This window comes from Poecilia mexicana, unplaced genomic scaffold (genome assembly GCF_051168715.1).
Source record: "Poecilia mexicana isolate PSO_F unplaced genomic scaffold, ASM5116871v1 scaffold_12, whole genome shotgun sequence".
Classification (NCBI taxonomy): Eukaryota; Metazoa; Chordata; class Actinopteri; order Cyprinodontiformes; family Poeciliidae; genus Poecilia; species Poecilia mexicana.
Window position 1 is genome coordinate 11,003,910 of NW_028263381.1, and position 118,324 is coordinate 11,122,233.

Consider the following 118,324-nt stretch of genomic DNA (forward strand, 5'->3'; position numbering starts at 1 on the left):
ATTACAATTGCTTCTTTGTGTGCTTTGGAGTTTCTGTGCTGATTAATTCTTTTGCGGAGCGATAAAAGCTGCTTATAGCTCTTGCATTGTTACAGAATGGAGCTGTATTTCCTTCAGCCCACTGGCTGCAATGTCGACACCACTTCGTCTTCCTAACATGGCACCTCCTCACCCTGACTCTCACACTGATAGGAGGAACCACAGAGCTCTGTTAAGTTAAAAGCACATCTTCTGAAGTTGAGATATTTTTCCTCCAACAGGTTAGATTGGAATCACCTCAAACAAGATGTTGGTCCGGATTTTATTTCAATGTTATTTGTGAATGTTAGGGCCTCATTTTCAACAGTGGAGCTATAAAGGTTGAAAAAGGTTATTATTTTGGAGAAAGTCTCATCAACATCAAAATTTTCACTAAATAAGAAGCAAAACATTTTTGATAGAGGAAAAATGTCTCAGACTCTGAGCTCAAAGCGAGATGCCAAAGAGCAATAAAACTATTATTTTTAAATTAGACAATTTAATTTCACATTTGTTTGTTAAATACTTAATGAAACATATTTACCGTGTTTGATGTTTGTTGTGAATGGCGTATACTCACAAAGTACGAGGTAATTAGTCCAAGTTTGTCATTCAGAAACTACAGCGGCTGTGGTACGTCACAGCAAAGGTAAACAAAGGTAAAATAACTGAACAGGTGATCAACTGTAAACCACTTGCACCTTTTTACTCTCTCTCTGTAGTTTAAGCACACCCGTTTCTGTGGCAACCTCTCGCTCCTCGAGCCGAGCACAGATTACGTTTAAAACATTTAGTCGTTAGGTAGGTTTTCAGGCTTGATATTTATTTTGCGATTATTAATAAGCGCTCCCCTGGAAGTGGTTGATTAGTTAATTTTAAACTGCTGCTCTGCGCAACACCTTATTGAAACAATAATTACTGAGATTATTATTTTTGTTGGGTCATTAATTTGAACATGTTTTGTTGACCTTTTTTTGTTGTTGTTCTTTAATAAAGTTATGAACGTTTTGATAAGCCAGTCAGAGGAGGATGTGCTGGTCTCAGTTTGTCACCTAATGCCGAGATCGACTCAAAACCTTCCGCGATCGACGTGTTGCAGCCCGGCTCTAGCAAAGCACGAAGAGTTCAGAAACAATATGAAATGAGAGAAAAAAGTTATTTATTAACTGATTAAATCGTGTTTTGGATTGTTCTTGAAAAACTAATCACTCACGGCTGATTAGTGGGTGAACTCACGGCTGCACAGTGAACCCAATGATTCTTTACAGCAAACAGTCCCTCCCTCTCTGGCAGGTACTGCGTACCCCCGCTAAATCTTTTAGGGGTACACAGTACCCTATCGTACCCCCCTACTTTCACCCCTGTATAACAGTATTAAACAGAAAATGGAGATTTTAACAAATAGGCCCCACCTAGGTGTAAATAAAATTTAGAACTTAAATTATGCTTTTAGAAACTAAGGTTGGACAAAATAGGCCAGTTACAGTTTCAGCGATCACAAGTGAAAACACTTACAAAATATAAAGTTCACCACCATTTCACAATATCTGATATTTTCTTACTTTGTGAAACAAAAAAATAATTCGGCTTTTCAGAATTATTTAAAATAGGGCCACATTTAGCTAATAATACAGAACAACAGACAAAAGTATCAGTATGTGATGGGGTTAGCTGTGAGGGTTATGCAATACCCCAAAAGACAATTCGAGCTGCAATTGTAGAGAAAGGTGATTTTATAAAGTATTGACTCGGGAGGGCTGAATACAAATGCCTGCAGCACTTTTTATATTCTTATTTCCAACAGATTTAGAAAATCGTTTCCCTTTCACATCACCTATATGCTACTTCATGTTGTTCTGTTAACCTCAATCAAATACAATAAAGTTAGTGGGTTTGTAACGTGAAAAAAGGGGGGGAAAGTTACATTATGCGGTACGTCATGTGGTACTTTTTTTTTTGAAAGAGAAAACGAAAAAAATAGAGAGAGCTGTCTATTATGCAGTAATTATACTGAATCTAATGATGCCTACGTTTCCCATCGTGCTCACTGCTCAAGGCGGAAGTGTCGTCATGGAGATGCTTATAAAGCTGCTTCTCCGGCGGCTCTGTGAGCAGCGGGGTGAACCTGCCGTTGTTACGATGGGACGGTGACAGAGATCTGACAGCTCGTTCAGGAATTTCTCTCCAACAGCTGCACAACCCGAAATGCTAGCATACGACCCACTGGCTTCAACAATGTGACAAGACGCATTGTTTGGATTAGGTCTGTCATTTTTTAAATTTATTTATTTCGGACTTTAGTGGGGTTCTTTTATTTATTTTTTTTTTTTTTAACATAGTCCTATGTTACCGATGGATCTGGGGGCAAAACGTTGACCCCGCAGTGTCCTTTGGATGTCGCCGATGTAGTCTTAAACTCTGCCGGGGATGGCTCTCCTCTCTCGGCGGGACGGTTACCGCAGCCGCCGCTGTGGAGAAGAATAACGGGAGGGGGATAACGGATTTACCTCTCAGACCGAAGATCTGTGCGAGTCAACGCCTTGCTCCTGTATACTCCAGGAATTTTTACACCACTGAAGACACTGGATATATTACACTCTATTGTTTTATAGGTACACCTCTTTTTGCATGCTGTTTTTTTTTTTTTAAATCGGCTATAAATAGACAAAACTCCTGCATTCACACTGCACGAACCCTTAATCCGACATACAAATGTCTTAACTCGTTAAGTCACTTTTTCATGCGGAATTGGGACTCTAAATTAAGAATATGTGGACTGTAGCCTATCCATGCTTCAGACAGTCACTTCATTTAGAACTGATCCACGACAGCGGTCTTTGATCATGATTCATGTCACCGGCTGGACGTCGTCGTCTTCCTGCGGATTATCTTCTGATGAATTATACAAACGGAAATCTGACTCCAAGATGTAACATTAGTAGTTCTTTTAATAATTTAGGCCAGAATTACCACCAGCCTCTCAACGATCTTGTCAAAACTGCCTCTAGATTCCCCCTTTCCATGCAGTTGTTTTGTATCTTGACAGTGTGTGGCCATCAGTGCACGCATCAGAAAAGTTGTGATGCCCAACTTCTGCAAGTGAAGTTGCATTTTCGCACCGGAAAGCATGCGCTCTGCGGCTGTGAAGCTTTTCTATTGGCTTGCCTTCCTCTGCTGTGACAGTATCGGATCAACGCATGGCAATTTTTGTCACTCTTGATAAATATAAAGGCGTTTTGGTTTTGTAGACCTTCTTCTTCTTCTTCTTCTTTTTTTTTTTCGGAGGGTTGGGGAGGGAGAAAGAAGCGTGTAGGTCCAAAACTTATGGTGATTCTTCCTGCTGTCTCCATGCGTCTTTCTTCTTCTCCTCCACCTCCTTCTCCAGAGCTTTGGGCGCTTTTGTGGATTGTGTTACAATTCAGTGCAATGGGCTGCATCCAGAGCCTCAAGTGTAAGCCCAAGAGTTTCCGAGACAGCGTTATCGTCCTGGAGCTGAGCACGTCCATCGACTCCAACCCCACCAGCATCGACGAGGCGTCCAGCGTGGTCCTGCGCTACCGGACGCCGCACTTCCGAGCTCATGCGCGTCTCCTGGTGCCGCCTGTAGCGGCCAAAGAGACGTGGACCATCGGGTGGATCCAGGCGTGTAACCACATGATGTTCTACAATACATACGGGAACAAAGGGATGTGAGTATACACGCCTGGCTCTTTTGGCACGTTTGACGAGTGAGTGCTGGTGCTAAAATGAAGTAAAAATAATATAAAGTAGAAAAAAATAAAATAAAGCAAAGTAAAGTAAAATTAAATAAAATTGAACTCAACGGAAGAGTTTTAATAAAATCATTCATCTATGTAAATTAACTTAAAAAATGACATATTTATACAATAGTATTAATAATAATAATAAAAATATTATTCAATTTATTATTTAAATGGAAAAATATAATAAGAAATTGAACTTATAGTTTTGACTTATTTTCTGTGCTTGGATTGACAGAAAGACTACTTGTTTTGCTTTAATATTATTATCCAGGTTTGATTAGAACAGAAAATCACCCAATTGGAACTGTGTCTCATTCTAGTATAAATAAATACATTTTCTGGAAATTTTAAACATGATGATTAAATTATGTATAAATATTTGAAATTACAGTGGTCTTTTCAGAAAAAAAAACAACAAAACTTGAAAAGTATTCTGAATTTAAAAGATAATTGTTCAGTCTTAAAACACAGAGAGCAGGGAATGACTTTAAGAGTGAGAGCCCAGCTGCCAAGAGGGAGACTTTTTTTTTCTGTTGTCTATTTTTTGTTCCATTTCATTGGCTGAAGGTTTGAATTCCTGTTTTCGTGCAACAAGTAATGCTAAAATTACGTGGCAGAGGAAATGTTACTCAGAAGTGAAACTCTTGCCGCATCTGGGTTACACAAGAACACCTGTGGGGTTTTTTGCATTGTCTGAAAAAACAAAAATGACTAACACGTTCAAAGCTAAGCGTGCAAAAGCTCTCGCCTATGGCCACAGAGATGAGAGTATTTAAATGAGAAATAACTGCTGTGACCTTTCATATTCGTTAGTGACAGCTACTGTTGTCCTTCCTTCTGTTTCCTCTGTGTCAGCAGACATGCAGTGCTCGTCTTATTTACTGTGGGTAACCACACACTGATCAGAATATACTTTATCTGTAGAGAAGAGGATGTCTGCGTGCTGCAGCACTAAGATTAGAGCCAGACACCCCCACCCATGTGTATGGCCCAACATGTTTCTTTCCCCCTTGAGCCCCCTGTTCCAGTGGCAGTAAAGGTGAATTCTCTCGAGTGTGTGATGGAGAGATGGATAAAGGGAAGCATTAGCCTTTAAAAGTTCGGCTTCGTTTGTTCACCCAGTCTGCAGGTGCATCTGTCAGAATGTCATCAAAAACTTTATTTCCTTTAATTTATTTCAAAAAGTGGAACTTGTGTGTTATATGGAGTCATTACACATAAAAAAAATATAATTTCAAGTGTTTATTTCTGTTAAATATGATGGTTATGGCTCGCAGTTGATGAAAACCTACATTTGTATTCATCAAATAAAGAAATAAATAAAAAAAGATTACATAAGATTATTAAAATAAAGGTTTTCTAAACAGGAGGTCACTGAAGCAGGCGTCGGCGCTTTTGGCAGTGTAGGCACGTCCCAAAAATAAAATCAGCTTCTCTGTAAAGTTTGTATGTAGAAGGAAGTGGGGATTTCTGTTAATATGTCCAGGTAGACAGCTGCTCTGACTTTGGACTTCATACAACATTATGGATCAACACCAGCAGATGGCATGGCTCTCCAGTCACACTGGAGTCTCTGCTTCTCTAGTGTTCCTCTGGAAACTTGATTTCCAAATAAGATGCAAAATTGACTTTCTCCAGAAACAGGATGCTGGACCTTTGAGCATGCATTGGTTGTTTATCCTTTGTGTCTCTCCCTGTGATGAACACCCTGCACGAATTATTAAGTACAGGACTATTTTTGTGGGGATTTTTAAAATGTATTTATTGCCTCATTTGTGCCACTAAGCCGCTTCTGTTCAAGATTTATTGCATGCAAGGGAGAAACAGCTTTTTAGGGATACAGTAGGTGTTGTTGGTTGAAGGAATCAGATACTTTGTGACCACTGTAATATTGTTATTTATGTTGGATGATGTTGGACATGAAGGTAGGCTGTGGAAAAGCAAATTCAGGCAACGGTGAGCAATAAATGCTTTTTAAATTGACAAGATAAACACCACTGGAGATATTGGACTTTCTCAGTTTTCATCCACAACTGTGATGTGTGCATCAACCCAGCTCATTGTGCTCCTCAGGGTCTTCAAGCATATATAGGCCCAGCCTTCACAGTATTAGTAAAAAAAAAAGGTTTTGACATGCCTACATCTAGATTTGTGAAGGTGAAGACATTTAAAAAAAATATATATACTAAATAAGTTATTTTAGTAAATGCAAATGCCACAGCCCAAAAGTATCCCACATGCCCATTTTCTGCAGTTTAAAAGTTACCGTCAAGATGCAGTAGAAGATGAATTCTCGTTGCTTGAATCTCACACCGCATAGTTGCTTTTGGTGGTGATAACGGCCCAGCATGCTGTAATTGCACAGAACAGCTGAGGATGGTAATATTGATAATTTCTCGGCTGGCTTTGGACGGTGGACTCAGGATTCTGTGCACATTCATCACTCCCATGTGCACCGTTGGGATATTGGGAGGTACGATTTGGTTGGTTTCGACAGGCGTATACTTGCATGCAGGTAGAAATGAAAAGAAAAAGAAACTGCTGCTTAAAGCTCAGACTTTACACAAAAAAGCTTCTCGGTTTTCGTAATGCAAACACTCTCGTCTGCTCTGTGTCTTGGACACATTTACTCTGTAGGCATCTCAAAGTAACAGGAAACGGCAAAGAGGTTTCTAGTAGTGGTCGCAGATATGCGTTTTGTCTCCCATGAAGGAAACCTGTCAAGTCCTTAAAATCATGCACAACGTTCCAAATTCAGTCATTCAATCTGGGTACTTTCGAAGTAATCACAATACATGCACCGCTTACAAATCTCCAAACTACAAGCTTGAGTTTCTGTCCGGAAAGGCAAACAACAGGAAGTGTACACTAGCGGTGGTTTCCACACTCGCGTTGTCAGCTCCGGAGTGGGTAGAGGTATCCACGGTTTACCTGTGTTCACTGCTTGGTGCTTCCTGTCTCCATTAAGTATTTTTATGCTGGGTGCAGTAATGCTCCATCTGAATAGAAGACGCGAAGACAGCGCTCTCCTTATCCGTAGGCACCAGCTGTTTTGAATGTTTTACTTTTTGTTCCGACTTATGCATGTGGAAATTTTTATATATATTTCTTGATGAATTAAAGTCAAGAGACTTTAAGTAAACAGCAGAGTTTCTTGGCTTTCCCATTTTGAAGAGTAGCTAAGAGAAAATGGGCTTTGCGCCACAAGCTTTTGTAATAACTTGGATTAATAGTTTGTGTAATAGAAATTGTAGGGATGCCACTGATTTTGGCACCCACGCTTTTGTTTAAGTTAGCTTTATCTCCATTATTCAGTGCGAGTTCATGCCACAGCAATAAAAGGTGCATTTATTTCATAAAGCTTCTTCCACATAAATGCATGCATGTAAATTTCGGGTGGAGAAGCAGTAAGTTGTGTGGCCGTTCATCGCACTGCTTCACCTCTATTCTGCTGATCCTCCAAATCAGGGAACGAAAGGTAATCTATTTTCACATTGCAGACAGAAAATCAATGTTGGTCAAAACAGAGGGACTTAAGATGTTCTTTGTCATCTGCTGTATGTGTCAAAATATTTCATTAATGAATTGTAGTTTTAAGTCAGTAGGAAGAAAACCAGAACTATTAAGCTGTCAGGCTTTGAATCGGCTTAGTGTTTCTTTCTTGTGTGGTTAGGCAACAAGGTTGAAATGAGTTGCTATCAATGCCGAAAACAAAGAAAACACATAAAATGTGACTTAGTTTTCAGTTTGTGTCATTTAATCACAGATTTGGTCATTTGTTTAAGTCATGGCCATACGATTTATTTATTTTTTTTATTGTTGCTATTAACATTTTTGAACTTGTCAGTAATTGAGAATAAAGAATGCAAGCAAGAAAGTAAAGCACACATCTTCCTACATTCACATAAAAGCTTCCCAAACAACTTTTTGGTACGTTAAAGTGCATCTCCACCATGTTTTTATACCGTTCTCTCCCCAACAATTCAAGTTCAATAAAACCAAAATAAAGTTTCCATTGTTGTCATTTCAATTGACAGCATAATAATCACAATGTTTAAATTATGTGCTCATTTTGAAAAAGCCAAGTCTACAAAGAATTACCTTTATGCAGTTGATACATTTCTCCCCGTGATTTAGCCACAGTAGCCAAGCTTTGCCGATCCCTTTTAATTTTTTCAAACTTTTTTTTAAAGACGAGATATATTCTGTACCAAGGTGACCCAGCCAAAAGTTTTCGGATCAATACCTGCTGCAGGAGACGGCTCTTCAGCTCAATCCTCAAACAGCAGACCAGTCAGTGGACTGGATTGTGTGTCTACACACACTGCCTGCTTAGCAGGGTTAGGGTTACAGTTGTGCAGTATTTTCTTTGAGTAATAAATTACCTGAACTGTTGTTTTGCACATTTTGAAAATTCTGCCACTCCGCACCAAAACTTTATCTGCACAATTGTATGAATTCGTTCTTCCTGACTTCCTGCCACTTGGCAAAGATAATGTCAAATGAAGGGGCCGATCTTAAGAGGTTTTGGTATGGGCAGAGATTTATCGATAAGAGATTGTAGGCTGATTTTTCTTAAAACTTTTGTCATGTCTGCTAAGATTGTGTCTAACCTAGTTTCTTGCTAAAAAAAGATTAGCAAGAAATCTTGAAAGTAGTAGCCGTTAAACAGTGTTTAACCGATTGAAAACTGTCAAAATGATTTGAGTTAACACGGGATAACTAATGACTAAGAGATTGGTGGTTTTTTTCAAAAGGTTTCTTGGTTTTGGTGTTTTTGTCACTTTCCGCTGTTTCAGATAAATGCTGATTTAATGAGCTAAATTAAAGAGTTAACAGTTTGGATTAGATAGAAAATAGTCACTGTAATGGAGTTTCTACAAATGGCAGCATCATTGCAACAGAGACCTGGAGGACACCCGCGTGCGTTTGCATATCGCCGTTGCAGACCAGGCCTAAATACTGCAAAGCAGTGCAAAGTTTTCTGCTGTGTCTAATCTGATTTACAGTGAGGGAGGGAGATGCGACTCTGTCTTTTACCCTGAATGAAGCAACTTAAAAAATATAAATAAATAAAAATAGACTTTTCTGCACCATGTGAGTTCAACTGAACCAATACAAAAACAAAATGTAGCAATTACTAGTACTTTTAGCTTGCCATTGTTTAACCGAGGCTTTATAAACTTGTCAGACTTCAAGGGATGATCAGATTTTTGAGTAAAACAATAAATAATGAAGCATAAAATATAAGCTTGTTCCTCCTCTTTTAAAAATGGTGAAGCGGTTACTCCTCTTGCTCATTTTTCAGGCCCCTGTGCTATGGTTACTAACTGTATTCATTTGTCTCAGTTTTTATTCTGCAGAGATTTGTAAAAGGCTGCCAATAGTTATAAATCCAGTATCTATGAAAGACAGGTGTTACAAAATTAAAAGGTTGAAACTTTGCCATTATACATTCTCCCACCATGGACTGAATTTGGCTGGATTAGTTCTCCTTCATCAATTTGACAAAATATCTATTGATGTTTTTGGGCTTCTTTTCATACCAGACTTTTTCCATGCATGATATTAATCACAACTACAAAAGTACAAAATAGTGAAGGTCAAATCGAGATGACCAGTACCTGTTGAAGCAGCCTAAATGAACAACTGACATCTCTTTGAAGGAAATAGATTTCATTTAAATTGTTTTTTTACATGTATGTTTTTTCTTTGACTTCATTTTTCACATCACCATAGTCTTGGTCCTTCAAACTGAAAATGACCCGATTGTTGTCAGATTTCTAAATATGAGTTGTGTCACCTTCCATTTAAAATAAGACCTGCATAATTTCAAACATTGCAATGGGGGAGCAGATAAATTCAACATGGTGTGTTTTCAGAGTACGACTTCCATACCTTTACTCTTGATTAATTACAAGACCAAAAAAAAAAAAGAAGCAAAGTTTCTTTTTAAATCCTCATTTGTGTCCCTATTTCTAACATCCAGGTCAAGTTGGGAGCTTCCGGACCTGCGTGACGGCAAGATCCAAGCAATCAGCGACTCGGACGGCGTCAACTACCCGTGGTATGGCAACACCACAGAGACCTGCACTGTGGTAGGGCCCACCAAGAAGGACAGCAAGTTCGCGGTCAGCATGAACGACAATTTTTACCCCAGCGTTACCTGGGGAGTACCGGTCAGCGACAGCAACGTGCCTCTGCTCAGCAGCATCCAACGCGACCAGAGCTTTACCACGTGGCTGGTTGCCATTAACCAAGCCACCTCAGAGACAGTCGTTCTCCGGACAATCCGCTGGAGAATGAGGCTTCATATTCAGGTGGACCCAGAGAAGCCTCTGGGTCAAAGGGCTGTTTTAAAGGAGCCTGTGGCCCAGGAACAGCCTCAGATACTGGGCAAGAATGAACCCATCCCCCCCAACGCCATGGTGAAACCCAACGCCAATGACGCCCAGGTGCTTATGTGGCGGCCAAAGAAAGGTGATCCCATGGTGGTCATCCCACCTAAATACTGATCTGCTCCTCTGACCAGACTGGCCTTTGATACCCGCTCTACTTCATCCCTTAACTCTATGTTTTGTTTACGTTTTGTTCTCCGTTTTTCACCAACCTCTCAGTGCTTTAATCCATTTTTAATGTTTTTTTTTTTTTTTGCCCCAACCCAATTCTTTGCCTCTATAATCCCCCACGTTAGTGAAATAAACACTGACAAACACGAGAAAGAGGCTAATAAAACCACAACAGACGAAAGGACCAGATGTTCCTTTAGAGGAAGGAATTTACTGCAATTACCTGCAACCATTCTACCTTCAAACATAGGTCGGGTCTCACTGTGCTGAAATGCAAAAAATGAACAGAAGCAGTGTTTAATTTATAGTTTAACGCTCTGGCCGACTGGGCCGGCTGATTAGACCGTGGGCGAGGTTAAGCGAGACATGATCGTGTGTGCAAGGCATGCCGCACAAGCCGTGTACGAATACAAGTGGTATTTTTTATTTTTTTTAACTATTATTATTATTTATAGGCTGGAAGAGGGTGCATTCACTTGTGTTTTATGCTGTTTGGTTATTTTCATGACGAAATGCATCGAGTGACTTAGATTTTAGTCATTTTTAAGGAATTCTAGATCTTCGATCCATGCTGCCTTAAGTTTACATCGCTTTCCACTGCAAACGTTTTCGCCTTAAACTGAAGTGCAATGCAGTCATTTAGTCGCCGGTCCCGATTCTTCCAGAGACGCTCGGTGCTGGCACGTGTGGGTTTAGGACCGGAACCAGAGCACAAAAGGAAAATTCTTTTTAGATTGAATCTTTGACGTGTAGAGGAATCCAATGTCTAGCACCCGGCGTTATGAGTGGGAAAACTGTTATACAATCAAACTAACTCAGTGTGTTTGGGCTTCAAGTGCATTATGCAACAAACGAGATGCTCTGTGAAGCCATCAGTTGTACTTAGCACAGTAAACTAAGAACATGTGGAGAAAATTCTAGCGAATAGCACAGTTGACCTCATTGTTGTCACTTTATTCTGCCGATAGGCTGTTGTAGAATTGACTGCATCAATCCATCTCAGGGCCTCCGTTTGACTTCCTCCTTGTCTGTTTTCATCTTCCTGCCACTGTAGCTTGCACAGGACATAGAGCAATTTCCCTTTTTTTACGTGTAACTAAAAACAAGAATCTGTCTTTGAAGAAACTCGTCATGTACAACAGTATCCTCCACCCACCCTTTCTCACTTTTTTTCTTCTTTCTCTCCGCTGTCGGGGATGACTAGTAGAACAGGAAGCGGGAGAATTAATGCCGACTGCTCGGCTGGCATATAGATGACCCACTTCTCCTCTCTGCCTGTCGTAGCTCTCGCTGCATGCCGGGCCTGTCTCCCTTCATTTTACCGCCAGCGAGAGTTAACGCAGGCACACATGCATGAACAAAGAGCGCCGGTCAGCTAAACATCAGCGCTCAACAACCCAATGCTCATTTATCTAGAAGACTTTGAGAGGAAACCAAAATTAGAGCTGAATTTGACTTCAGAAATTTTCTCTCTCTAAAGGCAGGTTTTTCTTTTTCCTTTTTCAATTTTTATTCCACCAGACAAATTGAATACACATAAGGCTCTCCTGTTTATATATTTAACTTTGTATTTAAATGCAAACCTTTCTGAAAATTGAACGAGAAGTGCTGCGTTTGTCTCATATCAGTATTCTAGATCTGGAGCGGCGTCCAGGAATTGCCCAAAAACAATAATAAAAGTGCGACTGCCACTGCCTTTGAAGCTTACCAGTTAAGCCATTTTATCTCATTTGCATAACATGCAAAAATAGAAGCACAGCTTCTTTTACCTTAAGGCTGGACTAAAGCTAGTATATCCTGACGACAGCTGGGACAGGCTTCACCCCGCCCACGCACCCTGTGACCCAAAACAGGATAAAGCGGATAAAAAATAATGCAAATTCATTTATTTATTATTTTTTAGACGAATGAACATTTCTGAAAACCAATTGAAATTGTTCTCCTGACTACAGATGTGGGTTAACACTGTTGGAGAAGAATCTCCGAAGGCTCTGCAGCAAATGCACTAGAAGTCAAACAACATGACAAAAGTGACAGATCAAATCCATCTGTGGATTTAAAGTCATGGAAAGACAAAGTTCAGAATTTTTGAAGTGAGATTCTGTAATGTCTTCCCTGCAGTAGATAACAGTCTTGCTGCTTCGGTTCAGTATACATCCAGATTAGTTTTTTTTTTTTTTTTTCTCTAAGGCTAACGCTAACAGCTAAGAGGGGAAAAGGGCCGAGACAACAGCAGACGTCTACCATCTTAAAACGACTTCCTCTCAAAAGCGCCACAGAGGTTTATTCGAATGGAGTTTTTATAAACCATTAAGCTAGCATGTTAACATCAAGCCTTTATTTAAAAAAAAAAAAAAAAAAAAGCTGATGACTATATGCTCAGAAAATGTAGGTAGGAGGTGTTGCACAAGCAGTGTTCTTCCTGTGTGAAACGTACTCTGATTGGAGAATGCAGAAGCATTTGAAGTCAAAGTTTCTCACAGGTAAATATTACAGCAACTTAAATGAACACTTTTTTATTTTTTCACGCTGCCTTACTTCTTTTTTTTTTGGTGATTACTCTGACTGAAAGGGCTTTACTTGTTTCATTCTTAGTATGTGTTTCACAAAGGAAACTAATTGGTGGCGCACTGCCTCCCATCTCCATTTCCTGTGTAAATAATCAGGATTATTTTGTTTTAAATAACCACATTGGGTAAATGTGACAGTGATGTAAAGGTTCATAAAATGCTGTTGACGTACAGTTAATCACTATGACTATCTAATGATTACAGTTGTTTTAAAACTGTAAAAGTCAGCTTTAGTTTTGGCCCTTCTTGAACCGGCCATTTGATTTATCCTTCGGTCCAGACTAATGCGGATTTCTACTAAACGAAGACACCAAGACAGTTATCTGCTGTGGACGAGACACTTGTCTGCTGATAACTTCTTTAACCAGACTTGACTTCTAAGGCTCATGAACTATCTCTTAAATACTTTCTTAATTTCAAACTGACACCCATGCTTGGCCTGAGACGGCCACAGTCCCAGGCTGAGACACGGGTGAAAGAAAAGGGAGGCTCAGGCTACTGCGGGACGGCTGTCACATTTAGATATGCAGTGACACACTTTCTGAAGCACCTCTTTAGGCCCAACAGAGCTGAGCCGGACTAGCTCGAGTCACGGCTCGGGCTTACGGAGTCCAAATGACAACAGTAAAGGGCTGTCGCAGTCAGAGGAGTGAATGTAAAGGTGAAGACAAACTCATCCCTCTCATAAAAACGACGCAGACATATTTTTGAAAGCAACTTGGATGCAATCCAAACATTATGAAAAGATTTTTTTTTTTTTTTTTTTTTCTAATTTTATCCCGTCACCCCGCTGCACGAGGACTCTTTATTTCACAGACTTTGTTGTGAGATTCCAGCCGGACATCCTGTAGCGTAAATACTCCACTTGTCTGCCGCCATTTTCTCCACATACAAACACACACACACACACACACACACACACACACACCCACACACACACACACACACGCACGCACACACACACAAAGTACATCTGAGGTTATGTCCTTGTCATAAAGCAGGGGTTGAGCTAGCCCACACCAGCATACAGCCTCCCCCTGAGGGGAAGGGAACAGGCCGGTATCTGATTGTCACTGCGGTGTCACATTGGCAGTGTGTACTCATTTAGAGCGGGGGTGACGGGGGGGACGGGGGGGACGGCGGCACGTGGATCATGCGACTACAGGCACGAGCGAACAGAGCCATAAGCACAACACACACCTGCTCACTACTAATATTTAGGGAGTGATGTGCAGATGTGCAGCTTGTATCTTTAGTTTGTTTTAATATTTGAATTTTAATAATAAGAATAATAACAATAATAAAAGGAATTTAAGAGGTCACCGAGTGTGTGTTTGTCCATAATCATCAGTGTTTATATGTTGGATTGAAGCTAACGGGCACTAAGTGTCTTCTCTTCATCTCAACCTGTCATGTATGATAATAACGTGTAAGCTGTGTTCACACCAATGAAAAATGTCAGCAATGCTACATGTGCTTCCTTAAAAAACAAAACAAAAAAAAAGCCAAAGAAAAACAAACAAAGCTTCCAGATTTAGAAGAAGGGTTGTTTTGTTGACGGTCTTTAATTTTGTTGTTCAAAATGGCGAGATGTGCCAATGTTGGACAAGAGCCAAAACTACGCTGTGTGACGCCGGCGCCCTCGCGAACTCATAAAAACCTCCTGGCCCCTGAAGTGACCGCTTGGTTTGAATAAATGTTTTTATATTCCCAGAGAAACATTGTGGATCGAATCATGTCTGTGAGGTTGTGTGCCAAGTAAATGGACGTCTCCTCTCCTAAACCCACACCTACACAGTTCTTCTGAGGGCGGCTACTTTTCCTTTTTGAAGAAAGTATCTGCTCTCCCCTGAGCCACTCAGGAATCCCTCGCCTCATTTCCTGGCTTTTGTTTTTGGTTTTATTTTGAGAAAAATCCACTTTCCATAGGCCTGTCTCTCATTATTTCAGTAAATTCAGTTCATCATTTTAAAGGTAACCCTCTCCAATGTAGCACACAAGATAACTAAAGGAAATGAGTTTGTTTGATTTCTTGGAAGCACAGTGCACCACTGGAGTATTTTGGGCCGAATGTGTTCTGTTTTTGTGTACCAATACTTGAAAATGGGTTGGTTCTGGCAATTGTTTAAAACTGTGAAAATGCACAACACCAGGGATAAAAAGCCCTCTCATATATATATATATATATAAATATATATATATATATATATATATATGAAAGATTTTTTCATGAAAGAATAAAATATACAAAACAGAGAATATTGTGCTCTTTATTTTAATCTGAGATGTGAATATTTCACCATGTCTCTATTTTTTGGTATCACTTAAATTATTACATTATGATTATGATATATATAACAATAAGGGAAGGAAGCGCAGCAAAGTCCAGGAGAGCTATTCATACAGGTGTGCAGGTGATAGTGCAAGAATGAAGATGTTTGATATTTGCATCTTCCATAAAGGCTTTTTATGGAATATGCTATGCTAATGGGAAAAGAAAGCCATCTTTAGCTTGTACACATCTGAAAGAAAAAGATAATGGAAGCATGGTTTTACTTTGTGCAAAGTTGCATCTGATTGTAACGATAACTGACATATAAAATCAAAGTAAAAGTGCCTTGCGGGAAAGTACAATACCACGTTCAAGTCAAAGTGTAGTTCTCACCTGACAGAAGTACTGTAGTGTGTCTTGATGTGAATTATGCAGGAACAAATGCCGGCAAATCTCACCGAATTGAATCAAGCTGTAAAGAACAGTGGGCCTAAGTTACTCAACAACTGTGCAGGCGATAGATAATATTGCACAGGAAATAACTACTTCAAGTTTTTGCTGCTGATTGAGTATTATCCAAGCTGCAAAATCATGGTGTATAATTAGTGTTTCCATAGAATATTAGTTTTTGTGTGTTGACATCTTCAATGTACGTCTGCCATTTAGAAATGTGTCATAAGATAACTTTACTTGTTTTGTAAAACATTAGGAGAGACTGTAGTTAGTGAAAAGGGAAAGTTTGCAAATGTGCAAGACTATTTTCAGCCGTGGAATAATTGTCATTTGACACGGAAGCAAGAACTTACAAAATGCCGATTGACTTGGAGTAGACCACTGCGCTTTGGGTCACGGCAGTGAGGAAATTGCAGAATAGGGCGACTACTGTGTGTTCCTCAAAGAAGACTTTTTACTGAGACAACGATCAGGATTTCTGAAATGGAGAAATGAAACACAAAGCTCTGGCAGAGTTAAATCAACACTGTGCTGAATCTGTTTGGTCTTTTCCAGAATTGGTTATTTTGTTTTAATATTTCGAACAGTTAAACCTACTCAAATTTTTGTTGGTGTAACTCTGTAAGAATTAAATTAATACCAGTGTTGGCGTAAATCTGCCAAATTGCTGCTTCTGCTGAAACTGAATTTCTGCGTAGATGTTCTCTGCATGCTCTGTTAATCTTCCCTTCAGATTGGATTATTAAAGAAGTCATCAGAAAATATTAAACGCCCTGCTTTCTGCTGTAACCAATTAAAAATAAGTTCTTAGCTGAAGTAAATGAAAAACATAGGGGAAAAAAGAAAAAAAGATGCTAAATAAGTAGACTTTATCTTTCATGTGTGCTAAATAACGTTTTAGTTGAAGTAAAAAGTGTGAGATAATTTCTTTGCCAAGGAATTATCTCAGAATATAAAAGGAGCATCCGTATAAAAACAAAAACATCTTTTTGTCCATGAATTATTGGAATAGCATTGTTGCTGATCAGCTTTTTGCATGTTTTCACAAGAATTTCTATAGTTTTTTTTTTTGGTGATGACTTCAAAGTCTTTTGATGAATGAAAAAGCCAGAGGTGAGTGTCGACACTCCTTTGCATGGAAAGTTTATTTGACCTCAGTCAGCTCCAAGCATGCGGTCTCTGCTATCCTGGTCACATTCCTCAACTGCACATTCACAACTATATTTACATCGCGGCTGCAGCTCCCCGCGAACCTCCACCTGTCCCCATTTGTTCTTCCAAATAATAAGCAAAGTATCTATTTAACTAAATTGTACTGTCCTACAGAAGGTGTGAAAACTTAAAGTTGTTTAGTAACTTGCAAGCTGAGCCCAGCGCTGACAAAGGCATAAACATATGAACAGTTTTAGAAATTTCATTCAAAGTAAAGAAAGAAATAAGTCAGATTTTGATTTTCTGTATGTATGTATGAATAAATAAATAAATAAATAAATAAAATTGAATGCTTTCTACAACATAAAGGGAGTTGGAACCTCTACCTCTTAGATCATGCTGCTCAGCCAAAGTCAATCATGAGGAATGAAGGATGTTAGTCGGACAGGTAATCAACTGGAGAATGACCCCAATGTAAGAGTAAAACCATAGCAGCTGAATCTTATTCAGCCTGATTTAAAGGACAAGACAGTCTGCTGGGAGTTAGACAGAGGGCACCTGGACGTGCTTTAGTTTTAGGAGTGAAGTCTTTGGATGATTGTCATTTGATGAAACAAAAGGTTGAGCTATTTGATGATGAGGAAATTGGAGACTGGATTTCCTCATCATAACATTCCTATAAGTAAGAAGATATATATATATATATATATATATATATATATATATATATATATATATATATATATATATATATATATATATATATATATATATATATATATATATATATATAATGTTTTTTGTCGGGGGGATGGAGAGCCATAAACTTAACCACATATCATGAAGCCATTGTCTGAAAATTATTATTTTCAATTAAATAATACAAAAGATGAAGCACATTACTGTACAAATACAGTGCATAGTGCAATAACATTTATATGAAGCTATTTCAAAAATGTTCTGTATTTTGCTTGACTCTTTTTTTTTTTTTTTTGAGACAGGCCTACACAAAGTATGGCATAATTGTGAAATGCATAGAAAGTGTTCCATGCTTTTCAATTACTATGATCCCTCTAAATAAAATCAGCTTGCCAGTTCCTTCAGAAGTCATGTAAAGATGACAATCCCAAATTTACAGCCAGGTCTTAAAGTAGTTTATGCTAAAGTATAGTCATATGTGAGAATGGCCCAGTCAAAGTCAGGATTTAAATCCTAATGAGAATCTGTGGCAAAACTTGAAAACGTCTGCTTACAGACACACTCTACTGCCAATCTCTAGTAAAAGAGAGACAATTGACAATTACTGATCTTATTCCTTCCACTTCATAATTACTGGTGGAGATCAAATCTAGACTAGAACCAGGTTAACACCCACGGCGGATGTGAGCCCCACGGTCTAAAGGTTTATGATACATTTAGTTTATTATTTACCACAGAATAATGACCAAAGCAAAAATAAATCTATAAAGTTTTTTTTTATATATTAAACTGACAGGTGGTTGCCATGAGTCTCCTAACTGAAATAGGAGTCTCCAAAGCTGCATTTCCAGACAGCTTTGCAATATACCGGCGTTTTATTAGTGACATCAAACCCCCCGGGGCAGACCTCTGCGAGTCAAATTCGAAACTTTTTAAAACCCTCAAAGGCCGCGACGCTGTTCCGCGCTCGCAGGTGCCACCCAGACAACGTTATGCAACATTTATTGAAATTAAACGCCGCAACAAGGCAGATAAATCACTCCTAAGCTCCGAGCCTGCCATTCCCGCCGCAGACCCCGCGGTTATGTAAGAGGATGACGTTTTGAGCGGCACGTACATCTGGACCGCCAGGCCCGAAGCACGAGGTAGGACAATGGTTGATTAGCGTACACAGCATAATGTGATATTCCATTTAAATTAATGATAGCTATTAAGCGCTGAACATCCCACAAGCCGAGGAAGGACGACTCAGAGGCAACCTTTGGCTGCCATCAGTGTAATTACAGCAGGTGATGGAGTTGGGAGCCCACACCTCCCACGCGCTGCCAAGGCTTTTTGTAATAAACTCAGACATCACAAGCAGCTCCTGAGGGGAAAGCATCAACCTACTTGGTGCAATTACAAACTCAGCCTTGTGCGAGAGTTAAACTCTCGTCTGACTCGAGTTCGTAATTAACTTGTGTGAGTTTGAAAACTTTAACTCCCAGCATTGACGCAGAGCCAAAGGGTCCTTTAAACTTAACTTGCAAGTTGCACAACGTTATGGATAACAATGACAGATGCAGAAAATGAACTGAAAGCAGGAGAATGTGTGGAAATATGGTGAAACTGGTTCCATTTTATGTCAGCTGATCATACATCCTGCATGTGATTTCACACAGTTAAATATTACTGATGTTGCTCAATTGATGGACTGCAGTGGAATCCGGACTCGATGGGAAATGTAATTTTTTCTTCTTTTTTTTCCACGTAAAAGCAAAGAGCAAAACAGAGAACCTATAGCTGGATATTGATTTATCTGATTTAAGTTCACAAACGTTGCAGCCAGAACACATCTGGTGACAATCTGCAGTGTTTAATTTGCATTGATTTGGAAGATGCTTGTTTGGTAAAGGAGGAGGGGGGGGAAAGAATCCTTGATTCAGCAGATCGCACCTACTCTACATATTGACAGGGCGAAAAGCTGAAACCAAAATGTTCTCAAGAGGCTGCTTGCTTAAATAATGAACTCGACAGCCCCATGCGTTGCAAAATGTTAAAACTACTGTCATCAAACGGGGACGACGCGGTGTCTAAATTTAAATCCAGGGGGAAGTAAAGGCAGATATCTTCCATTCTGATTAGCACTTCTTTGACCTTTCTCCAAGAATCACCGCAGCTCTGACGATACCGAAATCCTTTCGCCCTGACATCTGTGGTAATGCCCGACATCCATGACCGTGCCTAATAGATAAGACTTTAAGCCCATTCTCGGTAATCCATTCTCACACAGGGAAGCCAAATGCTTAAATTGCTGTAGCATGCACCTGTTTCTTTTTTTTTTTTACTTTTTTTTTCTTGTTGGGTTACAAGTAAACAAAGGTTAAGAGTACTTTGTACTCTTTGAATAGTCAGAGTTTGACTGAAATTAAAGCTTCTAGTGTAAAGCTCCTTTGAAGTATCAAGATAAGTAACCTGCCTAATCCCCGAGCAAATTAAAGGCAGAGAGAAAGCGAGCGAAGAAAAGCAGCTGAGGCAGGTAGTGTAATTAAAAGCCGAGAGGTTAAGGATGTTATCGTTCGTGCTCCTCAAAGCTCAAAGTTCCCCTTTCAGCCATTTCAGAATGAGCCGGTGACAGCGCTGCTGCAGTCCGTGTTTTAATAGGAAGAAGAAAATGCAGAAAAGTCCCACAATTCACTGAGCGCGAGACTTAAAACCTTAGGCTCCGTATAAGAGTAGTACTAATCTGTAAAACAGGAAGAGATTGTAAGAAAATCATATCATTTTCTCACTTGTTTTAAAACTTTAGCAAGTAGCTAATTTGGAAAAAAAAAAAAAGAAAAGAAAAAAAGACTGCTAAATAATGATTAAACTTTCCGAGACCCTGTTAAAATTTCTTGCATAAATGTCAAGCGAAGAATGAAAATGTGAATTATTTGCTATCGAAGAGATTAGCAGATGGTCTTAATTTGTGTATTGCGCAAAGTGTTGTCAATATGAAGAAATTGATAACAGAAATCCTTTGAACAAGGCCTGTTCTTAACATTTTGTTGCCAGAATAACTACTCCACTTTGTCAAATTATTTGCACTTTGTTTTCATTGCTATTGTCCAACTGTCTTGTCCTCTGTGAGATGTTCTGATGCCTTACTTGGCCACGTCACCTGTGTGAAAGAGATCTTGATATTGGTGAAGTTTTTTTTTTTTTTTTTGATTTTTATTTTTTTTATCTGGTTAGAAAAATATCTACCAGAAAATATATATGTATATCCTCACTTTTGAACAAAAAAACTTTCCAAACCTGGAAAGTACTGAAATCAAATTTCACATACAAGCCCTTTGTGTGGACTAGAGAAAATCTGCATTATATTGTGTTACCAGTGGCATGATTTTCATTCAACTCTCAAATTCAGTTCAGCTGAATCGCTGGAAACTCTCCCCAGCATTGCACAGATGGATTTGGATGCATAACGCTGAAGTAAAAATGATCACAGAGGAACCAAAGCAAATTGTTGCAAATGGCTCAAAATGAGGATAAATAGAATGACATGACACTTCTTTAGATTATTTCATGTAAAAAGAGGAGCTCTCCACTAACTTCTCAGCACCTCCTACTGCAAACGTTGCCTCAGCAAAGCACTGCTGGGCTTATTTGTTAGAGGTTTATTAGATCATCAGAGCACAAAAAAATGACCCACCAGGGTAAACGGAAGCCTCTGCTCCGCTGAAACCCATGTTCAGCAATGCTGTAAATAAAAAGAAGGAAAGACCCAGCTCACATTGCTGCGAGACGACCAGAATGGTTGGTACATGTACACTAAAGGAGACGCCTGACTGACCACAACTGCTAACATTCACCAGAGAAAATGTTCACGGAAATGCCTCATGGCACCAAAGATGCTTAGCGGCGTGAAGTGCAGCCACACATGAGGAGATGATGAATATGTCAGCAAAGCGAGACAGCGAAGAACTGCTAGTCATTTCACAGTGGGGGTGGGACAGAACCGGGGTGCAGCTTGGGGAGGGGCGGACGGGCAGGAGGGTGGGCGTTTGGTTTGGACAAATCTATTTTTATCTGGATTCCGTGAAGACAGCTGCCAACCTCCTGAGCACTTTGTAATCGCGGGGAACAAAGAGACAGAGACGGGGTACAATTACGTCTGTATACTTCTGTCAGATGTGAGGTAGAGCGCAACACAGCAAAAGGGACTCTGTTTTAAACGCCGTCACGGGGGGGACCCGTTGTGGCGTGGGCGCCGGGAATCTCATAAGCTCATCCGCTTTAGCTGAAAGCATTACAGAGTTTGGGGCTGTGTAACTGCCTGTGTGGCGCTGTAATCTGTCAACGTGTCCGGCTGTAATTCCTTAACCAGAACGTGGAATAAAGAAGTAACCCGACGCTGGAGAAACCTGCTCCGTTCCAGTTAACAACACTAACACCGGCCTCGAGGTCCCATTTATATATACACTGAAACTCCAATGTGGACTTTGCAATTTTAGCGGGTCTCTGTTAGAGGTCACATACTGCGACCCTGACATTTCTCAGGCTTCTTTCAGAGCTGCGTAGGAACTCCTGCCACATGTTCTGGCCAAAGACAGAAGATAAGGGCTGATGAAGTGACACTGACACGATCCACAAGTCATACAACTCTGCTGCCAGAGGCTACATCCCACAATGTCACAGGCCACAGACCATACGCCCCTCAGAGTGGCGCCACGGCAGAGCGAAGCTCTGTATGCAAGTGGATGTGCTCCTCGGTGAAGATGGAGGAATGAGCTGCATATAAACAAGGATTTAGCATTAATTACCAAAGCGTCTGAAGGAGGCCCAGAGCTTGCTGCTGTGTGGCAATACATTAAAGCATAGTGCGTTATTGGGTTATCTTAGTCCTCCTCTCATAATATTTGGATGCACCTGAAATTATCAAGCCCTGCTCGTGTTAGAATGTTGTAATGCTACAACACAAATCTAGAAATGGACAAATGTGCAGCGCTTTGAAAAACCTTAAATTAGTTTCTTGAATGAGAAATCCTAGATGGAGCATTTAACACTGCTAGATCTGCAGATAAACTTTTATTGCAGAAAAAGACATTTGTCAAAGGCCATCGGTTTGTACATGAATCTACAGGATTTTGTAATACAACATTTTAAAATGTCAGTTTTGTTTGTGGTAGAAGGTAAATGAAGGGTCCCTGCATATTTTTTATTTTTCAAATTAAAGCTTTCAGTCTACAAAAGTTCAAAACTATAACCACAAAAGCACATCTATGAAAATCCTATTAATTTACCAGAATCAAGCTTTAAATATCAGCGAAAATTGCATCCATCCTCTTTACACCCTTGTCCCTTGGTGGGGTCGGGGGATGCTGGTGCCAATCTCCAGCTAATGTTCTGGGCGAGAGGCGGGGGTCACCCTGGACAGGTTGCCAGTCTGTCGCAGGGCAACACAGAGACAAACAACCATGCACACACACTCACACCTAGGGGCAATTTGGAGAGGCCAATTAACCTGACATGTTTTTGGACTGTGGGAGGAAACTGGAGTAACCGGAGAAAACCCATGCATGCACAGGGGGAACATGCAAACTCCATGCAGAAAGACCAGGGCCAGGAATTGAACCCAGAACCTTCTTGCTGCAAGGCAACAGCTCTACCAACTGCGCCACTGTGCAGCCCAAAAATTGCATCTGTAATGTAAAAAAAAAAAAAAAAATCAAATTCAGAAAGAAAATTTTTATTTCCATGTAAAAAAAAAAAAAAAATACATAGATTTTTTTCACAAAAACACACACCCTTTTTTCTTATTTTAATAATGATAAAAAAATGTATTTTTTCTCTTTTTCTAATTTAAACCGACCCCATCACTGGTTTCAAAGTGTTGTGGGCTGACTTAAAATACATCAACATTGCAAACAGTTGTACTCATTATGACTAAAATTTGACATATTCGCCTGAATGCTTTTGTACCAATCTATTTTTATTTCTGAGTACAAAATATCTTAAAACTTGCCACAATATTTTGATTAGAATTATTCTCTGACAAATATTAAGTATATAATTTTTTCTGCTCGTACAAACGGTTGCAGGTAAAGGACAAACTGAGCTCACAAAGTATGCATTGTGCTAAAATGTAGAACACATAGGTAAACAACGGTGCTCTATAAGCTAAAGTTTTATTTTAATCTGCAGAAATGCATCATTTGCTTCACTTTATTTGCTCCTTTTACAAAGTTAGTTTCCCTTTTCCCCCCCGCATTGTGTGGTTCCAAAAGCTTGATTGCAGACAGAACTGAGCATCTGTAGGTTTCTCTTGAAGATATCATGAACACTAACTTCGCCAGCTAGAAAACGTTTGGGAACTTGACCTAAAAAACACAATACAAGAAAAATGATTATAAAGAATTTAAAAAGTCTGAACAGACAATAGTGGTGTAATAAATACAGAGAAACTGTTGCAACTTTTTTTTTGTAATATATCTGTATGTTTAGTCTAGTAATAAATAAAGTCCTATTAGCTGATTAGAACCACTTTAGCTTTTTACGTCAGTACAAAAATGAGGAAAGGGCCGTAAGGTATTAGGAAATTGGACCAAGAGATTATTAATTATTATATTATATTCCAAAACTCTGTGACCTTTAGCATCTGTATCAGCAGCTACAGCGCTGAGACTTTAGCGAAAAGCCTGAATATCGAATGGCATGCAAAGTCTGTATTCATGAAAACTGGAAACAACAAAAACACGAAACGTTGCATTAAAACAGTCCTTTGCTAGGAAATTTGCTATATTAAAAAAATGCACAAGCTTATGGCTCGAACTGACAAATTGACTAACTTAAGAACAAAAAAGTTATTAATCTGTTTTTTATTATGAGAAAACACAAGAGGGTGCTGATGTGGCTGCTCAGAGGTTTATAGTAGCCACCTTAGGAAAAAATTATTTTTTTAAATAAAAGTAGAAAATCAAAATGACTGTGCAGAATTAACACTTCCTGCTTGTTGAATTTAAATTTTCCGACTGACCACCAACTGACCGCTTAGGGACGTCTAGAGAGCTGGATGTGGACCGGAGGCTGTAAGATGTCCAGTCCTCCCCTAATAAACTGAATACATAAATCTAAAAGAGTGATTTCTTATCTCATAAACTACTGAGATGTTACTTCCAGTGTTACAAAAGCTATTTGGGTTAAACAGAAAACAGTGACATAGTAAATCAAGATTCCACTGAGAACAGCCAATTTATATTAGCTACATTTGCTGGAAGAGACTCTGGGGCAACACTGGTTGCCATGTGACACACGGCAACATAAGGCAGCAGAAATGAAGGAAAAAGGACTAGGAAGTTAGGAGACACGCTAGCATAAAAACAGGAAATCTAACGACTAAAGGCAGCAGAACTGATGAGCTAAACCTCCACAGACTTCAGTACGTATTTAGTATGCCCAGCACTAACCAGTACTCTAGCATCTTTAATATGAGCCAATGTTTTATTAATTTGGCTTCATTCATATTCAGTGGTCAAACAGAAAACATTCTCTAGAAGTTCAGTCAAATAACAGAGACCACTTCTAAATTGGGATGAATGGAGGGGAAGGGAAGGGATGAGGTGGGGGGAAGGAACCAAATTAGGCTGGATCAGGAGGTATTAAATCAGAAAGGTTTAACCGAGAGCAGTGTTGTGGAAGAAAAGATGTGAGCTTCTAAACCCCACAGGCGCAGCGCACAGCAAACGCGCAGATATGTGGCTCTGTTCGCTCGTCAGCGCTCACAGAAGACATCACTGCAAACACATTGACCACAACTTACTGGCTTGCAGACCCGAAAGTGTTTCCTGAGAATCCTAGAATAGAGAAAAAAGAGGAGGGAGATTTAGTTAAAAGCAACATGCAGATAAACTCAAACATGGGTGTTTGTTGTCTGCAGACTGAGAGCATAATGGATAGATGGACTGATAAAAGGACAAACGGATGGGGATGAAAGGACAGACAGATTGATGGATGGACGGTTGGATGAATAGATGGACGTACATACAAATTGATGGATAAATGGGCAGATTGTATTAAAACGCATAGAAAATAGATAGATTGACAGACTGCCAGAATGATGGATGGATGAAATAAAGATAGACAGATTGCCTAGAGGGATGGATGAATGTGACTTTTAGACAGCAGAATAAGTTATATTGTCTGGAGGCAGAAATGTTCTACATGCTCCATTTTCTTCCGACCTGGAAAATACTTAAAATCTAAATCCATACTTCTTCCAGACTGTGTAGCAATCCTGCATCATTCTTGGTCAGCAGAATAAAAAATTAAAAATGGGCCAATTATCCCAATTCTTTATTTCGCTTTGAAAACTACACATTTATTTTAAAAGCAATTAATACGACATCAAAAATGAATAACTGTAAAATTGAAGAAAACTGACAAAACACCGGAGACACTACTGAACAACTAAAACTAAAAATCTGCTCCTGGAATTTAAAAACGGTGAGAGGAAAAAACAAAACAAAAAAGAAAAAACACAAAGTCAAGTTAAATAAATGCCTCACCTCCAGTCTGTGGCTGCTGTCCAAAGCCTGAGAAGCTGCTGGGCTGACTTCCAAATGTGGAGCCCTGCTGGGCCAAGTTCCCGAATGAAGGAGCAGTCTGACTGGCCAGAGCGCCAAACGAAGGGGCACTGGGAGCTGAAGAGAACCTGAAACACAAAGATAGTCTTATAGCGATACATCAAGGTCAAAATGAGCTGGCGCTGGCACATATAAGTCACCATTTGAATCAGTAATTTATGTAGACAAGCAGAAAACCACAATTCCCATCCTTGCTTGTAAAATTCCAAGGAAACATGTCTGAAAGGCGGAAGAAGTAGAATAATGTGTGAGAATTTTGATGTGTTCGTCTTTAATCTGTCCCACTGAACGCAAACCCACCCATTCCTGAGAGGGGAAACAGAGTATAAGCATCCCAGTGGAAGTAGCAGAGAGAGCAGGCCTGCTTAATCTGCAGGCAGCATGACCCCAAAGTGGGATTATCTGAGGGGAATAATCTACTCCTGCGCAGAGATCCATAGTTTTAGGCCCAGAGCCAACCAACCCCGCCACTATCAAAACACACAAACAGAAAGGACAAAACAAGAGCTCAAGGCTGACGGCATCATTAGAATAGAAATGTCCAGAGGGGTGACAAAATTACATATTCAATTTCCTGTTAAATTTTTATTGCGTTTTCTTAGAGGTGCAAAAACACCTGTAAGAATAGAAATCGAACAGCAAAAGGCGATTCGACAAATCACTGATCCAGAAAGGCTAAATACAAAGTCGCCCCACACATTTCGGAGTATAATATACAGCAAAAACTGAATATTTTAAATTTCTGCCAACTGAAGTCTTTATGGATCAGGTGATTACTTTGAATTTGAAGATACGCGTGATTTGAACAGGTAAGTGCTTTTCTACTGTATTTTCTTTCTTCATTTATCGCACCGTTATAGTTTGAAGATGTGCGTTTAAAGGTTTGTGTGTTTTGAGCTGAGCACACAAAGATGCTCTGATTTTCAAAAACGCTGGCTTGTGCTGCAGGCTGAATTCTGCTGCTGTTGCTCTTTCAGCTCAGCACAAACAGTCTGTTCACACTGACGTTTTCAAACTGTTTGAAACTGCAGCAATAAAATGACCCAAAGACCAAGGATTGTATCCGACGCATCAAATAGCTGTTCTCAGCAAAAGTCCGTCGTCGTGCAACTGATAATACAATTTATGCAAAATATTTTGTCTTTTTTTTTTTTTTTTTTTTTCTCCTGGTATGGAGACTAAGTTAGATGCTAATCAAGATTCTTACCCAAATCCTCCCATGTTTGCAGCAGCCGTTCCCTCTCCGAACACTTTACCAGTCGAGGGATTCATGGGATTGGTGAAGGAGGGGCTTGTGCCAAATGATGCCGTACCACCAAATGCTGGGGAACCACCAAAAGACGGGGGACTCCCAAACACCGGAGGACTGCCAAAGCCCACTGCATGAAGGAAAACGTAAGTAAGCTTTGCAACTGTGTACAGCAGGAAAAATAGAAAAGGTTACACTTGTACATTGGTTACATAAAAAAAAAAAAAAAAAGTAGCGCAAGACAAACTCTTTACAGGTAAAAAGGTTTAGATTTGCACACAAAAAAGTGAAAGTCTAATTTTCTTGAATGCATCTAAAACAAATGCTTGTAAATTAAACTTATGAGTGCTGTGTCATTTATTTGTAGCATTTTTATTTTTATTTTTTTACCAGCTCAAAACATAGCACTGTAATAACTTACAGACGGGACAAATAATTCACACCTAATTCGATGCGTCTGAGCAGCAGTGGAGAAGCGCTGTGCTGAAATTACAGCCAGGCCAGCAGCATGCCCCAGTAAATAATTGATTGAGCTAATGTAACAAGATTACATTCCCCTTACAAAGGCCAGAGAGGTAGGACATTAATGTGCTGAGCTATACCAGTATCCCAGTGGAGCCGATAGCTGGGATCCCAGCAACAGCTAATGAGAAGAAAAATGACAAAAATTATGTTAGGATGAAACGGAGTTTAAATTTTATATCCCAGATATTGGTTTGGAATAAGATTATATTCAGTTTTACGGTGATAAAAAAAGACTTGTGAGATCTCTTTTGATAAAACAAAATGTTACTGCTCTATCCAGCAGATTAGACGGTTTAAGGACCGCAGGTCTAATTCAACCTCATTTGAAAGTTTAGAGAAATTAGTAAAAAAAAAAATAAATTGTTTCTTTATAATTTTTGAATTAGTATGTTTTCAGTAAGTGCAGAAGCAAAATGTGAATAGAAAATTTGTTAAAATCAACTTGTGATGTTGTAAAGCAAAGATGAATCATGTCAATTTAACATAAATCAATGTCAAACCATTGCAATTATCAATCACTATTAAACTTTAAGAAAAATCTGGAGAGCAAAACTGTTTTTCCCCCACACTTAATTTTCTATTTTCCATACCTACGCAGACCTGGAAAAGGGTACATTTCCACAGTTTCTAGACTTTTCAAGACTGTGTAGGACATCTGATGTTGTTGTATGATTAACATTTCATTACAACCTACCAGGTTTTGTTGGTGAAGAAAAAGAGCCAAACCCCTGAGAAGCGACAGTCCCCGCACCGGTGCTGAAAGTCCCACTGGGTTTCTGGTCCCCAAAGGCAGAGGAGGACTGGCCGAACCCGAAGGCCTTTGCACCGCTATTCCCAAAGAGATTGTTGGAACCTGGAAAGGAAAAGGGAAAACAAAGCTAAGTCACAAGTAAGCCTGTCGCAATAAGTAATCAATCAATATACTGCATGATAAATTAAAACGAGAACGACAATATTATGATACATTGCAGAAACTCTTGGGACAGCAAAATGTGTTTTTTTGTGACGGTTTCAATACAAGATGAGTTCAATCAGAATCAGAACCAGTTTGTCTAAATTTGCACACGCAAACATATAATTTTGCTTTGGATCCACTTTGTTCTCAATGCACAAACATTTAAAAGTAAATATTTTTTGTTTTATATATATATATATATATATATATATATATATATATATATATATATATATATATATATATATATATATATATATATATATATATATATATATATATAATTATAATATATAGCGAATGCAAACTTTTATTTATTTTTTTTTTTTTTAAGAAAAAATAACCAACATACCAGACTGAGCGGGCTGCCCAAACCCTCCAGTTGAAGCAGTGGCGCCGAATGGGTTCTTGTTGGCGGCATCCTCACTCGGTTTGCCCCCGAGGCCGCTGAAGAATCCTCCAGAAGACGCACCTGCTGCGTTGGCTGAGGCTGAACCGAACAAACTGCTCCCTGACGACGGCTGCAGACGGGATAAACAAAGCGGGAAGATTGCGATTTATTTTATATGCTCTACATTGCAAGAAGAGATTTTAAAATTAGCTCTAGTTAAGTGAATCATACTTGTCCAAATACACTTCCGGTTGCAGTCGGTTGGCCAAATACGGGCGTGGCACCAGAGCAACCAAATCCTGGGACAAAAACATATTTCAGTGTTAAATGATTTCATAAAATATAATGAGTGAGTTCGCAGAGAGGTATAAAAAGGTTTTCTAAATTTAATTGGCAGACACTTGAATACAAATCTCATAGAATGAGAATATTTGAGAACTGTGTGCAACACAATAAGATTGACTATTAATAATAATAAAAAAAGCATCCTCTTGTAAGATTCTGCCATTTAATACCATCAATTCTCACTAAATGAGCAGGCTGGTCAGATAAGTTGACATTTACCACACATCATCCAGCTGCTTATCGCTCTTGGGTACATATCTTTATTCATAAGGTGTCAGATGATGTTAACTTCAACAACGGAAGATACAACAGTGTCATATTACCGCTTTTAGCCATGCAGTTCAGAAAACTTTTTTTTTATGGTTCTGAATAACAAGATGGTTTCTGGCTAACTGGTCTAAAATTAAAACCCAGTGAGTTATAAATGGAAAGATCATCGAATGTGTTCTAGGAAATAGTTATCAGAGTTATATACAAACTGTGGTGACAAACAGGACGGTATTTAAATACATTGACTACTGCTCAGACTCACCTGAGGGTTGACCAAAACTGAATCCTGAAGATGAGGATGTGGTGGTGTTACTGCCAAAGCCTGATGGCTGCCCAAACCCAGAGCTCTGACCAAACGCAGGAGCTGCGCTTTGTCCGAACAGCCCTGAACCGGTGCTGCTGGCCGTGTTGGTGCTTCCACTGCCGAAGGAGAACGAATTTGCACCGCCAGCAGCTGAAGCCCCAAAAAGACTCGCTCCCCCGGTTGTTGCACTGCTAGAGCTTGGTCCAAATGCCGACTGGGTAAAAGAAAAGCCGCTAGATGATCCGGCGCTGCTAGTAGGTTGGCCGAAGCCACTCTGCCCAAACACGGATTTGTTAAAACCCGCCCCAGTTGAAGCACCAAACCCAGTCGAGCCAAATCCTGTTGCCGAGGAAGCTGGAGGTGCAGCTGGTTGCCCAAAAACAGAGTTGGCAGTGGTGGTTGGTGCAGGGGTAACAGTTGTAGTGGTGGTAGCTGTGGCTGAGGGAGCAGCTGTGTTGATAACTGGTGTGGCCCCAATAGAGCTGCTGTCTGTTGTTGCTGGAGCTGGAGCTGGAGCAGGAGCAGGAGCAGGAGCAGGGACAGGAACAGGAGCAGGAGCAGGAGCAGGAGCAGGAGCAGGAGCAGGAGCAGGAGCAGCAGCAGGGACAGGAGCAGGAGCAGGAGCAGGGACAGGAGTAGCAGCTGGCGCAGGGACAGGAGTAGCAGCTGGCACAGGAGCAGGCTGTGTAAAAATGGAACCTGGTTTTTCGGAAATGGGAACCTGGAACGCTGGCGTGGCTCCCTGGGAGACCGGCGCCATGGTGGGAGCAGCAGGAGTGGAAACAGAAGAAGTGGACGGGGGGCCTGGGGTGGCTTCTGTTGAGAAAGGCACAATGGATGCTGGTGGAGGAGTTGCTTCAGCTGGTGCAACACTGGCAGGAGGAAGGTCTTGTGTAGTGGCAGTTGTCAGCGCAGGAAGTGCAGGTGTGGATGAGGAATCCACTGCAGGTTCAGGAGCCACAGACTGACTGGCGCTTTCCCCAGCTGGTTCAGTGGTGCTTGGTTCTTTTTCAGGGGGTGGTGTAGGTTCTGAGAGTTGTGGGGGAGCTTTTGGTTCCTCTGAAGAACCTGCAAGAAGGCTACTAAAAGACGTGGGCAAGGCTGAAGGTGCGGCACTAGACGTGGGAAGAGAGAAAGCTGGCTTGGAGTTTGTTTCAGGGGGCTTGAACAAACTGCTTGATGAAGCGCCCTTAGACAAATCTGTAGTTCCAGAATCTTCAGCTGGCTTTTGGAGGCCTGACGCAAAGCTGAATGATTGTACTCCCTTGCCAATGCCAAGTCCAGGTTCCCCAAAGGTAAATGCAGCAGCTGGCTTTGTTACAGTATCCTTGACTTCTTCTCCCGGGCCAACGCGTAGTCCAGAAAAACAGCCGAGAGTTTCTCCTCCAGAGGTCTTCGGCGGTTGTGGCTCCGTCCTGAAGGCTGTGGAGAGGGAGCTGTGTTTGGCTGCTTCACCTGATGTGCTTAAAGACAGCGTGGGAGACCCGGTGCCAACACCAGAGGCCACAGACTTTGGGGTTAGAGAGAATGGCTCTTCCGTCGTCTGACCAAATATCATCTTGCCATTTCCACCAAAGGAGAATTTACTGACATCTTTAACTGCTGGGAAATAAAAGGAGAAACAACTGAAACTATGTGGACATGTCAAACTATTATTTAACGCTGCTGATACCAAGCCACTGAAGGGGCTTTACCTTGTGTCATTCCAGCTCCTTGTGAAACAGAAGGGAAAGGGAACCCAGCTGACCTGCAAAAGCAACAAAGTTGTGATATAAACCTGTTCAACAAAGACAGTAATAGATAATCTCAGGCTGCTTTTTTTCCATGAGTGACGTCAACTCACCCCGGTGTGAAGGAAAACGGCTTGCTGATGCTTGGCTCCACAGAACTAGCAGGAACACCAGAAACATCTGTTTTGGATGGCTGACCTTCAGGAAAAAGTTAATCAAGTCAGTAAAAAGCTACCAAAGTCAGATAACAAAAAGCCAAAAAAGATCACGAGCAGGAGCGGACGTATAACGATGAAAAGTTTGGACTGATATGATCGTTTTCGACAGGTAATGAGATTACATTTCCAACTGTGCTGTACGTCCTCAAACAGAGTAACCAATCGATACTTACCAAAAACAAAGCCTGGCTGTAGACCGTATGTACTTTCATTTGACATCTTTTGAATCCCTGGGGCGGTAGTCTGCCGAGACACAGTGAATCCATAATGAAAACATGTAACTAACAAATAAAGGCAACTTTGAACACTTCCACATTTGTGTCTTATTCACTAAATTCAATCTTAAGGCAGATGGAGGGGAATTGAAATAGTATGCATGTGCTCGAGTCGTTCATGTTTAGGTTTAGGTTATTTTGGGAATGTACGAGAACAGCTTTTGTGGGAGGGTCCGCTGTGTCAACCAACAGCAATTTGTAGCCTCAACACGAGAGAAACCTGAGACATTTCTCACCTATGCAGTCAAAATTGTCCTCAGTGGAAAAACGGTCAGCAATCAGAGGATTTTGCACATTTAATGGAGTATAGAGGTTCAAGGACACAGATTCAGATATATTAAACCAGATTTCTTTTTCACTAAAGTAACACTCCTGAAAACTCTAAATATATATATATATATATATATATATATATATATATACAGAAGTTACTTATTTTTGGCTATGAGTTTGTATTTCAAACCAGCTAATTTATTTTTCAGAAAAGTACATTTAAACATTTTGTTGAGTGACTATTATGAGATATTCTATTAGGGGGAAAAACACAGGTGTCATGTGGGTGAAAAAAAAAAAGTTGTGTGGACAACACAGCTCACACTCACTCGCTTCACTTGGCTGGCAAAAGCCTGATTTGTGAGATCTGGCACCGAAGAGCTGGGAAAGAAAAACAGAAGAGGGGAGTTAATGTATAAACCAAAATATGTTCCTGGGTTATTTTAACTGAAATAATCATTTTAATAAAAAAACAGTTATTCTCCATATTTTTGTTCTGTCAAAGTCACAACAAACATTAAATATCAGTCATTTTTAAAGACACAAAAAACTGAAAACTGTAATATTACTTGCTATGCAATGCTGTAAACGTTGCCGTTATTGCCGTCAGTCCACTTAAAGTGATCATCATTGTTTAACATAAATCCAATATTTTACAATCTTCTTGATTTAGATTGCCAATAATTATCTTGTTTAAATTCATGAAGCCGACACCAGAAGTATATGTGGTCTAAATTATTAGCAGTGTCTACCTGATGATGGAAGAAACCTGAACAGGCAGCCCTTTTTCTTTGAGCTCCTGAACGTTGACCACCTGAGGAACAGTCTTTAAGGTGGACTCTGTCAAGGAACTGCTAGCAGGAGCTGGAAGACATAAAACATCAGGATGAATGTCTATAAGGTGTTTAAACTATGAAAAATGTTCCTGTGATGATTTAAGTTGGTGGAGGAATAACAGCGTCAGATGTTATTGTCTGGGGCTTGAAGTGGTTCAATTTAGAGCGTTTTGTCTTCAAGCCATTGTCTCCCTCTGGTGATTTAAAAAAGGCATTGCAACATGATGCAAAAGAGGTTTCCTATTTATTACATATATCATAGACCTGCTGGAACAGATTCAGTGTGCAGAGTAAATAAGGATTCATTTTGAATAGAATTCAAACAAATCTAAGTAATATTCTTAGCTTGTGTCTTAATAGCTTCTACATTAATGGTGTTTCTGCTGCTTTAAAACACTTCCTGGTTATCTCTTAGGGCCTGAAATGTTCACCCTCAAAACAGATAAAACTAATAATGCTGGCAGATACTGAAAAACAGACTAAACGGATTATTTACCAATATGAACCACTCAAACAACATTAATCACCAATAAAGCTGGTCTGGCCTTTGCCAAGATGGTTGCACACATGAAGGCTGCTTTTTCTTCAAGAAACTCAAAAAGGTTTCTTGAAGAACTTTTTTTATTTTCACAATTTTAGGCTGTATCTTCTATGGGAATTATATAACCATTATAATTAAGCTGACTAAATACTAGAATTTAATTATAGTGTTTTTTTAAATGATGTCATTTTCATTAAACTATTATAATGAAGTCAACACAAAGATCTTTAATAGATTAAATGGAGCTCGAAATTTACTCCAGAGTCAAACAAGAAATTCTTCAAACTTTAGTATTGTTTTAGCACTTGTACTTGTTTTAAGTGGTCAATATTACTGTACTAAAATATACTGGATGAATGCTCAATAACTGGACCTCATAAAAAAAACTACATTCTTCAAATATGTAATTAAAAAAATTACCCAGGATAATACCCAAGTCATAATTTAGGACAGGAAAAACCTGATGCAAACTAAGCAAGATATAACAATGTTGATACACCATGGAGTACAAGCACAAAATCATTGATGTGTAAATCACATTGGTTATTCATTTCCCTTTCCCTAAGATGTGAAAGCAGTGTGTCCAAGAAGAGAAAGCAAAAAAACTTAAAACTCAGGAAGAGTTGTTCCAGTTAGAGAGAAAGAAATCCCAAAGATCTATTGTTTTAAAGTGAACCCAAATAAATTTAAATGTAAAACGAAATGAAATCTCATAAGGAGAACTGCAAAGAATTGTTGGTCTCATTAGAAAAAAGTGCATAGATTAAAGATGGTAAGACATCAATACAAGAAGTTCCACCTACCCGTCTTCTGATTGGCCATTTGTCTGCGCATGGCTGCATTGGCTGCAGCCTGCTGGGCAGACATGGTGACGGGGACAGTTCTCTCTGTCGGAGGAGCGCCATGTTTTACTGTCTTTGTGGCAAGAGCAGTGCTGTCAGCCCCACTGAGATTGATTTTATTGGTTGGAACTAAAACGTAGAAACAGCACATATGATGGTATGTGATTTTACTGTTAAAAGCGACAGCCTTGTTTTATATGAAAGGTGGAAAACTCTAAAAGAATCTAGTTTATTGTGTTAGCAATAACAAGCAGGCAGCACATAATTACCAGGACTGGGAATAGGGCTCAGTCCAAAACCCAAAGATGGAGCCGAGTGAATCTTTGGTAGCGGGGTGGACTGAACGCCTCCGAAGCCTGGTTGGATAGACGGGGTCCTTACAACTGTGGGGTGGCGGGGGGTGGATAACACTGTCACAGCTGGGGGCTGTAGTGGTTGTAGTTCTTCCTCTTCCTGGTCCAAGTGGGACGGGTGAGGCTCCAAGGACTGGGACAGAGAGGACGTTGAGCTTGCATCGTCCAGGTCCTCGTAGTATTTCGGGGAAAGGAACGCTGAACGGGACAAGTTGGCTACAATGGGGGATAAAAAGTAAAAAAAAGAAAAAAAAAATCAATTACTTTGAAGTAAGTTTTTCATTCTGTTTGAAAGTTATTCATTCTTATACATGTCTGGGTGTTTGTTCACACTTTGACATAAAGCAAAGACTTTAAAATCGCATGCAACTATCTAAAATGAAAATACCTGGTGCAGTTGAGCGTACAGGAGGCATCTGTCCCTTTGAGAGGAAATTGCGAAGTTGGGATTGTTTAACTGGTGATATCTTGACTGCTGATGAAAACATAATGTCAATGTTTGAAAATATTCAAATATTGTCCATGACTTTATATAAACTGGGTAATACCTGAAGATTTGGCTTGGACTTTAGGCGGAGTAACATCCAGCCTGGCTTTCAGGAATGCATCCTTTAAACTCTCAAGCTCATTTTCAAAACTATGAAAACAGAGAAAAAAAAAGATAATTTAGACAGAATTATTTGTATTCACACCACAACATGTCTCTGATGTAAGAAAGTAAAACACACACACAACTTTTTAAAAAGTCAGTCTTTAAAAACAACTTTACAACAGTAATAAAGTTAAGTTTGTGAAGATTGGCATTTTTTTTAACTGAATGCTGAGTGATAACATTTTTTGGATATGTCACTTCTTCATAACAAAAAGTGAAACTCTCAAATGGTTTTTATTATCTTTAGAGAGAAACTGGTTTCGTTTTCTATCGGAAACAAATTTCTTGGTTGAATTGAACTTTTACATTTAAATCTGCCAGAGTATTAAGCATTGTTGGTCTTAACTGTGTGGAAGCTGAAATCATTGGAGAAACAGTAATATATTTTGGGGTCCAAATTTGAGGCTGTCCTCTGACTTGGAGTCAGAGAAGTTTCATCTGAAATTTAGAAACAACATAAAAAGTGCACAACTGAAGCAATGACTTTTTGTTCTAAGTTAATTTCAAACAACTTTGTTTATTAAAAGAGTAAAGTCTGTCCACACATCTTGATAAGTATTTGGACTTCCAAAATAGCTAAACCATTAAAGTTAAGAGCCAATTTTAAAGACAGTGTAATATTTCAGGAAAACCCGATAGTGATTGCAGTCTGGAAATAAAAACATTTTCCATTCTTAATCATCTGTTTTTGGACACTCATATGGATTTGGAAAGTATTCAAATTCTTTATATTAGTTGTAAAAATGTAAATACGGAACCAATAAAATGTTGCAGATAATATATATTAAATACATGCGTAATTCTCAGCCCAATCCTTTTATTTACCCAGCAGCTGTAGATCCAGTTGCAATGTTCTGGCTAATGGAAGGAGCAGCGTTTTTACTGTAAAGGCGCAGGGATGTGAGCTCCTGAACCAGCTGGTCCAGCCGGTTCTTTTGCTGGTTGATGATGTAGATGTTGTTGGACAGTGTAGTGAACAGACCCTCCCGTCCAGGAACAACCATGTGTCTGCAAACAAACAATGAGCAAACACAATATTCTCAGTGTTCAGAGATGGGGTCCATCTGTTAGGCTTTTAGACTCACTTCTGCTTCTTCTTCTTCTCCAGGTGTTTTTCCCATTCCACGTCTAAGACGTCATTAACGTCTTCCACGGCAGAAGTGACATACTGGTAAAGTCTGCGAATCTCCTGAGTTAGAAAAAAAAAACAGATCCACAACATTTTTTGGAGGGGGACATGCAGGTCTTTTTTTTTTTTTTTTTACTGACTCATAAATACTTAGTATTACTACAACTGTGACATGAGTTAATATTTTACTGCACATCTCACCTTGAGCTGTTCTTCGCTGCGTGGATCTAGAGACTTTTTGTACAGCAGCTGTCTGTAATTTTTGTCTTTGCTCAACTCGCTCTGCGTTTTGGCTTCCTCTGCTCCAGCAAAACCTTCAATTAAAGTGGTTTTCAGCGTCCCAATGTCCCCATGGAGAGACTTTGAAATCAGAAGAAAGAAAATGATTGGTGTCAACTTCAACAACTTTTCTTGGTCTTCACTTAGTGTTTTTGCAAATCAAGATTATGAAAACAGATCAACACAAAAAGGGATCCTTTAGTTGCTCCGGACCTGCCAGGGTACGGGCAGCGCCTGATTTTGTAATTAATAATAACAAGTGTTACAGTATGCTTTGATGAATAGTACATTTAATGTTTTACAAAATGCTTTCAAGGTTAAAAAAAAAAAGCAAAACAAAAACATTCACTTAAGATATTTTCCTCAAAAGAAAACTTTAAAAATAACTATAACCACCATCATTTTTTGTGTGTGTAATAAATTAGCTTTAGGTCGACTCAATCTGTTTTTGAGCAATAATTTTTTTATTAAACACAGTGTTACCTCAGTGGTTTCCTTTATTTCCAGGGTGAAGATGTGAAGGTCTTCAGATTCTTTTCTCAGGTCCTTCATCTCGTCATTAGTACCGACCTTAAAGTTGGCTTTCGTGCTGCGTGATTTCAGGTCATCTAGCTCCTTCTGGAAGTGTGCAATCTGATGTACAAGCCAAAAAAAATTAATTGCTACTGTATATTAGAGCAGTTTATAGATCTACAACATGTATTTATATAATTCAGCAATGTTATGAATCATTTACAGATTTTCCAAAAACGTTTGAGCATAAATACCTTTACAAGCTGATAACTAACTAGCCTAAAAGACTGGAAGCACAAAAATGAAAGAAAAAACATTTTAAGTTTTCGCCACCTAATGTTGCAAAGTTTATTACCAACTTTGTTACTTGATTTTAACTCACATTGTGTAACTGTTCTCAGTGATTTATAATCTCATTAGCATGTTTCCTACACATCTTTGGCATAAATGTTACTTTCATTTTAATTTCCATTAGTTCAAAAACAGCACTTTTTAAAGTTATTTTTTGTTTTATTTTAATTGCAAAAACTGCTTATGGCTCTTGTTTATTTCTAAAATGCTCCAATAATCCACAGTTGAAATAATTCAGACTGTGCCTTCTGTCTCTTCCCACGAAATTATTGTGTATTTTGTTTTTGAAATAATTGCAATTGGGTATTTAATACGAGGCTCACAATGTTTTCTGTCTAATATAGTTAACATAATAATCAGTGTTTTGAGTGGAAGGCCACTCATAATTCTGCATGGGTCATATGTTTGAAAGCTTTATCAGCATATGATGATTGTTCACTGACATAATAACAGGCAATTACAAGAGGAATCTATTTAGTCTAGTCATTATTAAAAAGCAAAAGGTAATCCACTGTTACTTTTTACATAAGAGATTAGCTCCACTTAATGTTCCTGCCAATAAAATAATAATAATAAAAAAAAAAAACAAAAAAAAAAAAACGCAACAGCAGTGTCACCAATAATGAAGTGAACCCTCGAACATGTCGGCATTAGCAGGAGGATGCATCTTACCTCCTCCAAAATACCAGTCATAATGGGATCAGATTCTTTCTTCTGCTGCAGCTGCTTCTCCAGGGTCTTCATGCTAACCGTTGCCTGAATAATGATAATACCAAGACATGATTACTTGCAGCCTCTTGCCTCCAAAGCTTTAGAAAACACTGCAGTTAAAGTAAAAAAAAAGAAAACAAAAAAACAAACAAAAAAAAAAACTATTTGACAAAATCCATTATAGCTTCACTTTTCTTGCCTTTGTGACAGTATTATTTTGTTGCTAGTGGCAACCACTAAAATCAAGGTTTTGCAACAGCTGAATCTTCCGTTTCCTGATTAATTAAGCTTCACTAAAAATCACTTCACTGATCACATCTGGACTGATAAAAGGGATTAAGCACTGTGTGAGTACTCAGCCTTCTCCTTTATTCCTTAAAAAAAGATGCAACTTCAAACCAGTTGTGTACTTTAATCAAAAGTTTTTTGCAAAACAACTGTATCTAAGCATATTGGTATTTTTGCACAGCTGCTCCAATATCTGGTTTATACGGAGCTGTGCACCGTTAGATGTCAGACAAAAGTGGGAAAATAAACTGGACACCAAGTGGTAAAATTAACCAGCAATTCTACAGCAATAAGGTAGACAAAACTGCCAAACTTGTTTCTGCTTTTGCAACATGGCTAATAGACAAAAACTGTAAAAACAGACCACATGAAAGGTTGGCAGTTCCTAGAAGACGGTGTCACGCCTAACAACGGGGGTCAACTACACCTCCTCACTGAGAGAGGAATTTCTGAGTCACTCCCAGCAGCTGACTGAATCACTCTTGAGCCAGGACTCGTCGGCAGGAATTCTGCGAGAATCTTCGAGAGTACGGGCTCTTGTGCTTCTGCTGACCGTATCACTTACAAAACAACTGATACCTTCAAAACTTGAGCAAATTCAATGGTTCTGAAGGACTGTTTACATGCTTCAACAGTGATAAAATACTTCAGGTCGTTCAAGTCTTGCAAAAGGGGTCTCTACATTCCGTAGACTTCTTTTGATAATTATTTTTATTAAGTATTCCGTCAAAGAGACATGACATAATTTTGGGCAAAGCAAAAAGTCGACCTCTATAAACCCTGAGCTTTACAACAAAAACATGTACCTGTGGAGGTTGGGCACGCCCTTGTGTAGCAGGAGCCGGTTTCTGGACAGCTGTGGGAGGTGTGCCCGTCTGGACTGGGCGCACTGGGGCTGACAAAACAATTAATGGATTAAAAACAACAACCCACACTAGGATTATTGTAGTTTAAATTTAAGCTTTTATTTACTGCTTTCTTTAAAAAAAAAAAAAAACCCTCAAAAAAATCGTGTTTGCAAACATCTCCTTACTCAATACAACTGGAGGCTTGGTGGCTGGGAATGAAAGGGAGCTTGCTGCACTGGAAGAGGAGACGGCAGCCTTGGGAAGTGTGGAATTGAAGGAGAAAGCTGGTGCTGGGCTCTCCCCTGATGTAAATCTAAAGAAAGAAAATAACTTTTGCATCTCTATATTCTTGCCAAAATGTATATAAAAAAAAGCTCCAGTAAAAGGAGAAGTAAAACAAAAAAAAATAAGTAAAAAAATGAGTCGAGTACCTGTCGTTTAGATTTAATTTGACAGAAGGAAGGGAGGCAGCAGGGAGGCTCTGGGGTGTCGACGCTGGAGCTGCAGCTGCTGCGGGTTTCATGGAAGGGGTGCTGAATGAAAATGCTGAAGCAGCAGAGGGAGTTTCAGACGGAGGTTTGGAAGCAAAAGAGAAGTTTGAGGACGCTGAGCTGAAAGGTCCAGATCCCCCAAGAGAGAAAGCAGGAGGGGCAGTGGAGGTGGCATTGGTGGTTGGAACTGAGAAAGTAAAATCTGATGAAGAGGATGACACGGGAACCGTAGGAACAAAACTGAACGGGACAGCCGAGGAAGACGCAGGAGGAGCAGACGAGGCAGAAGAAACGGACGCAAGAGCAATGTTTGAGAATGCCGCTGGAGCAGATCCAGCCGAGGCAGCGGTTTTGGCTGGTTGGGCTGCCGAGAAACCTGTGCATAGAAGAAAAAAAATAAATAACAAAATCACTTGTAGTGCATCTCATCACAAGCTGAATTAGCTACATGCAAATGAGAACTTTTAGATTCAATTTGATAATAATTGACCCGAGACACAAACGTTCATTTACAGTTGTACAATTTCTGTTGAACTAAAAAAAAAGAAAGTAATGTTAAATACAATCGGATGCATTTAATAAAAGATATGACAAAATCCATAGAGTTTAGAGATGTGGTCAACTTAATCCAACAATATTATTGGCCCTAATACAGACATCATTCTTGGATTGAACAGGCTGAGGCCACCAATCAATCAATTAATCAGTCCAAACAGTGTAGCTACGTATATGTTGCTGCTGTTTTATTGCAGAAATTTAGGAAAAACTAACCCCAACCCTTCAATTCAGTTTATTTATGTAGTGCTTATATAATAATGTTTAAATCCATGATTGTTAAAATGTTTAAATATGTGGAAGACTTAAAATCCTTAATGGAATATACTAATTCAAGCGTATGTGATGAGTGACAATTTAAAACAATGTTTACTATGTCTACTGTAAAAAAAACAAAACAAAATGTGTTAAAGTTCCAGTAAACATCTGACTGTAGGAGATCAATTATTTTGATTCTATTAAAAGGTCATCGTCTTTGACACAACTCAAAATGACAGCTTGAAAAATGTTTCAGTAACACCCATTTCAAACGTCATGTGGGCAATTGAAAAAAAAAAAAAGAAAGAAAAAGAAAAAGAGAAAGAGAGGGATAATCTTCTCATGAGAAATGGGAGAAATAACGAATCCAAGCACAAATCGGTCCGGTTCCCAAAAAGTCTTACCTGGCTTTGGCTGCCTCTCTCCTTCCAAGGAGAGGGGATTATAAGGTGAGACCAGCTGCTTAACCCCAGGATTCAGATTGAGAAGCGCGAATGGGCAGAGTACTCCCTCTGTGGACAGCATCAGCATTGTGGGAGCTGGAGGCAAAGTCTTCTCGTCAGCTTTGGGAAGACAGAGAATGATGTTAACGTTTGTTCTACAAAACGTACGGCCACAAAAAATGTTTTAATTTAACAAAAAAATAATCAAACGTTTCTTAAACAGCACTTTCGGTCTCAGATGTAGAGAGTCCACTCTGACTCACCGCCTTCACTGTATTTAGCATCATTTCACTGATCAAGGAGTCAGGGGGAATCTTTACAGCTCTTTGGCAAGGGAACACTCTGAAGCGTCAATAAATGAAAGATCCAATCAAATATGGACATTTATATGGATTCGCGAGAGAAATTATTTGTGCTTTACACTAATCACATTTACAAGCGAAAGTGAGAGCTGTTTTTCTTGCTGTGCACAGAATGAAGACAAACTGCTCTTTGTCACCTTAAGTGTAAAATTCATGAGAACATTTGCTCATATGTTAGCAGCACACTCATCTCACGACCTTGCCTCCTTCCGCCCAGTGCTTAGCTTAAAAAGGCGCTCAACAGTCGTGCTTAAAAAAAAAAAAAAAAAAAAAAAAAACTTAAGATGCTTGATTGTGCAAAACACAGCCCACTGTATCTCTCTTCTTGCCAAACCTTCAAACCTTTGCTGCTCCTCACACCCACTTCTCTACACTTATGAAAATCTTGCACGGTGCTGGCTGCAGCCCAAATGTCAGAAATCAAGCCGAAATCAACATCAAAGGATCAAAATTCAGGATTCGTAACCCATATTAATCTGTTTCTGTCAAAATGTATATTAATGCTTACAGACAGATCAGGAAAGAGTGTAAAACTCAGGAGATCACAACATTTACTGCTCTTTTTCAGATGTTTCACATAGTTGCACTTGGATATTCAAAACCGTCTTGCATTTTGCATGCGACGTAGACTAAATACTTTAACCACTGTTGAAAGAATTCCTACCGTTTTGGATTACAAAAGCACATTTTAAGCTATTTGGGAGGCAAGAGGGTGAAATGGAAACAACAAAAACAAACACAGTAGACCTCATCAGTATTCTGCATTAGGATCGTCTGGGCTTTGTTGTTTGTTTTGGTCCTATAGCTTGTCTGAGCAATTTTAATGAGTACATTTGTTCTCCCCAGATAACTCCGCATTTACTCCCCCCCTCCCACTCCCCACTCCCTTCTTGCTCTACCCTACCTAATGCCTCTCTATAGATCAAAGTTTTGATGAGCCTACAATCATGTCGTAATGTTCCTCAAATTGCAGTTCTTTTCCTCAACAGGGAGGAAGTTCTTGACGTGAACGAGGAGAGATGTGACTAGACAGCAGCAGCAACTCTACGTGCGTGTCTGCCAGACTGGGCCGGCGAGGATGAAACGGTGCACTGAGACGGGTAGCTTATCACTATTCTTTACACACGCTGCAACGGAGCACTGCAGTGGATGCTGCGCGCACAAAGCAGCCTGATGGATTTCGGTTTCATCTGATCAATAGAGGTGTGTTCAGCAAAAACATTTCCAAGATGAAACAAAGAGGCGATGGATTGCTGCACGAGAGATGAATCGAGATGAAATGGAACGGAAACAGTTTGCAGAGTTTCTAAGACGAGAGTAACAGGCGGCGGCTTTCGCAGATCGACTTGTGAACCAAACGGCCGCTTCGCTGGCACGACCATCGCCTTTAAGAACGGCCTTGAAACTTTCCTTTTTGATCGTTACACCTGGCCACGTCACATCTGAGAAGCCACGAGACAATGGGGAGACACAACAATAGATTCTGAGAACCTCTCCTCTTTTTTTTTTCCTGTTAGTAAACGCCATAGTTTGTGGGGGTTTTTTTCCTGTTTGTGTGCCTTTCCTACACTGTCAACCTCCAGACAATCAAGGCAGATGAACACCCATCGTGAGACGTGATTCTCACTCTATTGTTGCTTTGTGCAGCTTCTAGACAAAGATGAAATGCAAGCCACTGTCTGTGGAGTTGCCCAAATAAAGATTTTCTTCTTTGTTATCAACACTAATCCACTTTTTTTTTTTTTAAATCTAATTCCAGAAAAATTCCACCCTAAATTAATTTTCACGTTACAGATTGCAACCTACTCAATAGAGAACGTAAAATTCAACACATCAGACGTTCTGCAATGCAGTAAACAAAACAGTCTAGAATGTGTTTTGATTTAGTTTAATAACACAACTTTTCAATTATGCTTCATCTGCTTAAAATAGGGAAATAAAAGCAACAATATCAGCCTCACCCTTAATGATGCTGTCCTCCAATGATTTAGTCATATTAATGTGCAGCTGCTTTATTTGTGACAGAAATGTGCAACTGTAACTATACTAGCAGCAAAATGAAAATAAATATAACAGCAGTGGTTTGGAAATAATGTGTGTCTGTATTAGTGCGGCAATTAGCACATGCTAATTGCTTTCTACTAAATACCACAGTACATTGACTTCACAGAGATGTGGAGGTGAGGTGTATTCACCACAGTTCAAGTCAATCAAGAAACGAGATCAAACAGCAAAAGTTCATATCGTCAGTGTGACAACTTTTAGGAAGTGTGATTATAGGAATAAACAACATCAGATTATGTTGTTTTTAGGTTTAAACTGGACTACATAAGCATGAAGTCAACTGAACTCAAGCATAATCAGGTTCAAATTATATTTAGAATTAGAATTTTATCATACATTTTACTTTCCTCTGCAAATCTGTGGATTTGTAAGTATTTTCCTACAGGCCCGGTCTTTTGAAAAGTCCTTCTCGCCTTGTTAAATAAGTTAGGTTTCAGATTTGTACTGTGAAAACTGTATTTTTCTTTTAATTATCCAATCTCATTTAAATAAGCAATTTAATTTCTGTAAATTTTAAAGGATAACACCTTTCGCTTAGTCTAGATAAGAACTAATCTACAAGTTTACCACACTTACTGATTTGGATCTCCTGCTGGCTTGTGTAGTCTATAGCTAAGCCAAGAGGCAGGGTGTCGTCATTCGTTTCGGTCACTGGAAGTTCTGCTCTACTAGCATCTTCTAGGAGCCAAACCTCCCACATCTACAACAACAAGCATCAGAACAAAGAACAAATCATTATTAGCAAGCTCTCGCAACTAAATCCTTGTTTCTAGTTTAGGAAATCTAGACAGACATTGCAGATGTTAACTCTACTTTATCACATTTATCGAGAAGCCATGTTCAGTACTGTGCATGAGATTTCTGTTACTTCAGACAATTAAGGACAGAGTCAAAGAGCGATTCTCTTTCTTTCTATATTCAAAACAGAGATTTAACATGTTTGCTTTCTTTATGTTGTTTCTCTTTGTGTTACATACCCTGTCATCTTGTCTTGCAATGACGCTGACCTCAATCGACGCCGCTGATGCAGCCAACATAAGATCCCTTTAAAAACAACAGTGACACAGCAAAACTATCAATTCGGCATGACAATGAAATTCTACAAAGAGCACTTTTTTTATTGTAGGCATAAAAAATAAAAATAAAAAAATGCTGACACTTACCAGTCTTCTATGTGACTGAGGAAGTAGTGATGCTGTCGCTCTGTGCAGCTGCCAAAAACACTCTCACCAAAGTTCAAATACTTTGGCTCCACTTTCTCATCCTTCTTCTGGAGGATTTGAATACAAATTATCAGTGATAAATAAAAACATCTGACTATGTACTGTGTTCTGACACAAATTTGTGGTTTGCTTAAATGTACATTAATAGTTATCGTGTTTATATTACAGGTTTTCATCCATCCATCATTTAGATAATATCCTTAAACAGTTTCATAATAACATATGAAATATGAGACATTTTTGATATGCATAACCTGCTCTTCAGAGTTTTGCTATTGAGTCTGGCACTTGTTTTCTGACATGGGAGGTTTCATACTGAAGACTATAAATTGAATGAATTGAATCGAATGAACAACAGAGGTTTTGTGGCACTTACAGGGAGGGAGATCAGCACCAGCTCAGGAGGGGTCTCAAGACACCCGTCTGCGTAAGCATATGCCACTGCAAACACAGGTGTTCTAAGCCACAGCACATCCAGAGCTGCACAAGAAAATTAGAAACAAAGGCAAAAGTCAAAAAAGGTTTTAGTGCATGATGAATATACATGGTCAGAAAATCAGAAATTGCCGAATAAAATGGAATCAGTTTATAACATGGAATATTTACAGTGCTAAAGCAATAAAGTACAGACTGTATTCGCTGCTGTAGTTTTTTTGTGTTTTGGTTGAACAAACTCAGAGTGGGTCCTACATTTCAGCTGAGACCTGGCATAAGGACAGTGTCAGAGAGACGAAAACCCCGAGCAGCACAGAACCAAGTAGGTTTATTCAAAGTACCTGCCTTCTACTCAGGACTTGTTGACCCTGCTTTCTGAAACGGGGGCCCTGATATATCTCATCAGTATGAAGACGACTACCTGGGCAGAAACAATTTCCTTTTCAATAAATCCATTTATACCTTTGACTGGGTCATCAGAATTGTAGAAAGGTGGACACGGGATAACTCTCTTCTCTTCCAGAGCCTTTTGAGCAATAAAAGATAATCAGTTTCACTCCTCAAAAAACAAAACAAAAAAAAACAAACAAACAAGAATTTGATCTCATAATTGTAAATAAAATGCACTTACTGGTGTATACTGGCTGACTGTGGCATTCATTTTTCCCACAGCAACCTGCTTTCCTTTTGGACTCCAGCTAACTATATAGAGTAAAGTAAACAAGCAGCAACTGAGCCAAACAACAGGTATAAATGATATATGAACTGAATTAAATGTATATTTATATAAGTTAGACTTACGGCAGGTGACACCACTGTTAGCAGGTAGCTGGGCCTGCATCTTGACATCGTCTGTAACCTCAAGAATCATCATGCTGCCATCCGACAAGCAGGCAGCCAACATGGAAGGCTGAGCAGGGTTCCACTTCAGGTCCTGAACCAAAGCATCAGAGGCCACAGCTGGCTGCAGCGACGCAAATGGCAACTTCTGTGGTCTGGCCTGACAAAAGAAAATATGACAACTCCTTAAATAAATGAATGACTCACAGTTTTTTCTGGAAATTCTGAAAGTAGAAGGCTATAAAGCATTTTGAATGCATATTTTCACATTTGAAGGTTATGTTTTACGTACGTCTCACAGCTTTACGTGTGCTTAAATATTTCCAAGAAACAGTCTTGGCGATCACACAAATTTCCATCACAAATTTTTATTTTTTTTTTTAATTTGCTTTGTTAATCACAAAATACTAACGGTAGAGTTTTTAAAACAAACATTTAAGCAGTTACCTTGTTTATGAAGGTTCGGACATCATAAAATGCGATGGACAAACCGGTCTCCTCGGATGTCCCACAAACTGACAAAGTGAGTTCATCACAACTCAGAGCCAAGTGGTGCAAAGACATGTCCCCTGTCACTTCCACCAGAGCTGGTATGCCTTTGACTAGAACACAGTAAAAAAAAAAAGAAAAGAAAAATCAGTTTCAGCACCACAACGACATGACATCCAGAACATTCTGTAACAAAAATGTTGAATCAAACCTGCCTGGATTTGTCCTTACCTACTTCGTAGGAGCTCCCATCAGCTTTATCAGCAGCAAGAATATTTAGAGTAAGATACACTTTGAATGTTCGGCCAAGGCCAACAAATGTCAAACCATATTTGTTTGAAACAGTCAGTAGACTGGATCTGTCTTTTGGCATATCTTCAACAGCCTCAAAAACTTGTACTTTCTTCATCTGTCGAAACTGAAAATCCTAACAAAAAAACAAACAAAAGGTTACGTAACATCGTGGTGAAACAACGTGTGACTGTATCGGCTACAGTACATCCTTCCACTTTGTACCTTTAAATAAATCATTTTGTAACCACAACATGGCTGTGTCCAAAATTAGTCAGATCCCCAGCAGGTTTAATTTTAAAGTTATTTTCAATCAACCGAGAAGTTTGTTGACTTGCACAAAAAAAAAAAAGGAATGTCTAAAATTATTTATATCTTTCTCAATAATCTGTGGAGCGTTTTTGCAATCAACCCCATATCAGAGTTGCTGATCAGCTTTCTGTGTGTATTCTCTGTTGCTCTGTTGATTTATCTTAGGCGTTGAGCCCCAAGTCTTTGAGGTTGAAAGGCCTCCATGTCATCACCCAAATCTGTAGCTTCCTACACAGATTCGAATCATTTTCAAGTCACCAGTGTTGCTTCCAGAAATTTGATGGCAAACTTAAAAGATTACTTTCAACTTCAATCTGCCACAGAAATGGATGTTTATGGGATTAACTGTTCACTGAACTGCCCCTCACATCCTTACAGGGTTTGCCCGTGCCTATCTCCAATGGTCATTGGGTGATGGACAGGGTACACTCAAGACAGGTCACCAGGAAATCGCAGGGTGACACAGACAAACTACCATGTATACACACTCAAACCTATGAACAGTTTAGGGAAACCATTTAAACTGACCCATGAATGCACAGGAAAAACAGGCAAATTTAATGCAAAAGGACCTCAGGTCAGGATTTCAACTCAGGACCTTCTTGTTGCAAAACACAAGTGCTACCAACTACAACACTGTGAAGATATGAATATTCTTTTGGCTACGTTAAGGTTTTTCTTTCTATGCGTTTAGTTTACACACTTTGACTTCATCGAGTTTAAAAGTACTGTTTTTGGAGGGGGCTTTTAAAATCAGTTTTTCTTTTAAATAAAAGAGGGGGGGGGAAACTTTTGTTACTCTCCAGTCTAAGCCGGATTCAATGAAATGTTGTTTCGCTTTCAGATTTGCTGTGGCGATCCCGCACTAGCATTTTAAAAATATAAATAAATAGCTAAATCGTGCTTTATAACATATTTCCGCTCAACATTTAATAATAAAAAAAAGAATGCTTTCATTCTCAGTTTTTGATATAGCTCTAAAAAATGTACCAGCACAAGTAAACACAAGTTTAAACATAGTCATTTAAATAATGTTATACAACCACAAGATAAAACCATCCCAGGACTGCGCAGGAGGAAATGGTAACAAGACTTTATATCACTGAAAATATGTGATATAATAACTGGATAGCTATTTTCCAAAGCTATTTATTAACCCCATGAGTAAACAATATTTTTGCTAATGTTCCAGCACACGTAGCTAGCTAAAAACTTAGAAGACATAAATTATCGTCTACTTTAACTTAAGAAGCATTTAAACTAATACCATATAAAACACATTAAAGTCAATGTTAATACTATAGTTTAGTAAATACACGCAGAACGCCAGGGCAAATAAAGCCTAATTTTAAAACTGACCAAGGAGCTCAGTGGCTAAGCTAGTCACAAACAGAGAAAATGAACTGACGCAGTAGCTTCCACATGCTAATCTGTCAACACACGACTTTACCTTCATTTCCCTCTCGGGAGGGGTGTCTGCGTCGTCTCCCATTTTCAGTATCAGAAGCTACTGCCTTTTGCGAAAATCTACGGTATGTGTTTATTTCTTGAAAGTCCGTATCTGTGATAAAGTTTAGGTGAGCCGCATTAGTACAGCTGTGCACACAGCGCGCAAATTTGCCCTGAAGAAACGATCTCAGGATGGCAAGTCGATGCCAGAACACAGGATCACCGCGGTAGCTCAGGCCACAATGGAATCGAGCATTTAGTATTTTTATTTAATATTTAGTAATTTCTTTGTTTATATTTTCAACACTTTTTATTTAACATTATTGTGCATATCCACATTTGATTAATTTGTTTGTTTGTTTATTTATGATCTGAAAACGTCAGCATTACCTCGTTGCTTTACTTTTCCAGTCAGTAGAAGTTTTCCAGTCAGTAGAAGTGGATAGTTACTGCATGGTAATTGTCTTCCAGCTGGCAACAAGCTATTTAATCCCAGATGATGAACTGAGTGGCTTTCATAAACAACCATGTGGAAAGACATATCCTGTGGTTGTGGAAAATATGTTAGTCTGTTTTAAGAAGGGTCAAGTCACTGGCATGCAAAGAAAACATCTAAGGCGACTGACTAAAACTGGAAGGAAAAACTGGAAGGAAAGCAGAGAACTATCATCTTTGAAAAAGAAATCTGGCTGGAAAAAACCTCTGAACGATCATAAATGGTGATCCATAAGATTTGACATAAAAAAAACAGTAGAACTTATGGTTTATGGCACAAGGGACTTTAAGAATGAAAGCAATAGCGTTTCTATTTGCAAGGAAGGCATGTGAAGGAATCACAAGGGATTTGGACTGAATGACCATAAGAAAACCTAAAATACCTCAAATGAATTGATAACCGACGTAATATTAAAATTAATGGTAATTTTTTAAAGTTTCATGATATTATTGTTTATAAATTACATTTTTGTGACTTTCGTTCTATTGAAGAGTGATGCTCGATAAAGAAGGCAATGATCATTTGCCAGATTACTTATGCAAATTTAAAAATTCTAATAAGACAGAAAGTGTACATCTCTCTGTCTCTCTCTCTCTCTCTTTTAATTTTTTTTAGAAAGGTTTGGATTTTTCACTGGAACAATTTTCTTTAATAGTTCCTTTATGTTAAATAGTAAATTTGGCCAAAAAAAAAAAAAATAGAAAAAAAAGGTAAAAGAAATCGACTTTCTAAGACTCCTTTTCTATCAAATATATTCTAGCAAAACCACGGCATTGGCTATTTTCTTTCTGTTGGCAACCCTTTAATGCCACGTTTGCATTGTACATATCTGAAGTACATCAGAACTTGCAAAACACATTTCTATAAGGCTCCCTCCTGTGTATAGGATTCATGGAGTCAGCACTATGGGCAGATCCCCAAACGCAGCCTTTCAGCTCTTGGAACACAAAGACACAAAGACAAATGAATAAGCCGCTCAGTACAGTACATGGTGAAGTAAGGACTTTTTTTATTAGAAAGCAGACATGTTTTTGTATTGCATTTAAAGAAATAAGGTACTCTTCGAATACACAACTTAAAACCCATGATGGCAAATACAACGATGGGAATGAAAGAGATTCGTATGCAACATCGAAAGTGGCAACTTGCATTTCCAGTATATATTATTGATGCTTGAGAGTCAGAAGGCGCATAAACATTTCAACATTTTGTCTCTTTTATGAAGCAGTATCAACACTAAAATAGCCTCATCCCAATTTGCCTGGGCCAAGCCCTGCTGATAGTCAGAACCAACACGATGATCAAAGTATGAGGTTGCATGATAAAATCTTCCTTTTTTCCTCTCTCTCTCTCTCTCTTTTTTTTTTTTTGAAACATCTGTATTGTCGTCCATCATCAGGTCACCAAAAAGCCCAGAGAATGACAGATAAGGTCCATGCCAACTGAGGACAGCTCTGCCCAATGAGCACCAAGGTTTGAGTCGGTCCTTGCTGCAAACACGCACACACACACACACACACACATAAAACCAAGAAGGCTGTAGTTGACACCATCGACCCTCCATTCTGAAAGTAAGCCAGTACAGAATGAAACGAGCTGAAAGACAAAAGCAAATAGCAAACGCACAGCAAGTCATTTCACATCCCCCATAGTGCACTGTTGGGCCTCATCCCTTTTCTGATTGTCAGCGCTCTGAACACATGGCTTTAAAAGTTGCATTTACTCGTCTGTTGCCTGTAGCCTTGGTCACCCTTGATGTTTTTTTTTTTTATTATTATTCTTTTCTTTCAGTTTTCTAAGTAGTTCTAAAGTGCTGGCATCATTTTCGAGGACACAGACATACACGCACAAACTTTTCAGTGCATTTCTTTTCTTAGTTTCTGAAGATTTAGATGCACACTCAAACTGGGTAGTTAGTTTATGTATGCCGCTCTTAATCAGTATTTTGCTGTCGATTATGAAAGAGATTACATTTTATGCAAACATTCAATGAAAGGCCAGGGCGTATGATTAGAAAAAAAAAATACAGCCCCGTCGACTGCAAGTCGACTCAAGTCTCTGCTTGCAAACAGTGAAAACAGTTATTCAGCATAAAATACAGGGTGCATAAAGATCAGAGGTTTCATCGGGTCAGGGTGAACATCTGAATGGCATGCATTTTATGATACAAGTGTAATTTTTGCATATCAGTGTATAATTTCCAGGGTTAACCTTTCAGCAGAGCAAAAAAAAAAAAAAACAATTACAGTGCCCATTATTTTTACAGTAAAAGAGGCAGAGAGCCAAAAGAAGAGGAGAAAAAAAAGTTTTGAATAAAATAATGAAAAAATTGTTTCTGCACAGCCACCAGCCCCATCCTGTTTCTCATTTGAGCTCGCAGTAAACATGACACTGGTTTCCATTGAAGAAACATGTAAAAATCATACACGTTATTTTACCTTTTTTTTTTTTTTCTATTAAGCACCTCAGACGGAGCTCATTCTCTCATAGGTTAGCCATAACATTCTCTGAGAATTTCTCATTTTAAAGTGCAACATCACCCAGTTACCCATGCACAAGATGAAAAAAAAAAAAAAAATCAAAGATTCCAGGAAGCTAAAAAGGAAAGTTAAAAAAAAAAGTTAACAAACTGACTGTGAAGGTGAGGTTTTACAGAGGAAGACGCATTTGAGCGGATGCACAAATTCAACTACATCTGATTTTATTTACATATTTTTGATAGGTTTCCCCGTTTTGCTCAGCATGCAAGGGTGTCCGAGAAGGAACCGGTCTTATTGTAAATAAAAGCTTAAATAAACACAGTGACCCGAGTAAAGGGAGCAAAGTTTTTACATTCAAAAATGACATGAAAGAAAGTAAGTCAGCTAAAGTATGTCAACATAGTTAGAGTCATAATTTTAAAGTTTAGAATAACAATTTCAGTAAGAGAAAAGTCTAATCCATACAGCCTCCTTGGCTTGTTTGTTTCTGAACAACTACTATGGCACAGACCCACATTCACAGTCTAAGGCACTGCTCCACACTTCTTTCATCACTGCAATGGAGTATATCACATTTTCCTAGGTCCTTACAGCTACTGCACTCTTTTAATTAGAACTGCTCTGAAAACTGTGTTAAATTGAATGCAGAAAAAACACATTCTGTTTAAAGACACATCAGAGAAAGCAGAGATTTAATTGTACAGATTCAATATCGTTTAATCTCGGACCTCTTTCACCGATTTAATAAGGGATTATGGTGGGTTTTGATTTTAAGGTGGCTTGCCTTTCAACGTAAATGTATTTGTTTTTAACTGTTCATTTAATTTTAACACAGCTAGCTTATTTGGCAAAACAGGAGGTGAACCCAATAGACAAAAAAAAGTAATATTTTTTATTTATTCCCTCAGAAGAGCAACATCAAATAAATTAGACAAGATGACGCTATAATTTAGTAAATCTTTTCATTTCACCACTGGATGAGCATATTTAAAATCATGTGGAGTAACTGAAACAAACCTCAGTTTTACACTTATTAGGATACTGCTGCCTGTGCTTCGACACACTGGAAGACCTGTTTGTATCAATTTTAAAAATATTTAAGCAAAAACATCACTATCAGTAAAGTTAATTTTAAATTTTTTTTTTTTTTTAAGTTTGAAATTTATGTCAATAAAAAAAATGAAGCCACATACTAAACAAAGAGATTCAATAATTTACTATATCATAAAAAAAATAAAATAAAAAAAAAGACTGTGACCGTCACCATAGCAATGCTACAATTTACATTCAACCATCATCTTGGCCATTCATAACCCTGGCTTATCTGGGGCAGATTACAGTTCTTCCCAAAGGGGGAAAAATATAAAATAGAAAAAAAATCAACTGTAAACGTTATGAACATTACCTATAGTGCAATCCTGACCCTGTTTTTTTTTTATATGCAGGGCTATCTAAAAGCTTACCCTAAAGATCCAAGATATACTTGTCGAAGACGGAGAAAAATTTGGCCCAACCTCTAAAGTGGCACATCACTGACAAATACATAACAGATCAAATATACCGGGAGCATCTCCTTAAACCTCCTTAACCTCACTTGTGCAATCACCACATTTTTTTTTTTTTAAGAATATTTGTGATAAAAAAATGTTAATTTACGGCCTACTTTTGTAATTGAATGTTCTTCGACTGCTGACTGAAACCCACGACAAGCAAAGAACAAGGGGCGACATTCAACAGTGCATCATTTTAAATCAATGCATGAAAGAAAAACTATAAAGAAAGGCTCTTTGGACTGGGTCCTATGCATGGCAACGGCAACAAGCGTGAAAACAGACATCAAAAACAGAAAACAGGCTTGACGAATGCACGGCCTCAGTCCCCCCCACCTCCAACAACACACAGAAACAGTCATCATCAATAGAGACCCGTTGTTTCTATCTGAGCCCACAGAGTGCCTGATTGACTATGCAATCAGGGTAATGTGGTGGCGATTTTGCAGTCTTTTGCAGGAGCCGCTTTTCCAGAATCCTTGGCTTCCCCCCCACTCGCTCAACTCTCTTGAGTGCAAACGCAGTAAACCGGCGTAATTTGCTCTTAAAAGTTTTCTTTAAATAATTTACCCACCAACTCATTTCCCCCTTGGAGAGCAAGAAATCAAACCAACAACAAAAACAGGATGGAAACAGGACAGAATTGACTTGGTACATTTCACAACACCTCATGAAGGTGGAACAGTACTCCTCTCTGGCATTGCTTTTGTTTTTTTCAGTGTAGTGCACTTCATATATTCACTCTTCTCCGTTTAAGTGGACAATACACTCTGCAGAATTCGTACAAATAAAAAAAAACAACAACAACAAACTCAGACTAATTCAATGTCAGAAACAGTCAAAGCAGGGTTACATCAAGATCATTTGTAACGTTTGGCGGCCTTTTTCCAGAAAGAAATGGAAAAAGTACTTCTAGTTTTTAAGCATCACAGCTCCAGGCAAAAGTAGCTGTTATCTTATTTCATTGCAGAAATGGGACTCTGCCGTTCTCATTAGCAAATATTTCCAGCCATTGTTTGGATTAATGCATGCAAGTCTTGACATTATCTCATGGTTTTTTTTTTTTTTAATTCACGTCTGCATCTCCAAGAATTCTGTGATTTTTGGAGTCAGAAAGCACTGCAACATATTCTTTTGGACAGTGTGCCATTTGATTACATCAGTACATTAAACGCTTGGATTACATAAGTGTAATGATGAATGAGCGAGTGTTTGTGTGTTTATTTGGATGTACATATGTGCGGCTTGGGAGGTGTGGTCTGGAGCAGACACAGGCATCACATTGACAGTCTCGTCTGATATGTCTGACTAGATATGCACGAGAAACCAACAAATACGTGTGATAGATTTGTTATGTTGCATTTGTTCTTGGAGTTATGGGGAAAAAAAAAATCAGTAATTGCGGAAGATAATATTTTTGTAATTTTCATCATAAAAGTGACAACACAGTATGTTGTAAAAGTATCCATAATATTGCAAACTCTCATTGTATTTTATAGGGAATTTATGTGACAAATCAGCACAGAGTTGTGTGTGATTGTGAGGCGCATTCACACACACACACAAGAAACAGATGCTCAATTTTAAGCAAAAAATAAAAATCTAAAATATTCTCAATACTCTCAATTCAATTTGATGAATTCAGGTTACAGAAATCCCAGTTAGTCATTTCTGCAAATGACTAACTGTAAATGACATTCTTTTCAAAGGGAAAAAAAAAGGACAAGAACTTTCAGTTTTGCTGTGCAAAGCTGCTCAGAAGATCTGAAATTACAGTGAAGTTCAGGAAGTACTGACTCAGGTGTGGGGGTGAATAAAAAAATGTATTTGTTTAAGAATAGTAGAAAACCCTACAGCATTGACTCAAACTCGTTTCACATACATGCACTGGTTTTTGTTGGTCTGTCACGTAAAATCCAAATAAAATTCAATAAAGTTTGTAGCTGTGACAAAAAAAAAATTGGACAGGTTCAAAGCAATACAAGGTAAAATAAAGGCAAAGGTTTCTTATTTTCTAGACAAGCCTTTCACAGTACATTCTATATGAATAGTAATGGGATGCAAAGTGGTCTTGCTGTAGAGATATGTTTCTCAAATACAATTTTCCCCAAGTCACGTTACGAAATAATATTACACTGCAAACTACAACCTGCTGCAAACCAGCTGTTGGTGGTGTCGCATTGATATGATGAATCATTACAGCCATCTGTTTTGTTATTTGACCTTTTGGAATAATGCTGCAGACGCCCCAAGTGCTGAATACATACTTGGACCCAAACTGACTAATGCCATGCCTGTGTATGCTTTTAATAGCTGTTTCTTTCTTCTTCATCTTTTTTTATTTTATTTCACTGCATGTAAGTCTCCAAATACACAAGCACACACGAGCGCATGCATGTGCGACCAACTTTTTTGTCTAAAAAAGTTGGTAAAAGTTGAGAGTGCAGCTTTGTGTGTGGAGAACAAAATTTCCCTGTCGAGGAAGCACGGAGGAGAGGAAAGAGTGACGGACGAGACGGCGAGAAGAAGTAAATGTGAGTGTTAGACGCATTTCACGACATGGGGGAGGGACGCTCAGTGTCCGTTCAACCTCAGATTTTGTCCAAAACTTTCCGCCCCCTGCTCGGGGGGCGTGTCTGCCGATCCGACCACCGACACCAAGATCGGCGCCCCCAGTGATCGGTCCGCGCCCTCCGATCCAGCTTCGTCGTCATCCTCCTCCTGTTCCTCCTGGACTGCTGCTTCGCCTTCACCCTCGGCTTCTGCCCCAGCCGACCCTGCGCCGGGGCTGGCCGCGTGAGTCCTGAGAGGGTCCTTGCGTTCTGGATACAACCGTTGCTCTAGGCTCTTCAAATCATGCTCGAAGGAAAGGGAAACTCCTGACTGAGGGGCGCTGAGGGCTAGGTTCAGACCAACGGCGGCAGCAGCACTCATGCCCATGCCCGCCCGGTACACTTCCATGCCGTCAGGCAGCATGGACTTGATCTTTGGGAGCCATCTCTTGCGGACCCGCCTTGCGTTTGTGCACATGTCAGCAGCGATCACATTCATTTCACTCTCCTTGAAGTTAGGGTTAAAGTTTTGACAGTAGACTGTAAAAAGAGGAGAAAACAGCCATGTCCACTTAGTCAAACAGCTCCTATTAAAACAAGGCATGCACAAGATCATTTACACAATAAACCTACGTTTCACAGCATTGAGGACCCTGCTGTCCAGGGGCTTTCTGCTTGGGTCACTTGTGGAAGAGCGGATGCCTGTCCCACAGCTATTTGCCAGAGTGTTTCTACAGAATCGCACAGTAAACACCAGGGGGCAGAGTCAGTAACAAACATATACAGTAAATCACATGGGGACACACAGAAACACACACTCATCTAGCTGCATTGCACAACATAACCACAGATGGAGTGTGAAAGTTGATTTGTGACAACGGCAGCGGCGCTGGAATCAAGCACACATCTAAGAGACGAACACACATGTCTGAACAATAACTGCCAACTCGTGCTTTGCTTTGCACTCACCTATCAAAGAACGTGGCTAAGAGGCGACGGAGCAACACTTTGTGTTTGATGCCGGCACACAGATGGCAGTTCATAAGTTGGCCTCGTGTCATGAACACCTGGGTTCCTGAGGTACACGGACAGAAAAGAATTTCCTGAGATCAACGCCTCTATCAGAATCTGTTTCTTTTCACGTTTAGGTTTCTTCTCGTTTTGTTGCAGTTCATCTTTCAGTCACGTCTGTATTTCATGTCTTTAAGGGAGTCAGACACACCATCAGCATCATTACCAATGCCTAAAGTTATTGTTCCACAATGGGTTTTTAGATACTCATTGCAAGGTAATTCATATTGATATGTACAACTTCCATTTCAAATGTTTCTAAATGTAAAAAACCATAAATAAATTTACATCAAGTTCACAACCATTGACTAATTTGTGTTGTATATCCCAGTAAAATACACTTACGTTTGCTGAAGTAATGTGACAAGAAATATTCCAAGCAATATGAACACATTTGAGGGACATTACTGCAGAGTACAAGTCAAAATTAAGCATGTTTACTTCATTTAATGTATACTAAAATTAGATATGATTTTTTTTCCCCCCACATTATAAGTTTCTGAATTCCTGTGCTTTTGGATACCTAACCTTAACCAAAACTTGCTAATGTTGCTATGATCATCTCTGTCTTTCAGAAAATTGCTCAATTCTTTTGCTTGAAAATATTCAAGAAAAAAGAAATCTATTTTTCACTTTGCTCCCCGCATGCCGAGTGGTCACTGCCCATTCAGAGCATCTTCTCTGTCGATCGCCAAGAGCAATATCTGGCAGTCAGGCCACATCATTCAGTTTTTGAGTCATCATAACAGCAAGAGAGAAAAAAAAAATCATTTCTCTTCACATTCTCAGAGCTCTGTAAGGGCCATTTGGCAAACACCCGGCAGCCAGTCATATGCTTTTTACTTTAGTCTGACTTCTACTCGGTCACTCTTCCATAAAGCCCTGATTGATGATATCTGCAGAGATGGTTGTCCATCTGCCACAGTCTTAAATCTCCACACAGGAACGCTGCAGCTCCGTTTTATTCCTTTCAGACCGCGCAAATTCACAGCACGAATTAAACCCAAACAAACTGAAATATCTGAGGTCTACCAGCTAGTCACGCTTCGCGACCCCTTCGTGACTTCTGTGAACCTGCGTCAGACAGGTTTTTTTTTTTTTTTTTTTCCAATTAGCTGTTACTACGGAAGCGCATTGCTATCACGCAGGAAAAAAAAAATTTCGAGCGCTATCACGTTATAACGTGATACGTATCTCGTTAAAACGTGATAGTATGTCGTTAAAACGTGATACGTATGTCGTTAAAACGTGATACGTATGTCGTTAAAACGTGATACGTATCTCGTTAAAACGTGATACGTATGTCGTTAAAACGTGATAGTTATCTCGTTAAAACGTGATATGTATGTCGTTAAAACGTGATAGTATGTCGTTAAAACGTGATACGTATGTCGTTAAAACGTGATACGTATCTCGTTAAAACGTGATACGTATCTCGTTAAAACGTGATACGTATCTCGTTAAAACGTGATACGTATGTCGTTAAAACGTGATAGTTATCTCGTTAAAACGTGATACGTATGTCGTTAAAACGTGATAGTTATCTCGTTAAAACGTGATACGTATGTCGTTAAAACGTGATAGTTATCTCGTTAAAACGTGATATTTATCTTGTTAAAACATGATAATTTTAGGTCCAGGAAGTGGCGGTATTATGCTAGGCTAGTACAGTGGCTAACATGAATTGGTCAGGTTTCCTTTCATGTTTGGTCTACAACATGTAGAGATACGGATGCTGCTTTGCACTGTGGTTAAAGCCATTAATAGCATGCGTACTCTGAGCAGGATCCTAAACAGAACGGGACTGCACCGAAGGAAACGTCAGTCCGGTCCTCTAGCTGTAGCGGCGTTCCTGACTGGATCGAAGCTCAAGTTGGCTTCCGATTGTAGCTTCTGATTTGGGAAATGGCTAAAGGGAGATTATAACGGAGGCTCAGACGTATTTGCTGAACAGTTTCTGTTCAGATTTGTTTTAACAGTACACTTGCTGAACAACGGCAACGGCTGTTCGTAACCAAGCAACCGAAATCAACAGAAGGCTCGATAGTGGCAAAAGACAAAACTAGATCCTGTTAAGCATTCTTCAAAATAAAAGACTTCCTCTCTCCAAAATAAATCATAAATCAGCAAAAGCTGAATGGCCTCCTTTAAACGTCCTGAGAAACAATCACCTAATGATCGTGATTCATAAATCTCTACTCGGCTTGGCTCCAGCATCCTTAAACTTTCTTTTACATAGGTCTGTTAATTCCCATTCTTTACGTTTTAACAATATTTTTCTTTTACATGTTTCACTTTTCTGAACTGAAAAAGGGAAGCAAGCTTTTAGTGTGATGGCTCCTACAGCCTGGAATCAGCTTCAGTCTGAAATAAAGATGTCAAAGCTGGTTTCACTGGACTTATTTCGAGCAATTCTTAAAAACAGACGAGATTCTCTTAAAAGGTGTCACTGTTTTTAAATTCTTTTCTACTGTTTTACACTTCTGCATATGCATTAATTAATTTTATTTTGTAACCAGGTTGCTGTGTGTTGCAGACTTCTACCCAGGTCCCTCTTGAAAATAAGATAAGATGTGTATCTCAACGTGGTTTACCTGATAAAATAAAATAAATAAAATAAAAAAAAATAAAATAATAATATTTGTCAAATATTGGTCAACAATTTTTAATATTTGTCGACAAACAAGGAGCAAAGAAGAGACATCTCTCCTTTACCATATAGGTGACTTAAAATAATGTTTTCTAATGGAGACAAAGAGGGTAGATAAAGATTATTGTGTTGCTTTGATAAAATAAAACTCTGAACTTGAAGATAGTTATAGAAATATTTTGTAGGACTATCATGTTTGTTTTTAATTTCTTCAAGTTACATAAATACCTTCCCTGAAAAAAGATCAGACACTTTAGTTATATTCTTAGCAGTTTAAATCCTGCTCTACATGGATGAACATTACATCGGATAGTTGTTGCATTTCTCCCAAATAATCAAGTGTTTTTTGCCAGATCATCATTGTATTTTTCAGAAATGGGTATTTTGTTTGCTTAATTGACCTTTTCCTGCCTGATGAGTACATGTACAAGTCTATAGCCATAGAGATCCAGTGGGACACAATAGTAACCCATGCTGGGGGCTGTCTGGAAGTAAAGTAAAACATTGCTGCCCTGATCTGGGTTGAAATAACATAATAGGTTTGATAATTGTTAACACCCTCTGTCATATGGCAGATATAAGAGAGACAGTTTCATTCTCGGGCGTTTACCATTTAAGTGAAGTTGGAAAAAGTTATATTTAGCTCCTTAAAGAAGAAGGGGAGTGAGGAAATTGAAACTGATTGGAAAACATATAAGAATTTTGGCAATATTGTAATTTTTATAATATTGATGTGACCAATTAAGGAGATGAGTAGCATCTTTAACTATTAAACTTTTAAAGCTAACATACTTAGACACTTCTGATCTGGAATAGATTATTCATCTCTGATGCTACGTTGCATCACTATAAATCGGAATCTGAAAAGTTGTTGGCATTATTATCCCAGCTGATGGATCCTTGTAAGCCACACAAAAAGGCAGGTGCTCTAGGACAAAAAAGTGAAAGAAAACAGAAGGTTAAAATAATAACAAATATTGTAAATGTGATAGGAGTTTATTTCTAATGCATTCCAGATGCAAACATATTTTTAAATCTCTCATTGCTGAGGTTTCAATTCAGATAAAGATTTCACAAATCACAAACTAGGTTTGAAATATTCTGCCATTAGCGTAGATTAGAATAATCTACTCCAGATTTGAAGTGTCGATGTATGTTAGTTTTTAAAGCAGAACAAATTATTTCTTAACATTTATATGTTAAATATAATTTCCATGATTAGTTACTTATTTACAGTCATATGTCAAGTCATATGTTAAGTATAATTTACATGATTATTATTATTCACCGAATTTAACTTGATTGTACACAATTCCAAAAGGTGACGTGAAAAATAATTAAATTCAAAGCTTTCTGTATGATTTATTTTGGAGAGAGGAAGTCTTTTATTTTGAAGAATGCTTAACAGGATCTAGTTTTGTCTTTTGCCACTATTGAGCCTTCTGTTGATTTCGGTTGCTTGGTTACGAACAGCCGTTGCCGTTGTTCAGCTGGTGTACTGTTAAAACAAATCTGAACAGAAACTGTTCAGCAAATACGTCTGAGCCTCCGTTATAATCTCCCTTTAGCCATTTCCCAAATCAGAAGCTACAATCGGAAGCCAACTTGAGCTTCGATCCAGTCAGGAACGCCGCTACAGCTAGAGGACCGGACTGACGTTTCCTTCGGTGCAGTCCCGTTCTGTTTAGGATCCTGCTCAGAGTACGCATGCTATTAATGGCTTTAACCACAGTGCAAAGCAGCATCCGTATCTCTACATGTTGTAGACCAAACATGAAAGGAAACCTGACCAATTCATGTTAGCCACTGTACTAGCCTAGCATAATACCGCCACTTCCTGGACCTAAAATTATCATGTTTTAACAAGATAAATATCACGTTTTAACGAGATAACTATCACGTTTTAACGACATACGTATCACGTTTTAACGAGATAACTATCACGTTTTAACGACATACGTATCACGTTTTAACGAGATAACTATCACGTTTTAACGACATACGTATCACGTTTTAACGACATACGTATCACGTTTTAACGAGATACGTATCACGTTTTAACGACATACGTATCACGTTTTAACGAGATAACTATCACGTTTTAACGACATACGTATCACGTTTTAACGAGATAACTATCACGTTTTAACGACATACGTATCACGTTTTAACGACATACGTATCACGTTTTAACGAGATACGTATCACGTTTTAACGACATACGTATCACGTTTTAACGAGATACGTATCACGTTATAACGTGATAGCGCTCGAAATTTTTTTTTTCCTGCGTGATAGCAATGCGCTTCCGTATGTTACAATTCAATTTAAAAGGTGTTGATATCTACCTCTAATTTAATCAAAATATAAATGCAAATACAAAAAAATAAATAGCCAGAGAATAACTTTTGACAGATTGCTGGGGGTTAGTTCTCTCATTCATGATCTGTTTGTTCTCTGATCCACAAATAGTGTTTCTATTCCTCAACAAAGCGCCCCTCTGACATCCTGAGTTTATTAGTTTGAGTTAATTCAATCAGTGAAATGCACTTTTATAGGTACTGGATTTTAAATTTAAATTAGGTGCAACAGTGTGAATGTTTTCCAGAGAACTAATGTTATCTGTGCATGTTAATGTCTTTTCTTTTCATGTTTTTTTATAGAAGCTTGTGTTTGTGTGCCTACCGGCGACCAATTCCAGCTTCTCTCCTGGGTCCCCCTCAGTGTAGAGCTTAGGGTGGCAGCGGTAGCCAATCTGGCTTATGAGGCTTGCAGGAAGTGCCACCAGGTCTCTGCGGATGAGCACGCAGTTGCGATTTTCCAAGGCCAGTGGCATTGCTGCCAACTCTGGCTTGTCCTGGACTAATAACATAAAAAAGAGAGAGAAATATTTTGAGGAAAAGAAATTGGAGACATAAATAAAAACACAACCTTACCATTGCTGTAAGCTTACAACAGTGCTTTGCAAAAGTATTCATACAGACTTCAGTCTATTCATTTGGATTATTTGTTAAAGACTCCCTTGCAGTGCATAATTGTCAAGTGGAGGACATGCGGTGTCTACCTCCTTTCTTCAATATCCCTAAAAAAAACATCCAGTGCAACTGATTTGCTTCAGACGACGTGAGTCTACTTTCTCCTAATGTAACCTCAGTACCAATCTGAGTTGCCAAGAGATTTGTTAGAAAATGTTTGTCAATAAGCAGCTTCTAACGTCCAAAGACAATGCTGTACACTTAAAATGACAGAGTGGAGACATTTGGCAATCACTGGAGAAGCAGCCAAGAGCCCCATGATAAATCTGGAGGACCTGCAGAGAACAGCTCAAGTGGAAGAATGCATCAACAGGACAACAATTAGCTGAGTAAATCTGGCCTGTATTGGCGCACTGGCATTGTTAAAGCTGACATCTAAAGAAAGTCATAAGAAGTCATGTCTGCAGCTCACCAATATAGAGGAGTTGAGGGCATTTGGGTCTAATAGAAAACTTAGTAGATGTTGCAAAATGTTTGAGATCGGGGCAGAGGTTCACCCTCCAGACGGACAACAACCATTAATGTGTATAATGACGTGTTTGATTGACCCGGGCCAGAACTAAACCCGAAAGCCGTTCTGATACAAAGCCACTCCCCCAAAAGACTTATAGCTGTAATTGTTTCAAAGTAGCTCCCCAAGTGGACTCCGGGAGGCTGAATCTAAATCCTCTCTACACGTTTTTGAATTAATAATAATAATAATAGTAATAATTGTTGAAAACCATTTTTCATATTCCTTCCATTCTACAATTATGTGCTACTTTGTGTTGGTTTGTCTTTGTGTCTTTGTGTTCACTGCCCTCCTTTCATATGCATCTCTGACACAACACACCTGAATGGAATGAATGATTCATCGTCAGGCCCATGAAGAACTTTGTGAGACTCTGCGGTGATGATTCAGACATTTAAATTAGGTGTAATTAGAGGAGGGATGTGTTTACAAGTTGCAGGACAGTGGCTCTCCAGGACTGGAACTGGAAGTCCCTGGCTCACTGCATAAAATCTCAACACCGTAGAAGTTTGAGGTTGTGGGAAAACGTAAAAAAAAAAACAGGTAGGGATACTTTTGCAAGGCACTATGCATGCTGCAAAAGCAAAAAAAAAAAAAAAACATTCTTATCACCACTTTCTGTTCCCTTATTGACAATAAAGGATTTGAAATTGAGTTTGTGAAGTAGCTTGGGTAATCTGATGCAAGTTTGTTGTGTTTCATAAATGTTTCAGAGCGTTGCAGATGTATCCCAGATAAGTAATGATGCTGCATCAGTAACCTGACTTTTGGAGGGACCCAAATCCCCCCCCCAAAAAAAAAGAACAGTTGGGTTTTTTCCACCCTAAATGATTTGCTCTAACCTCTGTGATGACTTGGAGATATATGAGCACAGACGCAAAATAGAGAGAACAGCAGGAATGAATGTATTATTTCCAACACACACACACACACACACACGCGCACACACACACAATAGATGTTTCCCTGTGCATATGTGAAGATACTTCTGCTTGCACACACACACACGCACACAGGAAAGAGGTGCATGGTTCTCAAATATCCAACAATGTCACCCTGCGGTGCTCTGACTGATTGCAGATAGAGTGGATTTCATGAATTACTGAAACTCTAGAGTTTAACAAACCCCTTGCCATGCCTTTCAGTTTCAGGGTGAAAAAAGGATGATGGAGAGTGGATGCATATGCCATGTTTGTGAAACGTCTGCTTCCTGGATGTGAACGTAAACAAAACGGATGCGTTCAAGAGCAGGGATGTCTGCACCGGTGTGGAATTATGTTGAAAACATCTTTACAAAGTGAAGGAGCTGCTATTGCTGTGATAAGGGCTGTGTTGTTGGTCACGATGCACTCCGATCCCAACTCCATAAGGCTATCTTTAAAATGTGAGAACCCACACAAACTCTGGAGGCACAACGTCCTGCTTTCCTGAGATGTGCAGGATACAACATTTATCAAAGATTAAATTATAAATGGAATAAAATGGATGTTGATATATTATTTCTTCTTATTTAAGTCCTACTCATAAAACCTCTGGAGAAACCCTACTATTTTTTTTTTTCTGAAAGTCATTTTGAGCCTTACTTAAATGTTTATGTTGGATTGGTCCCATTTCAAGTGAATATCCCAGATTTGCACTTATGCAGAACATTAGTACAAAACTCATCGAATTTAAATTCCGAGTGATACAGAGTTCTTGCTCTGAGAAATAATCTGGTTGCCTGGAATCAGCTGATTTCATGTTGGACCGGCCCGATTGGTAATCAACCATCGGAAACAAAGCCTAAGAAGAAACTTCTTGGAAGTAAAATGAGTTTTCTTTGAAGGTATTTCAGCAATTTCTTTAAGTTGGTGCCAACAAAATAACAAAAACCTGAACATAGCGCAGCAAAGAATAGTTCAAGGGATTGAACTGTTCAATCCCTTGAATAGTTCAATTCAAAAAACTGATGGGTGTCTTGGAAATCCCACAGTTAAGATCTTGGAGTTAAATCTACAGGGGAATGCAAACAGAGATTGATGTTGATAGTTACTATTGCTAACCAGGCTTATCTGTTGTATATATATATCTCTGCCCCGTATTCTGAAAGATTTTAGACATGTTTAGATGTTTAGTTATGCAGAGAGAAACAGCTTTGTAACTGTGATGCTTCTGAGAAGGCGTTGTTATATGTTGTTATAAATATTTTATTGCTTGGACAATTATGTCTTCAAGTTATGCAGAAATTGGGAAAAAGATACAGTTCTTGCAGATAAATCAAAAAGGTTTCCCTTTAAACTTTACAAATCGGTGACTGGAAATCAGTCGCACATCTAATTAATGTATAATCTTTTGCTTTGCAAAAGTATTTTCGTAATAACAAACAGCGTAAGACTGGACTGTTGTACTCACTCCCATAGGGGTTAGTGGGACGTCCATAGATCTGACTGTAGGCGTCCTCTGTGATCCCGTCATATGGCTCTTCCTCAAACTCCTCGTCATCATTCTGGTAGGATGTGGGGCTGTCTGTGGTGGGAAGGCTCGACTCTCCTGGGCTGGACCTTTCCGCACCTGTTCCTCCGCCTGCCCCGCTCCCGGCTCCTCCTCCAGTCGTTCCTTGAAGGTGGAAGGTAGGCATACCAGGAATGGCAGGCCCTCCAGCTGCTGTGTAGAAGGCCCTGGCCAACCGGCTCCCCAGCTCCGAGGTCGAAATCTTGGTTTGTGTTGAGGGTGTGGAAATCGGTGTTGGGTCACCCACTTCTATTTTGATTTTACGCTGCGGCAAGAGTAGGGCCGACGTAGACCAGCTTTGGGTTCCCAGAACGCTGGCTACTGACAGGCCGATACCATTATTGAGAGGACTCTGCGGCTCCGATCCCGTCTCCTCCAAGGACCCTGCAGTTTGCGAGTCACAGTGAGGTGAGCTTGCCTTAAACATTAGGTCCATGCCTCGTTCAACTATATGCTGAATCTGGAGGTAGCCAGCTGTGTACATGACAACCAGCTGTTCGCTCGCTGCCATCGTTAGCTTCCCTGTGTAGCAGAATGTGAGGATCTGCTCAAAGCAAGCAGGTGTGACTGAGGAAGGCAACTCAAACTGGGACTTGGTTGAGCTGCTGAAGAGGTCACGAAAGTAGAGGCTGCTGGCTGCCAAAACGGCCCGGTGGGCTTTAAAAGCCTGACCTGGTTCAGACAGAGAGGGACGTTAAAAACATTTCTGCAAAATTCACTAATTAATAATAATAATAATAATAATAATAATAATAATAAAAATCCAGCTTACTCACCTTTTACCAATATGGATACGTCACAGTGATGTCCCAGCAGCCGCTGCTCATTGAGGGAGCCCAGAACCGTGGCTCCAAAATTCGGGATCTCCACATGGAGCAGCTGGGACATGTTGACCGAAGGGGGAGAGGAAGATGGGCTTTCAGATTTTCACTCTTCCACCAAGAAAGACATCTGTAAAATCAAAACAGGCAAAACAAAAAATGTATGGAGGACATCTTTTAGCAAGAAAAAAAAAAAAAAAGTTAAAAAAAATGTGTGAAATATGAATAGATTTGCCAGAGGGAGAGAGAGAGAGAGAGAGATACAAGGAGCGATAACTGAGAGGAGGAAGCAAAGACTGAAAACTGAGATGGAATTAAGTGAGAAAACGAATACAGTTGAGGGAGAAGTGAGAGGAGTGTGAAAGAAAGATGGATATGCGAAGACAGTGGGTGAGAGATTCAGACAGGAGAGAGGAAGGAGGAGCCAAGTCACTCCACAGGAGAAAAAAAAAAATGAATACAACGCCATGCCTACTGTATGAGAAATGTTGTGAAACCTCTTAAGGCTATGTTGTTTGAGATGACTTTTAATTCCTGGAAACCTCAGGCTCATTCCATGTATTGCTTGTCATGCATGAACAGCAGTTTCCCTGCAGCTTGGACCTTGATGGCCTGGAAGATAGCCTTGACAATAACTTTTTTTTTTTTTTTTCCCTCAGCAACAAAACCCACTGAGTACGGACAGTTTTTCATGTCAGAGTTCATAGATTCTCCTTCATTTTGCTGACGCTACATCTTTGTCAGCATTTGCTCCCCTTATAAGCTTCGGATAGACAGATTTTCTATTTACGCGTTAACGCCGACAGTTCCTTGAATTCCTTCACAGTCCATTCTCCAGGAAAACTTGCACCTTCATTACTTCCATGAACCTTGTATCATTGTCTTTGTCTCTCCACCTACCCACACACACGCGCACACACACGCACACACATACATATACGCAGTAGTTTCATTATTGAGCAATGCTGCAGAGCTGTTTCCAGGAATACAAACTGAAAAAAATGTCACCGCCTCTTTAACACACAGACACACACACACAAACACACAAAGCCTCTCTCTCTCTCTCTCCCTCCCTTTCTCTCTCTGTCTCCCACTTCATGAACTCCATACAGACACACATGCACTCTGGCTTACTTACATAAAAGCGTGCATGCATACACAGATACACAGGCGCAGGCAGTGTAGGCTGCATAGGGAAATTACTGTGTAACCTGGCACCTAAGCACTCACCTGGAGGAAAACAGCACATCATAACTTTTCCTCTGCTAACACGCAGAAATACTGCTCACCGTTAGCACAGACAGTTCTGAGTTTTCTGCTTTAAGCAGAGTCGGGGGCAGGACAGATGAGGAGTAGTACAGACAGCGAGAAGAGCACTCTGATGTTTCCCCTCCGTTTGGCCAGCTCCCGCTTTCACCTAAAGTGTCTGCCTTAGAGAAGCTTCTATGACTTTTTTTTTTTCCTCCTCTTCCTGCCTCCTATCTTTGTGTCCTCCAAGACCCCATTCTCTCTGCTCGCGGTCTGCTCCAGCCCCGTCTCAATGCCTCCTTATCATTATCTCTCCTTGCTTTCTACTCTCTGAGGGCTGAATTCAACAAGTGCTGCTGTACAGAGGGAAGAGAGGAGCAAGAGAATATAGAGGAGAGAGAGAGAGCGAGAGAAGAGGGAAGAGCAGGGCGAATCAATGATGAAAGGAGTGGGAGGCTGGGTCGGTGAGTGTGTGTGTGTGCATGTGTCTGCGCGCGTGTCTGATCAATGCAGTATCTATACGTCGCAGGGAGTGGGAGGGAGAGAAAAACACAGGCTACAGTTACAGACCGAGACAGCGACTGGGCAGAGAGAAAGTTCGACGGAGGGAGGGGAGAGTTGAGACAGAGAGAAAGTCATTTGAGGACAATACGAGCAGGGAAAGACAATTAGATTGAAGCAACTTCTGCCACATGCCCCTTAACACGGATGTCTATACGGTGCGACAGAGCAGAGGGAGGGGAATGACTCAGACGAAAGAGAAATGAGAGAAGCCTGCAGAGGTCGTGAACACTGTTAATTAATTAGACACGGAATAGTGAAACTTCTGAATTGCCGCTTTGACGCAAGTCTGGAGAGAATGCATCATTCCTTCACTCAGCCAGCCGTTAAACTGGAAGGTTTGAAAAGTTTGCCGAGAGGTGTTTTCCACTTTTTGAGACAATAGCGGGGGACAAATAAAGAGAGAGGTTTCTTCTTTTTTTTTTTTTTACTTTTCAGCAAGTGTCGTGTATGTTCTCTGAATCATGCCAGGACATCTCTTGCCAAAACACCCACACACAACCAGAGCAAAGCACTGTCTCCACACAAGCCCTATTTTGCACATGAATTGATAAATTAAATGATTAATTTACACCTCCGCTTTGGTAGCTCTGCTTATTTAGGTGGCATTTCTCTGCTTCTGCTTTTTCTTTTTTTTGCCAGCACAAAAAAAAAGAAGAAAAAAACCCCAAAAAAAACGGCCTCCATAGATGTCGCTTGACGTGGATGAGAGAGGAGAGGAGACGGATGTTGCAGCTGGTGACAGGACAACGGCAACGAGAAGCTCAGAACCGGAGACTATGAGTTCCACGAAGATCTGTGTGGGAGGCTTAAAAAAATGCTAATTGCTTTGACGGATGTGCAACAAATGTATTATTGTATTTGTGTAAACGCATATTGCCTGCAAAAGTATTCACACCCTTGCAACTTTATCATATTTGAGCAGCTATAAGGCTCAACTATATTTGGATTTAATGTAAAAGACCAACATAAGGCGGCGCATAATTGTGCACGAGAATGAAAAGGAAAACTGCTTTTTAAAACTTTCATTTGCATTCGTTGCCACTGTGGCAATACTTTGTAAAACCACTTTTTCAGTGCAATTACAGTGGAATTTTTTTTAGGCCAATGTCACTAACAGGTGTTCTCCAGATCAGTTACATCAACTGATTTCCTCAAAGCGGAGGAGCGGTGACTGTACAAAGTTCCCCCCAAACGGCGAAGTCCCTCACCTTGTCTCTTCTCTTAGAACCAGCCTACAGAGGAAACTCACTTAAATCACTGTATCAGTGATCTCGTTCTTCCGGTAATGAGCCATAGCTTATGACAATAGGTGACCGACTCCTAAATCCTGAGCCTCACTTTGTCGCTCAGCTCTTTCTCCACTCACCATTGCAGGCTGGAGAAATACTGCAGAAGAGACACAAATCCATCCATCAATAAATCTCCTGATCCGTCCTGCCATCGCTGAACCATTGCCCCAGACTTGATATTTAAGTCTGGAGTTTGACTGGGTCAATCTTTTATCAAACCATTCCACTGGAAGTCCAGCGGTTGGTTTAGGGTCACCATGCTCAAAGTTTGACCTTACTTCCCACTTGTTTTCTGTAACAGGTTTACTTCCACTATTTCAAATATTTAATCCATCCAACTTCTCTTCAACTCTGACCAGCCTTCATGTCCATGCTGACGGAAGACCTTCCCACAACATGGTGATGCCATCACCTTATTTCCCAGTAGGCTGACGCACATGAATTGTGCAACTTTTCTGTGTGATGTGTAGGGTAGCATTTTGCATGTAGGTCAGAAAAGTTTAACTCTGGCCCCCTTATGACCAGATTATGTTGTTGGACATTTGCTAAGCTCCCAACGTGGCTCGGCAAATGTTTAATTTAGGACTTGTTGTTGGATGTCTTTCAACAATGACTTTATCTTGCCAAACTTACATAGTGACCAGATTTCTTGAGTTGGAAGACTATTAGTTTTCTTGTCAACAGCTCCTCCAAAGTTACCTTGGGTGTCTTGGCTCTCTATGTCTGGCCTTTCATCTCAGACGGGCAGTCGTGCATCGGTAGACTTGCAGCACTGCAATGCATCCTCCCACTTTTTATAGCTTAAAAAGACATGCAAAATCATAAATAATTTCCTTTCATGTCACATGAACTGCTTTGATATGATCTATTAAATGGAAACCCAATAAAATACAAAACGTAAGAACGGTTGCAAGGCAGCATACACACAAAAGTTGCAATTCTTGCATGCTAGCTTAAAACCGAGAGGCATGATGGAAACGGCTCCATCTAAAGAAATGTTAGGAGATGAGAGCAATCACGACCTTCAGAATCTCATTCCATCTTTTTTCCTTTGAATATGGAACATTAAAATAAATAAATAAAACGCTGACGCAGAGCACTTTTCTTTTTTTTTTTTTTTTACATCGGAGCGCATTCCCTGAAAGTGTCAAGACACTCATTTCACTCTCTGCCAAAGTAACCTCAGGTGGAGAAAGTTGCACTTTAAACTGAGCAAACTTTTACTCTCCTCAGTCGCAGCGGAAACATGAAAGTGAAGATATCACCGAGGGTTGAATACAGTGAGTCAGTGAGTTTGGTTGGGAGAGCTTAGCCACAGAGTGTGTGGTATCTGCACGCCACATATAGGCACACATGAGTGAGCTCACACAAAAAAAGCTCTGTGAAACGCCGGAGAAACAAATCCGCAAACATGCTAATGCAAACAGACATAAACTCAGTCCCCTGCGCTTTCTCTCTCTAACACACACACACACACACGCACGCACACGCACACACACACACACACAAACACGGTCAGGTAATCTCCCCTTGCACACTCAGCAATACACATTCTGTTTGTCTGTGTGTCTGTCCCATTGGGATGCTGCCAGACTGCTTGTCCACTCGTCTGTCTATTGGTTATTGTTACTATTGTGTCCTTACATTGCCTCTTGCCCACCCCCCACCCCCCAGCACACCCTCCCTTTTTTCCTACCCTTCCCATCCTGCATACCACGTACCCACTGTCTCTCTGCCAATTAATGCACACAGGGCTGCATTGCAGTGAGGTTGGCGCGTGCCACGGCAGCAAGCACAGTACAGAGTCTACAGACATGCATGTACGTGCCAGCCAGGCAGAGCGGGAAGGAGAGGATGGAGGGAGGGATTGGAGGAGGGGAGGGGGAGAGGGGGGTTGGAGCAGAAAGGGAAAAGGAGTAAGAGGGAGGGGGGGGGGAGAGAAAGAGCAAAGGAGAGTGAGCAGCGAATATGTTGAGTCAGGCAGACAGGACAGTGGAGTGCCACATAGCACATATACAGAGACACATAGCTGCATATTTATGCAAATGTATGCCAGAATGAATAAGAAACAGGAACACATGCATTACAGAGGAAAATGTGCAAAAGAAAAATGCAAGGTGCACATGTGCATTTACACACACAAGAATTGACAGGCAAATTCCAACGAAATCTGTGTGTCAAAACTTTTGCTCCCATTACCCGAGGAGAGTTTGCTTTCCCATCTTCGAACTTTCTAGCAAATTAAGACACATTTTAATAATCATCATCCTTATATGACCGACTCTGACTTCTGGCACTTTGCCTGTGCAGACATTTTGTGATTTAAAAAAAAAAAAAATATATATATATATATATTTTGTTTTATAAACTCGACTAAAACGCTACCCCGATTGCGTTCTGTCTGCTTTCTTCGAAATGTGTTGCATCCATTTCTAATTAGGGACTCATACCTACGCACAGTGTTATTAAGTGTAGCAGCAGGTCCAGCCTTATCTGAATAATACGAAGACACGAGAGGATCCTCCAGATGGCAAACAAACACATGCACAATCACGCATACACTCGCAGATTTTAATTACCAGTTCTACTGTAGCTGAATAAATGACAATAGGGTAAGGGTTAAGCTCAAACTAACTCAAGTTACAGTCTTTTTTGGGGCTATTTTTGAATAATTCGAGTGAGTTCAATCTTAAAGTAAAGAGGGTCTCACACAATGGAGACGGAGTGAAAACCTACCCACAACTCCAACAATTATCTCTGAAGGACATGCAGAGACATAACAGCATCGATTAATGTCTCATTTCAAGTGCAAGAACCAATGCAACGAGCGAACCGCGTGAAAAGTTTCATGTGAGCCTGAACAAAAGCAGAGCCCTCTGCTCTTGCTTATGTTGCTTCTATACAATCTCAATATGAACAGTCCCCTCGTTATAAATATTCAGATCCTGCAGTTGTTCTCATGTCTAAAGTGTACCAGACAACAGATTCTATCCACGTTGAGAAGGCAACGCTCCCTGGCAACAGTTCTACCAATCGGGACCGAGCAGGCGTCTGCCTGAGTCTGTCTGAGTATCATTATGGGATGTCGGTGAGAGAAAGCGAGAGAGAGAGAGAGACTCCTTGCCTTTGCTTATAGTGTAACTGTCTGTCTATAGACCCTGCTGGGTAAAGTTGTCTCCACATAGCTGGGAAAAAAAAAAAAAAGGGAAAAACATCTAAATAAACTGCTATGATTCATGCAGTTACGTAATAAAGAGGCAACTATGAAATGATTTGTTGTGGGCTGAACATTGTCTGCCATCTCTCCACTTGCATTCACTCAATATGCACCAATTATATGCGCTGACGATGTGGGCTTATCTTGTGTCTGAGGAGAAGAAAAAAAAAAAAAGACACTTTCAGTTTAGACCAATGAAAGAATGCTGTCTGAGACGACACAACAATCGTGCTATGATAATGCGTTCACTTTTAAAAGCCGAAGTCAGCAAGGGTTTTATGTACAATTGTCACCTTAATTAACTTATTTTTCTCTTAACTGAATTCATAGCTGAATGAATCTAACCCCTGCTGTGTCTTTGTTTTGTCTGGGTCACAAAGCTAGGCTGTAGAGTTAGAGTTTAGACACTTTGTGTTATGGGAGCAAGGTGTTTCTCTTTTTCCTGCATCCCAAAAGTAGATAGATTTGACTGGTTTTCAAAAAAAAAAAAAAAGAACAAACTTGCTTAGTCATATTTGCCAAATGCCAAGAAGAAGTAACCTAAGCAAATACAAAAAAGTAGTGACCAATGGTGATGTCATTTATTAAAAGTAAAAAGAAATAAAATAAAATAAAATAAAATAAAACCCTTGTCTGAAAGTACAGTTGACTCCCTTGGTAAATCACGTATCTAGAGTGATTAAAGAAATTTTTTTTTTTTGTTCACATTTACCTGCCTTTCCCCTAAAACTGTGAAATCTCTAAAATACAGCCTGGCTGAAAGCACTGAAGCAGGATAAAAAAAAAATCTCAAAAAGCAACACTTCATACCCTGATCTTAAGAAATTCAAGAACAGATAAGAAACTAAATCCCTAGAAAGGGTTATATTGTCATTTTCAAAGCTTTGGGACTCCAGCAGACCACAGCAAGAGCCATTATCCACGCATGGAGAAAGTATGGAACAGTGGTGAATCTTTTCAGCCTTGAAACAATTTGACAATTCACCCAGGAGATCACAAAGGAACCTATAGCAACGTCTGCAACGACAGCATGCATGATTCGACAGGAAGAGAGATTGGTCAAAAACTGCATCCATGGGAGATCCGAGCTGCGAACCTCCGGTCAAAAGAACATAAAGGCCTGTTTCCATTTTACAGAAAAACATCCCAATGATCCTCAAAACTTTTAGGAAACTAATTTGTTGACAGATGGGCCAAAAATGCAGAGTTTTTGGAAGGAGTTCTTTCCATTACATCTGGGCGAACATCTGACTCCATTTTAGTAAATGAATACTTATCTTCCATGGTTGTGGTAGATTGAAGCTGATTCGCGTCTTCAAATTTGGTGAGTTGTACTCACTACATTTTGTGAGTAAACCTAATCAAGGATCAAGATTTAAACCTGTTTTGCAGACTTGTGTGGTTTCCAAATGAAGTAGGTCAGTCAAGCACTAGCGCTGAGACACTGCACCCATTTCTTTTAAAGACACCTTGGTGACTTTTGAAAGCACAGAAATTTAGACTGATTCAGAGCTTAATTCTTATAATTCAAAGAGCACAAATGAGAGGTTTAATGACGGATTTGCTCAGGATATGAGAGTTTTGACATATTTTGAAAAAAAAAAAAAAAAAAAAACTAAGCATGCCCAACTTTACTTTCCACAAATGAACAAAGAGTTTTACTGATCACAATCCACCATCATCACAGGACATTTTGATTTATTTTTCATACTCATTTTAAATGCTCACTTTCTGTGTTTTTTTACAACTAAAATTAGTTTTTGTCAGTCTCCAGCTGCATTTAAATAATAACGTATAAGCATCCAGTTCAGGTTTGATCAGTTCAAGCATACTAGATTTTTTTCTTTTGAACAAAACATTTTTACTTGAACTGTTTAAACTCAACCCTGACAAACAAAAACTTGTGCGGTCAAAATAATCAAACTTTTAAATGGATCAATAAAAAACTTTTTTTTATTTTTTTTTTATGTAATCTGAGCTGTTTCCATCCTCTCACGTTGGCACATTGGCAGGGCTGTGGACAAACAGATGCTCAGGCCCTTCCCAGTAGCAGCTTGTTGACTGATCATAAAAAAAAAAAACCTAAGCGTTGTTAGGCGTTAACAATTTGCAAGTCATAGTATTCTCATCACTTAGATCATTAGTAAGTCATATTTTCTCCCCGTCAGTTTCCTTCTTCTACTGCACACCAAAAATTATTCCACATAACTAAAAATGGTGTGGACTACTTCAGTGCTTTTGTAGTCAAGTGTTGTTGGCCAGTCAGAGGAATTATGACTTCCTTCTTCCCTCAAGATAAATGTCTCAAAGACGTTTATGCTGGGTGAAAGCATAAAGCATTCCCCTTCACACCCAAGGCTCATAATAACAGCTTAGCATGTCATACGCAGCTGGTGGTGGATCCAGTTCAAAATAAGACTACAGGAGTTGAAGGATGTGGCTCTTAATTAAATAATAAGGTCCAGAACTTACACAAATACCTGAAACACAAAGTACTGCTTAAGAGAACCAGAAACCACGAATGAACAGCAGAGGGTCCAGGAAGGAACGGAGGAAATACGCAGGCCTGAAACGTCCAGAAGAGCTGATTGGTAGAAACCAGGACCAGGTGAGTTTAATCAACAGTTAGAGAGTCGCTGGAGACGAGCCAGCCCAAAAGGCTGAGCGCCACAAGACGAATGATACAGATAAATGAGAAAGTCATAGAAGAACATGTCATAAACATGGGCTAAACCAGGATGTCAAGTGAAACACAAATGAACAAAGCAAAAAAAAAAAAAAAAAATCAATAAAAAATAAATAAATAAAAAATTACTGAACCCAAGAACCAGAATGCAACTTGGTCAAAATACGCCTTTTATCAGGTTGTTTTTATAAGTAAGACAGATGGTGAGATGAGGACAGATTCAAGCTGTTACTATTTTTTTTTCAGTCAATCATTCCCTCATCATGTGTTGCCCAAGGGAAGCAGTTGATTTTAGCTGATAGAAAAAAAAAAGTTGCCTTCCAAAGTCATTAAAATCTACAAACCACATGAAAGCAGGACAATGTTCCACTCAAGATATTTTTATGGAGCAATTTTTAAAAGCCAAAAAAGATCAAAAGCTAAGAGTTTGCAACAAACTAAGCTGCGGCTGATAATTTCTGGAATTAAGAAGTATTTTGTCACAGTTTAAAACAGATAAAAAAAATAATAAAAAACTCAAAGAGAGACCATTTACAATTTGAGTGGTTCTCTTAGAGGCAAAGACATTCTTAATGCCTTGTTCTTGGCATTTATTAGGATAAAATCAATTTAGTGGTTGCTACCCCAGACCGAACTGGAGTGCATGCTCAGTTGAACGTTGGCAGACATTTGGATGTCACTCCAAATGCACTTGAACATACATGACAGACTACGGGCACACAAGGGAAAGTTAGACAAAGTGACGCTGAAGAGCGAGACGGATTAAAAGGCACACGAGAGCAGTAGTCTTAAATGAGAGCGGAGACAAGGTGACTCTGAGAGCGGGCAAAGTAAGAATTCAAGGAGATGGGAAGAAAGAGGTAGTGGGAGTGGAGGATGTTAGCAGAAAACAAGAAAAGAGAAGCTGACATAGCACAGTCACAGTGAAAACAGAGTTAGAAAAGAACAGGGAAATGAGGCAGAATCACACAATTGGATAAATGTTAAAAGAGTTGAGAAACTCATCTGATGGGAAGGGACAAGCACGAAAACAGGGTAAGTTTTATTTGTCACCAACGTCTGGAGTAACAGGCGAAGCTCATTAAGTTGCACAACGAGGCCAAACCAACGAGCATCTACACGGGATCCATTTTTAGGTGGAGCGACATTTTGCACATGACAAATGATAAGAAAGCAAAAAGAGGATGGCATGAGAAGAACAGCTAGGTTGTGTGCAGATTTTTGTAATATCGAGCACAAGTTGCAGCACCGCGGGGGCCTGAGGGTCATTCCAGTTTGCAGCAACACGTCCTACAAAGATATTTTGAATCACCACTGACACAAGACCAAAAACTCCCTAAAGTTACGGCTTTAAGGGAAGCCATACGTCAGCAGCACAAGAAGAAAAGTAAGGAAGAGAAAGGCCTCCAGTCGTTCCAGTCGTTGATTAAATGAGTGAAGTTTCAGTATGAACCAAGTCATAGCTGCCATGCGACATGTCTTCTTTTAAGGCGGATTTTAACTAAAAAGTATACGTATGTACATGCCGGCAGTCTCATGGCTGCCATGTGACGGTTAGGAGTCAAATATATACTGCATGAATATTTTCAATAAGCCTCAGGGGCTTCATTTCATGCTGGCGCACAGAAAATGATGAAACTATGCTTCGCTTTTGCCAGCACATGGAATGATGCGCTGCTGTTGCCGACAAAGTATAATTTTTAAGTGGCTCAGGAAGTTTTCTTTTTTTCTTCTTCTTCTTCTACCTTTGCCAATTTTATAACTTGTTTTTTCTCTATCAACTGTCTGTGGAGATAGTTATCAAATGAATAAATATGGCACTTGTAAGTGTGACTGGCATGTAAGAGTTTAGACTTGGGCTCAAGAGCATTTGTTGTCCCCCAAAATCTCCCTTTTTATTATTATTATTATTATTATTATTATTCAACAAATTGATGCTTTGCAAACCCTGTATTTTAATGGCTTAAAAAATGTTTTAATTAGATTCTTGAAGGTTGTTTTAATTTTTGAATCTTCTTATGAGTAACACATACTTTAACTGATTGAAAACATTTATGCCAAAGCTGAGCTTCTAACCTCACTTTCAATTTTCAAACAGCAAGCTATCATTCTTCTTAGTGTCTTGTTATGTTAGTGTCACGTTACAGGCTTTGTATAAATATTTTGGATATGTTTTCTGTCTGTACGGATGAAGATCATTGTAGAAATAACATGTTCAACAGGAACCTTTTAGAAATAAAGAACATATACGTAGATTCCGTCTTTAATCTGCGAAAGCTGCTTTTCTGCAGATCCCTTCGAGATGTCCCGACCCACTGGCATAGTCAAAATAACCTTATTATTCCATAAGCATTTTAATTAGTTTAGAAAATGTCTTGAATGTTACGGTGCGCTTCATAAACCTTCCTTTTAGTCTGTTATTGGGGAGCAGAATTAGCAAAGTTCAACTTATGCTATCTGTCCATTATATAGACAGCATGCCACGCTAACAACTAAACCTTAAATATGCCTGAAAAATCCCAATAAAGCTGAAACTTCAACAGCCGATAAAGACAATATTTAGTGGCTTGAAATGATAGCACTAATTTGCATTTGAATTAACCAAGTTGCACAGTTCTATTTTATGAAAATAAATAAATAAAAAAGCTGAGAATTTATCCAGTTTTGTTTGCCTGCGAAGCTATGTGCATGACAGCCGATGAGTCTAAAACAAAGTGAACTAAACATGACACATGCTTCACCCTTGGCCCCACAGTTAGGATATTGCAGCTCTGCCTTGTGACTCCGCTTTGACAAGGACGTCGGTTTTACTCCTTGGGGGGGAGCTTTGGTGTGCATCTCCGAGGTGCTCATTTCCAAACAGCCATTACGCCACTGCAGGGAGCCTGTTGGCTTACGAAAGAGATAATTGGCTGTACAGTTTTTTGGATGTTTGCTATTTAGAAGCTTGATAATTTATTTCAGCGAGTACAGTTATGAAAGCAGGTGTGCCGTTGTTCTTAGCATGCTTTAGCACAAGACAGCTGATCACAGAGAACGCTGAAAAACACTGAATTTGTTTACACATTTAATTAGTTAAAACAGGGTCCAAAGATATATATATATATATATATATATATATATATATATATATATATATATATATATATATATATATATATATCCAATTGTTGTGAATGAGAGCTTCGTTGTTTCCTTAAGCAACTAAAGAGTATTTAATATCGAACAGTAATTCTTTGTATAAGTGCTCTTAATAAGGAAATACATCTGAAAAGAAATCTCTGGTGTGAAACATTTGCTTGTTTTTTTTTCCTTTTTGACAAAATGACATACAGGAAATTAAGGATAAGATGTTCAGGACCCTTTAAAAGCCTTAAAATAAATTAAATGTTTTTAATGCATAATCTTAGATAAAGTTTTTCTTTTAATTTGAGCTTTGGAGATTTTTTTTTGTTTTTTACCATCTTCCTTTGTGTGGATAATGGACTTGGGTTCTCATCCAAACTTGTCTGTCATGGATCCAGCTGTAATTATTACTCTGACTGAAGATATGGGCATATTTTGATGATTAATAATATTTTGTAGCCACTTTCTGACTCCCTCATTTACGGAGTCCTCCAGGGGACATGGGGAATTTTTCTTTCTTTTGCGTTCCCTCGCAAAACTTTTGCGTCCCTTGCAATAATCTACTGATCAGTTCATGCGGTATAACTGAATACTGTAAGCCTTTTTTACGGTGGCCGCCGTACTTTCTGCTTTAATATAAGCTTGTGTAAGGTTTTTACATGGACTATTGAGTTATTATCGCGGGGCAATAAGTCATCTGATTGTGTCTCTGTTGTGTTCGTCTGAATGGTTTAAAGCTCTGCTTTCAGTGCCGTTCCATCTTAGCCTTAACAGACATAAACATGCGGTAAATAAATCGATTTTCAATCAGTTTTTTGCACCAAAGCGTTAATAATAATAAACAAGTCTTCACTGAGGTTCTATAAGAGCCATATGAATGAAATAAGTAATTACTGGTATGACAGGAGCAACAGCTTTGGGCGATGTGGGCGTCACTGTCAAGTACGAATCGGAAGGTTACTGGCTGCTGGCTCTGTGTGTATGAGGAAACGGGTGAGCAGGGTGGTCAGTCCTCGCAAAGTGTGGAGCATGATAATCAAAATTAAATAAATTGATAATTGTGACAGAACAAAGAAGATGTTTGGAGTTGATTGATACACGTACAGATGAGATTCCCCGAGTTAACCCAGTGCGGCCGTCTACCACCATTAGTTTGCTGTGTTTTATAATAATAAATCGCGTTTATTATTATTAACACTTTGGTGCAAAAAAACTGATTGAAAATCGATTTATTTACTGCATGTTTATGTCTGTTAAGGCTCAGATGGAACGGCACTGAAAGCAGCCCTTTAAACCATTCAGACTACGAACACAATGGAGACACAATCAGATGACTTATTGCCCGCGATAATAACTCAGAAAAACCTTATAAGCTTGTATTAAAGCAGAAAGTACGGCGGCCACCGTAAAAAAGGCTTACAGTATTCAGTTATGCCGCATGAACTGATCAGTAGATTATTGCGAAGGAACGCAAAGGAAAAAAAAATCCCCATGTCCCATGGAGGGCTCCGTACTCTTTCCCATTTTGAAAAGTAAAAAAAACAACAACAAAAAACATGTCTGACACTCTTATAGTTATATCCCAAAAACCAGAAAGTTGTGGATTACTACTTAAAGACTTCCAAGAAACTTCTAAAAAGTAAAATATGCACTAAAAATGCTTCAATTACATTCATTCTGTGGAATGTTTCCAATGGACTTAAGTAAATATTTCAATTAAATCAGTAAATGTCACAGCAGTGACAAGTATTTGTTAGCATAGGATGTTTTCCTACATAACATAACTAAAATTGAGGCAGTTTTTTTTTTTTTTACTGTGAGATAAATCTCTATACACTTTAAGACTTTTTACTCATCATTACCAGAAGTGATAAAATTGTATTTAATGAGGGCTGTTGACTTGGAAAATGTCAATCACATTCTTCACGTTAACAGCCCTCTGAACCTAGTTGCAATATGACATCTATCAGCTCAAATCGCAACCAACAAAAAGCCCCTAACTCCCTGCTTATCGTAAGAAACCCAAAGACAAGAGGCAGTGGTTGTTTCCCCCCACCTGTTCAACTGCGTACGTGAATCCTTTATAATATTGGATAAAATCTGACTTAAAAAAAAAAAAAAAAAGGTTTTCCTGTCAGTTGTGTTGCACTTTGCTAGGCGGGTAATCAAATGGTGCATATCCTTTAGAAAAAGCAAGAAAGAAAAAAAGAAAGAAAAAAAAAGAATCTGGAGACAAAGTGGCCCGGAGCTGGCCTGCTGACTGTCACTGAATGTCTCCTGGGGACCACAATTGGGTTAGATGTCACAGGATGTCTGTAGATGTCTGTATGTTTTTCATTGTCTTTGCATCAGCTAATGGTGCATGATGCAGCATTACATACAAATGCTACAAAGAAAGACCCTTTGAAGGGGTGAATCGACGAGTGTTAAAGGCAGAAGGTGCTTTTTAAATTAGTCAGCAGGTCTAAGTGAGTTGTAATTTTTGGAGTAGGGCATTCTTTGACTGGTCTTGACTCAAAACTTGCAAATGGTAGTTTGGTAGTCTAGCTTTAGTCTTTCCAGCCGTGTGCAGCTTTCATGTCTGACCTGATCTAAACTGGTTTACAGCACAAACCCGTCATTAAAATACCCTTTTTGTGTTTTCACAAACAGATAAAAAAAACATGTCAAAATCACAAAATGTGCGTTAAAAGCATTTCTATTCAATTTATAATAATCCAATTTACGTATCTTACTTAATTTCAATTTTGTTGACTATTTTATGATAATGTGCATGTCACACTGTACATCTTGCAGATGTACATATCTGTGGGATGCAGTAGTACTGTAGTGCAGTACCAGTACACATGTAGTAGTACAGAGAATAGAATGTGTGGCCACATAAAGCAGAGATGGGGATTTAAATAGTTGTTGGCTAACCAACTACTCAGACAGGTATTGACAGATTAGTCATCTATTTAAATAAGTAGCAGTTGCTGTCAGTCTGGTGTCAAGGATTACTGATCAGACCATTGCTGATGTTTGTCTTTTAAACATTTTGTTGACAGCAATACTTTGAAAGCAACTCGTTGCCTTTGTCGCTTTCTGCATCTGCATTTTAACTCTAACAAGGTTATATTGACCATTTTATGTTAAATTTATTCTAACTTCATGAGAACTAGAATTTTTTTTTTTTGTCATGTCCCACTACGTTAAATCGTAGCGCTGTGACTGTCAGTGTGTTATAATTACAACATAATCATTACTTTAAAACTGAGAGTGGCATATTTAAACTACATTTTGAAAACAGGTTTGAAACCATTTATTTAAAGTTATTAAATAAACGATTAATAAATTATAATAAGGATATTATTTCTACCTCCCTAGGCCAGACTGAAAGTCTTTCTTTTTGACTGAAATGCCTCCAGAGTCACGAATGACGGCTTAAAAGTTATTAGGACATATAAGACCAGCAGTGACTAAAGGAGCGAACAGCAGGAGAGTGACACAGAGAGAAGAGGGAGATCTGGAGTGAATAAACGAGTCATCTCGACGGCCTCACGTCGTTGTTTAGGAGCTGACTGCAAAAACAGTGACACACGTGCGACATCAGGCAAGCCAACATGGCTGCCATGAGAAGTCCGGTGCAACGTGAAAAATGAGGACACATCTTTCAGCATCACTGCTCCACTGTCTACAAACAGGGATGCACAAACACACACCCACACAAAAGAGACAAAGACATAGTGAGGGAGCTGTGGCCACAATGACTGAATGCCCCGTGTACATCATTCAATTAGGGCAAAGAGAATGCATTCAGTCCACAGCATTAAAAAACACAACAAAGTTTTGATTAAAAAAATAAAAAGAAGAGAGGGGGGAAACAGTCTTCTGCTTTATAATTAGGGAAAGTGAATCAAAGATACTTTCAAATGACAAAAAAAAGATGACTAGCACAAAGATGTTATGAAAAATGGTTTTCTCCATTGCCCAGAGATGCATGCATATTTATTTTAAGTGCATTGCCCCCCACTTCACCCACCCACACATAAACTGTGACCTAAGAATCTTCCCGTCAGCGCCACACTAAGCCAGCATACATGTACTCAAATAACATGTCACCCTGGATAACCATGTCAACTGTAACGGGCTGCGGCTAACGTCTTGTGTGTCCCTGACTGTAGTCAGAGATGAGTAAAGAAATATAAAGAAAGCGGCTGTTGCTCTTGAACCGCAAAAATGAGAAAAGAAAAGAAAAAAAAATCCCTTGTCATCTTTAAAATGGGAAATAAGAGTGTGCTTGTTGGGTAAGAGTAAAGTATGGAGGTTTCCTAAAGCAACAACAAACCAATGAGCTACAGGTGAGCCAGACATTCCTCAAGAGCTTCTAGGAAGTGATTAATAGAAATCCTTATGCTGTTAAGAACATGTTCCTACATGCTCTGTACATTTCTAGTGCAGAAATATCCCAGCGCTAATGCTCATTCTTAGAAATGAAATCTCTGCAAGTATAATTCACATCATTCTCAATTGAGAAATCTGTATGCATTTTATGTTGAATCATAGTTGGCCAAGAGTTTAATTCAACACACATCTTTGTATTAATGTTAAAATGCAGTACTTTGTTCAATTCATGGAAAGGTTGAGAAAAGGTAACAAGGAGTTGATGTGTAATGGGGGCGAGGGGGAGAACTATGCGTGGTGTCTGTCTGTGCTGCAAGAAATGTGAGAATTGCTAAAGATGTCACAACATGGCCTGAGCCATATACTAATGTGACACAAACTGTTAACACAGCAGTGAAAAGATGTGACAAAAACAACCTAACAACACCGGTTTATCTAGTTCCTTACATTCATTAGACGACTGTTCTCCCCTTTCAAAGACAAGTATGAATCTTTGTTCAATCTGTGTGGATAACTTCTGCTTTAAGCTAACCGGTGATCTGTGGAATAATTCACACTTGTGTCAATGAACTCATTAGCAAATCGCACATTCTTCTGATTCGCTTCTTGTTTTAGCATAGTAAAACATAAATGAATAAATCAGACTCAGTATATGCATTGATCCATAAATAAGGATTACCCTACTTTGCTTTAGACTACATCTAGATGTTAAACTTTTACATTTTTGTCAAGATTATTGCACCGTACTGGAGCGCAGATATTCAAAATATCGCTAGATGCGGATTTTTTTCTTTTTTTTTCCAAACATGGAAGAAAAATATATCTTTACACAAATATCAACATAAGTGTGGCTGGGGCCTTACAATAATAACACAGAACTGTGGGAAAGACTCGTAGCTTTCACAGAACCATCATCTGTGTTAGAAATCCCAAACAAGTCAGCAAATCTCTCACGCTTATTGGATGTAAGGGTGTGTGCAGTATTGATTTTAGCTTTGGTAATGAAAGTAAGAAGAGTAGCAGTAACAATGACTACTTACCTCACATTTCTGCCTTTTTCCGCTGGCCCTGTCAGGCATTCTGTCAAGCCGTTAGGACGTGAAGAACACACACAACATAGGTCATCGTCACATAGGAAGGGTTTGCCTATCTGCTTTCCTCAGCTATTATCTTATATACTGATTAGCAGGTTTTGTTTACTGGTAGCAGCCTTGAGAGAGGCTTGGAGTTTGCAGCAATTTAATTATGTATGGTACGAAGCAAATGAGCATGGAAAATTAAGGTGGGCTGCAGAATAAAGGTCACGCAGAGTGCTCTTTCTGCGCTGACTACTTTTGCATAAGTCTGTGTTGGTGTACGGCTCTATTTAGGTCCTTCTGAAAGTGTGCATGTGCATTTCCTCAGGTTTGTCTCCACTATCTCCTAAATTAATACTTTAACTTCAAACAAAGTTAGGAGAGCCTTCTCTAAAACGCAAAGATCTGTAAATAGGAGTGACCCCATTTAAAAAGTGGTCTTTAATTTGAGAAGAAAAAAAAAACAAAAAAACATTTGGAGTCAGAAGGTTCAAATTGCAACTTTTCATAGCTTTTAAGGCATTGCATTACAAGATCAATGAAACAACTTGTCTATAAGACTATTTAGGCTAATTTAAATTTTAATGGACTGATACCACAAAAGCCATTAAATGAAGCAAAACACTATTGACTATGAAGTATCATTAAGTAAAGAAATCTAATTTTCCGTCCTTTTGCCGAATTCAATCTCATGACTGTTTCAGCAACACGTCTTTGTCATACTTCTTAGTACTTTGCAATTCACTGCCATGGCTACGTGCTTCTATTCATGCTGAAAACATTTGGAGCAATCACATGTGCATATGCTGCCTTTCATTTCACATTCTTTTCTTTTTAATAATCTTTTTCCATCCATGCACAACTGCACGGACATGCACGATCACACCACTGAACTTATACGCCCACACAACACAGGCACGACATTCATGACATGTGATCTTCCTAGGAATTCTGCCAACAGCCAAACATGCCACTTAGCTGAAATCTCTGAGACAAAGTGAAAGAGAGAAAGAGGCCCGCACGCACACACACACACACACACAAGCACCTACACACACCCATAAAGTGTGCACTATAGCACTGTTGTCAGTTTGCGCCAGTTCCTTGTCAAGTGTAACTGCAGTGCGTACACAAGGAACATGAGACTTTACTGCTAGTTATCTGCTATGGAGTGTGGTGTGGGGGCAGTCCGTTCTGAGAAAAAAAAAAAGGGACAGAGAGGGAGAGAGAGCCACGTGATCCCTAAGATCTAATGTGGAATTGTTCTAGGAACATGCCATGTTTACTGTTCATTGTCTAAATTCTTGGAAGGCTTCCTGAAAAGCACGTAGAGAGCCAGAGCCAGCCAAATACATTTGAAGATTCCTACAGGCTTTTACCGACTCGCTGTGCCTCACACTTTTCACCTCAGTTTATAATATTTTCCTCACAGTTTTCAGCAAGAACTGTATCTTTGTGCTCAGCAAACGACAACGATACGGATAAGTGTTTTAAAGTGCTTTGCAAACTTGGATTTCTGGCTCCAAAATCCTCTCTCTGCGTGTGTGTGTGTGTGTGTGTGTGTGTTCTTCAAGTCAATAGCAGATTATATTTAGAAAAGAAGTGAAATAATAATATAAAAAAAAAGAAGAAGAAGAACATCATGCAAACACAATGTTCCACCACAGCTGACAGTTGAAATGTCTCACTTTTTTTTTTTTTGGATACATTAGATGATTTGTTACAAGTGTTTCTGTGAAAAATCACATCAGAACATTGGCACAGTGGCGAACAACAATGAAAAATGCAAATCTCGGGAGAAGGAAAAAGGACAAAAAGACTTTTGGTATATTTCTTTAGGAAGAGTTTAACTGTTGTAACTTAAATAGCAGCAGGACCCTATAAGGGAATTAGAGTTAAGTAGTAGTCACAAAAATAGCGCTTAAATCTAAGTAAATAAAGAATAAAATAGGCGTGCAGTGTCTCTTGTTACATACGAATTATACCAGTTTTCAAACTATTAAAATTATTAGTAAGTACGTCTGCATTGACCAGAAAACATAAGGAAAACAACACCAGTAGGGATTCATGTAGCGTCAATCATACATCACTATTAGCTAATCTATTCTGTGATATGTGTCAGTGTGGTGTAGGTGTGAAATAATAATGTTTTGGAAAGGAAGCAAAGTTAAATCCAATTTAATTTCCTCTTGAATCTATTTTTCTCGAACAGCGTCAATCCTTCAAATAGGACGGGTTCCGACAACCTGTTCTTTCAAACACATCTGTTTCAGCTCCAAATCAGGCCCGGTGAAAGAAACAGTTCCTTACTGGTTCTATGAGTGAACTAGTTGGAGTTCCCTCGAACAGAGAGCTAACACTGTACTGCTTGGCAACATCCCTAAAAACATTGAAAATAAATATTTTAACTTCCGTCTATTTCAACCGGTGAAGGGACATCTTAACTACAAAAAATTAGCTTTATTCCAAGCCTCCACGCAAACAGGTGAATTAATATCACCCGTTTAATTTACTGCTGTTTGTACAGGCCTTATCGGTGGCGGCTGTAATATCGTTTTTTTTGCAGCGTTGTCCACTTTAAGCTATGTGTCATGAGATATTGCAATCAGTGGGAAGATAAGCAGAAAGTTCATTTTGTAGCCTTGCTAATTCAACTTTTTGTGACAGTCAAAGCTCTGTTTTTTTTGTTTTAGATTCAGTAGATCTACCGTTTAAACGTAGCGCACACAATGTTTGATGATTGGTTGTTGGTCTCCATGAGTTTGCCCTCAGGTTCCAACAGCCACGTCTCTTTAATCTTGACACATCTGCTATCCTAATAGCGACTGGCAGCACTGATTTATTGTTGCAAGAGAGCACCTGCAAAATCTGTAATTTCACTCAAAAACCAGTGATTGGCATTCGCTAGTAAAAGCCTAATAAGCACATTTCTAGCCTCCAGCAAGGAGCTTTGGTGATGTAACAAGGTGTGTTCATTCTGAAAAGCTTTATGTTACAAAGATGAAATAAAAACTTCTTAAAAAAGTTTAATTTTTTTTAGAACTAACAACCAATTCTGCCCTTTAATGTCATATACTGACATGAACTGGTTTATATTAATGCACCAGGGTTATCCTTTCCAAACATCAAGAAAGAAAAAAAAACTTATATAAGGAGTTTAGTTTCAACATCTCATCAGGTTGTTTCAATCAAACCTGTGTGGCTGAAACTCTGTGAGCAGGTAAGTGAAAACATGACATAATTTAATTTCATAATAAATGTCATAACATCTGTAACATTTCGTAAATAAAACATGTTAAAGTAAAGAGCGTCAAGTTAGAAACATTTGTTCACTGTTAAGTCATTAGTATTTTACCCGTCTTTAAGAGGAAACTGTATTAAAACATCCACACATGATGACTTTTTCTTGAAAACACTCTTGGGCCGGATAATGAAAATGTATACAATAAAAAAAAAAAAAATTTTTAAAAACTACAAATTTTAGTGTTCAGTTTGTACCAACTCTTTTGCTTGTTCTTTGAGTAAATGTGTGGTGTTTACCACTTTGAGTTTGCACCGTACTTGAGAATGCAGATTAAACCCATAAAACAAACACTCGGCTGTCGAGGTTTCCAAGCATTTGTTCCTGTATTTCATCTATTTACAATAACCTTTAAATTAAAGTTCCCGTCACAACTTAACTTCTCTCGGTGTGTTCGTGTCGGTCTTTTTAGGAATTGTCTAAAGTTACACTGAGAACAAGGACATGTTTTCACAGTTACTCTTAACTGTTTGAATTCTCTTTTCCACGAATGGCAACATGCCTGAACAAAACAGGCCAAGCAGGTTTTTATCCTTCAGGGTTTTCCTCGAACCAGCCCGGCAATACCTAGAAAGCGCGCCACTATTGTTTGTGAATATGATGTATGACTGGTGCTCTGTATCTCAACCCATCAAGAGTGAGTCATTCCAGTCCAAAGAAAATTATGGGCATCTAAACACACCCTTCACACATGTTTACATGGGTAAGCAGAGGGCGGGATAATCACCAAGCACTAACTTTGATAGAAAAAAAAAGATGGATTCACGTGTACACACGCACTTACACACACAATGACAAAAGTATTTGTGGGGTAGTTTAAAGGTAAGACAGTGGAAAGGATATTATCGTTGATTTTTATTATGTATATCCTCGTCAGCCCGCTGTCATAAAGCTCTTTCTGAGCTCTGCTAATCAAACAACATTCCTGTGTGGGTTTTTTTTTTTCATGCTAAAGGAGTTATTTAAAATGAACCAATGGAAGAACAATGAACAATGCAAGGGTTCATCGGGCCTCGTTTCTTTCTTTTTCACTTTTTTTTTTTTTACTTTTTACATAGATCTTATTTCCTCTAATGATATACATTTACAATGGTGATTAAGTCATTTCTCCATCTGAACATTAGCTAAACATTATATCAAACTTTGGTTCAGACATGATCAAAGTACATATTACACCCTTTAGGATTCACACCTGCTAGTTGTTGGCATGAACAGTACCAAAAAGTAAAGAGCTGGGATGTTGCAAGTAAAACGCAAGCTACGGAGTGCTTTTTTTTTTTTTTTTTTTTTTAGCCCCAAGGAGCTTCAGGGCTGTTCTGAACTTGTGTAGATGTCAGGGTGCCATCATATCGAATTAGAAGAAGATATTTTAAAGGTTGACACATTTTTAAAGTTGTTTTGATTTTTCAAAAAAGCCTCACTACTCAAAAAGCTGGACACTACAACTATTCAGTCCTTTCGTCCTTAAAACATATGCAAATCACTGTACTGCTGTAAAGGGTAAAATAAAATCATAAATCTATAAGTGAGACAGTTTAGACTGTTTCTAGAAACAGGTTGGTCCGCTTCATGTATGTTGTCACTTTTATAATAAATAGGAAAGAGATGTTGGCTGTAGAACCCCCTCCAAACACTGTCTTTGTGTGCTCTAGGTGGGTCAGCCTCTCTCACCTTTTAGTTCAGAAAAACATGTCAAATATTTGCTCTTTAAGCTTCTTAAACTTTTGATCTACATTTAGACATCAATAGACATCTTCATGTTTATTTACGTGACAAACGGATAAAGGAAATGGGCATGAAGTAAATAGTTTTTAGCCGGTTTTCCCCCAACCGCTTAACAGGTTTATCAAGTCATGACCTACACTACCTAGAATCTCTTTCCAGGAAATCAATACATGCCAGTGTACACTTTTTTTTTTAACATTCAAATAATATCTTCTCTGCTTGGAGTCCAAACATTTATTCTATTCTTATCGTTAACACCCTTTTTAAATGTAGAAATTAATAAATAAATAAAAAACGTTTTTCTCTCTTCTTGACACCCCCACCCTAGCATCCAGCTCTGGGCCTCGTCGTTGGAATGACATAAACTCAGAGGCCTGTAGAACTAGGGCATTCTGGGACATGCTAATGCACCACCAACTCACACAGATGCACACAGCCACAAACAGACAAATACAGCTGCGGAGAGCAATCACAAACTCTATGGCAGCCATCCAACTCAATGCTGGACGACTGTTGGAAGGAGTCCGTTCAGGAGAACAATAAATTCCCACATTTTCCACGTATGTTGTGATAAAGTCAGACGAGCGAAAACAAAACTTTGCAGCACACGCCTACATCCCCAGAAATGATTTCCTCGTATTTGAGCGTGGGTATGATAAAACCAGCTTGAAGGAAAAACAAACCTGTGTTTGTCTTGCCTCGGGGTAGCTAGGTGCACCTATACATATATATTGATTTTAAAGTTCTCTTACAAGTAAATAAAAATGCTCTTATTCACTTGATCTTTTAACTCTGGAGGTAAAAAAAAAAAAAAAAGCCAGCTATTTGGAGACATAACTGAAATGGGATTTGGGACAAGGATGCTGAAAAAAAAAATAGAATAAAACCACTTTTTCAAAAATATTATAAAATTACAAAGCTCAGATTTATAAGATTAGGATCCAAGTAACCTCTGGATATGCACAAAATGCAACCGTTTAGACAACATTAATGACAACATGTTGATAGAGAGAAAGTGTTTGCTGAGGAAAGAACACTAACAGGAAATGAAGAAAAACTGCCACAAACTACTTGCTGGCTAGCCACACATTGCACTCTTGTACACACAATAAAAAGAAAAAGTGTGTTAGTGTGTGTGTGTGTGTGTGTGTGTGTGTGTGTGTGTGTGTGGAGGGGGGAGCGAGGCCTTGAATGTATATGGTCTGATGTGTCTCAGAAAGTTCAGGTGAGGTAAACAGCACCGCAAATCAGACTTGCCTCTGAATAATTTACAGTAAAAACCAATATTTCAGGGGGGGCGGGGGGGGGGTTATGTTTACTATATAATCCTATTTAAGATTGATTATTTTTGCTCTATTTTGTGATTGCTTTACTTGATTTTTTTTCTTTGTCTAGCTGTTGTTTTTTTTTTCTTAAGCAAGTTTCATATTTAATGCATTAATAGAGATAAGAAGACATTTGACAATCCCTCCCACCCACCTCCCTCATTTATCACCATACCTGCAATAGACTTACATGCCACTTCGCAACTTACTGCGTTACCGTCCTGGCTGGTGATTTATTTATTTATATATTTATTTGTGGCTAAATTATGACGTAAGCCCCATCATAGCATCATGCCAATTCTACCACTTGTACAGTTGACACTCATGACAACGCTGCTTCCTGAGGTTAAAACGCTGTCCAACATCAACACTGGATTTTTACGAGTTTCAAAAAATTCTTCGACAGTCGCGCTTTACGCATTCAAGTGGAGGGGAGGAGGGGGGATCGTTTGCTCCTCCACGAAAAAAGCTCCTATTACTTCTTATTAAAGTTGCAGAGTGTTAACTTTTATTTAAGGATGAGCTGCGAATTTGCAGATGATTGAATGTGGAGCCAGGCGAGTGTCGGGATAAGCAGCCGCTCGCAGAGAAATAAAGGTAGAGAATCGAGAGAGTAACGCATGGTAAAAAAACCTATGCGTCATACAAATCAGGCACTGTATATCACGCCAAGAGAAGGAGGGTGGTGGTGGGGGATATATTTACCCGATTTGTCGCTATTCCATAGACTGAAGCTGTCAGCTGGCGCAGATGTGGCAGGCTGGATAACCTCTAAACTTTGTAGGATTCTCTTCTCTTCTTCTTCTTCTTCTTCTTCTTCTTCTTCAAAAAAGAAAAAAAAAAAAAGGAGAGACAAGCAGGCCCCGGGTTTCCTCCTTCGTCTCGTCCCGCTGGCTCACTCTATCACTTTTAGTCCTGTCTCGGCCGCTCGTCCCCCCATCTCGCTATCCCACTCTCTCTTTCTCTGCCCGCTCCTGTCCCTGTACAGGAAGTAAAATGCGGCTCTCACACGAGCAGCGCACGGACCGAGAGCAGGCTGACATCATGCAGCAGTCCGTATAGAGTTCTGCTTAAAGACGCAGACATAGTCGGTCCCTCACTTTAATGCACACGCGCTGTCCAACAGTGGTCTGCGCGGTAAATGGACTGTCATATCATGCGCCTCTCTCTTTCTTTTCTTTTTTTTTTTCATACACGAATACACGAACTCGGTGCACTCTGGGGGCTTAAAGGTGTACTCTTCTTTACTGTTTATTAGTTAGAGAGCTCTAAAGGACGTCTGAGTTTGTTCTCACGGTGTTTGGTGCAGCACTTTAAGCACAAAAAGCGTTGTAAATAGGACGTCGGAGTACGACGGAGATCCTGAATTACACTTACATGTGTGGGTATCTCACGTGTCACTGTATGAAGACAGCCCAGGATACATGATGCGCATGTGTGTTGTTCTCCTAAATTACAGGCGCCAACTGCTGGCGGAGTGACCTCAAATCAACATTGTTTTATGTATGTATGTATGTATGTATGTATGTATGTATGTATGTATGTATGTATGTATGTATGTATGTATGTATTCATCCAATGAATATATGTATGTAATGAATAAATATATGAACCTTATCCATACATATTCATACATGCATTATTTATCTAGAATGTCTGTCTGAGTGTAGGCTTTTTACAGATTAGCCCAAAACCAATTTAAATCTGAAATTATTTTTCATTTAACCAAGAAGATTGTTTCAAATGGGAAAGGATACATATCTGTCATTACAAACATATTTCATATGTAGAAAACGTCATAAAAAAACATACATTTTACTAAATAATGGGACATTGAATATAATTCATGCCTTTCTCTTTAATTAAATGAAAAAAATCTTTGTTTTTTTGGCATCGCATTGCAACAGTCAAGTCAAACAGTTCTTGTAACAGTAATAGCTTTTAGCTTATTTCTGTGGCTGTTTTGGTAATTTATCATTATTTACATGCTCTTAGGTTTAGGTTTTCATAATTAAAAGGTCTCCGTTGCATCACCTTAATCTTTAGCTGCCTATGCAGATTCCTTATTAGATGCAGCTCTGGGCTCTGTTTGGACTACTCTGAAACAATAATATAACTAAGTAGGTAAGTAACTAAGTAAAGTTTATCCATGTAGCACAGGGGTCCCCAAACTACGGCCCGCGGGCCGGATCCGGCCCGCCACGTCATTTGGTCCGGCCCCCTGAACAATGCCGGATCCGGCCCGCCAGCTCATACCAGAGAGCGTTCAGTGTTTTTTTTCATATATTGTATTTTCCGGTTTATATGTGGATTTTTCTTCAACCACCAGGGGGCTTTTGAGCAAATGTGAAACTTACTCCCTCAATGGAATATATACTCGTCAGTCACCGTTTCACTCACGGTTTTTTCCATTTGCATTCTGGGTAAAAATCTATCCAAAAGCGCGAATGTGTCGTCGTCTCCCCCCCCCCCCCCCCGCTCGACAGTTTCAAATACAGAACAACCCCCCCCCCCGATTTTTTTTTTTTTTTTTTACTGCAAAAACTAAGACCGGCCCCCGACCACAGAAAGGAACAGCTATGTGGCCCTCGCAGGAAAAAGTTTGGGGACCCCTGATGTAGCACCTTTCACAGATAAAAAAAATCGTACCATGCTTAAGAACAACAAAACAGGATTAACATTTCATCTCACTTCATGTTGCTAATACTAAAAAATTTGTTTAAACCTAAATCTACCAGCAGCATCAATAACTTTGGTCCTAATTTCATACACATACTCTGAGAGACCCACCCGAATATCCCAGGATATGTCTATATATCATAGTATGTATCTATGAACATCTGAATGAACAGATATAGGTAAAGGTATGCATGTCTGCAATTGTGTATGTAAACAGAATGTCATAGGCCGTCTAATTAGTAATCCAGGAGATTTTAACTCTCTGGGGTATAAACATGACGTGAGATGGAGGTGCATGTCCTTTACCCACTGGCATTTAGACTTGATAATGATCTGTATTTATTTTACTACCCGCCATAGTAAGAAGGGTGATCATGCAGATGATTCAAATCTCCAAATATTACTTTTAGCGAAGAGCAGCTAAATGTGGCATCTTTAGGTAACACTTTATTTGAAGGGGGTTGAATAAGACTGTCATGACACTTTCATAAACATGACATAACACATGTCATGAACATGAATAAGTCTTCATGAATATTTATGACTGTTGTCATAAAACGTCATTTATGACGCCCTAATTTACCAAATGACGCTTTATGACAACAGTCGTAAATATTCATGAAGGCTTATTCATGTTCATGACAGGAGTTATGTCATGTTTATGACAGTGTCATGTCAGTCTTATTCAACCCCCTTCAAATAAAGTGTTACCGATCTTTATAATTTGCTGTTTGTTCAGTTTGTCTTGCTTTACTATTAAAAAATAAATAAATAAAACTTTTTTTTCCAATTAGCACTAAATGTTGTTTTTTTTAAGCACAGATGAAAGGTTATGACATTGAAAAGTGTCAAAGAGACCACATTTATTTTGACATTTCATAATAGTTAGCAATGTTTTCTTACAGTTTACTCACTGAGCAAAGTAAAAGTAAGCTTGAGGAAATATGAGAAACATTGCCGTTATTATTATTTTTTTATTTGAGTTGATGACATCTGGAACAGACACTGGCAAGGGTTCACCAGGACAGTAGCACATAATCCAGAGCCCAGAGATTTTGTCACCTCAAAGTAGTTAGTCTTTATCTTTAAATAAGTAAATGGTTTATGTTTTTGGTAGTGCTGTTAAAACATAACAGCACTGAGGAAATCAGGCGCAATAGCTCTAGGGGTGGAAGCCCTTTTGCTGTATTTCAGTGACTGTGCTACAGTCTGCCAAAAAGATATTTCTAAAAATGTTTTAATGTTTTCTTGTAAAACTGAATGACACATACTCTTAGTCTCCATTAATGCCATTTTAAAGTGAGTTATAAATCGAGTTGTTTTTTTTTTCACCCGCAAAAGACTATTATTTACATTTTTTTATGATCTTGTGTGGTTTCCAACTAACTTGTATTTGTAAAAACTGTTACAAAATCTTGATGGAAAATATGCTAAACAAGGTGAGAAGTTCATGGTTTTTGCAGAAACAAATTCAACAAGTGATTAAGTATGGCAAGTCATTCAGACTAAACAAACAACTTCCAGCTTTCAAAGCAGAAAAGAAGAAATGAAAGGGGCTGATGACTTGTCAAAACTACTTCTTTGTGTGGTTCATGCGAGCAGTTAGATTGGCTCTGACTCAGAATATGAGGCATATGATGTGTTTATCCTGTACACAAAAGCTTATTGTTGCCCCGATTATCCATTTGCAGCCAGAGGCCAAATGGGTCTCAAGCATTTCTCAGTCGGCCCACCAGCTAGCGTCAAAAGTTCAGATCCAAGGCTGGCATTTAAACAATTTCCAGCCCATTTTTTTCCCCTTGATTTAATTAGGAAACTAAAACTAAATTCTGTATTAAATAAAATGTTCAATTCCTTAGAATTAAGCACTAAAAATGCATATTTCAGCTCAGCCAGAGGTCTCAGCGGTTCCCGTTAGCTTCCTTTATGCCAAGTGTAAATGAGGCTATATAAGGCTGTTGGGAGCAAGCCATGTCCATTGTTATGCTTGGCAGAAACAGAGGGGTCCAGTTGCGGTTGTGTGCCAGAGGAAGCTAAACAGAGAAGTCTGTCAGAGCAACTCTGAGACCATGTGAAGAGCGACTGATGGGACACTTGACCCAGAGGCGTTCTCAAGTTGAACTGTCACACACTCTTATGACACAGCTCGAGGCATGATACCATGGGTGCAGGACTGCATGGTAAACACATTCCCTTGGCTTTACATTTTAAATAACAATGCAACAGAGAAGAATATTTATTAAATAACTTTAAAAAAAAAAAAAAAAACATGTTAAATCCATTTACTTTTGTCACACTAACCACAAAAATCACACATCGGTGCTCCCTTTTCGCTTCCATGGGTTGACATACTATAACTGCACAGTTACTTAACCTGCAATATAGATGTATGTTTAAAAGATACTGTTTGCACATGACCTATTATAGCCAAACTTATCTATGGCTTTTAGAGCAAACCTCAAGCTATGTCGAAACAAAAAGACAAACTTGCATCATACAGTCATACGTCAGCATTTCATGCAACTGTGACATTTCCTGTTATAGTAAGTCATAGCTTTATAAAACAAACACTTATTTTGATGAAATGGTTTACAAATGGATGAAATACAAGTTGCTGGTCCCCTTCTAGTAAGTTTGAGTGTGTTGTTTTTCCATATTGAATGTATATGGCTTCAAACAACTGCATACAAAGACCTCCATCCGTTAAAAAAATAACCCAACAAATGTCTTCGCTTAAATAGTTTAAGTCATATTAGTTAGTCTGTATCTTAATGTGAGCAGACAAAGTGATTTTAGTTTGGAACTGAAAAGAAACAATGTAGAAATGTTTTAACAGCTCTTCAGTACATTTTTAAAATGGAATTTCGTTTGAAGTCACAAATCAACTTGTGGGGCGTAATGGGATCTTTAGGAATTAAACTGAATAAGGATTATGGTAAAACGTATTAATTATTTGAAAAAAAAAAGGTTTAAAAAAACTGCACTTAGGAGTGAATTATGGCAAATCCTTTGAAATTATATAAGTAAGCTGTTATCTAATATTTATTTTATCTCTGTTTAATTGAATTTGATTAAAAAAGTATAAGCTCCATCAAGACTTGGGGTCATAAGTTTCCTTCATTGTTATTTTGTGGGTCAGAAGCTAAAGGGTTTTGGAACTACTGCCGGTCAGTTGGACGGAGGTCAGTCCGCTCCTCTGCCACGTTGTACTTTTGCAGTTTCACACTTGTTTTCTCAGCCGTCTTACAGTTTTGTGAAAATGTCTCCATTTTTATCGGCCTTGACAACTGAAGGTTTAAAGCAATTGTCCGTAAGCAAATGAGGTTTCTTGACCATCATTTAAAATATCTATCAGTCAACTCTACGGTTGGTTTAATCAAATTCTATTATTTATTATTTATATGAGTTAATATGAGTCAAACACAATCAATAGGAACAAGACAGAATATGATTTTTTTTTTCTTGAACGTAATAAGGTTTTAAGAAGCTTCTATGTGCTATTTCAGCATCTTTATGGTAATTTATTTCCACAATTTTTCAAAACATTTAACAAGCAACGGAAATAAATCAGTAGGCAATGATCAAGTACACAGAAACATGATGTGACTTGGTGTACACCCTTTCAGTCTTTCTGACATTCTCAGCAGCTCAGCTACATGTCCACAAAAACCATAAAGCACCAGCCGAGTCCCCCCACCAGAAACATGGTGATGTGCATGCTGTAGATAATCAGATCGTTGAGCACGCTGAAGTCCAGACGCCGGTGTCCGAGCAGAAGTAGGATGACGGAAAGCTTGTACTGCAGCCGGAGGAGGACGCGCACGCTGACGTACTGCAGGAAGAAGAGGGCAGAGAGGAGCACCCAAAGAAGGGAGGTCAGCAGACTGCAGCCAAAGTACAGCAAGAAGCGCAGGAAGCTGTACATGCACCGGGAGCGCAGGTAAAGGTCAAAGTTGTTGTACTTGGTGCGCACCAGCTTGGTGGTGTGCGCCGAGCCGCAGGCAGAGTGCATGCAGGTGGTGTGGGGGCCATGGAAGCTGCGCACCCTGCGTGGGATGGGGATCACAGGCATGGAGGGGCTACAAGAGCCCAGAGTAGTGCACAGGAGTGACAAGTGGGGGGTGGGGGGGGGGACACAGTAGGACCTGCTTCCAGCCCCCACACCGGCTTTAGTGAAGGAGATCAGGAATGCTCATGGAATTTCCAGATTCCCTCTTTAGTATGCAACACAGCTCTGCAAAAAGAAGAAGAAAAAAACAACAACAAAAAAAAACATAAGTAATCACAGACTGTTTATTAGTGGAACCTGTAAGTGCTTTTGTAGTAAATGCAAAATGTGTTAGAAACGCTACACAAAATGCAGACTTATGCAAACGGTGCATTCTCAGGAGTGATAAGACAGCTACGAATTACTTTGACGCATATTCAAGTAAATCACAGCAACAATACAGAGCAGCATGCAGAAAAAAAAAAAATGCAAGAACGCCTGCAGGACCCATACATGAAACAGACCGCGTTGATCCAAAGCAAACTGGGGCTGTTGTTTTCCGAGGCGTCTGGTGGCTGAATTACATTTTGAAGCGTTGAGCGGAAGATTCCCCAAAAAGCATCACTTCTGGTATTTTTTTCACACTACGATTTATATTTTTCTGTCTATGGATGTAGCTTTAGCCAGAGAGAATTTGAGCCGGTGCGGTCGCAAAATAAACGAGTCATCGTGCTGTGACGTCAGCGTTAGAATTAAAGGGACAGTGTTCGTCATCAACGAACGATGAACACGATCTATCTATCTATCTATCTATCTATCTATCTATCTATCTATCTATCTATCTATCTATCTATCTATCTATCTATCTATCTATCTATCTATCTATCTATCTATCTATCTATCTATCTATCTATCTATCTATCTATCTATCTATCTATCTATCTATCTATCTATCTATCTATCTATCTGTCTGTCTGTCTGTCTATTGGGCATGCTGATTAACTTGTTTTCTTGTAATAACAGGTGTATCACTTTTTTCTTTTTTCTTTTTCTTTTACCATGATCAGTTCCAAATCCACCTGTGCTTTTTTTTTTTTTTTTTCATGTGACATAATTTCACACATGAATATTTTTGTGGCTCACAAACGAGTTTAAACGCGGTACAACGTTATAAACGTCAAATCATAGGATTTTTTCTGGAAGGGCAGAAAGATAGATAGTGGGGTGTGTTCTGTCCGCCTCCTCTTGTAGGAATGTGGTGTTGTAGGAATAAGACTCTATAGACTTTGCATTGTTGCATGTTTGCATTGCACGATGGTGGAGGTGTTAGAAGACAGCTCCAGCACAGAATAAATAGACAAAATAGAACTTACACTTATATCATTGTGCAGAAATGCCTTTACCTAACTCCATCTCTCCAACACCTCTCCTACAATAAACAGTTAAAAAAGGAACAAAAGGTCAAACTGAAAAAAATTGGGAACAACCGAACAGTCTCATAATAACCCAAGACTCGTAATGTGTCTTTGAGCAACTCACTATGGGTCACTACAGTATATAATTACAGTATACTGCTGGATTCTTAAATATACTATCAATGCCTGGGTTTGCAGTTTGCATGGTATGAGATGCTCCACATACTTTCACTTTTGAACACATGACAAGGGTATGACACTGAGCACAAGCACATGATCTGCACATGGAAAGTATCTGATCACATGTGGGGCGCATGTGGTATTCTTGTGATCACAAGTTTACCACATGTAGAACACATGAATGATAACATGTTGAAAATATGAGCTACATGTGGCAAGTGGCCACATGTAGCCTACATGGGTAATGTTTTCAGGAAAAGGCTTTTCAATTGATTGTTTTTTTTTTTAACAAAAAATGTTGCTTCCTCTTTGCTCAGTCTTAGCAAAAACGTTGTAAGCTTTATGCCTGCAGACATCCATCCATTGACAGTGTTTTTCAACCACTGTTCCGCGGCACACTAGTGTGCCGTGAGTGATCGTCAGGTGTGCCGTGGAAACGATTGAATTTAACCTACGGTACCGTATTTTCCGGACTATAAGCTGCTACTTTTTTTCCTAAACTTTGAACCATGCGGATTGTAGCCCGGTGCGGCTTTTCTGTGTATTTTTCTTCAACCACCAGGGGGCTCTCTAGCAGGAAGTGAATCATTAGAAGTCAAAATTGTAGATCAAAGAAAAACGCGTTAATTTTCATTTAGAACAACCACATGCTAGCAGCAGGCACGACGGAGAAATTTTTTCAAACTCATATGATGCAGCTGTTAAGTTGAGGAGTATCGATCTGGCACTACAGGAGAGAAATAAAGCCGCTGCACTTAAGCTCGGTGTGAACGAAACCATGGTTAGTATTGGCTAGCGGCGTAATCCTGTAATTTTCTTACCACTTACAGAGCATTTTACATTAAAACAAGAAAATTAGTGATGCATGAATGCTACAGGTAGCGGTGAGAGCATCGTATCTAGCAAGACTGTGACGACAGTGAAGCTCAGCAGTAGTTAGAAAGAACATGGGTCCATTTCCCTCAACATGTCTGTGTGAAGTGAGCTTCTCAAGCCTGGCTACTATAAAAACTGAAACCAGAGAGAGACTGAGAGCTGTTGAGGAAGAGCTTTGTCTTTCTTCAATTTCTGCCAGGAAATCAGCTGTTTTCATCCAAATATGCACAGGTTTCATACTAGATGGATAAAATATACAGATATTGACATATTGCAAATCTTCATATTTTAACAGTGAAATCTTTCCCAAATATCATTGCTTCTTTCAGAATAGGAATTATTTTCTGTATTCTGGCTAAAAGAATGCTTGTGAAATAGTTTGTAAAACACTTTGAAGTTTACTACAACTTCTTTAAATTTAAGACCACAGTGTTGTGGCCCTGTTCAGGTGTATTTTTGAAGTGGACATGTTACGTGCAATTTGAAATAAGAAATGTAAAATGTGATAAAAAAAAAAAACATTTTTGTGTTTACTTGATTCCTATTCAATACATTTTGATAAGAATGACTATATATATATAATATAGGCGGCTACAGAGTATCTTTGTTTACATCTTTGGTTGGTGGTGTGCCTCGAGATTTTTTCAATTAAAACGGTGTATCTTGGCTCAAAAAAGGTTGAAAAACACTGGACTAGAGCTACTTCTCAATGCAGGGTCACAGGGGTGCTGCTTCCTTGACCTATTTTTCCATGCACTGCCCCAAATAAATAAATAAATAAATACGTGAAGATTAACTAGTTAGAAACATTTTAATTGGTTGGTTTGAAAGTGTAAACTCCACTTGAGCTTCAGGGTGTTCAGTTTTTTGAATCAGCATCTTTTCAGTCAGTGGAGATGTGGAACTTACTTTGCTGTGGACACGATGTTAGTTTTTCATAGACGGTCTAAGCATTTCTTCACTCTTTCTGACCATTCTCCTACATCTGAAAACCTACACGCAATCAGGTGCTTCATCAGAAGGATCAAGAATTTCAAAAGTGCACACCTCCAAGTGCACCATTAGAAGTCTGATTATCCTCACACACGAGTCTTGAGGTGTGAGGAAAAACAAATACCAGTTCCTTGTAAAGATAAGGGTTCACACGTTGTGAAGATTATATTACTCCATTTACGTACATCTTTAGACTTCATGTGTTGTAGAACATCATCCAAAGTGGTAAATATACTCAGATCATATACTCAGGCCATTTCAAAAGTGGTGCATCAAGTAGCGCTTAACTATGTTACATGAGATAGCGTCTCCTTCCTTTTTTTAATCTGCTTCAACTGAAAATAAATAGGGGTGGCAAAATAAAACGCCCTAACTCAATAAAAGGATTCATTGCCGCTCTGCATTGATTTAAGTGAGCTAGTAAAGTGGAGTCTTGTGACCATGCTGGCAGCCATTTGCAAAGAAAAGGCATTGCAAAGGGCATGAGTGAATCTGAATTCATGTTTCTGTAAAGCCGACACAAGGTTGCACAGTGTGTGGACTTGTGCACGTCCTCGTACTGTGAGTGTGCTTCACTCTGTGGATCACGTAACCTCCACTAGCCCGATTTATGAGCTAGAAGAAGGATTACATCTCCGCTGGCTGTCAGCAAGCCAGATGGCAGCAGGTGACCATAAGTCAAAGTAAATGCACATACTAAAAAAAAAAAAGTTTATTATGGTTGTTAATAGTGTGCTGGGTCACATTGGCGAGAATTTAAAGGTGTATTATGCAAAATGAGAAAAAACAAACCTCAGAATGTTTAATCAAACACACATAAACGTGTCACCGAGGCTGGATACATTAATCCATGTTTGCTTCATTAATGTAATTTGTTCCATGAACATTTGAGTCAGCTCAGATCATTCAATCTCATTGGCTGTATTTATTAAAACTGGGTATTTATCATGTGTTTTTACGCAACTCAAGTCCAGGAGTTGCAGTTTTGCCCCTGATATTTCATGTATTAAACACACAAAATGAGCAGACTTGGGTTTTCTTAAATTGCACAGTAATTAAAAAAAAAAGGGACTACACACAGTCACAGTTGTCTGGGTTGAATTATAGAACGAGATAGAGGGCTCACAGTTTTATAAGGACAAAGTAAGTGTTTTCATGCATCCGTCAGTCTTGAAACGAAACCTTACCCACCTTGGAATTTTATTGTCTGCTCATCTCACAATGTGTACTTTGGATTCTGTTTAAAGGAGGATGTATGTTTGCATAAAACACGTGTAGTAAATATACTTCAGACATGTATTGACAATAATGTAGCACAATATTGTATTTCGTTGTCATGTATAATATTGTATCCTATCTTAGCGCATCTCATGTTCCATAAGGAAATATTTTGCAAACATTTTTTTATATTTTTAAGCATGATATAGCAAAGTTTTTTTTTTTTTGGAATATTAATATGGAGAATTAATATGTTGTGACCAAAAAGGGGTCGAACAGGATCATCAGCAAAACACAGGTAGGTTGTGGTATTTAAGTGATTGCTCAGGTAAGGGTCCAAAGTATGCCAGAAAAAAACATTCCCCATGCCATTACACCACCACCTGCCCTAACTGTTACTTACAAGCAAGGATGGATTCATATTTTTGTGTCGTTTACGCTTCATCCTTACCCTTCGATCTGAACACAGAGAACATTTTTGTTCAAAATCGTCCAATTTTGGTCAGCCTTCATGAATCCTTGTTTCAGATTCTGTTCTGAATGGCACTGACTCTCGTCTTCTGCAGCTGTAGCCAATATGCTTCGATGTATGATGTGGTTTATCTTCTCAAACCAGTTTGTCCATTTCTCCATTGATTTCTGATTTATCCACACGTCTGCTGCCCTCTAGGGAATACTTTCTGTAAACTCAATGGATGGTAGTGTGTGAATATTTCAGTAGATCAGCAGGTACTGAAAAGCTCAAACCAGCCTGTTTGATACCAACAGGCACTCCGTCACATTCTCATGTTCACCATATTTAGATGTCTAAATACATTAAGTTGCTTCATGGTATAGGAACCAAACAAATAGAACAAAAAAAAAAAAAAAAGAGCAGCTCAATTATTCTGTCTTAATTTTGAAGCAGAACATTTTTAAACAGTTTGAGTTTGATCTGAAAGTCTATGTAGTTGAACTTGATTAGAAATGCATCCACAGCTAACATGTTTTAAATACGCGATCTAAAGTTTTTTTTTTTTTTTTAAACTTTAGTAGTTTAATCGTTACTGAATGCTTTTTGGAGGACAAGGTCATGTTACACTTTTTGTAATAATTTCTATAAGAATCTGTTAAGAATATATACCTAAAACATTGTTTTTTATTAAAAAAATTTTAAATGTGTTTTTTGTTATGACGAAAGCTATTCTTGTGCTTCCCTCTTAGACGTGAGCAAGAGTGAAAATTGCGTTGTTCACCACTAGAGGGAGCTGTTTGTTCAAGTTTAGCTACCGTCAGCAGCACTTCTTAATCCAGTGAAGAGTGGCTCATCCAACAGCATGGAATCGAGCCTTCTAGGGATCTTTGAACAAACTCCAGCTTCTAAATTATTACTCATTTTGAAATATTAATACATTCAGCACCATTACTGCTGCAAATGGCCCTAAATGGTGCCAAAATCTGAACGCAGCTTCCTCACCCTGCATCTGGGTAATAACCGCTTCCAAGCTGAAGAAGCTCTTTTTGTCTGTTGCCATTACTGAGAAAAACGATGTCAATAAAGCAGGCGCTGGTGATTTAGGCTTGATTTAGACCTTATAAAAGACGTCTACAGGCTATAATCATGCATCACGGCCAGAGGATTTCACTATATTTCTCCTCTTACAAGAAAAAAACATAACCCCCGCCCCCACTTCTGTAAGGTTTTAAATATAAATTAAGTTCTTCCATGTCAAGTTTTAATTTTTTTTTTCTGCCATCATAGCCCAATTAGTTTTCTAGGGTGAGCAAGATTAAACAGTCAACAAGTCAAAATGCTCTTTCACTCCTTCAGATGTACTTGGGCTAAATCAATTTATTCATTAACTAAGTAGAGGTCACAGCCAATAGTTGAGTAGAAACAAATTAAATCAATTAGTCGAGCTAATAAGATGAGGAAGGCTTTAATTAGTGAAAGTTTAATCAAAGCTGTGTGTTAAGAAGTAGCTCAGTGGAGCTCCAAAACAAAATTCTGTCTCAGACTAAACTTTGGACACAAACATATTTTTGTACATGTAAATTAGTTTGATATTCTATATTACATTCATTCTTGAAAAATGAATATTTGTTTCTGGGAAACGTACGTAGCATGTGGATGTCAGTCTCCCTGGCGTGTGTTTTTTGCAGATAAAAGGATTGATTGAACGTTGAAATTATAAAACTTAGGTTATCTCCATATTAAAGTCTAATATATATATATATATATATATATATATATATATATATATATATATATATATATATATATATATATATATATATATATATATATATATATATATATATATACATCTAATGTAACTAATTGGATTTAATTTTCGCTCTCTATTTATATTGTCAACCTATTTGGGAAAGAGCCACAGATCTGTTCAAGCACTGTCAACCTTCTGCAGTGCTTTTTTCCCCCTCTTGCTTTCATCATCTCTTGTGCTCGTGCGTCTCTTGAGCGCACACATCTGTGTGTGTGCGTGCGCGTGTGTGTGTGTTTCCTAATCCCGTCAGCCATCTGCTGTCATTAAAAACCAGCTCCTGTTGCACTGCAGATTTATCTGTCCAGATGTTGCTTTGAACTATTGTATCTCAAAGTTTTGGTCGGATGTTTTGTGAGGCCGCGACAATATGCCAAACATGTTAAACGCGACCTGGAAAACAAGATGGGGTTTAGAGGTTGTTTCCATAAAGAAATATGCATAAAAAAAGAACAACATTTGGGAAATGTGATGTAATTTTAGTACAGTTCAAGCTGATTTTAAAGTTCAACTTAATAAACAAACAATATTTTTGATCATATAAAGCTTTCCTTTTGGCTTGTGTGTGTGTGTGTGTGTACGTGTGTGTGTGTGTGTGTGTGTGTGTGCGTGCGTGTGTGTGTGTGTGTGTGTGTGTGTGTGTGTGTGTGTGTGTGCGTTTGTTTGTAATACCTTGTGGGGACGATTTTCCTGACATATACTACGTTGTGGGGACCAATCGCTCCTCGTGGGGACCGGAGCCTGGTCCCCACGAGGGGAAACCCTGTTTTTTGGGTCAGGGGTCAGAGTTAGGATTAAGGTATGAATTGAGTTTTGGTTAGGGTTAGGGTTAGGTATGTGATGGGTAGGGTTAGGAAAAGGGTAAAGGTAAGGTTTAGGCTGTAGAAATGAATGGAAGTCAATGGAAAGTCCCCACAAAGATAGGAACACAAACATGTGTGTGTGTGTGTGTGTGTGTGTGTGCGTGTGTGTGTGTGTGTGTGTGTGTGTGTGTGTGTGTTCTGTTCTCCTCGGTACCCAATTGGGCCTGGCCACTGTTAATTCCTGGCATGAGGACCTGAGGCTGGATTATGGATTTATAGGGAAACATCTGTATGGGAAAGTGAGAGATGTGAAGCTTGGACCTATAGGAATGGACAAAGGCTTATTGGAGACCAGCAGCAGAGGTAATGCTGCTGAAAAACAGGTAGAGTATTTATTTATTTTATTACATTTAAGAAACATTAGAAAGTATTGAATCCATGATAGCATTTGTGCTGTTCCAATTGTAAACTCCCGAGATGGTGTAGCATCTTTAAGGCCGTCATCATTTTAATTATTGGTCTCTCTTTACTGTTTATCTAAGAAAATACAAACAACTTGTCATTTATGAAAACAGTTGTTTGCTCAACTTTACTGAAATGTTTCCGTTGTCAGGATTTTGACAACCACGATAAGACCCCGTTTCTATGTTTTGCATGTTTTGCATATTGATCTGTTTCTGGCTCGCAGTGAAGCATAGGATATTAATATGCACAGATGATTTAGAGGGCAGGGGAGTTGGGGTGTGCGGGGAGGAGGCGGCCGGGGGGGAAAGGGGGGGCGGAGGGGGGGATTAGGTTTGCTTCAGGAAGGAGGAGGTTTACATCAACAAGCTCTGATTTATGTTGGAGAACAGATGGCAGGGAAATTGCTCTGTTTGAAAAAGATGCACAGTTTATTTCATTTTATTTATTTATTTATTTTATTTTTTTTATGAAAATGAGAGAAAGAAGCGATTAATGACTCCTGCAGGATGAATGACTGGGATGATGCTGCCATGGAATTAAGGGTAGGGTGGACAACAACACTGCAGAGTGAAAATGGAAATGGCTGGGATCTTTGTGTTGCAACATTAAAACGAGATGCGGGACCTAGGAGTTGACAGATGGTTCAATAATACAGTACAGTAGCAAATATTTGTGATCTTTAATCTCTTTTGGCAGAACTCAAAAAAAAAAAAAAAAAAAAAAGGCATGATAAAAATCTCATTATTGGCTCAGGACATTTTCTGAAATCTACTACATTACAAACAATGATGCTACATAGTTAAATGAAAGTGAAACATTCTTTAATATACAGAGACGAGAAAAAGCAAAAAGTGTTTCCACCTTCCCCTCTTCCGTCCAAAAGCAGTTAGATTTCTCAGTTTCAAAAATCTTATTAAGGGTCAACCCTTTTCGTCCATTCATCCTCATTATTAGCCTTAGCTAAGTGGTTCAGTGAAGTCAGGGAAGAGCAAAGAAACCAGTATTCCCATCCCTTAAAAATGTAGTTTTTTAATGAACACCCTTTAAAAAGTGAACAGAATGAATATCTCTTGGTCTTGATTGTAGGTTACATTCACAAACTTTATTAGTTTTTTTCTTCTCAGTAGTAGTAGTAATGTTATTTTATTACGATCAGTGATTTTAACATTATCTTACGTTTTTCCTTTATGACTTTTGTGCCTTTTTTTGTCTTTGTTGTACACCCAATTCCAACACTTGCATTTTTCATTTAATACATCACAATTTAACAAAAGAGAGAAATAATAATAATAATTTAACACTGGCAGATTTTCTATATATTTTTTTTCTTCCAAAGACCCAATGAATGCATCTACGTTTTTGATTTAGGAAATTGGATCACAGTTGTATGGACGTATGTATTATTTGGTTTTCTGTAGTTCTGACCCAGACTCTGTTTCATGCTGCAATGTTATTTATTATAAAGTCATTTAACTCAACGTGATTGATCATAATTAAATTGTGTGATGATTCTTAGCATTCCTTGCACATTTGTTGAAGCTCTTCTGGCTTCATTGTATTAATTCATCTTTTTTTGCAGACATTTGGGAGCATCCCATTGTACACCTTGCAGACTGGCTGAGGTAAGTAATAAGAATGAGCTTAGCGCTAAGCTATGCATATCAGTTCAGTTATTTTCTCTTATTGTTAGTATTGAGATAATACTTTACATGTTTAAAAAGAAACACTGAACTGCTCTGCCCTATCAATTCTTTTGACCTCTCATTTGGACACATTTCAGATGTAATAACAACATTAACAGAGCAGAAAATCTCGAATGTGTGGAATAGCAGCCCTTATGTAAACTCATGTCAATCAGCAATCCATACATTATCATCATATTGAACAATTGAAAACATGATACAGTGACCACTCACTGGATCAGATCAATGTGGCTGTCGCTTCCAGTATATGCTCATAGCCACACCCATTTCAACGTTTTTACTATACGATTGATTTATGGAGATTCAGTCTGCACAGACATATCGATTCAAATCGGACAGCTTGGACGAAATATGGCGATTCTGCATTTTAGTAGACCTGAATGCACGCGGTGCATTTTGTACAAACTCGGGAGTTGTAAATGGGGACAAATACACATAAAACACCTTTTAAAGGAAAACAGTTAAAGGTCAAGGCTAATGAGAGCTTCAGCAGCTGTGAACCTGCCAGTATAGAGAAATTTACATGGGTTAGAAACCGGGGAAGTGTGAGTGTGCTTCTGAACACGGAGTGGTGCAATTGAAAGGATCCTAGCAAAATAAAACTCAGACCACTGGCAGCCATTAGCCTGATTGGCCTGAGAGGTCAGGAGAGGTGAATTGATGGGTTGGTCATGTTGTCGATTTGATGACCTAACCCTGCTGGCTCGGCCAACAGGGGGCTGGATGCTGGACACACTCATTCTCCCTACCTTCATTTGAGTTATTGCACACATGCCAAGAATACTATACATTAACACAGAAAAATCTATCAGATCACTTACACTGATTTATGTCCGGACCCAACCACGCTGTCAAACCTCTGGACCAACTCATGTCAACATTTTCATACAGAAAGATTTGTGCTGCAAATTATTTCTGTGTGGTAAAATATGACTGACTGCTGGATGGTTCATTTTTTCCAAATCAAATCAAATCAACCTCTGACTTTGCCTGCTTATTTCTTTAAGACAGGTGGTTCTTGCTACTTCGTGTTGTGTTTCACTGGCCCTACTTGTGAGCTGAACCAAAACGTGGCCTAGATTGAAAGCCTGAGATAAACGCATTGGTTTTCTGGACCGGTCTTCTAATTCTGTAACAAAGAGCCAGGCGAGCTGTGTATTCCTACCTGTGCCCCATTAATGATAAATAAAGTACAAAAGTACCCCCGCTCACATAGCAGCCATCTAACAACCTCTTCAGCCACCAAAGAGAAATGCCGTCACTATTTTATCCAACGTAGAATCCTTAGATAAAAAGTGGAAGAGGTCAGTGGCCGTCATGTACAGTCAGAAGGATGAGACAAGAAGCAAAACAATGTCCAAAGCTCTCTGGAGCAAAGGACTTACAATTTTGGATGATCAGATCACCACATCATTCATTCTGTGGGTTTGTTCCTCTTCCAAAGACCTTGAAAACCATGTTAGGATATGTTAAATAAAATATGGCAGCCTCTGCAGAACTGTGTAAAGTTTTACTCCATGGTGAAATGGCAATTTAACAGTTTGATTCCAGCATGTTAGACCATCAATACATATTAAAGTTACAGGACATAAGCCCTGGGGGTTTGGGATCTACAGAGTGAGGTGAGCCAAAGACAGAAAAGCATATTATTCAGTGTTCAAACTTAAAATCTGTAAGTGAATCGTAATAAAATGTCGTTATTAATATGTAGATAATTTGCAACATATTAGTGGGAAAAGATGCTGTATACTCACTGGGGGCCTGGTTCCTGTTGTGTCTTGAAACAGGGAAGCATTGAATCTAATAATAAAACTCTTTGAAGCTTACAATATTGGTCTATTTTATTATATTATCAAACAAAATGCGTTGCATTAGTCGCTCAGTTCTACACAAACTGCACAGATTGGAACCACCTGGTTAGCTGTATTCTTCTACGCAATTTGTTTCTTCTTCACTTCTGCCTTTAGCTCCAGATGGGGTCTCTAAACGTCTGATTGATCCCTGCTGTGCCTCATATTTCCTTACGCTGCTTGACAGGAGATTACTGCTGTCAATTAATGTTTATGGGATTCCTACAAATCCACTTTACAGTCTGGCTCTCATGAGCCTTAAAGGCATGGATAGTTTTTATTTGCATTCAACTTCCCTTTGCAGTATTTCACATTTTCCCCTCTAACTCATTTCTGCGACAAACAAACAGCGATGCTCGCTGCCAACCTGGAAAACAAGCAAGCAGAATGAACTGGTGAAACAAAAATCAGGTTGAGGATATCAGTCTTCTAGGTTTTTACAATAGGTGTCCAGATCAAATGTCCAGCTTCACACTCAGCGACCGCCCGCCCCCTTAGGCCTGTAGGTTTGCGGTTACCTCCAACTCCTCCAATATTAAACACAGACATCTTTTATTTGCGACTTGTTCCTATCTTACATGCAAGCAAACACTTGTGTTTACTGGTGTGATGTGAATGCGTGGGTGTGTGTGTGTGAGGTAAAGACGGTTACCACTGCAAACATTATGAAGTGTAAATGTTAATACTGCACACAAGAAAGGGATGAATGATGACAGGATTAATAGGATTAACAAGGAAACGCATTAAACGGTGGATTGAAAAGTTTTGATGGTCCAACTTTTCCACAGCGATACTTTATGTAACCTTTAATGTGTTTTACAGGGGTTTTATGTGAAAAAAGAACAAAACAAAGGAGCGCACGGTGAATAAATGGAAATGTGTTTCTAATTCTGTGTAGAAAGCACATTTACTGCCATTACAGCTGCAAGTCTGTTGGGATATGCCTCTGCCAATATTCGTCTATTCTTTTTTGCAAAACATTTCAAGCTCAGAATGGAGTGTCAGTAAACAGCAGACTCAAAGGGATTCAGATTTGGACTTTGACTGGGTCTTCTTAACACTTGAATATGCTTTGGCTAAAGCATATTAGAGACAAAACTCTGGGCTGTTTGGTGCTTCAGTTCTTCTTGTTGGGATGACAACTTCATGGAGCATTCTTGCTGTTTTTCCAACCGGGAAACGTAAAAGGTCCTTCATTCAAGCAGAAGGAAAATGAACCATCTATCCACAGTGGAGATGTTTTGTTTAGGGTGAGTTGTTGTGAGCGTTGGTCCTCTGCCAACAGTCTCTTGCATGTTGGCCAAAAAGTAAAATGTTTTGTCTAATCTCAACAGAGCACCTTCTATATGTTTTCTGTGTCCCTTATGTAAATGGTCACAAACTGCAATTGGGAGTTTTTTTTTTTTTTTTTACAACAGTTACTTTTTTCTTTATGAATTCCTTATTTATGGTTATGCTGTTTATTTATTGCTCTCTTACATACAGTTGGATAGTTGGATTCTATTTACTTATATTAGGTGGGTATATTTATTTTTTACATAGTCTAAAAAATATCTCTGAGACTATTCAGGATTTTATTTACAATAAAACTTTTTTTTATAATTTATTATTATGGTTTTTTTTCCCATGTTGCAATTGTTTTTATCATATTCAGCGAAAACCACAATTTCAAATGGCTCAAATGGTTTCTCTTGATGGACATGTGATTGTTACCAACATGACAATTAGTAAGGCTACAATTCCCTGCAAGCAAAATGATTTAATATGAGTGAGCTGCTGCACAGTTTGTGGTGGCTTTTCCTCCCCAGGTGGGGTTTTGTCTCAGTCAGCTCGGTACAAAGAGCGTTTAGCCTCCTCCTGAATAATCCAGTGAGAGCTGTCCAAGCAGATGGGGACCCAGGGTTCGAAACCTGAGAATGACATTTGACACAGCCACACACAGAGAAGACTTTAGGACTGGGTGATTTCAGCTACTTGGTGGAGGCAATGTGGCTTCTGGACATGTCATTTAACCCCCAGCTTTCTTTACTCTCATCCCGTGTTCTTTTCTTAATGCTTAAATACGTCAGTGTGGTTAATGGCTGGACTGGACATTCGCCCTCACCTGCTTTAAAAAGGAGCTCAAGAATTTGTGGGGTTTTTTTTTATTTGGATTCATCCCCCGTTGATGTGCTATTTCTAGGTTTGATGAGATAGACTTCCACCTCATAAAACTGTGGAAGGCAAATGATATTTGGTTTTCAAAATATTTTACAAATGAACTTCTTAACACAGGCCACCCTGACTGAAAGAAAATCGGTTAATGCTGCAAGGCCCAAGGAATATGGCCAGAGTGACAACTGAATGATTTTTGATCAATGCAAATTCCCACTTTTAAATGGCCCAGTCAAAGTCCAGGACAAAATTCTGTCTGTTACAGAGACTCTATAGCCGATCAGACTGAGATTGAGCTATATTGAAAAGAATTTGGAAATTTTTTTAGGACATTTCCACAGCTTGTAGGATTATAGAGGTTGTAAAATAGTAGCAGATGTTATAACATTGGAAGGTGGCTCTAAAAAGCAATGATTTAGAGTGTTTTAACCAATATGGATGACACAGTTTTCATATTATTTCATACATATAAAAAAACATTCTCAAAAGAACATCTTTTTTCCATCCCTCATTAGATGTCGTCTTTTCAAAATGTATTAAAATTGTGGTTTTAACACTAGGAACACAGAACGCCTCAGGAAAAGTTTCCATATCCCCTGAAGTGTTTCACATTTTTTCAAGTTAAAATTAGTTATGCAAAATATTTCAGCAGAACTTTAATGTAATAAAGTGATAAAAGAAGCTCTCGTAGCTTATCAAACTTAGACCCCCCGCCCACCACATCAGAAGTAGACTGCACACATTTTTTCACATCCCAGCAGTCAAGCATTTGCTGTCACTGTACAGTATATTTCCCGGTAACCTCTGTGAGTCGCCCCGAATGTGGTGCTCAGTAACTTATTGCCCTGTCCCTAACCTTTCTGGGCAGAGAGAGCATCCATCATGGTAAAGTGCGATCCATTGCGGCCCACCTTCAGGGCTGAGCCAGCATGTGTGTTTGTGTGTGCGTGCCGGTAGAACTTATGAGCTGTCAACACTAAGTGCAGAGCCTTGCTGGAAGCCGACTACTGCTGGATGACTGACAGTGACATTGCACCGTAATGCTCCCTGTATGTGTGTCCACGTGTTTGTGTGCTCCCTGTGTGTAATTGTGCATTATACTTTCCCTCAGTATTCCTGTGACTGCAGCGATGGAGTCATTTTCATGGTTTTGGCTGCTACGCCTCAAGTGGACATGAGTTGCCGGGAGACACTATTTGTCATTGTGATGATGATCACTGTCACAGAGCCCTGTGACTTTTGCATATTAAAGGGGCCATTATTAAAGCTCTCGTCATTTTGCAACACTGCTCTTTACGTCTTAATAGACTCTGCACAGTCTCATATTTTACACCCCTACGCGCATTAATATTCTCCTTGGCGAGATCAAAAGCCATAAAGAAATCCAACTTTGTTGTTAAAAATCCCCTCGGTGATGTCCCTGTTTAACAAGGCTCCTCCTCCTTTACCTACCACATTTCCCTCAGTTTTTACTCACTTTCAGATATTCTCGTCTCTCGTCTGGCCCTCAAAGCGCTACGGTTGCATCCCCAACCCTTTCCGTCCCTGCCACCCCTCCTTTTTCCCATCAGCACCCGGGAACTGATGAATGCGTGGCCTCCTATTGATCGCGATGGGTGATGGATGATGGCTGGGAGATGAGTGATGGGGTGCAGGCAAAGGTGCCAATAAGGGGGCAGCCGAAGGGTGGGGTCTCCCCTACTGGTGCTAATGGGAGAAGACTTGGAGAGACGGCCGCCGTGGCAGCCGCCAGGCCCCGCCTTCTCAACCCCAGCCATTTGAGGCGTAGTGTTTTCAGCTCATTCATTCACATGCACACACTGATCCCACAGGTCACACTTTTCTGTTTTTATTTTATTTATTTATTTATTTTTTTGTGGTGGGGGCGAGGGGGAGCTTTGGATTTCATCTGTCTGTGCTTCATACAACTTTAAGAGGTTGCGGAGGGTGTTGTGAGAGTGGAAAAAGAAAAAGGAAAAGGGAAGGCCTCAGCTTGTATGTGTGTGGGTGGGAGGAAGGCGGGGTGGAGGGCGCAAGCGGTGGTTAGCACGAAAAGATGATGGATGATGGGGCAGGAGGGGAAGACTGCTTCTTAGCTCCAAATTGATATCCCAGCAAATGTTTTTGTCTGCTGTGAAAAATGGTGCCGCAAAACTCTCATCTCGGCTCCCTGGTCCTCCCCTCCGCCTTCCCCTTCTCTCATCCCCTCTACCCAGCTCCTCTCTCTGCCGTGAATAACGCCTCGCAATCCATTTCCTGCAGCACAACCTTTTTCTCGTCGCACTCCAGTTCTCTGACAGCGGCCTGATCACGGCTTCATCCTCCCGGCTTTCTGCTCACTTTGAACAGGCTACCTGACTTTCACAGTTGCCATGGAAACCTGGTCTGGATTACTGCTCAGCGTTGCTCATCCCTTATCGCGTTCTTAGCCTTCTCCGCTCCTGGCAAAGCATTTAGAGAAAACCACCCATCAGACCCAGGCTATCAATTGCAGGTTGTTGTTGTTGTTGCAACTTGGGGAGGAATGAATGAAAAAAAGTGAAAGTCCTCAGGGAGTGGGAAGCTGGGCCTCTAATTGAGTGGGATGATGTGGAAGTTGGTAAAAAAAAAAAAAAAAAAAAAAAGAGGGCAAGATTTAGAAAAGCTGCATCTTCATTTAAAGATCCATATGTTTAAATAAAAACACATTTTGGAACCAATTTTTAGAACTAAATGAAGAGAGAAAAAGAGTTAAAAGCAGAACATCATATTGTGAAACTGTGTTCATCCTTTCTATGCAGTTGATGAAGGCTCTTACCATCAATTATTTTGTGCTTACCTAATCCTGAAAGGGCCGCGGCGGGCTGGAGTGTAACTGCAGCAACAAGAGTTGGGGTACACACCACAGAGAAAACCAGACTGCGCACGTTTCACCGAAAGAGATATTAAGATTGGACTGTTGGAATAGCATGCATATTTTTCAGTTGGATTGGTGGAAGTGGACAGTGAGAACCTTCACACAGAAAAGACCTGTCCAGGATTCAAACCCAGGACCTTCCTCCAGCTAACAACAGTGCCACCATGAGACCCATGAATTCCTTTTGCAAAAGGTATTTGAACACGAAAAACAAAATGACATAAAAAATATCTTTTGGGAAATTCTTTCAGGAATAATGTATGCATTCCTTAAGCAACTCTCTCAAAACAAAACTGTAAATTTGAATGTCTAGCAGAGGAAAATTTGCAGAAGACAAACCCGAAATCTCCACAAAAACCTTTGTTTTTTACACTGTCTGTTAAAAGTGAGCACCCTTCTGATTTATTTGTGAAATATGTTGAAAGATATATTACATTAAATATGAAGTATTTTAATCTGTTTGTTTTTATTATTATGTTTGGTTTTTACTTTATTTTGCGCAGTAGTTCCTTTTCTCTCACTTATGGATTATTGGATTTATAATCAGCACACCTTCTCTTTTCTATTATCCAGAACATGGTCTTGGATTTCCCTTTTAATTGTTTAATCCTTTATTTTTTTTTTTTTTTACACATTCTGTTAATTTTCAATTTACCTTTTTTTTTTCCAAAATGAAATGCTCATCTTCTCTCTTCCCCCTGGATTTGTACCTGCTTTAGGTTTACCAAGATCCTACACGTCTTATTGTTTGGTGTTTGGTTCTTATAGCCATATGTTATAATGATTACTTGATGTTATATTTAGTTTAGAGTAAGTCTTTCTTTTGAAAAGCAATGCTAAAATAACCACGTTTCATCACTTGAAAGCTTCTGCAATTCTGTTTTATTAGTGAGCCCCAGCTCCATGCTTCGTTCACTTTAATGAATGTGTAAGTTCTTAATTAGACGCTCACTGGAGGATACTTTAGCATCCCATCGGATATAATCTGTCTCTGGTAATGCAGGTAATTTGCTTCTTTTTATATTTAGCATGGGATATTTGCATTCAGTTTATTTTGTTGTTTACTATCCTGTTGCTTATTAGTACTGATGCACTGAAAAAACAAATATTTTTGTCTGGTTTCTCGTGAACATTTCTTGCACTATGAATGACACCGTGTTCTCGTTCATATTTAAAGTTCACAAATGAACTAAACAACTATTAAAGGTATTCCAGATCAGATGTTCTCTCCTCTGCAGAGCAGCAAACTTGTTTTTGCTCAAATGTATTGAAAGAATTAGTTTGTGAGGAAAACAAAAATTAGGTGGTGCAGTCAGGAATTAAAGATAAAGCCATTTCTTCCCCCCCACCCCCCCGCCCCCTGGTCTATTTTAATTAAGTTCAACATTTCTAACACCACACTGTAAAAAAAAACGGCCTCATTTTACGGTAAAAAACTGGCAGCTGAGTTGCCAGAAGTTTACCGTCTTTATACGGTAAAATTCTGGCAACCAAAACTGCCAGTTTTTTACCGTATTTCTAAAATACGGTAAAATTCTGGCAACCAAAGCTGCCAGTTTTTTACCGTATTTCTAAAATACGGTAAAATTCTGGCAACCACAGCTGCCAGTTTTTTACCGTATTTGCTAAATGCAGGATTTTACCGTATTTTAAAATACGGTAAAATTCTGGCAACCACAGCTGCCAGTTTTTTACCGTATTTTGTAAATGCAGGATTTTACCGTATTTTTAATATACGGTAAAATTCTGGCAACCACAGCTGCCAGTTTTTTACCGTATTTTGTAAATGCAGGATTTTACCGTATTTTTAAAATACGGTAAAATTCTGGCAACCACAGCTGCCAGTTTTTCACCGTATTTTGTAAATGCAGGATTTTACCGTATTTTTAAAATACGGTAAAATTCTGGCAACCACAGCTGCCAGTTTTTTACCGTATTTTGTAAATGCAGGATTTTACCGTATTTTTAATATACGGTAAAATTCTGGCAACCACAGCTGCCAGTTTTTCACCGTATTTTGTAAATGCAGGATTTTACCGTATTTTTAAAATACGGTAAAATACCGTACTTCCTAAAATATTTTAAAAAAAATAAAATGTGGTTTTGCCGTAGTAAATACGGTCATGCTGACTGAGGCATAATATCTACATGAGTGAAAAACACATCCAGACTGTATGATATATTGACATTTTATTGTAAACCCTCCCCCCCAAAAAAAACTTATGGTAAATTACTGGTCTCTGTTCCTACCAGAATTTTACCATACAAATTATAGTACAACAACCAAGGAAGTGTAACTTGTCAAGCATTTCTATACAGAAAGTTATAAAGAAAATAATTTCTAATTAAACAAAAATACAGATTACGAGTAATCCACTTAAAGAAACAATTTCTATTTAAAAAGTCAAGTTAAAAAAAGAACTGATTCTATTTTCTGTCCAGTTTCCTCACGGTATTACTGAGATCTGGAAAACAAAAACAAAACAAACAGTATGTGTCCACATAAGAGATAACATATTGTAGAAGACAAAATGGTGATAAAAGGATTCTTGTTCTGGGTTGAGAGTCACAAGTCGCTGAGATCAGACGTTGCTCAGGATGGTTGTAGTCTTCCCAGTCACAGGTTGAAATTGAGACTCGCATGTTGTCAATCGGGTGTTTCCTCTCTGCTGGAAAACAAAAAGAAAAAGTTAGAAAGATGCACTACATGAACATCTTATTCGCTTAAATGTTTGTTTCACCTTTGTTGACTTGCATATGGACACAGGTACTTCAACCAGGTGGTGTGATCATTTCTGACTGAAAATTCAGTAGTTAAACCTTTGTTTGTTGTCAACAGGTGTGATCCTCTGGTCTGCAACCAGACAAAATACACAAACAAAAAACAAATAAAAACAAATATAACTGTTTTAGGCAATTTATGAAATAGATACTCACCATTTATCTGAGTCTCATGAAGGCCAATAGGTTGTCTTCAACCATTTATGTAAGTTACATTTCCTGCAAGCTAGCAGAAACAAAGCTGTAAATGTGAACACTTTTCATACAGGCAAACAAATTGATACAGCTGAGACAATTTATGCTAGGTTAGTTTTTCTCAGTCACTTTTGGTGCATTTCTCAAGTCATTGTTGGCATTTACAAAACAGTAAGCGCATTTCTCAAAACAATTTGTAGAAACAGGAAAAATAGCATTTGTTTGCTTTCAAAATCCTTAGTTCAGCTCTTAAAATTCTGTCTGTTAACATATCAGTGACTCAAAATAATAAGTTATAGTCTCTCTATGTACAGATAAGACAGTCAAATCGATTAGTCATGAGAAGAGACTACAAAAGGATCATTTACGCCAGTGTTTCTCAACCCTGGTCCTCAACGCCCCCCTGCTCTGCATGTTTTAGATGTGCCTCTACTCCAGAACAGCTGATTCAAATGATTGGATGACAATCAAGTACTGCAGAAGCTTGTTAATCATCCAGAGATACAATTCAGGTGTGTGGCAGAAGGGAAATACCTAAACCTGCAGGACAGGGTGACGCTGAAGACCAGGATTGAGAAACACTGATTTACGCTTTTGCTATAATTTATTCATGGACCATGCCATGGTGATTCAGAAAGAAAAAGACAGAAATGCAGAGAACAAAAAAAGTAGAAAAGGAGCCACAGGACAATCTCCTCAAGGAAAACTGTACAGTGCTGTAGAAATTACATTACATTTTAATTTCCATAGTCACTTTGTTCCTTAACTCCACTGAGGAATCTTTTTTCCTCAGTGGGGTTAAGGAATGAACAGTAGGGTGGGAGGACCTCCATCAGCATCATGTTGTGGGTCTCAGCCATGTCCTGATGTTGGACTGATGGAAACTGGCAGATGTCCTCAGCCTCTTCTGACTCTTCTTCTGCTTTCCTCCCAACTATTTCCTCCTCAGCCTCACTCCTCTTCTTCTCTCTGGCTGTTCACTCTGCCCAGATACTTGTTCATCAGTTCTCAGACATGTAACATTGTGTTGTGTTCTGACTATATAGAGCATAATGTTGCCAACTGATGGTTCACA

General features: G+C 39.0%; 4 protein-coding genes and 1 long non-coding RNA gene across 9 annotated transcripts; 2 read left to right on the forward strand and 3 right to left on the reverse strand.

Moving 5' to 3' along the window:
- The first annotated feature begins 2,489 nt into the window (after positions 1-2,489).
- fam78ab (family with sequence similarity 78 member Ab) lies at positions 2,490-14,377 on the forward strand. Of its 2 annotated transcripts, XM_014999807.2 has the most exons (3): positions 2,516-2,630; positions 3,404-3,707; positions 9,772-14,377. In XM_014999807.2, exons 2-3 carry the CDS (start codon positions 3,445-3,447, stop codon positions 10,295-10,297), a joined length of 789 nt encoding a protein of 262 aa, XP_014855293.1. In that variant the 5' UTR covers positions 2,516-2,630; positions 3,404-3,444; the 3' UTR covers positions 10,298-14,377. The 2 variants fall into 2 exon arrangements, with proteins under 2 accessions (XP_014855291.1, XP_014855293.1); XM_014999805.2 differs by having other exon boundaries at positions 2,490-3,707.
- Positions 14,378-23,194: 8,817 nt separating this feature from the next.
- nup214 (nucleoporin 214) lies at positions 23,195-49,383 on the reverse strand. 3 transcript variants are annotated; one of them, XM_088010916.1, is made up of 36 exons: positions 49,195-49,383; positions 47,373-47,568; positions 47,100-47,254; positions 46,614-46,812; positions 46,444-46,514; positions 46,275-46,338; positions 45,754-45,857; positions 45,318-45,424; positions 45,132-45,198; positions 44,731-44,854; positions 41,690-41,848; positions 40,413-40,848; positions 40,167-40,294; positions 39,940-40,028; positions 38,807-38,890; positions 37,754-37,903; positions 37,193-37,351; positions 36,948-37,051; positions 36,688-36,870; positions 35,759-35,847; positions 35,599-35,682; positions 35,127-35,426; positions 34,819-34,986; positions 33,391-33,502; positions 32,968-33,019; positions 32,264-32,333; positions 31,986-32,070; positions 31,837-31,889; positions 30,101-31,744; positions 29,455-29,522; positions 29,185-29,353; positions 28,572-28,730; positions 27,311-27,482; positions 26,026-26,171; positions 25,281-25,314; positions 23,195-23,841 (listed from the first exon to the last, which is right to left on the reverse strand). In XM_088010916.1, the coding sequence occupies exons 1-36, from the start codon at positions 49,234-49,236 to the stop codon at positions 23,805-23,807; spliced, it is 6,063 nt and encodes a 2,020-aa protein (XP_087867042.1). In that variant the 5' UTR covers positions 49,237-49,383; the 3' UTR covers positions 23,195-23,804. The 3 variants fall into 3 exon arrangements, with proteins under 3 accessions (XP_087867042.1, XP_087867043.1, XP_087867041.1); XM_088010917.1 differs by having other exon boundaries at positions 30,101-31,741; positions 35,599-35,685; XM_088010915.1 differs by having other exon boundaries at positions 35,599-35,685.
- A 1,295-nt stretch (positions 49,384-50,678) lies between these two features.
- On the reverse strand, positions 50,679-92,217 carry nacc2 (NACC family member 2). Its single transcript, XM_014999809.2, has 7 exons — positions 91,495-92,217; positions 66,805-66,979; positions 65,930-66,700; positions 62,678-62,854; positions 57,241-57,346; positions 56,905-57,002; positions 50,679-56,811 (listed from the first exon to the last, which is right to left on the reverse strand). The coding sequence occupies exons 2-7, from the start codon at positions 66,914-66,916 to the stop codon at positions 56,294-56,296; spliced, it is 1,782 nt and encodes a 593-aa protein (XP_014855295.1). The 5' UTR covers positions 66,917-66,979; positions 91,495-92,217; the 3' UTR covers positions 50,679-56,293.
- Positions 66,300-69,680, forward strand: LOC148155989 (uncharacterized). Its single transcript, XR_015764869.1, has 2 exons — positions 66,300-66,436; positions 69,301-69,680. It is a non-coding gene; the product is annotated as an uncharacterized LOC148155989 (long non-coding RNA).
- A 3,471-nt stretch (positions 92,218-95,688) lies between the features above and the next one.
- On the reverse strand, positions 95,689-99,665 carry tmem250 (transmembrane protein 250). 2 transcript variants are annotated; one of them, XM_088010919.1, is made up of 2 exons: positions 97,981-99,665; positions 95,689-97,702 (listed from the first exon to the last, which is right to left on the reverse strand). In XM_088010919.1, the coding sequence occupies exon 2, from the start codon at positions 97,538-97,540 to the stop codon at positions 97,121-97,123; it is 420 nt and encodes a 139-aa protein (XP_087867045.1). In that variant the 5' UTR covers positions 97,541-97,702; positions 97,981-99,665; the 3' UTR covers positions 95,689-97,120. The 2 variants fall into 2 exon arrangements, with proteins under 2 accessions (XP_087867045.1, XP_087867044.1); XM_088010918.1 differs by having other exon boundaries at positions 97,970-99,665.
- Between the last annotated feature and the right edge of the window lie 18,659 nt (positions 99,666-118,324).

Coding starts and splice junctions, on each gene's coding strand:
- fam78ab (XM_014999805.2), top strand. CDS start 3,343: ATGGTGATTCTTCCTGCTGTCTCCATGCGTCTTTCTTCTTCTCCTCCA. Junction 3,708..9,771: donor ACATACGGGAACAAAGGGAT/GTGAGTATACAC, acceptor TCTAACATCCAG/GTCAAGTTGGGAGCTTCCGG.
- nup214 (XM_088010915.1), bottom strand. CDS start 49,236: ATGGGAGACGACGCAGACACCCCTCCCGAGAGGGAAATGAAG. Junction 47,569..49,194: donor CTCCCGAGAGGGAAATGAAG/GTAAAGTCGTGT, acceptor TTTTTTTGTTAG/GATTTTCAGTTTCGACAGAT. Junction 29,354..29,454: donor CCGGAAGTGTATTTGGACAA/GTATGATTCACT, acceptor TCCCGTCTGCAG/CCGTCGTCAGGGAGCAGTTT.
- nacc2 (XM_014999809.2), bottom strand. CDS start 66,916: ATGTCCCAGCTGCTCCATGTGGAGATCCCGAATTTTGGAGCCACGGTT. Junction 66,701..66,804: donor CGTATCCATATTGGTAAAAG/GTGAGTAAGCTG, acceptor TGTCTGAACCAG/GTCAGGCTTTTAAAGCCCAC. Junction 57,347..62,677: donor GAAGCTGGAATTGGTCGCCG/GTAGGCACACAA, acceptor CGTGTACCTCAG/GAACCCAGGTGTTCATGACA.
- tmem250 (XM_088010919.1), bottom strand. CDS start 97,540: ATGCCTGTGATCCCCATCCCACGCAGGGTGCGCAGCTTCCATGGCCCC.